A 144,179-nucleotide genomic window follows, 5' to 3' on the forward strand; every position below is an offset into this window, starting at 1 on the left:
TTCAATCTGTAAACATACAGTACGCTGCAGCTCTCCATTCACTAACTCTAGTTCACATCATTTAAACTCACGGTTGCCAGATATCACTAGAAAAGTAAACTCCAGTTTCCATGTTTTGATTTAATTCCCCAAAACACAATATAATCAGCAGACATGGCAACACTGTACTGGCGGAACCCATCTAAAACTGATAAACAAACAAAAATAAAACTGCTAAAATGTAAAGACCGAAAATGTGCTTAGTTATAAATAAATCATTTAATATAAAAAAATATAATAACTCCATAAAATATAATGAAAAATGAAATAATGTTTAATTACTATGGGTTGCATTTAATATCAACTTGACATTAAGCTTGGTTTGCAATTTCCTTAGAAAGCTAATAGCCTTTTTAATATGGCTAATATGGATCTAATATGAATCATTTTGTGTTAGTCTACTTTTAATTAGGACTCTTTATTGTTTTTAAGATATTTAAAAATAAATATTTTATGCTTGTTTGTCAATTAACCAACAGTATCTCATTGCTATTATTTTAACTCAATTAACAGTGACCATGAGCAGAGAGCTTACATTTAACTGTTTATGATAGACTTCCTGATTAAAGCTTAAACAAAAAAAGATTGGTATCTGGATCGGTATTGGCTGTAAAAATTGTGATCGGTGCATCCCTAATAAACACCATTACACTAAAGCACTTTGCATCTGACGGATAAATGAACTCACCCAGTCACATCCTATATGAGATTATTCAGATATATACACAATATATGCAGGGTGGTTCGAGAACTGACTCCAGCCCAGAACCATGACAGTGGAAAATGTCTAATAGTGTTTTTTTAAATGTATTTAAGAGGAGCAGACTTCAAACACTGAACATTGATGTTTATTGTATTTGTTTACAAGGTGGAACAGGTTAACAGTTGTTTTTTGCATACAGTCTGTAAAATGAACTGAAAATATTAAATTTAGTTTACCAGAAGGTAAATTAATTTGTCATGGCTCACCTATGTTCCTAAATTCTGTCATAATTGACCAGCTCAAGTTTTCTCATGCCTACGTGTGTTAAATTGTGGCATAAGAAAACTTAATAAATGTGAAAGTGCAATAAAAATGTTTTCACTAAAATCAATTAATAATCGTGATAAACAATCGAGATCTCAATATTGATCAAAATAATCGGGATTATCATTTTGGCCATAATCATGCAGCCCTAACTGTTAGTATAATTTTTTAGATTAGCGAGGTAATTTCTTAAAAGTCTAATCAGATTTATCAGGCCACCAAAATAAGAGCTGCAGTGAAATTTCTTAAAAAGTGCTGCTTCCTTGGCTCACCCTACATAAAATTTGCCAATTATAAATAATTTTGCCTTGCCCAATCCAATAATTTGCAAAATATGCAAAACCTACTTTTGTGAACTGGTCCTAGGATTTTTGCCAGATTGTCACAAGTTTGGAGTCTGTGTGAACCTTAATAATGATAAACATGTTGAAATTTGTAAACAATATGGATGCCACAGGCCAATCAACCAAAGTGTGGTGTAGCTGGTTTACTCAAACAGCCATACTTCATGAATCCCTGCACAGAATTTAACAAAACTTCAAATGCAGGTATGGCAAAAGATTCTGAAGTGATATGCAAAGTCTGGAGCATAACTATTGTAAAGGGGTGGAGTTAAGTTGAAATTTCTCAGAAAACGGAAAGCCGGATTTTGCTGAAATTTGGTGTGCTGCATCAACGTGCTAATCTGTAACTAGATTTTTAATAACCACTTAATTATTACAAAAATCCCCGCTTTCAGCCAATCGGCTTTCAGCAGGCATTTCACACAACAAAACAGCATTCAGCTATTGTCACAAACTTTATAAGTACATTTATATATGGTGTCTTGATTGATCCCTTTCAAAGGGAACTTCGATGTTGCGTTTAGCATAACACTATGGGAGCGCCTCTCGCACGCGACCAGCATCTGAAACTTATGTAAAATCATGCCTATTTATAGGCCTGCCATGATCAGGTGTCATGGCAATTAAACGCGTTGCGTGATATAAATATGGCACCTGTGAACCGTTCCATCAGCCTTATTATCTTCAGCGAAAGACTGCATGCCCGTTGTTTGTGTAAAGAAACAAAAAGATGCTTAATTTCCTCTCTATCTTTTCTCAAAATCTCTGGACTTTTCTATCCCTTTACAAAAAGAGAAGAATGAGTGAGAAAGAAAAATATGAGTGAGAGAATTCAGGAAGTGTCTTACGTCTTGCTCCCGTTTCATCACGGGGGAGGATTGCACACTTTCTGTCTGAATTGTCTAGGGGCATTGTAACACCTTACATTAGGCAGCTCTGTTTGCGATTCGCTCTCTTCTCGGAAGCCGAAGCGAGTTAGGTTTCAGAGCCTCGTGGATCTGGGCCGGCTGATGCCGAGGCAGCTAGCTGTCTCAGATCTGGGGATCTCTTATGGATCTGGAAGAAGAGCTGGAGACAAGCGCTGCTCTATCTCTTGCTCTGTCTTCTGGGTCCGGCTCTCCGCTGGATTTTGGAGCTCGCGTTGTGACTCCTTCTTCCGCTATGGAAAGCCAAAAGGGGGAAAAAAAGAGAGAGAAAAAACAAAAACACACACACACAAAAAATAATAGTAATAATTCCTCTCTGACTCCGAGGAGCCAGAAGGATGTGCTGAAAACTTCCCCACACCGGAACAAGAGATAATGCACCTGCTGTGTCCAGTAAGGGCTCTCTGTACTAGGGCTCTCTCCACCGCTCTAGTCAGTGGTGTAAGTTGGAGCAGCTGCTGGTCTGCTTTGGTGGCGACAGTAGAGGTGATGCTGTGTTAAAGCAGCGCATCTCTAATTGGACAGTGGAAGCAATCTCTATTGCTTATGAGGCGCACATTCTCGCTACGCCTCTGTGCATAAGGGCTCATTCCACTAGGGCGGTCACCTCCGCGAAGGCTTTGTCCAAAGGGGTATCCTTACAGGATGTGTGTGCTGCTGCAGGGTGGTCTACGCCACACACATTCATTCGTTAGTACAGCCTGGTTATTCATTCCACCCCGGGCTCGAGTGTCTTGCAGTGACCCTTGGGCTTGGGTCTTTTTTGAACAGGCCGTACCCTCGGTATGACGGAGTGGGTATTCTCGTTCCCATAGTGTTATGCTCAATGCAACGTCGAAGTTCCCTTTGAAAGGGAACAGGTTTGTCATACCAGGGCAGGCCTGTGAATTGTGTCTTCACTTCAGATAATAGAGGCTGATGGCACGGTTCATGTGCTTAATTGCCACGTCACCTGATCATGGCAGGCCTATAAATAGGCATGATTTTACACAAGCTTCAGATGCCGGTCGCACGCGAGAGGCACTCCCATAGTATTATGCTAAATGCAACGTGTTGTTCCCTTCTCAGAGAACAGGGTTACATGCGTAACCCAGACGTTCTCTCTACATTGGCAAAGACTGGCCACTGGGGGCAATATTTGGAACATGCAGGTCGCCGCTTGTGGCTATATTTATTATAATAATAATAATAATAATAATAATAATAATAATAATAATAATAATATGAAGTTTAAGAAGAACAGTATGTTAGCTTTTCCAGATCTTTTTCCAACATTTAATGCAATATACCTACCAACAAAATTCAGATGAAAAACAAAAATCTTGATTTGGCAGTTTTATTCCACTCTACCTTGCAAAAATGGTCCGGATCGATCAAATTGCACGGCCTAAATCCTTTGCACAGCACTCTTCAAGCCATTCCACAGGTTTTCTCTAGGATTTAGATCTGTGTTCTGACTGGACCATTCCAAAACTTTGATCTTCTTCTGAAGTCATTCCCTTGTTGACTTGGATTTGTGATTTGGGTGGTTATTTTGTTGGAATCCAAAACAGTGGATCTTTATTTGTCATAAATCTGAATCACATTTATTGACCACAGGTGTATGATAATTTCTTTTGAACATGAGTTTGAATGTGATTGGTTAATTCCTCAGACACACATCACATGCCCCATTATAAAAAACGGTGTGCACACTTATGCAACCAAGTTACTGTACGTTTGTTCTTTTCTCTTTTCCCCCACAACATTTCTATTTGTTTTTCAGTAGAATTTTGATGGTAGCTATACCACATTAAAGGTGGAAAAAAACCTAACGATTTACCTTGGTTTAATTTTTTACATCAAAAAACCTGCAATTTTAAGGGGTGTGTAGACTTTTTATATCCACTGTATTTGTTGCTATCAACAAGTGGGCCATTAGGTTGGAGGTCAGACAAAAACAAAAAAAAGTGCTGGCGGTATTCAAGATTTTGGGTTTCTAGAGTTTGATTGGTTGGTTGACATTTCTTTCTGGTTGAAGAAAGGACATAAAAATGTCAACAGCACACAAAACAAATCACACTAACAAAAACAATTAATAATAAATAATGCTTTCATTATTATTGAGATTAAAATTCACTGTCTTTCAATACACTCTATATCTAAATTCTATATCGACATTAGTACATAGGTAGAGTTTATTTTTGTTCTTAATAAACTATGCATAACAATATAACATTAAAAACAATTACCATTAGACAACCTCTTGGGAAATGACATCTGACATGATTTGAATGTAGCTAAAACAACATTGAAAAAAGACCAATATTGGCATAATATAACAACTATAAAACCAGATATAAATTTGAAGCAGCAAAGAAACTTTCTAAGCATGTATCTTGCCCATAACAATAATTGACCTGCTTGATATCTCTCGCTCTCTCATATATATTTAATATATATATATATATATTAAATATATATATATTAAATATATATATATATATATATATATATATATATATATTAAATATATATATATATATATTTAATGTATATATATTTAATATATATATATTAAATATATATTTAATATATATATTAAATATATATATATATATATATATATATATATATATTATATATATATATATATATATATATATATATATATATATATTTAATGTATATATATTTAATATATATATATTAAATATATATTTAATATATATTAAATATATATATATATTATATATATATATATATATATATATATATATATATATATATATATATATATATATATATATATATATATAACACACACACACACACACACACACACACTGGCAGGCATAACATTAAAACCACCTGCCTAATATTTTGTAGCTCTCTCTTGTGCCACCAAAACTCTGACCCATCAAAGCATGGACTCCACAAGACCTCTGAAGGTGTGCTGTGGTATCTGGCACCAAGATATTTGCAGCAGATTCTTTAAGTCCTGTAAGTTGCGAGGTGGGGCCTCGATGGATCGGACTTGTTTGTCCAGCACATCCCACAGATGTGTGATTGGATTGAGATCTGAGGAAATTGTAGGCCAAGTCAACACCTTGAACCCTTTGTCATGTTCCTCAAACCATTCCTGAACAATTTTTGCAGTGTGGCAGGGTGCATTATCCTACTGAAAGCGGCCACTGCCATTAGGGAATACTGTTGCCATGAAGGGGTGTACTTGGTCTGTTTAGGTTATAGCATCCACATGAATGCCCTGCTGTTCACATGATATAAATGAAAATGTGATTCATCAGACCAGGCCACGTTGTTCCATTGCTCCATGGTCCAGTTTTGATGTTCCCATGCCCATTGTAGGTGCTTTCAGCAGTGGACAGGGGTCAGCATGGGCACTCTGACCATTCTGTGGGTACGCAGCCCCATACACAGCAAACTGCAATGTACTGTGTGTGCTGACACCTTTCTATCTTAGCCAGTGTTAACTTTTTCAGCAATTTGTGCTACAGTAGCTCTTTTATGGAATTGAACCAGACAGGCTAGCCTTCACTCCCCATTCGCATCAATGAGCCTTGGGCACCCATGACCCTGTCACCGGTTCACTGATTTTCCTTCCTTGGACCCCTTTTGACCTACCGTTATGGAGATGCTCTGACCCAGTCATCTAGCCATCAAAATTTGGCCCTAGTAAAGGTCGCTCAGATTGCTTGCCCATTTTTCCTGCCCATGTTCATTTGTTGCCTAATATATCCCACCCCTTAACAGGTTCCATTGTAATAAAATAATCAATTTTATTCACTTCACCTGTCAATGGTTTTATTATGATGGCTGATCGGCCTATATATACACTGTCCCCTCTGAAAGTACTGGAACAGCAAGGCCAATTCTTTTTTATTTTTTTCACGCTACATTGAAGACCTTTGGTTTGAGATCAAAAGAGGAATTTGAAACGATAGATCAGAATTTCAGCTTTCATTTCCTCATTTTTACATCTGGATGTGTTAAACAATTTAGAACATGGCAACTTTTGTTTGAACCCACATTTTTATCAAGTGATTAAAAAATCAGTTTAACAGTGCATACCTGGGCAGCAAGAAATGCTTCAGTCACATGTTCCAATATACTTTTGAAGAAACAATGGCTCTACTCTTGGTTGGAGCCCTAGGAGTCACCTGTGAAGACTAGATTTGTTGTTAAAAAGGATACACCAATGTGAAGACCAGAGAGCAGCCTATGGGAGAAAAGCAAGCCATTCTGAAGCTGAGGACATGGGGAAATCAATCAGAGCCATTGCACAAGCATTGAAGACTTGCAGAAATATAGAAGGCATACCACAAGATGCTAACCACTCATGAGCAGTAATATTCAGAAGACGAGATTGGAATTCGCAAAGAAATACAAAGTCAAGCCACGAAAGTTCTGGAACTAAGATTAACCTCTACCAAAGTGATGGAAAGGCCAAAGCATGAAAAAAGAATGGATCTGCTCATGATCCATACATAGAAGCTCATCATTCAAGCATGGTGGAGGTAGTGTTATGGCTTGGGCTTGTATGGCTGCTTCTGGAATGGGCCTACTAATTTTACTGATGATGTAACTCATGATGGTAGCAGCAGAATGAATTCCGAAGTCTACAGAAACATTCTGTCTTCCACTTTACAGTGAAATGCATCCAATCTAATTGGGAGGAACTTCATTGTGCAGCAAGACAATGAGCCAAAAAGCACCGCCAACAAGTGGAAGGTTTTAAACTGGTCAAGTCAATCACCAGACCATAACCCAGTTGAGCATGCATTTCGCCTCCTGAATAGGAGACTGAAGGGAGAACTGCCCCCCCCCCCCCCAACTCTCCCCAAAACAAAAACAAATACATTTGAAAGAAGCTGTGGTACAAGCCTGAAAAAGCAACAAAAAAGAATGGTGAAACAGTTTGGTGAGGTCAGTGGGTGACCAGCTTCATACTGTTATTGTGAGAAGGGGATATGCAACCAAATATTAAATGTTATTTACTTTTGCTCACCTAAAAATTGGGTTGTCTGCCACCAAAGGTGATGTGTTTTAAGTTGTTATATATATATATATATATATATATATATATATATATATATATATATATATATATATATATATATATATATATATAATGTTAATATATATTATAATATAATATACACAGAGAGAGAGACACACAGTGGGAAAATAAGTATTGAACGTGTCAACAATTTTTTTCCAGTAAATATATTTCCAATAAGTTTATTCACATGAATTTTTCACCAGAAATCAGTATTAACTCAAGAAATCCGGAAATATAAAGAATTCACAACATTAAAGTCCATAAATAAAGTTATGTGTAATAAAGTGGAATGACACAGGAAAAAAGTATTGAACACACTAAGAAAAAGCAGTTCTTCAAGCCAAGGAACCAGCTGAAATCCGTAGGTATTTACAAATATACCTCCTATCTGTGCAAATTAATATAATCTGGGTTAGTAAATTGATGGTCTATAAAAAGGCTTTTCATTACCAAGGTGTCACATAAGCATCTCATGATGGATAAAAGCAAAGAGCTCTTCCAAGGCTTTCACAACCTTAACATATTGATGGAATCAGATACAGACATATTTCAAGACTTTTGAGTCTTCCAGTAAGCAACGTTGGGGCCTGTGCGTGGCCGTCATCAACCGGCCACGCACAGGAGCTCCTCGCAAGATTTCTGACCAGGTAGTGAGAAGAACAGTAGCCCAAGAGTCAAGGACAATTCAGAAAGAGCTCCAGAAACACTTGGAGGCAGTAGGTACCATCGTCACAGAAAAAACAATAGGTAATGCACTCCACCGCCATGGCCTCTATGCATGTTCACTCCATTATTTAAAAAAAGTCATTTGAACAAGCCTGTTAAATACTGGGAGAGTGTAGTCTGGTCAGACAAGAGCAAAATTTAACTTTCTGGTTGTCATATGACACTCCATGTTTGGAGAAGAAATGGCACTGCACAACACACTAAAAACACTGTACCAAAAGTGAAGTATGGATGTGGTTATGGTGTGGGGCTTTTTTTCATCGCATGGTACTGGCAGACTTCATATAACTAAAGGAACGATGAATGGAGCCCTTTACAGGGAAATTCTTGAGAAGAATCTGCTACCACCCATCAGGATGATGAAGCTGAGACATGGGTGGACCTTCCAGCAGGACAACGATCCAAGGCATATAGGAAAGGAAACTCTCAATTGGTAGAAAAATAATAAAGGTTTTAGAATGGCCCAGTCAGTCACCTGACTTGAATCCAATTGAACAAGATTTAAAGACAGTATTTTTAGACGAATGGGCCAAAATCACACCTGAATACTGTGGTTGATTAATTTCTTCATCCAGGAAGTGTCTTGAAGCTGTCATTACAAACAAAGCCTTTGCCACCAAGTATTAAATAAATTTCAGTTAGTGTGTTCAATACTTTTTTCCTGTCCTTCCACTTTATTACACATAACTTAATTTATGGACTTTAATGTTTGAATTTCTATATCTGTGTGGATTTCATTAGTTAATACCAAAGTCTGGTGAAAATTTCATATGAATAACCTCATCGGAAATATATGTATTGAAAAAAATATTTACACGTTCAATACTTATTTCCCCCACTGTGTGTGCATGTATGTGTGTGTGTGTGTGTGTGTGTTTAATTTTTTTTTTTATTGCTATTTCAGTTTTTTTCAGGTATCAAACCAAAATTGAGATCTTACCTAACTGCTCTGTTAAATATTTTTATGTGACTTCTTGTTCATACAAACCAAGAAATATAAAATTTATATACTTACTGAAACTTAAGATGACATGAATGGGTAACTGATCTAAAATCAAGGCCACTACCTTGACTAGTTTTTAGTTTGAAAATACAGCAGATGACTTCAACTACCTACTATAACATACAGTCAGGTCCACAAATATTTGACACTGACAAAGTTATTGGAATTTAACGGTCTAACATAGTACATTGGAGTTGAAATTAAATAATGAACATTTACTGAATGATAACCACAATGTGCAAACTTTCAGCTTTAATTTGAGGGTATTTGCATCCAAATCGTGTGAGCAGTGTAGGAATTACAGCACTTGTGGTCCTCACCTTTTTAAGGGACCAAAAATAACTGGAGATTAAGCAGATAAAAAGTCTAGGGTTGATGGGCATTTGAATTCGGAATCTGCTGTTGTTAACTCTCAATATTAGGTCCAAAAAGCTGTCACTGCCAGTGAAGCATGTCATTATTAGTCAAAAAAAAAAACAAACTAAACAAACCAATCAGAGAGACAGCAAAAACATTAGGCGTGGCCAAATCAACTATTTGGTACATTCTTAAAAAGAAAGAACACCCTGGTAGGTGTACCTGTGTCAAAGTCAGCAATCAAGAGAAGCTTTCACCACAGTGAATACAGATGGCTTATCACAAGATGTAAACCTTTGGTAAACCTCAAAAACATGAAGACTAGCATAAAGATTTCAAACTAAAACAAATCTAAACAAAAGCCTGTACAGCTCTGGAACAACATCCTATGGATAGATGAGACAAAGATCAATGTGTACCACAACAGTGGGAAGAAAAAAAAAATGGAAGAGAGGAAACTGCTCATGATCCAAAGCATACCACCTTCAATATCCTGTGGTCGACAAATAAAAATAACCATCTCCAAATATTTATGAACCTGACTGTAGATCAATGGAACTGAACAATAATCATTCTCTGATGCATCTTCTATAGTGGACCAAAAAAAAAGATTAGTATTAATTCAAAAAGTGCAACAGTCTCTTACAGTGACCAATGGCACCTTAAACACATCACCATAGAAGGAGGAAATCAAGTGCTTTTCTTTAAAAAACAAAAAAACCAAACAAACAACATTAATAAGTACCAACCACTATAAAACAGATTCCATGTTTTCACACCATTCATGATCTTCCAAGTTGTATATAAATTTTGTCCTGTTAATGTCTTTGCCCAAACTATCCAAATTAACGTCGGAAGAGAAAATTTCAGTGGATGTCACATACGCCTCATTATTCTTGATGTACTTCTTATAGTTGCAACGTAAACACTGCCATGTGGTGGTGTACAGCAGGAAGGCAATTATTTTCAGCACAATGGCCAAGCTCACATAGAGGTGGCGATAGGCCACATTGTCATATAGCACGCATGCACCCTTTGTGTCACACTCGCTGCTCCAGAACAGGCAGGTGGAGTCAATCCCCACACCGAAGATCAAAGGAGGTGGGATGAATCCTGTGGAACAGTAAGATTCAGTAATCATGGCTCTCTTTACAATTTTAATTAAATCATAGAGAGGAGATCATGTTAAATCTAAAGGACTGCTGCTTAAATCTGAAAGGTCTTCAGGGCCTTAAAATAACACAATCTGGACCTAAACTGCTCCTTAACTATCAGTGTATAGACGGATGCATCTTACCCAGCAGTCGCAATAAGAGAAACAGAACTCCAAGTGCATATGACTTCAACTCTGGGCTGACCGTCCTAAAAGTCATGGAAAGAGATGGAAAGAGAGATTGAGAAATAGATAAACAATGTGGTTGCAGAGTTCATGAGCCTAATGTCCTGTCTAGCAAAGACGAAAATGTTAGCAAGAAATGTTTAAGATGCATGAGGTTGTTCAAATCCTTTGCAGGCAAAATTGCATTAAATGAACTGATTTTACATTATAATGCCTAGGCAATTCTGTTAATTCTCTACAAGTCTCAAATGTGTAGGAAAAGGATGTGACACATTCTTAATTAGATCTTCTTTTTACTTGGACATAAGTTGAAATAGAGTCTCTACATGTCTCAAGCTGAGTTACCTGATGAGGATGATGACTGAGGGCGTCTGAGCCATGGCTCCAATCATGCTGCAGGCACAGATCACACACAGGAAAATTAGGAAAGCCTCCTGGCACCCAGGACTCGGGCATTTGCCTGGCACAACTGTGGAGGGAATGCCATCACCAGAAATGCATGCACATCCTGTCAGGTTCTGTAGGGGTTAAAGGGAAAACGGAAATATTAGTACAGAACCACAGGGAAAATTATTTATTGTTGCATTACAATAAAAACCTGTACTGACATTATTCATTATTTGCTAAACTTTAGCACTCTAACAAAATGAAAAATGAGAAAAACTAATAACAATAACACAATTTTTATATAAGTTAAGTTTATAAATCAGCATTTTACAACAATTCTATAAGCTCAGCAAAATTGGAAAAGAGGCATTTTTGGGACCTATATGAAATAAATGCTTGCAATTAAAATATTGATTAGTAGATGAATTGCAAAGCAGTTACATCAATGAGCCACCACCAGATTTTACAGTGGGCATCAGTGCTTTTCCTTGTTTGCCAAACAAACATAGCATGATCATGCAATCATTTCTTGGTAAAGTGTCAAATGGTCAAATTGTATTTCAGAACCCTGGTGTGTGAGGTTGTAGAAGAAGACTCGGGAGGCAAATGAATTTCTAGCCATTTATTCAGTCCCTGCTTTACAGCGCACTTTTAAAAAACTCAAACAGTAAAACAACAGAAAACAGGTCTGTCTTGGACTCGCAGCTTTCGCTCTGTCAGATTCAAGTTCACGCTCCGCAGTATGTTTATGGGTGTGTGTGTGGGTGCGTGCATGCATGCCATATGAGCTCCACCAGCTATATCGCTCTTTCACTTTCTCTCGGAGCCATCCGTCCTGCAGCTGCCTCCCCCTGGCGGGAGAGTTAATCCTCCATGACCATCTGTACCCCCAGCCTGTGGAACACCTCAAACTTAAATTGCAGAAGTGCCAGATACCAATGAGTGAGCCGGCAATGGCATCCTTCATGCAGTGGAGCCATTGGAGCGGGGCGTGATTGGAACAGAACGTAATAGGGCACCCCAAAAGGTAGTACTGGAGGGTGACCACCCACTTGATGGTCAAACACTCTTTATCAATCATGCTGTACTTGGTCTCCCTTACCGACAACTTTCAGTACAGCTCAGGGTGTCCCTCCCCATTCACCATCTGGGACAAAATGGCCCCCAGCCCGCTGTCCGACATGTCAGTTTGCAGAACAAAGAGAACAGAAAAGTCAGGAGAATGTAACAGCGGGCCCCCACACAAAACCTCTTTTACTGGGCAGAAAGCCTGCTCGTACAGCTCTGTCCACTGGACTGGATCTAGCACTCCCATTTTAGTGAGACCAGTCAGTGGTGATGTATGAACAATTAAGTGCAAACCTCCAATAATAGCTAACCAGCCCAAGGAACTGCCTCACACCAAGCTTAGATACCGTACTTCCACCCGTCCAATTGCACACTTATTCGGGTTTGAGTCCCACCCATCTCATGGATCTCAGGAAAGCCCTCAGATGTTGTAAATGCCATTGCCAATCATAACTATAAATGACTGTCATCAAAATAAGCAGGGGCATACTGTATGCTGGCAGAGGATTCTGTCCATGAGATATTGAAATGTCGCTGGGGCTCCAAACAACCCAAACCTGAGGCTGACAAATTGGTGTAACCCAAACAGAGTGGAAAAAGGCAGTTTTCTGTGAGATACTGGAGTCAAGGTAATCTGCCAATACTCCTTGGTTAAGTCCAGTGTCCACAAAAGCGAACCGTGCCTAACAGATCGAGCAGTTCATCAATGCAAGGCATTGGATATGCATCAAATTTACACACTGTGTTGACTTTTCTAAAGTCCACACAAAAACAAAGACCAGCAGGTTGCTCCAATGACTGTGGGACTAATCAATGACTCCCATGTCAAGCATAGCCTTGAGTTAATCCCAAGCCACATTTGTTGGTTTTTTTTGTGTTAAGGGAATCAGATGACCGGTATGGGGGCTGCGTACAACCACACCCGAAGGAGTCTCAATATGGTGCTCTATGAAGTCTGTTCGACCGGGAAGAGGCAGAAACACACTGGAAACATTCCTCCTTCAACCTGGCTTTTTGGGTGGCCGGTGGATTCACCAGCTGGCATTCATCACATTGTTGCAAATGCCCAGCCAATAAAAACCTGGCCATGATATGGTTTATGTGTTTTCTACTGCCCCAAATGCCCAGCCATGGGATTGTGATGAGCAGCAAGGAACAGGTGCTCATCAGTACTAACAACTGGGTCATCTCCTTAGTTTCCTTAGTTTGAGAGTCTTATATCACTCGATATAACCTATCTTTAATAATTGAAAAATATGGGTGGGATAGTGCAACATCACATAGGCTGAATTTGCTAACCATCAATTACTCTCACTTGGTCAAAGGCATGCCTCAGGGACTAGTTGCACAACTGCCCCAAGGGGTAATCCCCACTAGGATGGAGGGGCAACGCCATTCCCATCCTCCGTGTCCCCCTGATGTAGAGCTGACGTCAACGGTCCTGGTGGTCTCGTTACACCCTGAGTCCACCAAGGCCCGATGTGTACTCCCTTCTATACTCGCGTTCCTGCTTGATCGAGGGAGACCCGCATCATGTTAGGGATCTGGATTAGTGTTCCCACTTCCCTGACGAAATGCTGATCCTGGAAATGCCCATTGGGGGACATTTGGGTCAAGGAGAAGGGGGCAGGAAAAATGAAGAGGAAACCATATTTGGAGGGCCAATTTTGAGGCTCCCATGCACCTCGGTTCTAGGGAGCTTGGACCGGGAGAGGAGTAGGAGAGAGAAAAAAAAAAAAGGAAGACATTTGCACTAGTGATCACCACCAAGTGATCCTCCGCCAGCTGCACGGCTTCATCGAGGGACACGTGCCAGTGGCATTGGACCCACTCCACCATTCCTGTCGGGAGTGAAATGACGAATTTCTCCAACAGTCCTTCAGCTGTTGTGTTTAGGTGATGGGGCAGCTGACCTTAGGGAGCTGCAGCGAATGGAAGCATCGTTGGTGCTCCTTAGGTGCCCAGTTAACATGCTGCAAGACCGTCCTATTGACGCTGGAATACTCCAACTGTGGGCGGCAGTTGCTGGGCGGCAAGCTGGGCTTCCTTTGATAGGAAGGGGAGGAGTCACAGAGCCCATTCCTCCTCTGGCCATTCCCCCTCAGCTGCCACACACTCAAAGATCTCCAGGAAGGGAATTCGGAGTTCGATGGAGTAGGATGCAAACTTGTCTCCTGCTGATTTTGATTAAAATTGTAATTAATTAGTGCTTTTTGGTCATATAATATATTTTGACTTATTCTACTACTTTTCTTTGTTTGCACTTTTAACTTTGTGGCTCGTTAAAATGTCTGGAAAGAATACGAAAACCCGTGGTAGTATTTAGACACAACTCAGGGCTAGGGTGCGCGCCGCAAGCGAGTCCCCTTCTCCCTCTGAATCCGCATCCGCGTTGCCGAGCGGTGACCGTGACTTCGTCGCACTCAAGCTTGAGTTGCTGGCTTCACTGAGGAAGGAGATTGCTGATATTTTAAAAAAGGAGCTCCAGGAGACTCTCGGGGGTGCGCTGTCTACTATCCAGCTTGACCTGCAGGCCGTGAAAACACAGCAGGCTAGTGATAAAGTCGCTACCGAGGTTCCATATCAACACTGAAAGGTACTGCTGTGGAAATGCAGCACGCACTCTCCAATTGCACCGATGACATAGTTCATATGAAGACTACTATCGAGTCTCTCACTGCGACCGTGACTCAATTAGAGAATGAATGTGAGGATTTGGAGTCGAGGTCACGGCGCAATAATGTTAGGATAGTCGGAGTTCCAGAGGGCTCTGACACCTGTACAACTGCTGCTGTAGCGGCCTTGTTAAAAGAGGCGTTTGGTCTGGAGAAGGAGCCGGTTTTGGACCGGTCCCACCAGACCCTTCAGCCGAAGCCCAAGCCTGGTGAACGACCACGAGCTATTGTGTGCAGATTCCACTATCACAGTGACTGTGTTGACATTTTACGCCGCGTGAGAGAGATCCAGCGGATTAAAGTGAAGGATTTGACCATCTCCGTTTTCCCTGACTACACAACCAATATAGCCCGGGCCCGGGCTGCGTTTAACGAGGTTCGGCATCAACTTCGTGGTATTGAGGGCGCTTGCTATGGAATACTTCACCCAGCTCGGCTTCGCATTACATATAACAGTGCTTAGAAGGACTTTATTTCAGCGGAGGAAGCAGGAGACTACGTTAAACTCTTGATATCAGGGTGAATTGCATCACCTATATAGTGGAGTATTTCTTTACTTTTCTTTTATTCTTTTTTTGCACTCGGCCTTCCAGCTCTACAGAATTCGGATTCTTATTGAAGATATTGTCGATGCATTACTTCGTCTAGATTTTGTGGACTTACTCCTCTTAAATCTACTTCTGTATGTAATGTGCTTCTCTGTTTTGTTGCTCTGGCCGGGTTAGAGTTTCTGTTTATTTCATTTTATTAGTGCTATTTCCTCAACTTTACGTGCTACACTGTTATATTATTTGTTACAAGTCTTTAAAAGGTAAGGACATTATATTTGTTAATGTGCGCAGACTATTTATCAGATTTGAGGTCAGTAGGGGACTTTTCTCTTACTGGAATTTTTTTTGTTTAGGTAATTTTGTTTGTTAGTTCAGCTTACTCTTTGAGTTGTTTTCACATTATGGACAACTCTTGGTGGGAAACACTGCTGTCTCCCTTATTTTATGGAGACGTTGGGTGTGTGTTTGGGTTGGGTGGAGGTACCACTTCAGCTATAATTGGCTATTTATATTCCTATGGTTTACTTTATTTAAAGGGTTAGTAGTAATATGGATCCCAGCATAGCTGGGACAGGCACGCCTTTAAGATTTATTAGTTGGAACGTCAGAGGTATGGGTAATCCCGTCAAGAGATCTAAGGTTCTTACACATTTGAAACGTTTAAACTTCAATATAATATTTTTACAGGAGACGCACATACGTATTAAAGATCATCAAAGTTTACACTGCCCTTGGGTGAGTCAAGTCTTCCACTCGAACTTTAATTCAAAAGCAAGAGGGGTCGCTATTTTAATTGACAAAATGTTACAGTTTTCGTCCACTAACGTTATCGCTGATGCGAATGGTAGATATATTATAGTTGCTGGTACTCTGATGCAAAGACAGGTGGTGTTGGTAAATGTATACGCTCCAAACTTTGATGATGTGGAATTTGCTAATAGATTGTTGAGCAATCTCCCTTTCTTAAATACTCACCTGCTGATTTTCGGTGGAGATTTAAACGGTGTAATTGACCCAAACTTAGATCGGTCTAATCCCTGTACTCTGAATCAATCTGCAATGTCTAAAACATTTTCTGATTTTATGTCAGAATGGTCTCATTGATCCCTGGAGATCCCGTAACCCCTTTCTTAAAAAGTTTTCTTTCTTTTCCCAGGTGCATCATTCCTATTCGAGGATTGATTATTTTTTTATAGACAGCACTCTTGATTCTTGTGTAGTTTCTTCTGACTATTTGGGTATTGTCATTTCTGACCATGTGCCTCTACAATTAGATATTTATCTTTCTATTTATAAACGTAGCCCACCGCCTTGGAGATTTAATTCTCTTCTTTTAGCAGACAGTGAATTCTGTGAGTTCATTTCTACTTCTATTGATGACTTTCTTTTCTTCAATCAGAATGACTCCACCTCTTATTCATTGTTATGGGAGACACTTAAATCCTATATCAGAGGGCAGATTATTTCTTATTCTGCTCACTGTAATAAAAAACGCCCTGCTAGGCTTAATGAACTTACATTTGCGATCAGTAAGCTCGATCAAAGATGTGCATTGAACCCCTCTCCAGAACTTCTTAAACAACGTCTCCACTAACAGGCAGAATTTAATCTTATTTCGACTAAAGAGGTGGAACGCTTGTTGTTACGTACTCGTGGTTCATATTATGAACATGGCGACAAGCCAAGTCGTTTACTGGCACATCAGCTACGACGACAGGCTACTTCCCATCTCATACCTAGTATAAAAAACACTTATAATATTGTCACTACAGATCCCATGGAAATTAATGCTACTTTTAAATCGTTTTACTCTTCGCTTTATATGTCCGAATTTCCAACAGACAATACTAAAGTGAATGCATTTCTTCAAAACCTGTGTAACCGTTATTGATTTGAATACTGCTATGCAACTGGACTCCCCACTCTCTCTTGAAGAAATTTTAATTTCAGTTAAAACTATGCAATCTAACAAAGCTCCTGGCCCGGATGGGTTTCCAATTGAATTTTTTTTAAACGTTTATTGGAAAACTGGCTCCATTGCTTTTGGCTATGTTCAACGAATCTTTGGAATGTGGGTCTTTGCCTCCAACATTGACACAAGCCACGATAGCTCTGCTTCTTAAGGAGGGTAAGGATCCAACCTCCTGCGGTTCTTATAGACCACTGTCTCTGCTTAATGCAGATGTAAAGGTGTTGGCGAAAGTAATGGCATCTCGTTTAGAGAATATACTCCCTTATATTATGTCCGAAGAGCAGAACGGTTTTATGAAGGGACGTCAATTGTTTTTTAATACCCGTACACTCTTTAATATAATTTATTCAAAGCATTCATCTGTGCTCCCTGAGATTGTGATTTCATTAGATGCTGAAAAAGCATTTGATAGGGTTGAGTGGGAGTATTTGTTTGCAGTCTTGAGGAAGTTCGGATTTGGGGATGAGTTTATTTCTTGGATTAGCCTCCTTTATGCCAGGGTTCAGACAAACGATATTTATTCGGATTATTTTGTTCTCGGATGAGGGTGTCGTCAAGGTTGTCCTTTATCCCCTCTGCTTTTTGCTGTCGAGCTGCTGTCTATTGCACTAAAATCTTCTCCCTTGTTTAAAGGAATAGTTTGATACGGTGTAGAATACAAATTGTCGCTATATGCTGATGATTTTGTTATTGTATGTAACCGATCCTATTGTTGCTATGCCAGCTGTCTTGGGTGTTCTGGGGTCCTTTGGTGTTGGCTCTGGTTATAAATTAAATTTAGATAAAAGCGACTGTTTTCTTGTCAATACTGCAGCATTTTGTCTCCAACAGTCAGATTTACCATTTCGATTTAGTCAGTCAGGTTTAAATACCTAGGTATCAACGTGACACATTCTTTATCTAATCTTTCATCAGCTAACTTCACTCCCCTTATCTCAAAGGTTAAATCTAACATTCAGAGTTGGGGTAACTTACCCCTTTCTCTAATTGGCAGGATCAATGTAGTCAAAATGAATATATTACCGAAGTTTCTTTTCTTGTTCCAGTAAGTGCCTCTTTCTCTGCCAAAATCACTCTTCGATTCATTGGATAAGATAATTAGTACATTTATTTGGGGTGGGAAGCCACCAAGGGTTAGTAAATCTTTATTGCAGAAATGTAGACTTAGTGGAGGACTTGCATTACCCAATTTTCAATTCTATTACTGGGCTGCGCACATTCATAAACTTTGCTACTGGGTTAAATCTCTTGGATCTTCTTGGTGTAAATTGGAAATATCCTCTTTACCTGGAAGAATCCTCTTTACCTGCTTTGCTTTACTCCTCTTTACCTACAAAACTCTCCCTATATACTGATAATCTAGTTGTCCTCAACACACTTAAGACTTGGTATCAATTTAGACGGCACTTTAAATTTGTAGGTGCATCCTCTTTGGGTCCTTTAGTCAACAACCATCTATTTCCTCCATCGTGTTTGGACTCCACATTTTCAGTATGGCATGACAAGGGTATTAAACAAGTTAGAGATTTGTATGCCGATGGTGTGTTTGATAGCTTTGCCAATCTGGCATCGAGTTATGACCTCCCTGTGATGCATTTTTTTCAGTATTTTCAAGTTCGGAATTTCGTTTCTAGATGTTTTCCTGATTTCCCCTCTGCGCCTCCTGAACAGGCTTGGGAAAGCTTGTTTTCAAACAATCCACATCAGAGAGGAATGATTTCTAGGATTTATGATTTTATTCTGGCGCTAGGTAGTGAGTCGAGTAACAAAATTAGGAATGCGTGGGAAACGGAGTTAGGAGTACAGATAAGTGAGGAATGTTGGGAACGTGCTATAGGGAGGGTACAGTCTACCACTTCTTGTGCTCATCTTAGACTTATACAGTTCAATGTTTTAAACAGAGTCCATCTGTCCAAATCGAGACTTTCTGTGATGTATCCTGACATAGAGGACAAGTGTGATAAATGCCATGGCTCTCCCTGCCATCTTGGCCATATGTTTTTCTTCTGCCGTGATCTCCATGGTTTTTGGTCTGGTTTTTTACCATCATGTCCACTATTCTTAGGGTAGATTTAAAGCCTTGCCCATTGATTGCTGTATTTGGGATTCCTGATGACTCCCTGAGGGATTGTATTTGGGATTCCTGATGTTCCATTGAGCTTGATACAAAAGGATGTTATTGCTTTCACATCCCTTATAGCAAGACGTTCCCTACTGTTGCATTGGAAGTCTGCTAAATACCCATCTATCTCCCAGTGGCTAAAGGACGTGATGTTTTTTCTAAAACTCGAGAAAATAAGGTATACGTTGAAAGGTTGTACAGACAAGTTTTTTTTTTATGGCAACCCTTTATCGTATACTTTATGGAGTTAGACACTTCCCACTTAAATTTTTGTGCCTGTTGTTGGGTCTTACAATATCTATATAACCAGCGATAGTTATTGGGTAGCCATGATGAGCTGGGGGGGCGGGGGCGGGTTTACTTTTAATTTTGTGTTCCTTTGTTAGTATAAAAAGAAAAAAACCTGTGAATGTTTACTGCTGTGTGTTGCTCAATTTGTTTTTGTTTGTTTGTTTGTTTTGTCTTCTCAATGGAATATTTGGGAAAGGGAGGGGAGGAGAGAAGAAAAAAGGTGATGTTCAGCAGACATGTTTGGTAGACGTGTTCACCAGAAATGTTCAGCAGAAATGTTTAGTCCAGCAGAAATTTTTAATTCAGCAGAAATGTTCAATAGAAATGTTCAGCAGAAATGTCCAGCAGAAATGTTTAGTTCAGCAGAAATGTTCAATAAAAATGAAAAAAAAAAAAAAATTCTCTGTAAAATGACAATTTCTAGGGTTTTTTTTTGAAAGAGAGAGAGAGAGGCTGGTGAGGGAATGACTGTTTATTGCAGCTCTGACATAAGTGAGGACAGGAAGTAACTAGATTCTCAGATGTTCACAACATTAAATCTCACTATGAACTAGAGCTGCAACAACTAATCGAGAAAATCGATAATAATTGATTATGAAAATTGTTGTCAACGTATCTCATTATTGATTATTTGGTCTGCGCGCGGCACGGGGTGCATTTACTCACTACGTTACTTCTGTTCCGAAAACGCATCGGACAGTAAATACTAAAGTTGCATCCCAAATGACAGACTATACACTTACACTATGCACTATATACTCTAATGTGAATTTTAGAAAGGTAATATCATCTCAAATATATAACTAGCGATGTTTTTACTAACCGGAAGTGTAAGCCACTTCCTAGTCGACGGCACATGACGTCATACGCATGTAATGCGACGCCGCTAGCTTTAGCCTAATACCCAGAGTCAACGACAATGACTTTATTCAGTTTACTATTTGTCAATGTTACCTTTTATTCCCAACATGACCTCAGTCACCATCAGATGGAGGCGAAATCATCAAGTGACTGAGGAAGAAAGTCCTCTAAGGCAGGGGGGCATTTTATATTAAACACCGTGGAGATCAAACAGTGATGCATGAGCACAAACTTATGTTTATATCCAAAATGCTCCACTGTGTGCAAGGGGCAGGGGAAACTGGTGCAAATTGCTTAAAAGGTTTAGTTTAATTTAAGGTTATTGTCATTATATGTTGCATTTGCATGCTTGCAGTGTAAATTCTGTGTATATGTATGTGTGTGTGTATGTGTGTGTGTGTGTGTGTGTGTGTATATATATATATATATATATATATATATATATATATATATATATATATATATATATATATATATATATATATATATATATATATATATATATATATATATACACACACACACAGTATCTCACAAAAGTGAGTACACCCCTCACATTTTTGTAAATATTTGATTATATCTTTTCATGTGACAACACTGAAGAAATGACACTTTGCTACAATGTAAAGTAGTGAGTGTACAGCTTGTGTAACAGTGTAAATTTGCTGTCCCCTCAAAATAACTCAACACACAGCCATTAATGTCTAAACCGCTGGCAACAAAAGTGAGTACACCCTTAAGTGAAAATGTCCATATTGGGCCCAAAGTGTCAATATTTTGTGTGGCCACCATTATTTTCCAGCACTGCCTTAACCTTCTTGGGCATGGAGTTCACCAGAGCTTCACAGGTTGTCACTGGATTCCTCTTGTACTCCTCCATGATGACATCACAGAGCTGGACATTAGACACCTTGTGCTCCTCCACCTTCCATTTGAGGATGCCCCACAGATGCTCAACAGGGTTTAGGTCTGGAGACATGCTTGGCCAGTCCATCACCCTTAGCTTCTTTAGCATGGCCGTGGTCACCTTGGAGGTGTGTTTGGGGTCGTTATCATGCTGGAATACTGCATACTGATCATGCTCTGTTTCACACTCATGCACCCCCAGACCATGACACTCCCACCACCATGCTTGACTGTAGGCAAGATACACTTGTCTTTGTACTCCTCACCTAGTTGCCACCACACACGCTTGACACCATCTGAACCAAATGAGTTTATTTTGGTCTCATCAGACCACAGGACACGGTTCCAGTAATCCATGTTGTTAGTCTGCTTGTCTTCAGCAAACTGTTTGTGGGCTTTCTTGTGCATCATCTTTAGAAGAGGCTTCCTTCTGCGACGACAGCCATGCTGACCAATTTGATGCAGTGTGCAGCATATGGTCTGAGCACTGACAGGCTGACCCCCCAACCTCTACAGCAATGCTGGCAGCACTCATACATCTATTTCCCCAAAGACAACCTCTGGAATGACGGTGAGTACGTGCACTCAACTTCTTTGGTCGACCATGGCGAGACGTGTTCTGAGTGGATCCTGTCCTGTTAAACCGCTGTATAGTCTTGGCCACCATGCTGCAGCTGAGTGTCAGGGTCTTGGCAATCTTCTTAAAGCCTAGGCCATCTTTATGTAGAGCAACAATTCTTTTTTTCAGGTCCTCAGAGAGTTCTTTGCCATGAGATGCCATGTTGAACTTCCAGTGACCAGTATGAGGGAGTGTGTGAGAGCGATGACACCAAATTTAACACATCTGCTCCCCATTCACACCTGAGACCTTGTAACACTAACAAGTCACATGACACCGGGAAGGGAAAATGGCTAATTGGGCCCAATTTAGACATTTTCACTTAGGGGTGTACTCAGTTTTCTTGCCAGCGGTTTAGACATTAATGGCTGTGTGTTGAGTTATTTTGAGGGCACAGCAAATTTACACTGTTACACAAGCTGTACACTCACTACTTTACATTGTAGCAAAGTGTCATTTCTTCAGTGTTGTCACATGAAAAGATATAATCAAATATTTACAAAAATGTGAGGGGTGTACTCACTTTTGTGAGATACTCTGTGTGTGTGTGTGTGTGTGTGTATGTGTATATGTATGTATGTATGTGTGTGTGTGTGTGTGTGTGTATATATATATATATATATATATATATATATATATATATATATATATATATATATATATATATATATATATATATATATATATATATATAGTATGTATGTGTGTGTGTGTATATATATATATATATATATATATAATATGTATATATATATATATATATAATATGTGTATATATTATATATATTTATATATATATATATATATATATATATATATATATATATATATATATATAAATAAAATATAAAAAATCGCATAAAATACACACATTATACATATACACACACCCACACATTGTGGGGACAGGCCGGCGGCCGGCGCACAGGAAACAAAGACAGAGATCGCTCCTCCTGCGACTGCTGCTGTGGCGTGGAAGATACAGCTGCGCTTCAGCGCCACCAAATGTTTTGGACGGCCAGAGAGCACGTGGCAGCGCACGTGGCCGCTGACACACCTACGGATCGTGAATGGTGCACCGCGCGGAAGAATTTCACCATCCAGCAAGCGAGGAGAGAGTATAAAAGAGCGATATTCCCCTCACAGAAGGGAGAGAAGTATCTCCGAGCATGTACGCGAACCTCTGGCGTGTTTTATGCGATTTTACCGACAAGTGCATGTCTGCTAATCGACATTGTGTGTTTGTTTCTGGTTTCAGGCGTCTCCAACGCGAGTGATGGCTCCGCCCCCCGGGCTTTAACCGCCGACGGCCGAGACCCTTGCCGCCCGGTCGCACTTCAACCCACACACGCACCCGCACTCCCCTCACCGATAGATTTAAATAAAAATCACTCTACACAGAGCAATGAAACAGCCTCCTGGGTGTCTGTGCTCCGGCCACCGCTGGCTAAATTCCCTACACTGGTGGAGGATGCGGGCAGGAGCACAGACCTGCCCCATCAATAAAAAATAAATAAATATTTTTAAATTCCCCTTTTTTTTAATTAAAATTTTTCTTCCTCAATAGATGGATTCCCTGCTGCAGCAACTAATAGAGGCCAGCCTCCAGCAGCAGATCATAACACAGCAGCTCGCCGAGAGCCTACAGGTCGCAATCCGGGAGCTGCTGGCCCTGAAAGCCACGATCTCTGTTTCTACCCCTCGTCACCCTGATACCAGCCGTGAAACCCAGGACCTGGGTTTCCAGAGTCCCCAGAGGACGATATCGAGGCCTACCTGGAAGCCTTCGAACGGGTTGTGCACCAGGAGAGCTGGGGTATCGAAGAGTGGCCGTGCATCCTCGGCCCGCTGTTTTCTGGAGAAGCATGTGCAGCTTACCATGCCCTCGCTCCGGAGGATGTAGGGGACTATGAAGTGGTAAAAAGAGAGATCCTGGCATGGTGTGGGCGGAACCCCCTCCAGGCGGCGACTGAGTTCCACCGGTGGTGCTACAGGCCGGGAGCTAAGCTAAGTGGACAGATGGACACCCTCCTGCGCCTCACTTGCAAGTTCCTGGCCCGGTGGCAAGGCCTGTACACAGTCCTTGAGCGAAAAGGGCCCGTAAACTACTGCTTGCAGCAGCCAAGTAAGCGAGCAGAGGAAAAACTCAACCATGTGAATCTGCTGAAGAAGTGGGTAGAACCGGCGCTGGTAGAATCAGTGTACACGGCTCTGTACACAGAGCACGGCAAGGGTACCTTGGTAGAATTAAGGGAGGACCTTACCCCCACACAAAGACAGGAGCTAACAGAGTTGGTGGACCAATTCTCTGATGTGTTTTCTACCTCCCCAGGAATGCCACAGCTGGTCCACCACGAGATCAAAACCCGTCCAGGAGTAGTGGTAAGACAGCGGCCCTACCGTGTCCCAGAGGCCTGGCGCAAGGCTATCGAGGAAGAAGTTGGCCGAATGCTGCCGGACCACATCATAGAGGAGTCCAACAGCCCCTGGTCCAGCTCCACTGTCGTCGTGCCGAAGCCGGACAGAAGTATTCGGCTTTGTAATGACTTCCAGAAGCTGAACCAGGTCTCCGAGTTCGATAGCTATCCCTGCCCCCGAGTGGATGACCTCGTGGAGCGACTGGGGAGGGCCCGGTTCATGACTACCCTGGACCTAACGAAAAGCCTTGCAACTGGCAAGTCGCGCTGGCACCGGACGCGAGACCGAAGACAGCCTTCAGCATGGCCACCGATCACTGGCAGTACCGGGTTCTCCCCTTCGGGCTACACGGGGTGCCCGCAACGTTCCAGCGGCTGATGGACATTGTTCTGCGACCCCACCGTATGTTTGCAGCCGCCTACCTAGACGACGTAGTCATCCACTCCTCCACTTGGTCAGACCACCTGTTCCACCTGGGGGAGGTTCTGAAGGAACTCCGGAAGGCCGGGCTGACAGCCAACCCCAAGAAATGCCACCTAGGGCTGACCGAGGTACAGTACCTGGGCTATCGTATTGGCTGGGGTATGCTGAAGCCACAGGCGAAGAAACTCAAGGCAGTGAAGGACTACCCCCGGCCCACATCAAAGAAACAGGTACGTGCCTTCTTGGGGTTGGCGGGGTATTACCGCAGATTCGTACCTAACTTCTCCTCTGTAGCCTCCCCCCCTCCCAGACCTTATGAAGAAGGGCTGCGGAGGCAGAGCAGGTGTTCCAAGCTCTAAAGGAGGCCCTCACCAGTGCCCCAGTACTACGCAACACAGACTTCGGTCAACCATTCACCGTACACACAGATACCTCCGAGACCATGCTGGGCTCTGTTCTCTCGCAGACCTTCGACGGGGAGGAACACCTGGTCCTCTATATCAGTTGAAAGTTGTCCCTAGCTGAGAGGAAGTATGAGGCCGTGGAAAGAGAAGCCCTGGCGACAAAATGGGCCGTTGAAGAGCTGCGATACTACCTGGCTGGTCGGCACTTTGTCCTGTTGACAGACCACGCCCCACTGCAGTGGATGGCCAAGGCCAAAGACACTAATGCCAGGGTAACCCGATGGTTCCTCTCGTTGCAGGATTTCTCTTTTCAGGTAAAGCACCAGGCAGGGACCCACCATGGGAATGCAGATGGCCTCTCGCGGCAGGATGCACTGTGGGCCCGACACACGATGGCAGTGGGCTCGGAGCTGAGGGAGGGGTACTGTGGCGACAGGCCGGCGGCTGGCACACAGGGAACAAAGATCGCGACTGCCGCTGTGGCATGGATGAGACAGCTCCGCTTCAGCGCCACCAAATGTTTTGGACGGCTAGAGAGCACGTGGCGGCGGGGCGGGGCCGCCGACACACCCACGGCTCGTGAATGGTGCACCGTGCGGAAGAATTCCACCATCCAGCATGCGAGGGGAGAGTATAAAAGGGTGATATTCCCCTTGTAGAAGGAAGAGAAGTATCTCCGAGCATGTGCGTGAACCTCTGGCGTGTTTTATGCGATTTTACCGACGAGTGCATGTCTGCTAATTGTTGTTGTGTGTTTGTTTCTGGTTTCAGACGACTCCAACGCGAGTGATGGCTCTGCCCACCCCGGCTGTAACGGCTGACAGCCGAGACCCGTGCCGCCCAGTCGCAAATCAACCCACACACGCACCCCCCTCACCAGAGGACTTAAATAAAGATCACTCTACACAGAACACTGAAACGGCCTCCTGTGTGTCTGTGCTCCGCCCACCGCTGGCTAAATTCCCTACTATATATATATATATATATATATATTTTATATATATATATATAATATATAATATAATATTATTATATATATTATATATTAATATATAATATAATATAAATATATATATATGTGTATGTATATGTGTATTTATGCATAATTTTTTATGTATGCACAAAAAGCACTGAATTAAACTACAGTCCTATTCTGTTGTGTGTGTGTGTGTACCTATTAGGTTCTTTTCTGTTTTAGACAAACAGTTGTGTAACGTTTTAGTCTGAAGTTTATATTTGTAACACTTAGTTTGTGGATTTTATTTTAAATCAACAAAAAAATTGGTACTGTAAGTTTGCAACCCCCCCATCCGATTAATCGATCAATTAAAAATAATAATAATAATCGGCCAACTAATTGATTATGGAAATAATCGTTAGTTGCAGCCCTACTATGAACCATTAAAATGTGTAACATTTCATACATTAACTCAACCATTTTAATCCCTGGCAAACTGCTGTGGTAAAAGTGGAATAACACTCCATTCCATGCTGTTATACGAAAATAATGCACCCCCACCCCCCGCATGCATCACTTCTGTATAGCAGTATGGTCTGTTGTGTCTTATTCCTTAATTTTACATTCAGTTTAGCCCATTCTTTTCAAGCTTTCCAGTTGTTGTGTGGTTGACTGTAGAAAGATAGTTAGACAGAGGTTAACATAAAAAATTAGATAAAGAGTGGGACGTGGAAGAAGGAGTGTGGCATATGAAAGAGTAATAAATAACCTGAGCCGGTCGAGGAAGCACTCCAGTGCTAATGGACCTGGTGCAGCCAGCAAAGCAGGAGGACAGGTATGTGACCCCATTAGAGCCACAAACGGGGCTAACGGACGATGTGTAGCAGTTACACTCACTAATGCATGGAGCTTCTGGTGTTTGGCCTGGCTGCAAGGTTCTATACACACACACACATTCAAATATTAGGTTTTACACATACTAAATAAAACTCACAAGGTGGCAGTTATGAATTAAGTGCACTCTCGAATCATATTAAAATACAACACACCTGTTAAAGGTAGGGAAATTTTTTAAAAACCAAACTGCTCTTTAAGCCCATTTTAATAAGTGTGCATAGATGTGAACAAAACATAAAACAATCCTTCTGAAAAACAAATAAACAAAGCAATGCTCACTCATTGCCATAGGCGATGGTCACACCAGCAACAGGGCCTGTGTCACATCCAAGGAAGAGGAAAGACACATAGCAGGTGGTGGAAATCAGGTTGACCAACATGGCCATACGAACAGCACCCAGAGCACACAGATTCAGCTTCTTCACCAAAAGACCTCCCATAAAAATGCCCAGACATGCACATGGGATGGCTGTCATACCTGCAAGAAGCTAAATTAATTTCTTTAATAACAATAATATTAATATGGTTTCAACTAATTTTAATGAGGAAGATATGAATTTGGACTCTACTGCATGCAGTATGGCCTATATTAGGGAGGCATGTCTTACATACCCAGAAGCTGATTGGCCGAGGTGGTTGTAAGATTAAACTGTTGCTCCAAATACTTTCCCAAGAAGGCAGCAAAACCAGCAACTACTGCAATCTCCATACACGCAGCAAGGACAATACAGGTGAACACCGGGTTAGACAGCAGATGTTTAGTCACCTTGGGAATCACTGAGCAGAGAGAGAGGGTGGGTGGTTATTACAGTAGCCTTAATGATGCTCCAACAGACTCTGCATTTTATCCAATATTTATTTATGCCATAAATTCCCAACCATAAATAAAGCATAATTTGATTCGCAGAGTCTAATGTTTGCATCTTCTAATGACAGCCTTTCGTTATCTCAATGAACTTGAGTTCATGTGTTATGCGTTGCAAATCAAAACAAATGATCTGATTTGTCTGATTCTAGCTGATTCTAAGTTTCGTGTGAGATGATTGCAAAACTTTGGGGAATGAGGGATGTGAACATTGCCTGGTTTTTCTGCAATCTTCAATTGCAAAGTTTCAGTGAGCCTGTGCCCATTGTAGCCTCAGATTACTGTTACTGCCTCCCAGGAGTGGAACCGAATGTGGTCTCCTGTGTTGTAGATCAATTGCCTTAAGGTTAGACATATTGTGAATTCTGAGATGCTTTTCTGCTCACCATAGTTGTGAAGAGTGGTTATTTGGGTTACCGTACTTCAGCTCCAACCAGTCTGGCAATTCTCCTTTGACCTCTCTAATCAGCAATATGCCCACAGAACTGCCAGTGACCTGCTATTTTTTGTTTTTCACACCATTCTGGGTAAACACTGCTGTGCATGACTGCTGTGCATGAAAATCCCAGAGGTCAGCAGTTTCTGAAATACTCAAACCATCTGGAACCAACAGCTACACCATGGTCACACTGGACATTTTTCCCCAATTCTGAAGTTTCATGTGAACATTAACTGAAGCTTTTGACCTGATTTTATGCACTGTACATCTGCAACATAATTGGCTGACTGGGTACAGTAAACGCATGAATGAGCAGGGGCACAGGTTTTTCTATTAAAGTGTCTGATTGAGGCTACACACATAGACACACAAACACACACACACACACACACACACACACACATACACACACAGATTCATAGTTTAGCTGTCTACCACAGCATATTGGAGTTGATATTAAATAAGAATATAAATATGACCAAATTGGGTGAACAGTGTAGGAATTACAGCACTTTTTTATATGTTGTCCCCCCTTTTTAAGGGACCAAAAGTAATTTGAAAATTGGCTGTTCAGCTGTTCCATGACCAGGTAGGTCTTAAGGTGGAACGTTTATTTGCCACATATACATTACAGCACAGTGAAATGACTTTCTTTACATATCCAGGCTTATTAGGAAGCTGGGGTCAGAGTGCAGGGTCAGCCATGATACAATGCCCCTGGATCAGGGTTAAGGGCCTTGCTCAAGCCCCTGATGTTATGATCAGTAACCAATAGCCTTAATTATTGAGCCACCACTGCCCTCATTATTTATTCTCTTATTCCCTCATTATTTCACTTAAAAATAAGCAGCTATAAGGTCTAGAGTTGTTTTCAAGTGAGGCATTTGCATTTGTTGTTGTTAACTGTCAGAGTACACTTTCGGTCAAACGGTAGGGGTCACCCAGTAAAGTTCACATTTTCAATGAAAACCTGTACTTTTATTCATGGAATGAGCTGTAAAATGAACAGAAAATAAGAACTGTGTCCTTCAATTTTGGTTTTGTCAAAGAATTCTCCCTTTGCAGCAATTACAGCCTTGCAGACCTTTGGCATTCTAGCTGTAAATTAATCTGAGGAAATTTCACCCCATGCTTCTTGTAGCACCTTCCACTAGTTGGATTGGCTTAATTGGCACTTTTTAAGAACCTTTCGGTCAAGCAGCTCCCACAAGAGCTCAATAGGATCTGGTGACTGTGCAGGCCAGTCCATTACGGATATAATACCAATTCGCTTCTTCTCTAAATAGTTCTTGCATAGTTTAGAACTGTGCTTCGGGTCAGTGTCGTGATGTAGGAGCAAATTGGCTCTAATCAAGCACCGTCCACAGAGTATGGCATGGTGTTGCAAAATGGAGTGATAGCCTTCCTTGTTCAAGATCCATTTTATCATGTATAAATCTCCCACTTTAGCACTACAAAAGCACCTCTGACCATCACCTTTCTTTCATAATGCATGACAGATGCAGCATCTTTTCATTTTTTCTGTGTCTCACAAATGTTCTTTGTGTTCCAAACACCTCAAACTTGAATATGTCTGTCCATAACATTTGTTTCCAATCTTCCTCTGTCCAATGTCTGTGTTCTTTGGCCCATCTTAATCAAGTCTGTCTAGAAGGCCAGCATCCTGGGGTCACTTCCTGACTGTTGACATTGAGACTGGTGTTTTGTGGGTACCATTGAATGAAGCTGTCATTTGAGGACCTGTGAGATGTCTGTTTCTCAAACTAGAGTCTCTGATGTACTTGTCCTCTTGCTCAGTTGTGCATCAGGGCCTCCCATTTCTCTTTCTGTCCTGGTAAGAGCCATTAGAGCCTGGTTAGAGACAGTTTGTGCTGTTGTTTGAAGAGAGTAATACACACAGTTGGATGAAATCTTCAGTTTCTTGACAATTTATTGCATGGAATAGCCTTCCTTTCTTAGAACAAGAATAGACTGACAAGTTTAGTTTCAAAAGAGAATTGTTGTTTTCTGGCCATTTTGAGTATATAATCAAACCCACAAATGCTGATGCTCCAGATACTAGCCTCAAGAAGGCCACTTTTATTGCTTATTTAATCAGCACATTAGTTTTTATGATTGTCAAAGGTTTTTTTTTTATAAAGATCAATTAGCCTTCTAACATGATAAACCTGGAATTCTCAAAATGTCTAGACTGTATTTTTTTTAAAAATCAATTTAATGTTACTATAATTGTTTTCTTCCAAAACCAAGGGAATTTGAAAGTGAACCCAAACTTCTGACCACAATATGTAAACTATTGGGAAGCCTCACAAACAGGAAGACCAGATTAGGGATTCCCAAAAAAAACACCTAAAAAGGCTGTACAGTACTGGAACAACATCCTATGGACCACTGACACAAAGATTCACTTGTACCAGAATGATGGGAAGAGAGGAGTATGGAGAAGAAAAGGAACTGCTCATGATCCAAAGCATATCACTTCATCTGTGAAGCATGGTGGAGGTAGTGTTATAGTGTGGACATGTATGTCTGCCAATTAGAAACGGTTCCCTTGTATTTTGTAATGATGATTGCTGACAAATGCAGCAAGATGAATTCTGAAGTGTATAGAGCTATATTATCTGCTCAGATATAGCCAAATGCTTCAAAATTTATTTGACGCTGGTTCACACTTCAGATATGACCTGAAGTATACTTCCAAAGCAACCCAAGACTGTTTAAAGCAATTAAATGGAATGTTCTGCAATGGCCAAGTGAATCACCCAACCTAAATTTAACCTAAACATTTCACTTACTGAAGGAAAAATGCTTCAACCAGCATGCTGGAAACAACCAGGAACTGAAGACAACTGCAATTGCACAGAGGAAGAAATCCAGCATCTGTTGATGTCTATGGGTTCCAGTTAGTTTGTCCAATTACTTTTGGTCCCTTAAAAAGGATAGGCCCACCTATAAAAAGTGCTATAATTCCTACACCATTCACTTGATTGGATGTAAATGCCCTTATGTTTAGGCTAAAAGTCTACACTCAGAAATAATATTCATCATTTAATTTCAAATCCAATATACTGTGGTAGATTGAAAAAAAATAAATTGTTGTCCACATATTTACAGACCCAACTGTACACTTAACAATATAAAAACAATGCAACTTCATTAAAAAAAAAATTAACAATTGAAAAGGACAGAAAAAAAACCCCTTTCATTTGCTAGGGCAGGTGTGTGTTCAAATGAGACGGAGGTAATGTAATGGGTTCTAGCCAAATTTTGTTGTAAAAATATTTTTCTATTGTTCCACTTTCATTGAAATAATTTAAAAAGGTTTATTTTGATAATAACCAAAAAAAACAAACAAAAAAAAAAAAACAAAAAAAAAAAACACTGTTACTATATACGGTAAGCTACCTCGAAGCTGTTCACAGCAGGAGCTGTCAGGTTGATGGTTGTGGAGGACACCATTACTTGGCTTTGAATGCTCATAACTCTGAGATACTGGCAGCATGGGCTGATCACTCTGGGTCCTGCTGTTACCATATCGCTCTGACAGAGATGAGGGGAAACCAAACATGAAGATAGCGGAGAAAAAAAGTAAAGCCCCACAAAGGAGGAAGCCTCCCCACCAGGCTCCGATCCAGCGAGGGTCATCCGGGGTGATGTCCAGCTTGGCTGAGAGTAGAGGGTTGGTTCACACATGATAATGAACACAGAAGAATAAGCAAAACATTAGGTGCCTTTTGAGCTATTACAAACAAACACATAAAAAGTCTTCATATTCACCACTTTAACTATGACGTGAACGTGCTCTCACTAGTTTTTATTTTATTTTTTGTGTTTTTTTTGTGGGATGCATGGTGGCTTAGTGGTTAGCACGTTCGCCTCACACCTCCGGGGTTGGGCATTTGATTCCCACGACTGCCCTGTGTGCGCGGAGTTTGCATGTTCTCGCCGTGCTGTGTGGGTTTCCTCCACGTACTTTGGTTTCCTCCCCCAGTCCAAAGACATGCATGGTAGGCTGATTGGCATGTCCATAGTGTGTGAATGGTTGTGTGAACGTGTGTGTGATTGTATCCTGCGATGGACTGGCACCCTGTCCAGGGTGTACCCCACCTTGTACCTGATGCTCCCTAGGATAGGCTCCAGGTTCCCTGTGACCCTGTAGGATAAGCAGTATAGAAAATGGGTGGATTTTTTTTTTTCCCAGAAAGGTGCAGGGGTTGAGACTAGAGGTGTGGATTTGCATTGGGATCCCATGGCATTATTCAACAAAAAAAGCATGAGGTTTTTACTGTCATGTGGGCACGAGTGAGTTGTCAGATTGAGGCTCAAACAAGAACCATGTGTGGGAACCCAGACAAAAGGGTGGAGTTTTGGCCTTAAATGCAGCACAGTGGAAGCATCAATGTTTCCTGTTTGCTTGCTTGCTAGATTGTTATCATCTTTCACTGTTTGTGCTAGTGTTTGCCTTTGTTAAATGGAACCCGGACTATGAAGACTTGTATGGCTTATTAGATTAATGCTGACATCCGTTATATAAATCTGCTATACAAAAACACTCTAGATGTCAGGTTTTTTTTTTTTTTAATAATAAAAATCCTTGCACTCATAGGCTGACATTGCTGTTTACGTCATAATGCATTCTGGGTAGTGACGTCAAATGGCTGCAGTGGTCTTGATTCTCCAGCAACCCTTCAGCGATATAAACATGTTTTCAGCCTTTTCAATTTGAACCTGATCATAACATAAGAGAGGAGGCTAATATAGAAGACATTACTCAAAATGTACATCAAAATGAAGACAATCAGAGAGGCGAGGAGGCGAGAGTGGGGTCAAAAACGATCGTGTCTGTGTAGCAAGTGCACATCTATGCCAACCGAGAGTGTTTGTTGTTCAAGGTAAGCATATGGATTAAACTATCATTTTATGATGAAACGTATTCCAATATCAATAATTTTACAGATTATCAGCCATCTTGCCGTTGTATACTTTATCCTGTTAAAATTCCGCCAGCCCGCTAGCGTGCTGTCGCCATGTTATGAGCAAATCTTTGCTATCTACACAGCTTCTGTGTGTATGAAGGTACTCACATCTTTGGAAAGCTAAGATTCTTGCGATTCGATTGATATAAACTATTTTGAGATACAATCACAACAGCAGCCACAATCAACATCTCTGTCAGACCACCGATATACAAACACTTAAGAAATGGAGGCAACTCACCTCATATGAAGCCTTATAGTAATCCCCTGATCAATAACATCCTGACAAAAACAGTCTTGTTAGTGGTCAAAGGTCTCGCCAAAGGTCCAAACAATCCAATTAGGGATGAAATGGTTACCAGTGTCATGATAAATCATGATAAAATTCCCAGATTGTTAGTATTACCGTGTCACATCTAATTATCATTAAAACCATGCGCAATTATCGTGATTTGTAAAACTCTGTCCACAAACACCCAGAGGCTGACGCAGGTGCAGCATGCAACATTGTTTTTTGAGCATGAAAACAGACGCTACAACTCGTCCGCTCAATCAGATTTAATTTATCACGTGACGAAAGTGAGGCGAGATAGCAGAAGATTTGGTTTAATATAAGAGAGGATGTCATGGTACTGTTTTGTTGTTGTTCTGTTTTTCATTAAGAATAATAATGAACCCATCATTCAAGCAACTGACGCCTCCTAATTGCCACTAGTTTGAAAGCAAAAGTGAAATGTGTGTGGCTGCACGGGCATTCATTTCAGTGTGTACTTTTTGTACAGTTTCAGCACATTTTAACAATACCATGATAATACTGATCACCGTGATAGTTTTGGTCACGATGATCGTGATATGGAATTTTCATACCGTTACATCTCTAAATCCAATTATGTAAAAATATTTAGTCCACCTTTCAAAGGTGACCAAAACCATGCATGTACTCAAATGGTTCAAAAACAGCTTTAATTTTACTTTGGGCATGCCTTGGCTAGGCATTTTAGGCTAATTTTACAGGAGCTTTACATTATGAGAATATACAGAAAAAATGCACTAACAAGATGCTTACAGGTTTGATTATATTTACAGATATCCCCTGTATCACAGCATACAAGAACTAGAAAATTACAGCCAAAAGCAGCACAGTGTGGCATTCTTTTCCTGCTGCAGGGGCTAGTAGCTAATTCTTTTGAGTACTTAAGTGCAACCATTTTACGTCATCGACTCAGAATGCATTGCGCATGTCACATAATGGTGCCCTCAGTAGGTTAAAATGTGTATTAAATATTAAGGATTTTTTCTAATAACTTATTTTAGAAGGAGAGGGCAACTATTGCATGTTAAGGCCTATAAGTCTTCATAGTCGGGGTTCCTTTCAATCTGTTTTGATTTTGAACATAGTCCTCTACCTCAACTAGTTTATATTTTCGGATTTCAAAGATTAAAAAAAAAATAAAAATTTGTCAGGAGGCAAGAACTGTAAGTTTAGTGTTTTGGGGTTTGAACTAAATTTTTACAGCTTTTCTGTTTATGGTGTTTTGTATTTGGGTACAGACTAGAAACACTAAACAAATGATATATCACTAATGTAGCTCAGACACTAATGTCTGCATTTAATTGTGTGTGTATAATAATTTATCCTTGTCCAAGGCGACTTACATATTATTTACCCTATAAATAATATGTAATTCACCTTGGATAAGGGTAAATTATAATGCTTATAATTATAATGTAATGCTGGGTGCAAGCACCCAAGGTGCATAATCACCCTATTTTTATTCTACCTTTTCTTATAAGGGGGTCAAGCACCAAAGGTGCGTAGGCACACTATTCTTATTCTACCTGTTCTTATTAGGGGGCCAAGCACCGAAGGTGTACCTATTATTATTATTATTATTATTACTACTACTACTATTATTACTATTGTTATTATGTTTCTTCTGGCTAGGGTGTCTATGGCAGCCCAGAGAACCTTTTGGTTAAATGTTGTGAAATTTGGTACACTGATTGGGGAGGGTTCTAAGGAACATTCTGACCAAATTCGGTCCAGGTGCTGCCAAAGCTCTAGTGCCACCATTGCGTCAATTTGCGGCCTAATTTGGAAGAATGTTTATGGTCATAACTTTGAACCATGTGTCCAAAATTTCTGGATTCCCTGGGTCAAGACAAGTTTAACGCATCCTATTACATCAACTGAGCCTAATTAAATTTTCCTCCATCTTGAATTTTGTCAAAAACTGAAAAAAGTGTTTTTTCACTACTCCTCCTACAAAATTTGGCCAATCATCACCAAATTTGACAGACAAATCTTCAGAGTAAGCTTCATAAAAGTTATCAAACAAATTTTGAATAATCTAAATGATTTGCCCATAAAGGGCCAACTGTTCTGACAGCAATGCCCCCAAACAGGACGTGCAGCTGTGTCTCAGCAACGAATGGCAGCCTCAAACCATGACTTGAGGCTATACAACAAATTTAGTGCTAGCGCCACCTACTGCTGTAAAGTTACAATAGCATGCAACATACATCTAACTGCCATTTTTGCTACTCCTCCAAATTTTGTTCAATCGTCACTAAATTTGGTTCACCTCATCTTCACACCTGTCATAACAAAAGTTATCAAAGGAATTTTGATATTCAAAATTATTCTCCCATAACAGACTGGCAAATGTGTGAAATTATAAATCATTCTTGAAACCCTTTGCCTATAGTCTGGGTCTGAGTCTGGGTACTTGGCCCACGAAAATGCTGCTTGCAGCTGTAATTATTATTATTATTATTATTATTATTATTATTGTTGTTGTTGTTTGGGATGTAGTGTATTGCTCAACCCTAATAGTTTAATTGTCAAGCTATTGATAGCTATTTTATTTTAGTCATCCCATCTAATATCAACACCAGCTACCACTGGTAAAGATAATTTACAGACCATGCTGTCAGTGTTGCCATTTCTACCTCTGTTTTTTCTGCAGTGTTTCCAGGGAGGAATAGTGGTAGGTTTCATATTTATTTAAAAAAAAAAAAACTTTCAGTTTAACCTAATCTGAATACAGATAAATAAACAAATATTTGGAGCACTAAACAGATAGAGATATAGAAACATAAATATTCATTGTGTTACTACAGACAGAAACAGGAATGAATCGAAACTCACTGGTATCAACAAAGACCGCGTCCACATAGAATTTGGTGCAGACCGAACCAAGAATGAAGCCACAAGCAGGTCCAAAAACCAAGGTTGAAAATAATATGCCTGCAATAAGAACACAATTGTGATTAGCTGAAGACTGTGTGTAATACCATGGCCATTTATAAATGATCTAAATCCCACAATCAAACCATCAATTAGAGCAAAAAGACAGACTTCAATATGTGAAACTCTTTATTTGAATATCCATTTGTTCTTGTTAATTTTTGTATTGTATATAAAGAACATGAACTCTTTTTAAAACCTCATTAAAATGGTCTATAATATTCTCACTGGATGCCATTTTCTGAGAAAAAAATAAGTAATCAAATAAGATAGTAGATCATCACACTCATACCCAATCATACCCATCATTTAATTATTAATTTTACAACCCCAATTCCAAAAAAGTTGTGTAAAATCTAAATAAAAACAGAACACAATGATTTGCAAATCTCATGAACCCGTATTTTATTCACAATAGAAAACATATCAAATGTTTAAACTGAGGAAATGTACCATTTTAAGAAAAAAATAAGGTAATTTTGAATTTGCAAAAAACTGTACCTACAATTTGTGGAACAATTTCAGAATAATGTTCCTCAACATAAAATTGCGAAGACTATGAATATCTCATCATCTACAGTACATAATATCATCAAAAGATTCAGAGAATCTGGAGAAATCTCTGTGCACAAGGACAAAGGTGAAAATCAGTACTGCATGCCCATGATCTTCGGGACATCAGCAGGTACGGCATTAAAAACAGGCATGATTCTGTAATGGAAATCACTGCATGGGCCAGAAACACCTCTAGAACACATTGTCTGTGAACACAGTTCTCCTTGCCATCCACAAATGCTGGTTAAAGCTCCATCTCATGCAAAGAAGCAGCTGTATATGAACATGATCCAAAAATGCCGCCATCTTCTCTGGGTCTAAAGCTCTAAATGCACTGAGGCAAAGTGGAAAACCGTTCTGTGGTCAGATGAATCAAAATTGTAAATTCTTTTTGGAAACATTGGACACCACGTCCTCTAAACTAAAGAGGACTAAAGAGGAAAGGGACCATCTGGCTTTTAATCAGAGGTAAGTTCAAAAGCCTGCATCTCTGATGGTGTGGGGTGCATTAGTGCCTATGGAATGGGCAGCTTGCACATCTGGAATAAGGCACCATCAATGCTGTAAGGTATATACAGGTTTTAAGGCAACAAATGCTTCCATCCAGATTCCATCCCGTCTTTACTTCTGAGAGACTCTGCCTCTCTAAAATACTCTTTTTATACCCAATCATGTTACTGATCGGTTTCCAATTAACCTAATTAGCTGAAAAATGTTCCTCCAGTTGTTTCTTTTTAGTAACACTTACTTTTCCAGCCTTTTGTTGCCCTGACCCAACTTTTTTGAGACGTGTTATGGCCATCAAATTCAAAATTACCTTATTTTTTCCTTAAAGGGTACATTTACTCAGTCTAAACAGTTTATATTTTTTCCATCTTCTGTTGGAGGTTGCTGAATTCTCAGAAACAGCCAAAAATTTGATTGTTTTATCAGTATGAGTTTTTTGGCCAATAATATATTTGACATCTCTACATTAGGAAAATGTAAATATATTTTACCAAAACAATGTTTAAATGTTTATATTTAGAAGTAGGGGTATTCCATGAAGTGAGCTAACTCGATAAACTGGGCTTATTTCAACAAGCGCAGCTAATTTCCATCAATTTAATTCCACCAACGAAGCTGATCATATGCCCCGTTTGCTTTTGGACAAATCTGCTATGTGTCATGTTAGTTGTGAAGTTTAGATCAACTTGATGAATTCTATCGGCCAAGCATTGTGCTTTAGTAGTCCCGTTGGGAAGAAACGACATGTGAAAGAGAAATTATGTATAGTTTAAAAATATATATTTAGTTACTTATCAAGACATGATTTCATTGTTATAGTACACTTAATTTAAACAAATACTATATGTAATCTTCTAGTTTGAATTATTTAGCGTGAACAAGATTAATTGACATAGTATTAATGTGACATGGATCTTGTTGGCTGCAACTCAGTTCATTAAAGTGGAGCCAATGTACACATTTAAATCAAATAAATTCAATGAGCTTTTTCTTTTAATGCAGCAAAAGTACAGACAGTATAAAATCTGTCTATATAAAATTATATATGATTTATGAGTCAAAAAGCTATTTACAGTGCCCTCAACTAATATTGGCACCCTTGGGAAATATGAGCAAAGAAGGCAGTGAAAAACTGTTATTGTTTAACCTTTTGATATTCTGTTTAAAAAATTCACAAAAATACTCTGCTCTCATGAATATCAAACAACTGCAAACAAAAGACAGGTTTATCAAAAAATATCTTTGTTAAATATGTATGTGGCACAATTATTGGCACCCTTTGAGTCAATACTTTGTGCTACCTCCCTTTACCAAGATAACAGCTCTGAGTCTTCTCCTATAATGCCTGATGAGGTTGGAGAATACATGGCAAGGGATCTGAGACCATTCCACCATACAGAATCTCTCCAGATCCTTCACATTTCGAGGTTCACATGCTGGTGGACTCTCCTCTTCAGTTCATCCCACAGGTTTTCTATGGGTTTCAAGTCAGGGGACTGGGGTGGCCATGGCAGGACCTTGATTGTCTGGTCTGGAAACAATTTTGGTGTTGATTTTGATGTATGTTTTAGATCACTATCCTACTGGTACAGCAAACCATGGCCCATTTTAAGCTTTCTGGCAGAGGCAGTAAGGTTTTCATTTAATATGTTTTAAATCAATCATGCCATGTATCCTAAGAAAATATCCAGGTTCTCCAATTAAATAGTCCCAAACATTAAAAAGCCACCACCATATTTAACCATGGGGATACTTTTGCATATGGCTACCTCTCTGTGTGCTCAAAAATCACCTCTGGTGTTTGTTGCCAAAAAGCTGTATTTTTGTTTCATCTGACCATAGAACCCGTTCCCATTTCAAGGAATGCTAATCCATTCTAATCCACGAATCCATTCATAATGGAATGTTGTAGTCTGGCTGAATGAAACTGATCAACTCTCAAAAACCATGTTGCCTATTCATGTCATCGAAGGTGATAGGCAATATATCATTTGCAATCATTTTACACAATTTTTCAGTTATTCTTATTGCCTTTTGAGCTCCAGTTTTTCCCCCAGCTAAAACAGAGGTTATTGTTGGGTTAGTAAATTGATGGTCTATAAAAAGGATTTTCGTTACCAAGGTGTCACACAAGAAACATCTCATAATGGGTAAAACCAAAGAGCTCTCCCAAGACCATCGCAACCTTATTGTTTCAAAACATATTGATGGACTCGGATACAGACATATTTCAAAACTTCTGAATCCTCCAGTAAGCACCATTATCAGCAAGTGGAAGCAACATCACTCTGTCATCAACCGGCCACGCACAGAAGCTCCTTGCCAGATTTCTGACCAGGGAGTCATAAGAATAGTCAGACGAGTAGCTCAAGAGCCAAGGACCACTCAGAAAGAGCTCCAGAAACACTTGGAGGCAGCAGGTACCATCCTCACAGAGAAAACAACAAGCAAAACACTTCAGTGCTCACCCTCAACCGGCAATACTGCATTACCAAAGAAAAGGCATGTTGAAGCTTGTTTAAAGTTTGCTACAACTCATTTGGGCAAGCCTATGAAATACTGGGAGAGTGTACTCTGGTCAGACCAGAACAAAATTTAGCTTTTTGGCTGTCATACTACACACCATGTTTGAAGAAGAAATGACACTCCACATCACCTTTAAAACACTATACCAACAGTGAAGTTTAGAGGTGGAAGCATCATGGTGTGGGGTTGTTTTTCATCGTATGGTACTGGTAGATTTCATATAATTGAAGAAACGATGAATGAAGCCCTTTACCGGAAGATTCTTGAGAAGAATGTGCTGTGAGGGTGGACCTTCCAGCAGAACAACGATCTCAATTGGTTTCAGAGAAAAATATCAAGGTGTTAGAATGGCCCAGTCAATCACCTGACTTGAATCCAATTGAACAAGATTTAAAGACCATATGTTTAGAAGAATGGGTCAAAATCACACCTGAATACTGCAGCTGATTAATTTCTTCATACAGGAAGCGTCTTGAAGGTCATTACAAACAAAGGCTTCTCCACTAAGTATTAAATACATTTCAGTTAGTGTTCAATACTTTTTTCCTGTGTCATTCCACTTTCACACATAACTTTATTTATGAACTTTAATGTTATGAATTCTTTATATTTCCCGATTTCTCGAGTTAATGTCAAAGTCTGATGAAAATTTCATGTGAATAGCCTCATTGGAAATATATTTACTGAAATAAATGCTGACATGTCCAATACCCCACTGTTTGTGTATATCAATATATATCTTCCCCCCTTGCCCCCCCAATGTTGCCATATACACACACACACACACACACATATATATAAAATATAGAGCGAGAGAGAGAGAGAGAGAGGTCACAAACTATACAGAAATAACGGCCATCAAACTAGACATGCAATTTGTTAGTCATTTTTAGATGGCCTAGGACCTGTCCCCAGTCTTTGCCAAATGTTATAATCTTTGTTCAGATATCTCAATCTCTCCAGTGCTAATATATTTACAAGCTCTTTAGCCCACATTTCAAACTTGGACACCAGTCATCCACATTCTCAAGATCAACCTCTTGGCAATTATCATGCTTAATAACATAGCTTGTCTTTCATATGCATTATTCACCCAGATATTACTGGATATGCCAATAGCTGTGAGTGGATCCGGCTCCAGAGCTTTTTTAAACGCCTTAGAAAGACAATCAAATATGTTATTCCAATAATCTTGCAATTTAGTACACGACGAAAGTGAATGAATTAAAGTTCCATCTTCTATCTTACATCTATTACAGAGTGGGGAGACATCTGGAAATATTAGGTGTAACTTCACCTTAGATAAATATAGTCTATGTATCGTCTTGAATTCTATTAAATTATGCTTTACATTAACTGAACAGTCACATACTCTGTGTTCATAAGAAATTCTTCCCAAGTATCTGAGTCCATTTGTAAACCCAGTACTTTTCCCCAAGATTGTTTAATGATAGTCATGCCTATAACATTTTCCTTTAGCAATACATTTTTTATAGGATTAAACTTATTAATTACTTCAAGAACATCATGTTGATGTATCATATCAAAATCTACATACAGATCCTTCACATTTTGTATACCACTCTCCTTCCACTGAGTAAAGCCTAAATCAAGCAAGCCTGGAGTAAAAGCATGATTTTGACATATAAGGCTATCCAAGTACATGACAGGGGCATTTATATAGCTTTTAATCAGTTTTTTTTTTAAAAAGTGCATTAACCATAACAAAGTGATTGTCATATATAGATGCATTGATTTTGGGGGGTCTGTTAAGAAGGGCCGAGAGAGATGTCTTGCTGCAGAAGAGTTGTTCCATCCTAAGCCAAGAAGGATCGCTATACACATCAGACTCCTTTTTCCACCACGAAAAAACATTAAGATTTGCTGTCCAGTAATAATACTTAAAACCGTGGTAAGCTAAACTCTCCCTCTCTTTTAGTTTTACACAAATGCTTCTTAGAGATGCACACATTCTCATAATCCCACAAAAATGACACAATTACGGCATCTAATTGTTTAAATAGGCTTTGTGGTAAAAAAAACAAAAAAAACATCTGGGTTACCCTGTTCCCTGAGAAGGAAACGAGATGTTGCGTTTGCTTTACACTTTGGAAAGCGCCCTTGCATGTGACCGGCATCTGAAGCTTGTGTAACATCATGTCTATTTATAGGACTGCCGTGATCAGGTGACGTGGCAATTAAGATCTATTGTCACAACCCAGTCTTCAAACTGAATCTGTGGAACGATAAGTTTGAGTGTCAGCATCTTGAACCTGTATGTCCGAAGAGTATAGTTCAGTTGACAGAGATCTAAAATTGAAATGTTCTATGGTCCCTTTGCCCAAGAGGGATCCTACTTCCTGCTCTAATGTCTGACTCTGCTCTGTGCAACCAGGGGGGTTGAGCTCTGAACTGGACCTGGTAACCCTATGGTAGACAGAACCCATGGAGACACATTTGGCAGTAGTTCCCATGCTGCCAGATAGCCTTTTAGGTGATATTAACTTTTCCACATTCTATTGGAGGGAAAGCATCAGCTTTTCGTTGGCCTGTGACTGATCGCTGACCAGAGAACTGTCAACTTTTCAGCGGGGCCGAATGCTGCCGTATGTTGAGCTCACTCAGCAGGTCTGCTTGGTAGGTCTGCAACACTTCCATTGTATACAGTGACCCACAAGCAAGACCCACTGCCGCATAGGCCTTTCCCACCAGCGCCGTGGTGACTTGCCTTACATGACTTGGATGGCAAAGCCGACCCCCATGAATTACTTGCCGTCGATGGAGAGAGGTAGCTTGCAAGCACCTCCTCGACCTTAGCTAGCATAGCTAAATAGCCCACTCATTCCCCACAATGACCGAATATTAAAACATTGCAGGTTTATAAATACCTAAAAATTACAAATGTATGGTTTTCCCCAGAAGCATGATATTGTCATGCATTTCTGAAAAAAAGGGGAGTTTTCTGCGGTGTGAGGGAAATTGTTTTCACTGAAGTAAATCGCTTCAAGCAGCTCTTTATGTGCTTGAGAGCTGTTCCCGGTTATTGGCACAGCCTTCTGGCTCTTCGGAGTCAGAGAGGAATTTTTATTTTGTTTTAGTTATTTATTTGCCTTTCCATAGCAGAAGGAATCGCCCGACGCGAGCTCCAAAATCTGGCCAAGAGCCGAACCCGGAAGACAAAGCAAGAGATAGAGCAGCACTTGTCTCCGGCTCCTCTTCCAGATCCATACGAGATCCCCAGGACCTGAGCCAGCTGGCTGCCTCAGCAGCGGCCAGTCCAGATCTGCAAGGCTCTGAAACCCAATTCCCTTCGGCCGAGAAGAGAGCAAGCCACAAGCGGAGCTGCCTAATTGTAAGGTGATCACAATGTTCAGTCAGACCTCTCGAGGGCTGCCCTGGCGTGGTCCACCCCTAAACACTTCACACAGAAAATGTGTCTGTCCTCCCCTGTGATGAAACGGGAGTAAGGCGTGACACACTTCCTGAATTCTTTTTTCACGCTCTTTTTTTTTTAAAGGGAGAGAAAAGTAAAGAGATTTTTCTTTCTTTTTTTTAAAAAAGATAGAGAGGAAATGAAGAGTCTTTTTATGAGCGTTACACCAACAACCAATATGCAGTCTTGCTGAAGATAATAAGGCTGAGAGTGCGATATCACGCGACATGCTTAATTGCCACGTCACATGATTACGGCACGCCTATAAAAAGGCACGATGTTACACAAGCTTCAGATACCGGTCATGTACGAGAGCGCTTCCCACAGCGTAAAGCTCATGCAACGCTGAGTTCCCTTTGAAAGGGAACAGGGAATTGCCTGAAAGAGATATTAAAATCATGGAAGAACTACCATTCTGATTGCATTAATCTTCCCCACCATCAATATAGGCAGTGTCTTCCAGAATTCAACATTTTGTTTTAATTGATCTATTTGTTTTTGCTCGTTTACTTTAAGCAAATCTTTGGAAACTTTGGTAACTGTAACTTCAAGGTCTGTAAAAGAATTGTATTCTTTTTAAAAAGAGATAGAGTTTAAAAACTGTTTGTAACTGGCATTAATTCGCTTTTCACCCAGTTAATTGTAAATCCAGAAAAAGGTCCAACTTCTTTGATCAAAGACAGAAAATTAGGGATGGACTTTTGAGGGTTGGAAATATACAATAATATGTCATCAGCATACAATGAAAAATTATAGGGAAGACATTTAATATACACTGGACTAATCTGCGAATGTTGTCTTATGCTTACCGCTAGAGTGAGGATGGAAAACAGAAAAGGCCAAAAGGGGCAGACCTGTCGCGTCCCTCTGAAAATATCAAATCGAAAAGATTTATTCTGATTTGTGATTACAGACGTGACAGGGCGTGCATAAAATGGTATCTATCCATCTCTTAAAGACAAGTCCAAAACCAAATGCATCAATGGCAGACCTCATACATGGCCGCTCTACTGGATCAAAAGAAATTATGACTGTACAGTTTTGCCATATAAAACATCAAAGAGACAACGCAAATTAAAAAACATGTTCCTACCAGGCATAAGACCAGTTTGATTGGGATGTATAATGGAGCAAATGTGGTTCATCAAATGATCTGTCAATATTTTACCAATAAGTTTTGTCTCTGTTGGAATCAATGATATTGGACAGTATGATGAGGCCAACAATATGTCTTGCCCAGGTTTAGGTATCAGGACTATTAGCTTTGTAGTGGGTAGTGTCACCACAGTGCTTATATGAACACAAGAGAAGGGGAGAGAGTACATAAGTAAAGTTCTTGTAAAAATCAATATTGAACCCATCCGGGCTAGGGGATTTATTATTTGGAAGAGATAGCTTTGGTAATCTCATTAAGGTTTATGTCTGCATCTAAGAGATTCACTACCTCTTCATTTAATTTTGGAAGGTTCAATTTGGGTAGAAAGTTGATTGCAGCATTAGGAGTAGTATTCTCCAAGGAAAGGTAAACTTCTGTATAAAATTTGGCAACACATCTATTTATTTCAATCAAATCAGTTAAAGGTTTATCATCACTTGATTTGATTGAATAGATAGCTCGAGTATGCCTCAGCTGATGAGCTAACAGTCTTTGCAGTCTCTCTCCTAATTCAAAATATTTCTGTTTGACTTGGTTAAGCATTTTTAATACATTACACATGGATACACTATAGTCGTATTTAATTTCACAATTTTATTTAACGTGTTGGCACTCTGAGTGGCTCTATACTGCTCTTCAAGATGTATTAGTGAGTCTTCAATCTCTCTCATTTTTTTTGTTTTCCCCATTTTCTTTCTGCTGCTTCATATGCCATTATATTTCATCTCAAGGCAGCTTTCACTGTTTCGCTCAAAGTAGAATCAAAAACGTCATCTCTGCCATTTGTGGACATAAATTTTATTTTCTCCCTGAGAAAATTACAGAACTGCGTGTCTCTAAATAGATTATTTTTCGTTCACCATACATGTGGCCTTAAAAATGTGCATTTTTTAATGCAGGATCAGGAAGCCTATCACGCAAAATGCCGCAGGGCTAGCCAGACCAGTTTCTTAGAATTAAATACATGTTACATTTCCCAGAATATCCACCAAGTGGCGCATGGACTCAAGTGCTCCCGCATTTGGACCTCAGTGTCAAACTGAAACTCACTCACTGTAAGGAGTGCTCCAACTCATACATGGCTGGTGGTAGAGGATATGATTACAATGCCAGAGGTTGTGGGTATGAATTCTCCTCCTCATGTCTATATTTTCATTACAATAAAACCAAATCTACATCAGTGACATTTGTTACCATTTGTTTAAGTGGTGATCAGGCATTGGAATGTGTTTTTAAAAAAAATAATACCGACTGCACTTTGCCGATGTTATCACACATGTATAAAATAACACAGATGGATTAAGTCTGTGTACTTAATCGTTAATGTAGGCATGAACTACAATCCCAAATTATTCTTAAGTCACATTTGTTTTCTGTTTTTCAGCAAATCTAACAGGATACAGAATGTACAAGTTAAAGTTAGTGAAAGTTTGGAAATTATGCCAGTGTGTCCACCCTGACGCTCAATCACGGCTGGATAAATTTATCTATGGCAGCAACCAAGTCAGACTTTGTTGTTGATTTAGCCTTCTCCCGAATGTAGTTCTAGCATTATAGAGTGCCACACCATCTCAATTGGATTCATGTCCATGGATTCGGGGGGAGTTTAAACCCAGTTTATTCTCTCTTCAGCAATGACTCTTAGGGTCTTTTCTTAGGGTCATTTTCCTGAAAAAAAACGGTGGTATTCCCTAATACCCTAATATATGGGGTTTCTTTTATAATAGCATCCTCAAAGAAAGAATGAAAGACTCAACATTGCTCCCCACATATGAACTTTCGGTGGGTGCTTTGTTTTGGAGACATGTCTCCCCATCTTACGGAACAACATTGCGGCAAAGCACTCCAAAGCCACTGTTGTTTCATCGGTGAAGATGACGTCGTGAAATGTATCCTTCTCGTTGATCCATTTTTGCACCTGCTGGAGACGTATCTCTTTGTTTTTGACTCTGATCATGGGACATTGTTGGGTTTTCATGTACTTCCAACCCATTCTTTGCCTGATCCTCTGAATAGATAGCTCACTGATGTCTACTCCATTTTCATGCCACAGTTGTTTTTTTTATAGAACCTGAAGCCAGTTCATCATTCTGGTTGGTGATGTTGTCAACGGATTTAATAATGCCACTAAAAACCAACTTCTAACTTTTATTTAACTGTAGATCAAAAGATAAAAGAATGCTTTGTAACATTATTTTATAATGACAAATCACTGGCTATTGCAAATGCAGTTTGACTTTTTTCATCTTCAGAACATCAAACGAATTTTGTTACCTCTTATGATAAATTGCTTGTGATGTTCCTTATTTGTATGTCCTTTTTTAACCTCATGCTAGGGGGAAAAATGTTACTATATTGTTTGCAATTTTATAATGGGTCTTATTGAGCAACTGATAATTTCTTACTGACCTATTTTCACTGTCCCACCAGCTACAATTGTGACCAAGAAAAAGGTTTTAAAAAAAGTTAGTGAAAGTAGAACTAACTTTGTAATAACTTTTGTTAGAAAAGGAATGCAGTTTGTTGAATTGAGCAATCCAGGTGTAACGGAACGGGACTGGAAGATGATGCAGGTGCAGATCAAAGTCTTTATTAACAGCAAACAAACAAACAAACAAACAAACAAACAAACAAACACAAGAAACGCGGTCTACGTAGAACAGGACTAGCCGGACCAAACATGGGACAATAGTCTAGGCATTACTTGAAAACAAAACAAGGAACTAAGACCGCTAGCATGCCATACGCATTCGAACACGTCTCTAGAGCCACACTCGTTAAACTCTACCACCGTTACAAACTATAATACTGCGCGACATGCGCAGTTACGCGAGGGGTTTAAATAGCCAACATAATTACTCTAAACATAAACACCTGGTTCAGTTTAGGCTACACCCTCGCACATCAAGCCAATGTCCAAACAGGAAGAGAATGAAACAAAACAGGAGTCACGTGTATAGAAGTCACGAAGCTGCGCCGCAGTGCCATCTGCCGGCCGTGGCGTAACACCAGGGAGTAAAATGCATATGCTCACTTACTGTAGCTTAAATAGCTTATCAGTAGCTTTGGACTCATGTGCAAATGTAATGGGTTATTAATAAGCAATTATCATCTTCGTAATTATAATCTTAAACTACTGGCTCATAACATTGAATGGGAGGAGCAGAAGCATCAAACTTGGAGAGTCATATAACTTCTGTCGAGGTCAAGTTATTTGTATGTATTTGCAGCCTATGACATCATAATGGAGGCAAAAGCATTTTACTCAGAGAGAAGCGCTGCTGTTTCAGTGGGCAACAAATGAAAGGTAAGAGAGATTACAGCATTCACTTTCAATTTTATTGTCAGAGTGCTTTTAATATTAATTCAGATTCTGCAATACTTTAATGTTGACTGATTTGCATTTTGTCTGTATAGACTGCTTTCCTTGTATAGACAAGGAAAACCATCAGCATCAGCAGACTGCTAAAACACCACCTACCATTCGCTTTGTTAAAAAGAAATCGGTAAGTTATTGCTCCTTTAACGAACATATGACAAGTGATAGTACCACATACAATTCTGTGTGTTTGTTTATCTATCTATCTATCTATCTATCTGTCTATCTATCTATCTATCTATTTATTTATTTATTCATTCATTCATTTTTGCTGCTACAGGCTGTACTGATTGACCATCGATGCTCAGCAACAGTCAGGATCTCCAATGATCAGACTTTGGCTTTCACAAGAAGGATGATTAAATTGGAATGAATTTTTAGTTTGTTGGAGCAACGTTGGATGAGAAGAATATAAATCCACCCCATCCGCCAACAGTTGATCAGTCCTCATGCACAGCTGAGAATCCTGCAGTTGTTCCACCACTGGCCACAACAATTTCGACTACCCACAGTGACTGTGAGAAATCATTTGAGAGATCGTCATCTCCTTGTCAGCATGCCCAAGAAGGACATTCTCCACCAGGCCACGGAAACACTAGTGATTGTGATTTGGGCATTCTGGCTGCGAGATATACACCTTTGACTGCCCACACTCTTGACCTACAAACCATCGAGAGATCTGATACTGAGCACATTTTTCGGCAGGCTCTGCATCTCTGGCAGACCGAATGGTGCATTCACTTGCCAAAATTTTGTCAGTTGGGATAAAGTGAAATTTATATCACTATACATAATATAATATAATAATATATATGTCATTTTATATTCTTCAATTAACCTCTTTTACTGGTAGCCAAAAAATGGCATTTTTCTCTGATTTGGGGGTACCTGTGTTCAGCATTGATTTGTTTTGTGATATCACAAACCACAGTAGTGGTTAATGGCTCATATGAAAGTAGACAATTAAGACTTTAAGAATTAGCAGCTATTTCAAGTATTTCTTCTTTGACCTAGCCTACCTGGGGCAATATATTCAGAATTTTTTTTTAATTATAAAAAAAATTATTTACTTTGAACACAAATATATCTTCACAGCGAATGTTGATATCAGCCCCATTCCTGGTCTCAAAGATGCCCCAAGTACTTGTCCATGAACACCCAAAATATGAGGAAGTTATCTCTAACCACTAAAATTGTGTGTAAGGTTATCCAAACACAGGTTAAAACCTCTCTAAAATGGCACAAAACCTCTCCAAATGGCACCAAACATCTCCAAATGACATAAAACCTCTAAATGGCACAAAGCTTATAAAATTGCAGACTTCTAGAAATAGCAAAGTTTTTTTTTTTTTTTAAAAAGGCAAAAAATAACCTCTCCAAATGGCACCAAACGTCTCCAAAAGGCAGCAAACCTCTTCAAATAGCACCAAACCTCTCCAAATGGCACAAAATGAAAAAAATTGCCGTAGCATGAACTCTGTTACACAATGTGTAATTTCACACACAAAAAATAGTCTGAAACATACTTATATAATGTATATTAAAAATAGTGCCAGAGCCCCAGGTGAATGAGCACTTGCTCTCCGAATGGCTCAAATGATAGACACGTGAGTGACCCCTTTCCTCTGACTTCTTTGGAGGTAGATAGAGCCCCTCAACTCAATCCACATAGTCTTCCTCCAAAAAAAAAAGTCACTCGAGTCACTCGGAAATAACTGCTCCAGAAGCTGTGACACATTCAGGCTTTTTCGGGAGCACGCCGCCGCTATAAGACGCCAATAAATCGCACGCTGAGCGAAAACCAGTAGAAGACTAACGATCAGAAAAAACTGCCAAACATGCAAAAACCTGCTGTATAAAGTTTTGCAGGAAGACCGCTAGAGCGGAGCTGCCATTTCCTGATAGTTTCTCTGCACGGCCCTGTATCGCTTTGCTGATTGGTCTGTACTGTTGACACACATCTCAAGACCAATGGATGCACGCATAAAAGGTTTGGTTGTGCTGATTACGCTTTTGATTTTCTCAGCCTCAGAGTGGTCAATCATGTCGAGTTTGGGCTTGTTTGAAAGCTAGAAGTATCTACAATTGGTCCAAGTGAGTGTCAATCAAGTTAGACTACCTGAGTAAAACTTAGGAGGCGGGTTATTCAGCATAGCCAAAGCAGATTAGCATTTTTAGATGGTGTCTCAGTTCAGTTTGTGGCTAATTACTAAATTCCAGAGAGGTGGGATAACAAAACACTTAATGCATTTTGAAGAGGACATTTGTGACTAAATATGTAAATTTGCATTTGTTTTCTTCAATAAAGCTGATGGACTTTATACCGATGGAAATTTGCATGATTTACAAAACCGCAAGCGAACTGGATTTTCGTCTATGTAGGTAATGTAAGGTAGTAAACGTTTATACAAGTCCGATCTTTGGTTTAAATGTTATAATATTATTGTGGCAGTTGTATACGATGTTTTACTATCAAAAAAGCTTTAGTCGTGCTCTCCGATTTATCTCTGTCTCAATGTTTTCGTGGAGAGGTGTGAATTGTTTGCCCAGCAGGGAGCTCAAACTCTGGCCCTTTCCCATCCCCCTGTTCATCAGGAGTTAGGCACACAGTCATGAAACTGCACGCAAAGAAAGCCACCAGTGTCCTGACTAATCTTATACCAGAATCGCGGCGATAAAATAATTCATTTGTTTATACTAATTGAAAATGTCATAAGTCGTTTTCCATGCCGCCAGCGGAATGAACGCAAGTGTCGGGGCGAAAGGGGTTAAATTAAAACATAAATATAAAAAAATAAATGAGGCTCAGACATCCGTTTCATAACAAAACATGCACATTCATTGTAGCACTTCCGTCAGTAAAACATGTCCGTCAGTTGTGTTGTGTTGTTGTGATTGACCCACAAGAGGAGAGGAGAAGAAGTGGAACACAGTCACATGCTTCTCTGATGAAGTGTAGTATACCACAATCCTATAACATTTTGAAATTAATACTAGTAGGATGGTAACCTAAATAATATGTTAGAAATCTATAAATATTAAATAAAATAGAAAAAGCGAGGCTAGGTGACATGCCTGGAGATGGCTCCTGAAATTTGTAAGCTAGTGTTTGCCCTTTCAGCACTTTTTTTCTACAAAGCTAACATGTGGCTTCATCCAAATTTATTGGTTTACCTCTCTCGTTAGGCACGAATCCAAAATGTTCCCAGATCGCCGATGTAGCATTTGGTTTCTCAACAAAATCCATCGCAGTGGCAGAACCTGAAGAGAAATTTTGCCGCACTCAGGCAAACCCGCGCCAAACTAACAGACACCTCCATATAAGGCGTTTGATTATGATTGCGTAATTTGTGTATTAACATAAAATCTCCCACTATATGGTAGGCTATAAATACAAATTTATATTCCAACTGTTATTATTATTACATTTGTATACAAAACGTTGTACTTTATACTTGTCATTGTGCCCAATCAGGCAGAAACATTAACGTGGCGTGTGATGTGACACTACCGCAGGTGGCACTCCGCCACCGTAATGGCAAACTACCACCATGGTGGTGTGGTTGTCATGGCCACCATCACAGCTGTACCAAACACTACTTCAAATTCACAATATCACGTTCACCAGTCTCTTCTCCTGGGAGTGACTGTACTCGATGTGTGTTTAAATCAAGTGTCCCTGGAGAAAGGGAAAAAAACTATACCTAGATTCAGCGGGACCAGATGGGAGACCAAGGCCAGCAGGCTTGTACTTTTATTTAAAAGAGTCTAATCCACCATAATATTTACCAGAACTGGGTAGGTTCCATCATCTTTGATGACTCCGGGGGGAAAAATGCCACACCTAACAATGACCTTACACCCTGTGACTGGAAGACGATAAGGGATCGCCTTAACGAACTTCTCTATAAGTTCACATCTAAGGAGTGTGGAGAGTGGCCTGCTAATATATTATGATATCTTGAGGCCTTTGCTTCTGATATTAGTTTTAATTAAATTAAAAAATAATAAATTTTTGTATAAGACTTATGTACAGAGGGAAAAATTAGTAATCCCTGTAAGAAGGATGAAGCACTCTCCAAATAGCTACTACATTCAGATTTTTAATATAATTATTAAGCACTGTACAAGACATTTATCTGGCTTGGCTGTCTATCTAAAATGGATATAGGATATAAAATTTGTTTTGTGGAGTTTGGGAATTGCTTTTATCACTTTAGTAAAAAAAAAAAGAAAAAAAAGGAAGCGTCATAAAAATTAGGCCCGTATATATTAACAAGTTCCCTGAACTAAGACGTATGTACCGTTTTGCCTGTTTATGTCATGATTCCCCCTTGAAGCAGTGTGCTCTAAGAGCGAATGCGTGAGCACCTGCTTTTCCATTGTTGACAGTAGTGACGTCTGGACACGTGTGTTTTGTTTATGTTCATGTCTCCTCCCTGTTCTGTCATTGGCTGGGATTTCATGTGTGTCTGTATTGCCCTCAGCTGCTAGCAGTTTAGATGCTGATCATGTCTACATATATACCGCGCACCTCCCAGCACACAAGGCTGAAGATTATCATAGAGTTAGATTAGTTCGTTTAGTAGTCATAGTCAGGTTCCATGTTTAGAGTTAGTTCACGCTGGATTATCCGCTCCCAGTTCCTCGTCATAGTTCATGTTTCTCGTTTTGTTTATCGACCCTGTTTTCCGTGACCATGACCTTGATTCATGTTTAACCCTGTGTATGCCTGTTTACGTTTATGGATCACGTTTTGGATTTGTCTGCCTGTCTCTCTTTTAAAATAAATAACTGTTCATACATGCTCTTGCATCTGTCCTATCTCCGCTCCGTCACGATACGTGACAGTTTATGAATGAACAAAAAAATTTTCCTGACCAGGATGGCCACTCCTCTGGCTTTTATTGTAAAATTGGACTGATACGCTTGAGAAACCCACGCAGGCTTAAGATATCCTTGTTAATATGTTTTAATATTTGTCTCCTGAAGAAAGTATATGTCTGCTTTGAATGTCTTTAAATGTGCATATACTTTCCCCTGTTTCAACTGGCTGTTCAAACTCAGAACATTCCAGCCCACAAATTTAGTTGAACCCTTGCTTAGTTTACAATTAGCCGTGACCATTGTATCGTTTTAAGTGTCGTGCCTTTACAAAAATCATTACATAATGTAGCTTGAAAGGAACAATACTTACACACACAAAATAAATTGTCCCTCATAGAACACCAAGAACAAAAAGAACAAATACCTCTGCTCCCAGCAAACCTGCCTTTCCCAACCCCTTTAGTTAAACCTAACACCATACTGATTAATATAGGTTACCATAGGCTATGGCCTCAGAACTAAACAGGCTCTGTCCAGCTTCCCATTTAGAACATTAGGAAGTATACTGGTAATGAGTCCTCGCCAAGTCCTCTGGAACAAGTCCGTCAGACAATAATAGGGGCGGCTGTGGATCAGGTGGTAGAGCGGGTTGTCCACTAATTGTAGGGTTGGCGGTTCGATTCCTGGCCAGCATGATTCCACATGCCGAAGTGTCCTTGGGCAAGACACTGAACCCCAAGTTGCTCCCGATGGCAAGTTAACGCCTTGCATGGCAGCTCTGCCACCATTGGTGTGTGAATGGGTGAATGAGACACAGTGTAAAGCACTTTGGATAAAAGCGCTATATAAGTGCACCATTTACCATTTACAATAAGCAAAAGTTCAGTCTCTAATTCGCCAGAATTATAAAACCTCCAGACTTTCGGTGCCGTAATCCATATAATCAAGATATGCGACTGCCAGTTAACCAGTCCACCACTCTTTAACTCAGGAATGTGTTCGCCTCCCCTGGTGTTCCTAATGTTGTGGTGATGCCGTCCACTACTATGAATCTCGCTGGAAAGCCAAAACTGCAACGTATCATGCTGGACCTGCACATCTCTCTGATGCCGCTAAACACCTGTCGCTTTTTCAAGGTATCAGTAGTCAAGTTGGGATAAATCGACACACAGGTCTCCATGTAGTAGAGCATCTGGCTCTCTCTGGCCAGGCATAAGACTAGCTCCTTGGTCTGATAGTGATAGAGCCTGCCAGTTATTGTTCTCGGCTTGTCCTTAGTAGTGGGTCTTAGACTTCAATCAACCTGTATTGGCTTGGGAAAGTTTCGGAGTTTTGGAAGCAATACCACAACGAAGTTTCTAGGTTATCCTTGCTCCTCGTTTTCTTTTACGCCAATAATCTAAATATTTTGGTTGCGAGATTTACTTTGCATTTGGGGTGATTCAGCAGTTCAGCCTCTATTTGTTGCTCATGTGGACTTGATGTTCAGCTTCCTTAACTTGCTAAACAACCTCATCTAGGGTTTTTTTTTCAACATGGAAAGTGAGGTTTAAAGATTTAACAATCATTTGTCCATATTGCCACTTAGTGAGCTGATAGCAGCCATGAGGTCATTGTTACTAACTGATGCTTACTTCTGGTCCATTATCATTATCGTTACCTTTCGTAATTTTTGCTCCTTCGTCAATGCCTTTATCGTCTTTTTTAGCTTTGTTCAGCTTTGTCATTACTTCAGGAACTGTGCTGAAACTAAGGTGTTATAAATTCTTCATAAATTAATTAGATTAGGTGAGAAATTTAGGGCAAATTGGACAGAGCGACTGCATCTATGCCATCACACATCACCGGAAGTCCACTCCCTCATTTTGTTATTTTTGAGGGAAAGAAATGACAGGGATTTACTTTTTGATTTATTTTTATAACCATAAACTATAGGTTTATTGACAGTCTCATAAGAACTTACACAGAATGTTCACTTATGGTTATTTGTAGGTTTAAATTTTATAAATACAAAAGTTCCGTAATTTCCTAAGAATGGAGAACAGTGCTTGTACACAGGGGACCCAAGCTCGATTCCAGTATAATCTTACTATCCACTACTAAAAAAAGACTAAATATATATGTGTGTATGTATGTATGTACATATATGTATATATATACACACACGTACATAGGGGGCAGTAGGACAAAATATGAGCAGTTACTTAATAGTTTACCGTAGTTAGTATGACTATTAGGGAAAACTACATGATTGGACAAAATGGCTAAGCGTCCCAATACACTAGATAATTACTTCTCCAAGAAAACAAGAACAGAAATTGCTGATGGAGGACAGGTAACTGAGCAGACAAGTGTCACTCATTCAGAAGAGGAGAATTACCGATGTAAGCCATTAGCTCCGCAGCAATTTGGAACGGTTAGTCATGCCTCCACAGATCGAGATCCAGTTCGCGGACCCAAAACGCCTGCAAACTGTTTTGAGATTTGGCTGTATCAACCAGTAATTTCATTTCCAGTGACTGACAGTAGAAAGTTCAGGAAAGAATTATATGGGATTTATGAATGGCTTGAATATACTCCCACCACTGATTGAGCTTTTTTTTTCATGTGTTGTGCATTTGGTGGCAACAAGTCTAAGACTGTCACATTTCAAGTGACTGGATTTGCCAACTTAAAAATGAAAGGTCATCAACAGACACGTAAAACGGGAAGCGTAGCCACGCAAATCAGCAGTGAACACGCAAAGAGAATGGATGAGAACAGAGAATATCTAAAAAAAAAAAAAATGTGAGACTTTGCTCTTCTGTTTCCGCTCCGGTATTGCTCTTCGTGGTCACGATGAAACAGATGAATCAGAAAAACAGGGAAATTTCTTACAATTGATGGATTTAAAGGCCACTGATAACCAACTAATTAACCAGCTATTCAAAAATAGAGAGAAATCATTTAATTATGTTCATTGCAAGCACCAGAATGAGTTATATATGAGTCAATATAATGGCCAGTCAGGTTAAAAGTGACATCATACAATGAAGCCGGAATTTTTGCCCTTATTGCGGATGAAATGCAAGACATAAGTAGGCATGAGCAAGTTGCAGTGGTTTTAAGATCTGTCGACAGAGACCTCGATGTCCATGAATCATTTATTGGATTTTATAGGACTGACAGAACAGATGGTGAATCTTTGGCCCTTCTTTTAAAGAATGTACTGATAAGCTTTAATCTTGATATCTGCTGCTTGAGAGCGCAATGTTTTGTTTTTTTTTTGGGGGGGGGGGGGTGGTTTGTAGCTCATCTCTTAAATTTTATTCATTGATTTTCATATGATTCATTTTCATGTGATTCATTTTCATGTGATTCATTTACCTTTTCTCTTCTCTCCTCCCTTCCCTTTCCCAAATATTTCATTGAGAAGAAAAAAAAAAAAAAAAACCCAGCTCATCATGGCTGCTCAATAACTGTCGCTGGTTATATAAATATTCTAAAACCCAAGAACAGGCACAAAAATTTAAGTGGGAAGTGTCTGTAACTCCATAAAGTATACAATAAAGGGATGCCATTTATATAAAAATAAACAAATAAATAAATAAATAAATAAATAATGAATGAATAAATTAATTAATTAAAAATTCATCTAAGTTAGGAGCGTATACAATACCTGTCTTTGCATTAGAGTACCAGCAACTATAATATATCTACCGTTCGCATCAGCAATAACGTTGGTGGACGAAAACTGTAACTTTTTGTCAATTAAAATAGCGACCCCTCCTACTTTCAAATTAAAGTTCGAGTGGAAGACGTTTCAAATATGTAAAAACCTTAGATCTCTTGACAGGATTACCTCTGACGTTCCAACAAATAAATCTTAAAGGCGTGCCTGTCCCAGCCAGAGTGGGACCCCCCCCAACACACCCAAAGTCTCCATAAAACAAAGGGAGACAGAAGTGTTTCCCACCAAGAGTTGTCCACAATGTGAAAACACTGTGGACATTGTGAAAACATTGTCCACAATGTGAAAACAAAGAGTAATCCGAACTAACCAACTAAATTACCTAAACAAAAAAAAAATCCGGTAAGAGAAAAGTCCCCTACTGACTTCAAATCTGATAAATAGTCTGCGCACTTTAACAAATATAATGTCCTTACCTTTTAAAGATTTGTAACAAATAATATAACACAGTGTAGCACGTAAAGATGAGGAAACAACATTAATAAAATGAAATAAACTCTAACCCAGTCAGAGCATCAAAACAGAGAAGCACATTAATACAGAAGTAAATTTAAGAGGAGTGAGTCCACAAAATCTAGACGAAGTAATGCACCGACAATATCTTCAATAAGAATCCGAATTCTGTAGGGCTGGAAGGCTGAGTGCAAAAAAAGAATAAAAGTGGAAAAAACTCCACTATATAGGTGATGCAGTTCACCCCGATATCAAGAGTTTAACGTAGTCTCCTGCTTCCTCCGCTGAAATAAAGTCCTTCTGAACACCGTTATATGTAATGCGAAGCCGAGCTGGGTGAAGTATTCCATAGCGAGCTCCCTCAATACCACGTATATAGATATATAGATACATACATTTACATGCATGTATTTTTGTGAATTTTTTTAAACAAAGGCTCAAAGGGTTAAACAATAAAGACATTTATTCTTTAAATAAAAATTAAAAGCAAAAATATGAAAAAAATGTATTAATTGACACCATGTCTTTTGCAATGAAATAGGTGATCGCTACATATCTCCACTTGCCTTCGGAAACCTGCCAGTTATGGGGAAGCACTAAACAATAATTCCATGATGAGTGTCTGTGTAGCAGTTCTCACATGACTTGGTGCTTTTTCCTTCAGGCTAAGACACTCCTTGTATTGCACTGTGGTTGAAGTTTAGATTGTTAAATAAATTTGTGGTGTTGCTGGTTGGTGCAGAAAGAGTTGTTCGACATAAATTGCACAGTAAAGTGCTGTTTGACATCATCTCTAGTGAATCCAAAATAATTCCACACCGCAGATGATGCTTTTCGTTTTGGAAATAATGCTTGATTCTGAGCAACACTTTGCAAATTATGTAATGAGATGAAACGTAAGACATGCAGCAGTGGATCATCAGGTTGTTGACATGCCTACAGAAAAAAGTTGTGATTTGCCTCTCACAACGTAACATGCTCTAAACATATCCTTACAGATGCAGAATAACACAAGTGGACATCTGTAATTGTGACTTTTAATGATTATGTAAGCGTGGCACCCGTAATTGTAATCATAATTAGAATTTCGATTAATTCAGCAGCCATACTGAGAAGAATAAGACATGGCATGGGAGAACAGTGTTGTACTGAGCAATGGCACAAAGCCAACTAATCAGCATAATACCCAAGCTGCAGGCTAGTCATGTGTTTTCAACAGCATGAATGGGTCAGATTGTTCACACATCACTATGGGTCCTTTTCTTGCACTGATAAAGTGGCCTTTTGGATGATTAAAAGAAGACAAATTTGCATCTTTCAAAGTGTGTTCTTAAGCAGCAAGCATCATTCTTATTATTAAAGCTACAGGATGTATGATTTTGGACTTTCACACTTTGGTAGAAAAATTTAATTGCTACTGACTTGCGGAAGAATTCTGCTGCACCCTCTTTCCACTGTGTGGATTAATCTCATAGCTGTGTATTCAGAGAGAGAGAGTACACATTCAGAGAGAATTGAAGGGTGAGTCTCAAACCGAGGCTCACCCTTCAATTCTCTCTGAATGTGTACTGACTTGGAATTCACAGCTATGAGATTAATCCACACAGTGGAAAAAGGGTGCAGGGACTTTGTGATTATGGATCTCGACATAAACATATAATAATTATTAGTTTTCACTGCATTTGTGAACGTTTTAGTAGTAGCACACACCCTCAGTCCATGGTTTACTGTATGTGTGTCTGGTTTACATGAAAGAGAGCACTGCAGGCACGGAGTCATAATTACACAGTGAGGTTGGAATGCTAACCAGCCAGGCGTAATGTGGGCAGACTGGCAGCACGCATACCCCACACTCCTGAAAAACCCACAACTAGCAAGGTGAACATTGGGCATTTTTGTCGGTTTTGCTTCATTAATGTAAATCTCACAGCTGCCTAGCTAGAATGGTATGTAGGTATAGCTTTTTTTTGTTAATATGACTGAAATATTAAAATCATTTAGCCTAGTGCTAGAAGCTGTCAAGAATGGCTTGTTAAACCAAATATGAAATATAAACACAGTGCAATTATTTTAAACTTCATTTAAATAAACAGGATTTTATTGACATTATCTTGTTGATTAAATCATATCAATAGTTTCAGTCATAACTCCAGTACCAGCCAAGAAATAAAACATCTCTTTTGAAAAAAATATTTATTTGTCAAACCAGTATGTTCTTCCTGAAAAATGAAGATTTTGCATACAGATGTACCTGTAGCAGCGGCAGATGAAGAGCAGATAAGTGGTGAAATGCTGTGATATGTGCAGGGCTAGCTCTAAAGAGGGCCATCTCTAAACCATCTATAAAACTAAATCACCAAAGTTGCTGAAAATTGTACTACCAGAAAATCAGTATTAGCAGCAAGATTTCAGGAATCCATATTGAAATGCAGTGAACAAATACCGGTTTAAATGGATGCACTTACTATATACACTGCATGGCCAAAAGTATGTGAACACCTGACCATTAAACCATATGTGCCCATTCCAAAACCATGAGCATTAACACAGAGTTTAACCCCCTTTTAGCTGTTATAACAGTCTCCTTTAAATAAAAAAAAAAAAATTTATGTGGCTATGGGGATTTGTGCTCATTCACCCACAAGACCATGTATTTATGGATCAGCAGGTTAATTCCATCCAGGTATATATACTGGCTACAAGAGAGTAATTGTCTGCTTAATCTTTAGTATTATGCATTGCACAATACAGACCCTTGACTTGTAATTTACAATTAAATCATCACAATCACTTTTTCTCTACAGTTTAAACCTTTTTCCCTAAACTTTAAAGACTTAATGGATTTTTTTTTAAACTTCAGCAAATTATAACCCATTTGTGAACTGAACCAGCACCCATTCATCAGTCGCCAATGTGTTCACCAGACTATTAGAATTGAAACTTGAAACCATTTTTTTTAAATGGAAGTATGTGTAAAAAAAATCTCCATTTTGAAAATAAACAACATAAATAAGTATCCCATTTGAACAAAAGAAATTAGAAGGAAAAAACGAGCAGGACCTGCTGTGGCAAAATTTGGAACTATTTTTGTTGGTGAAATAGAACAAAAACAGACAACATTGAGTCTAAAGTGTAAGTCACTTAATATTAACTTATTTTTTGTTAGCATAGCATGTTAAATTATCTACTAAATGAAAAATAACATCAGTTGTGTGAGCTTTTAAAATAATGCCCTATGATTATTAACATATACTTTAGGTGTGCAACAGCACAGCCAGACTGCTCCTATCTGTATCTTTAACTCACACACACAAAGAGAGAGAGAGAGAGAGAGCGAGAGAGAGATCAGGGTCAATAACCATACTTCCATCCTTGTGTATTTTTATGAGAATTTTGGGATATCACATGTTAAAAAAACGCTTGATGGAAACACAAGATGTGAATAAAATCTCGACAATGTGCATAAAAATCTTGTGTGCTCAACTGAGTCCTGCAATGGACTGGCACCCTGTCCAGGGAGTACCCTGCCTCGTGCCCGATGCTCCCTGGGATAGGCTCCAGGTTCCCCCGCGACCCTGAAGAAGGAGTAAGCGGTAGAAGATGGATGGATGGATGGATGGATAATTACCTCCCAGATCTGTCTCATGATTCTGTTCCCAAATATCAGGCATCCTCCTCCTATAGCAAGATAACATGAGGTTTGTGTTGGTGCTTTGTCTGCATGCTCTGAAGCACAAGTAATTTATTATATTGGAAAAAAGAGTCACAGTGGCTTCCCCGGTTGCAACAACTTCCATTTGTATTGATACTCTGCACCAGTTTCCCCGGAAGTGACGATTTTGTTCTCTTGAACACATGGTCCACATATATTTTCATTAGGGATTAAAGTTATAAACGGGGCATATCCCTTGATCTGCATGGAGGGATTTTTAGATAAATTTTTAAATTTTTAGATTTTTAGATATCCATTCTAGAGGTCAACCCCCTTTCATTTTTTTGATAACCAAAATAATCCCACACTGCTGATTTAAATGTTTGGCAGGAGATGGAGATTGGTGATGTTATGTCCTCCCCAGCAACTAAGTCTAGGGAGGGGGTTGGACAGGGGTAAAATAATAATAGTGTTGTGAGTGATGGTCTGTCCCCTCAACACCACAATGACTTTACAGTTAATTGATATATTAGATGAAAGGCCAAAACAACAAACATAAGCCCACTACCTAGTCCATGAGTAAAATTATAACTAAACTATGGAAAGAAAAACAAATTAACAGAGATGTAGACTAACTCCCTGACTGGCCAAAAACAGGAGAAAACAGTGAAATAGTAAAACAAAATGGCACCCACCTCCCTACAGCTTCTGTAGCAAAGTTGAACATAAAATACTAATCGAAGTTCAAGGCTGACTAGCAGAAAGAACTTATAATCACAACCAACAATGCACAAAAAAGGGCTTCAACACAGCTGAAGTAATTAAAACACCACATTGTTAGTAAGCACAACCCATGGGCTGGATCAGGAGAAAGAACACCACCCTGGAGTAAATGCCTTTCCCCTCTGCATGCTCTTCACTGCTTTTAAGCAGAAAAGGGGGGGGGGGGGGGCATGCAACAAGACACATCACAGTGACACAAATCCACATATCTAAGTGCAATACAACCTATAGTGACAACATAAAAGTAATAAATAATACATCCTGTGGATGTAACAGTAATATCAGCCTCGCTTCTCAATATTTTCTCTGCTCTGTGTTCGTGTGGAGCAAGTTGACGTGTCTGATAGGCAGTCTGGGAGAAAAGGAGATGTGCATGCACAGGTGAGATTCTTGTCTGGTTGTTGTTGTTTTTTTTCACTGTAGATAAGGTAATGTACATGGTATGATAACCGTCAATTTTCATATTCAATTTTCAATTTTCACCGTGAAACCGCGATATACCGCTGCAACCCAGTTAATAGTTGCATAACTAATAGTATTGTTCTTAAGGTATGAATTTTGTTTATGGCATTATACTGGTATGGAATGCATGACAAAAGACTTGGACACCTTCCAAGTCCTTCCAAGACCTGCAGTAAAAGGTCTATGAGTGAAAGATTTATAAGTTAGCCATGAACTTTCTGAAGTAGCAGGGTGCCTTCATCTCTCTCCCATGACTGCTTTGTTTTTGCTAGTGATCACTTCAGCCAAAAGAATTAGTTGCCTTGGTGATGAGCTCATCTTGCGTGTGTTGGTGCACCCAGAAGTCATTACCTAGTTTGGCAGCACACAAGAAGGCCTATATGAAAATATCAAATCGACTCCCTGTCAAATGTGGTTCTCCCTGATGGAACTGGACAGCCCATTGGGTCAGGAAGCACTGGCCCGCAACTGGCCTCACCTGTCTGATATATTAATTTCTACCTCTACTGCAGATTCTGCTCACATTGTGCAGAATTCAGCAATCAGGTCACAAAGTCCTGTGGCCCTGAAGTGGCCAATGAGTATGTGGTTTTCATTGCTGCTAGTGCACTAGTGCCTGTGGGTTTGGACCGTTGGAGTGAAGTGCAGTTTGAATACTGTTATCCTGCAGTCCAGGAGACACACCTGACCACAAAAGTACAGAGGCCTTTTATAATGTCAGGAAACTGTGCCAATGACTCCATGCAAAAACATCAAAAGTTAGTTCTCAAACATACACCCAAATAGCAGCCTTTTTCTCCTTAATAAAATGAGAAATGAGTCAACCCACATGTGATTTGTGTAGGTGTTTTGAACTCTCAAATATTACCAGACACTTCCTTAAAGTCGTGCCCCTTAACCCATCTCATACACTAGTTTTTTGTCATGGTGTAAATGGAGAATATTTTCATTAATATGAAATAAAACTTATGTTTCAGTATATGTTCAACTTAGGTAGCATTAAAAGCATATATTTAACAGTGGTTTCCTGTCTTAAAATCTTTTTTATCTTAAAGTTTTTATTTCTTAAAACAGTGTTGCCATGTCAATTAACATGTTACACAGCACTAAGAGGCAGCATGGCATAATTCCACAATGTATAATGTGTATAATGTATAATGTGGCCCAAAGTTCAGATTTATCTACAATGATGCGGCATAGTCATATACACATGCCAATAGTGAGGCCCCTGTACTCAGTGTGATGATTTGTTGATGACCTCATTACTTGGAAGACATGGCCACCTTCAGCCAATCAGATTTCAGCAGGCATTTGACAAGGTACACCTTGGGCTACCATCATGAAACATCCATCTATCAATCCATCTGTCTAATCTATCTATCTATCTATCTATCTATCTATCTATCCATCATCACTCAATCTATCTATCTATCTATCTATCTATCTATCATCCACAAGTATTTATCACCAAATGATTGTATTTATTTAAAACAAATTACACAGGGCATAATAACAGTCCAATTGAACACACACTATAACTGATTAAAACTTATACATTCTGGCTTGTCCATGTGATCGTTAGCAAATGCAGACAGGCAGCAATGTTCTTTTTTGAGAGCAGTGACTTTCTTCTTGCAACCCTGCCCTACACACCATTGTTGTTCAGAGTTTTAATGATGGTGGACTCATGAACATTAACATTAGCCAATGTGAGAGAGGCCTTTAGTTCCTTAGAAGTTACCCTGGGTTACTTTGTGACCTCACTGACTATTACATGTCTCTGTTAGTCGACCACTCCTGGGGAGGGTAACAATGGCCTTGATTTTCCTCCATGTGTTAAAAACAATCAAGCATTTTAGGGTAAACAGGAAAAATAAAAAAAAGTTACAATAATCATGTTGCATAAGAGTGCGCATTCCTAAACTAATACTTTGTTGAAGCACCTTTTGATTTATGCCACCACTCTATCAGCATGGCACCATGTCAATATTTTCCCACTCTTTCTTGCAAAATCATTCTAGATCCATGAAATTGTGAGGGCATCTGTGCACAGCCTGCTTCAGGTCACCCCACACATTGATCTTCTTTTGGTTAAGCCATTCCTTTGATGATTTGGATGTATGCTTTGGGTCACTGTTGTGCTGAAAGGTGAAATTCTTTTTCATCTTCAGTTAACTAGTAGACACCTGAAGGTTTTGCACTAAAATGGACTGGTATTTATTGTTATTCATGATTCTCTCCACCTTGATAAAAGCCCCAGAAAAGCAGCCCTAAAGTATGATGCTGTCACCACCATGCTGCAGTGTAGTTATGGTGTTCTTTTGGTCATATGCTTTTTTGCACTAAATATATCTTTTGGAATTAAGGAACTATTATTTGCAATTGGTCTCATCAGATCATAACACATTTTCCACATGGTTTGGGGTGATTTAGTTGAGCTTGGATGTTTTTTTTGTGGGTTATATTTTGTGAGAAAGGGCTTCTCTCTAGACACCCTACCCCACAGCCTAGACATGTAAAGAATATGAGAGATTGTGTTCATATGCAAAGAGAGTAATAAGTACTTATCAGATATTCCTGCAGATCCTTTAGTGTTGCCATAGGTCTCTTGGCAGCCTCCCTGGTAAGTTATTGTCTTGTCCTTTTATAAAATTTGAGGGATTTCCCGTAAGTCTCTCAAAACACCGCAGGAAACTTTGAAAATCCAACATTTCATCCAGCATGGCCGACTACCAGTTGGGCGGAGTCAGATACAACCATGTGAACTTTGTCGCACTTGATGAGAGCAATGACTGTGGTAAAGCTCGTGCACATTGGACCAACTTCATCCCGACCATTGCCTGCATTCGGGGGCGCTATGGAGCTCCTCGACCACGCCCATGCCCAGGCCCTACAGAACTATTACATTTTCCCAGGTTCTGATGCGTCTGCCAAGTTTTGTGAGTTTTTGGGTATGTTTAGGCCCTTAAAATCACACGAATGCATGAAAAAAAAATAAATAAATAAACATGCCGAAAACAATAGGGCCCTGCACCTCCGGTGCATGCGCCCTCTGGTTTGCACCAGAGGCGTGGCACCTTCGGTGCTCAGGCCCTAATTAAAGCTGAACGCAGCGATGAAAGGGCCCTCGCACGGCTGCACGTTGGTGCTGCTCTGCCAGGTGCATGCAGTTCCATTTTTTTTAAACACTTTTTTGCATTTGACATGTTCTGACATGTCTGCAAAGTTTGTGACTTTTCAGCTATGTTTAGGCCCTCTAAAATGCGATTCATTTCGGAAAAAAAGAAGAAGAAGAAGAAGAAGAAGAAGAAGAAGAAGAAGAAGAAGAAGAAGAAACAGAGCAGATCCAATAGGGCTTCACACCAGAGTTGAATGAATGAATGAATGAATTAATGCCTTTTATTGTCACTATACATATGTACAATGAAATTAAGAGCCACTCCTTTTTGTTCCGTGCAAACATGTACATTCAATAAACAAGAAGAATAAACAGATAATACACAGATAAATAAACAAAATAAATAAACAAGATATACAAGATATGCAAGATAGATATGCAAGATAGATATGCAAGATAGATATTGGGGTGGATGGGGGAGGTACTATGAAATGCACAGTTTTGAGACACTATATACTATATACATATGCTGTGGACTCAGTACATGTGTTTGTTTATCATGGTAATAGCTTTCGGGAAGAAACTATTCTTAAATCTACTAGTCCTTGTTTTGAGGCACCTGTAACGTCTCCCTGAGGGCAACAGATTGAACAGATCAAAGCCAGGGTGAGAACTGTCCTTAATGATGGTTTTTCCTCTGCTTAGGCAACGGGAAGTGTAAATATCCATCAGGTAGGGGAGAGGGCAGCCAATGATCTTCTGTGCTGCTCTTACTACTCCCTGAAGCCTCTCCCTGTCTGCTGCGGTGCAGCTACCGTACCACACCGTGATACAGTATGTCAGCAGGCTCTCGACGGATGAGCGGTAGAAGATCAGCAGCAGATTGGAGTCCAGATTGTACTTCCTGAGAACCCTCAGGAAGTGTAGCCGCGTTTGAGCCTTCTTGATAACCGCTGTGATGTTGTCCGTCCAGGAGATGTTTGCAGAGATAAGGACGCCAAGAAACCGGACGGTGTGGACCTTCTCCACACACTCACCATTAATGAAGAGGGGGGCCAGCTCAGTGTTGTGTTTCCTGAAGTCTACAATAAGTTCCTTGGTTTTCTTGGTGTTTAGAGTCAGATTGTTCTTTGAACACCAGGCTGCCAATTTTAGGACTTCCTCTCTGTAGGCTGCCTCCTCTCCTTTTGAGATAAGTCCGACCACTGTGGTGTCGTCAGCAAACTTGATGATAAGATTATTGTTGTAGACTGGTCTACAGTCATATGTGTAGAGACAATACAGGAGGGGGCTCAACACACAGCCCTGTGGAGAACCTGTGCTCAACGTGCGAGTGGAGGAGAGGTGGGGTCCGAGTCTCACTGTCTGGGACCGGTTGGTGAGAAAGTCCTTTATCCAGGCACACGTGAGGTGGGGGAGGCCAAGGGTGACCAATTTGGTGAAGAGAATGTCCGGAATTATTGTATTAAAAGCCGAACTGTAATCCACAAAAAGCATCCGGACGTAGCTCTGTTGCTGCTCTAGATGTCTCAAAACGTAGTGGACAGCTACGGCGATAGCATCCTCTGTGGATCTGTTTGCACGATAAGCAAATTGAAAAGGATCGAAATCTGGGGGGTGGTAGTCCTTGATGTGCTGAAGAACCAATCTCTCAAAGCACTTCATGATAACTGGAGTGAGGGCTACAGGACGATAATCATTCAGGCTAGTGGTGGGCGACTTCTTTGGCAGTGGGATGATTATGGCTGATTTTAGGCAGGCCGGGATGACTGCTTGGGCCAGGGAGAGATTGAAAATTCTGGTAAAGATGTGGGCAAGCTGGTGGGCACATGATCTGAGCATGTTACCAGGTACACCGTCTGGGCCAGCAGCCTTCCTGGGGTTCACTGCCAGAAACATCCGTCTAACATCGTGTTCCCTCACAGTAAGTAGAGTGGTGCAGGAACCAGAAGGGGATGGAGGCAGGGCTGGACTGGTACGGGGGCCAGATGAGGGTGGAGGTGGGGCTGGAGCAGATGAGTGCTGTTGTTGTGATGTTTCAAAGCGAGCAAAGAAGCAATTTAGCTCTTCTGCCAGAATCGCACTCAGGTCTCCTGTTGTCGCCTCACGGCCTCTGTAGTTCGTGATGTTCTGTATGCCCTGCCACACCTCCCGTTTATTTTTGCTGGACAGGTGGGACTCTATGCTCCTCTTATAGGCCGCCTTAGCTTCCTTAATACCACCTTTCAGGTTGGCACGGGCAGCTCTGTACAGAGCTCTATTACCAGGCCTGAAGGCAGCGTCGCGGGCTTTGAGTAGTGTGCGGACCTGTTTGGTCATCCATGGTTTCTGGTTTTGGAAAACCCGGATGTTTTTTCCCACAGTCACATTTCCGATACAGAACTTGATGTAGTCCAGTACCGTTCCTGTTAATGTTTCTAGCTCTTGATGTTCAAACAAATCCCAGTCTGTCTGTTCGAAGCAGTCCTGTAGTTTGCAGAATGCATCATCAGGCCAGGTGGTAACAGTCTTTATAGTGGTCTTGACACTGCGCCTGAGGGGGGTGTAGGCAGGGGAGAGCAGGAGGGAGAGATGGTCTGATTGGCCGAGGTGGGGGATTGGTATGGCTCTATACGCGTGCTTAATGTTGGAGTAAACATGATCCAGAGTGTTCGCCCCTCTAGTAAAACACTTAACATGTTGATAGAATTTCGGGAGTACAGTCTTCAAGTTTGCCTTATTAAAGTCTCCTGCAATTATGTGAACACCGTCGGGGTAAGCCCGCTGCTGTACGTTTATGGTGTTCAACAGGAGAGAGAGCGCCGTGTTCACATTGGCGTCGGGTGGAATATACACAGCCGTGATAATCACTACTGTTAGCTCTCTCGGTAGAAAAAAGTTTTGTCTATCATTGTTCCGTTGTTACACCAATTCTCATGCACATACATACAGAACCCCTCCCCCCTCCCCCCCCCCGCTCTTACCGGAGTCCTCAGTCCTGTCCCAGCGAAGCATAGTACGACCTGCTAGCTGCATGCTAGCATCGGGTATCCTTGGATGAAGCCAGGTTTCAGTAATAATTAAAACACAGCAGTCACGAACGTAGCGATTTCCAGCTAGTTGTAATTCCAAGTTGTCGATTTTATTCACTAGGGATCTGGCATTGGAGAGAAACAGGCTCGGTAAAGGTGGCTTGTGTGGTTGTTTTCTTAGCCTTAGCATAATACCGGACCTGCATCCCCGCTTTTGCTTCCTCTCCCTCCTCCGTCTGCGCCGCCTTCTGGACCCGACAACAATCCACGGAGAGCCCGGCAATCTCGCTATGTCGTCTGGGATGTTGTGCGTGTGATGAAACATTCTCGTAATAGGTATGCGGTGTTGGTCCCCAATATCCATAAGGTTCTGACTTGTATAGCGGATGTTCGTGGAACCGATAAGTTGCTCGGGGAAGTAATAAACGGAGCAGATCCAATAGGGCTTCACACCAGCAGTGCTCGGGCCCTAATAATAATAAGAATACTAGCAATAACAATAGGTTTCCTCATGAATGAAGAATCCTAATTTCATGGGAATAATCGGCAGTTATGATTTTTTTGTCATAATTGTGCAGCCCTACTTCTCGGATGACAACATGCCATGAATCTCAGTCTGCAATATTAGAATTGACGGGTGGTCCAGGTCAACAAAGCAGCATCATGTTGCCTTAAAAGGGTTGTTTTTTTATTTGGTTGACTTCAAATCCCAAGACAGCCAAACATCCACTACTTTGGTCCTTAACCATTAACTGAGCTACATGTCTGCAATTGTATGATTACTAGAGAAACCTCGAACATGTGTTTTTCCATGCCAATACTCATTTTTCCTCTGTGCCCTTACTTTGGACTATGTGTTATTTTGTTAAACATATATCTATTTTTCCATCAAAGAGAAGGCATGCACAAGAAGTTTTTTTAAAAAATCATAGTTGGGAAAACTGTGAGCTTTGGTAAAGACTGAAGGTTAGATTATCTGAGATAAGACTGCAACTCACTGTGTGGGAATAGACACTAGTATGCTACCACTTATTCCATAAAACAGTCTTGCACTTGTGTCTTTGATGGCTTTTAAGTCTATAAGTGGCAACAGCAGAGTAAAGAGTGTTCTTAAGCCATGCAACAAGATATAGAGCATACATACGCTCACCGTCCACTTTAATGGTAACAACCGTAGACCTGATTGTTTATGTAGTTATCTAATCAGTAAATCATGTGTCAGCAGCACAATGCATACAATCATGCAGATATAGGCCAAGAGCTTCAGGTAATGTTCATTTCAAACATCAGAATAGTGAAAATTTGCATGGTTGTTTTGCCAGATGGGCTGGTTTGAGTATTTCAGAACTTGCTTATCTCCTGGGAATTTCACACACAATACTCTCTAGAGTTTACACAAAATGGTGTGAAAAACCAAAAAACATCATATGTGCAGAGGGTCTGCAGGCTGAAACAATAGGGCAATAGGGCGGGGGTCCATGCTAGGCTAAAAACAAACACTATCTGGCTAGCTCTACCATCCCTCCTGCTCTCCAATGTCTGCTCCCTGGACAATAAATTGGACTACATCTGACTCCAGCAGACAATGCAGCGTGAGTTTAGCAGTGGCTCAGTGACAGATTTCTGGATGGCGGCATTCATCTAGATGGGCTTGCCTCATTTCGTGCCAACAGAAATGCAGATGTGTGCGGTAAGGTTCACAGAGGTGGCTTGTGTGTTTACAAGAACTCTGTGCTAGTTTCTAGTTACTGCTCATCGCTGGTGGAGTTTGTGACTGTTAGATGCAGATCATTTTATTTACCACGGGAATTCACCACTGTCCTATTGCAGTATAAATTCCCCCCAGTGTTAATGCTAAGCATGCACTCGGTGAACTGTATGGGGCAATTAGCTAACTGCAGAACACGCACTATGATTGACTGTTTATCATCACTGGAGATTTGAACCATGCGAATCTGAAATCAGTGCTCTCTAAATTCCATCAACATGTGAACTTTGCAATGAGAGCAGCAAACATGTTTACACAAACATCCCTGGCAGAGACCCGCCCCGACCTCAGCTACTCAGACTATATCTCGGTTTTGCTAATCCCAGCATACAGACCGCTCGTCAGATGCTCCAAACCAGTTTTGAAGCAAGTGAAAACCTGGCCAGCAGGAGTCATTTCTGCTCTTCAAGACTGTTTTGAGCACACTGACTGGCACATGTTCAGGGAGGCTGAAACCGACAGCAACTGCACCAACTTGGAATACACAACATCAGTGACCAGCTACATCAGTATGTGCATGGATGACCTCACTGTCTCCAAGACCATCACCACATGCTCCAACCAGAAGCCATGGATGACTACAGAGGTGCATGCACTGCTGAGAACTCAAGACTCTGCCTTCAGGGCAGGTGACAAGGCAGACCTTAGAATAGCAAGAGCCAAACTGTCCTGGTCCATCAGAGAGGCAAAAAGCGCACACGCCCAGAAAATCCACAGACACTTCATGGATAGCTGCGACACGTGGTGCATGTGGCAGGGCACTTAGACAACATCACATGCCTATGACAGTGATGCCTCCCTTCCAGATGTGATGAACAACTTTTACACTCAATTTGAGGTGCAGAATGATGTGATGGCGAAGAAGATCACCCCTCTTACCAATGACCAGGTGTTGTGTCTATTCACAGCTGATGTGAGGAAAACGCTACACAGAGTCAACCCACGGAAAGCTGCTGGAGAGTTGAAGACTGAAAAAAGGCCAGTTGATTTTTTTTTTCTAATTTTCAACTGTCCAGTTTGGGTGAGTCTGTGCCCATGATAGCCTCAGATTTCTGTTCTTAGCTGTCAGGAGTTGAACCCACTGTGGTCTTCTGCTGTTGTAGCCCATCTACCTCAAGATTTGATGTTTTGTGCATGCTAAGATGCTTTTCTGCTCACCACAGTTGTAAAGAGTGATTATTTGATTTACAATATCCTTCCTGGCAGCTTAAACCAAGCTGGCCATTTTCCTCTGTACTGTCTTATCAACAAGGCATGGCCACCAACAGAACTGCCGCTCATTCATGTTTTTAACTGTAGAGACTGCTGTGTGTGAAATTCTGAGGAGATCAGCAGTTTCTAGAATACTCAAACCAGTACATCTGGCACAAACAACCACACCACAGTTAAAGTAAGAGATATCACACTTTCTGATGTTGGATGTGAACATTATCTGAAGCTCTTGACCTATATCTGCATCTTTTTATGCATTGTACTGCTGCCACTATAGAATATATTGATAAAGCATAACCAATATGTATAACTAACATTTGGATATATTAATAAAGCATAATCTATATCTATAATCAATATTTAGAAACATAATCTAAAACCATAGAACACTTTCTAATCAAGTTATATTCTATCTGTGTACTGAGTTAGAGGAATTCCGTGTCTTACTGCACAGTAGTTGTTTTTCTGTATCATCCTGTACTTTTCTGCACAGCAATAAATTAGCATTTAGACATTTGCTGAAACTGCTTTCCAATTAAGACCACTTTGAAGCTTGCAAACCAGTATCGGGCTGAGGTAAGGCCTCAAGTATCAGGCTGGGAAAAAAGCCAGGAAATCATTAAGGTAGTGGAAGTGAATCGGGTGAGAGCCAGAAATTCAAGGTGTAGAGGTGAATTTGAGACAGAGTAGAAGAAACCTTGCCCTTATAAAACCTTTCTAAAAATCAATTAACTACACATGCGCCACAAATGTAAGATATCATACAGGCATGAATAATTAATTGTGGCAAAGAAGATTGGTCTTTTTTTAATGAGAAAATGTAAAACCCCACCTAAAATGAGCTCGTTGTTGTAGAAAGGTATAAAAGGGCATGTGTGTTTGCATAATTTAGACTTTCTGCAGACTGCCTCACTTTATTGTTTCAATAAAGTTTGATTACTTTTTGATGTCTACAAACCCTTTGTCTCTGAAGTTTTGACTGACGTTTTTAGGCTGGAAAGATTGTTTCCACAACGCCACATGATTGGCTGATTGGATAACTGCATAAATGATGAGATGAACATACATAGAACATATGCAATGCATTTCACTAGAACTGCAACAACTAATCGATAAAATTGATAATAATCGATTATGAAAATCATTGTCAACAAATCTCGTTATCGATTAGATGGTCTGCGCGCAGGATGGGGCATTTACTCATTACGTTACTTCTCTTCTGAAAACACACTTGGGAGAGTAAGCTGTGGAGCTCTCACCTGAGGTCAACATGGCGACCTCAGAGGGACAGGCTGAGGAGGCTGTCCCGCTGCCCTGCACAGCCGCGGAGGCTGTCCCGCTGCCCGGCACAGCCGAGGAGGCTGTCCCGCTGCCCTGCACGGCCGAGGAGGCTGTCCCGCTGCCCTGCACGGCCGAGGAGGCAGCCCCGCTGTCCAGCCCGGCCGAGGAGGCCGTCCCGCCGCCCTGCACAGCCGAGGTGGCCGTCCCGCCGCCCTGCACAGCCGAGGAGGCCGCCCTGCTGCCCAGCCTAGCTGAGGAGGCTGTCCTGCTACCCTGCACGGCCGAGGAAGCTGTCCTGCTGTCCAGCCCAGTGGAGGAGGCCGTCCCGCTGCCCTGCACGGCCGAGGAAGCTGTCCTGCTGTCCAGCCCAGCTGAGGAGGCCGTCCCGCTACCCTGCACGGCCGAGAAAGCCGCCTTGCTGCCCAGTCCAGCCGAGGAAGCCGTCCCGCTGTCCAGCCCAGCCGAGGAGGCCGTCCCGCTGCCCTGCACGGCCGAGGAGGCCGTCCCGCTGCCCTGCACGGCGGAGGAGGCCGTCCGGCTGCCCTGCACGGCCGAGGAGGCCGTCCGGCTGCCCTGCACGGCCGAGGAGGCCGTCCCGCTGCCCCACCCGGCCGAGGAGGCCGCCCAGCCCTCCAGTGCCGCCGAGGGTGGCACCCAGAGTTCCAGAGCTGCCGGGGGTGGTGCCCAGCATCCCAGGGGCGGTGTCCTGCGTCCCAGCGGCGCCAGGGGCGGTGCTCTGACTTTCAACCCCGGTGGGGATGCTGCTCTGCTCCTCTGCTGCCCGACAGAGGCTGCTTCGCTTTCTGTCGCAGCGAAAGACAGTTCGCACAGGGGCCCGGGACCCCCGTTGGAGGGGGGTTCTTGGTGCTCCGGGAGGAGCACCCTTTGGAGGGGGGTTCTGTTACGCCACGGCCAGCAGAGGGCACTGCGGTACGGCTGCTGACTGGTCACGTGACTCTTTTGTTTTCGTTCACTTCCCACTTGGACACTGAGTTAAGTTTGAGCATGTCTCTGATTTGCCCCAGGTGTTAATGTTTTAGTTTAATTAGGTTTGTTATTTAAACCCCCCGTGTGACTGCGCACAGCGCGCAGTATTATAGTTGGTTTGGTTCGTCAAGGAAGTGTAACGGTATATGCTAAGGTGTAGCATGCTAGCGGTCGTAGCTAGGAGACCAGAGTGTGTATAGTCAGTAGAGACCGCGCTCCCTGTGTTTGTTTATCTGTTAATTTGTTTCTTGTTTAAATAATAAAGAGTGTGACCTGCACCTGCATCCGCCTCCAGTCCCGTTCTGTGACAGAAACTGAGTTTTTATTATTAATTTAAGACTGTAGTTTAATTCACTGCTTTTTGTGCATCCATAAAAGTAATGCATAAATACTATTATACAATACAAACTGATATATAAAATTTTACATACACATATATAAGTATTTATGCATTACTTTTTATGGATGCACAAAAAGCACTGAAATAAACTACAGTCCTAAATTAATAATATATATTCTGGTGTGTGTCTGTGTGTATTGGGTTCTTTTCTTTAGTTTATATTTGTAACACTCAGTTTGTGGATTTTATTTTAAATAAATTAAAAAATGGTACTGAAAGTTTGCCCCCCCCCCCCCCCCCACACACACACACACACACATCTGATTAATCGAAAATAAATAATCTGCTAACTAATCAATAGAAAAAGAATGAGAGAGGCCTGGACTTTGCTTAAAGGCAAATCATTACTGATAGAACCATACTGAAATACAAACCACTGGAATTGTTACTGCCATGCTGTTAGCGGGTTATTACTCAGGTTTGATTTAAAGCCCTTTTAATGTGAGTGTGATTCAGTCTGGACCAATATAAACAATGGTGACTTCATAATGGAATGAAGCTTCTGTTCCATGTGCTCATGGTGCCAATAACAAATGAGGACTTCAAAGATAAAAAGCCTGAAGTTAAAATGCACTGTTGTTAACAATTTGTGTACAAACATTCACAACAGTTATCTGAGGTTTGCTATTATAACTGTTTTTAATGTAGTGGAACACCAGTAACAGTCAACAGATAGTGGAATAGTTAGTGGGGAAAATAGCCTCATGGGGGAAAAAAGGAAGAAAACCCCACTCAATATTTTTATATTTCAATGCATGGAAAAGAATAATGTAGAATCCTATACGTTTATGTTTCTACTCTTTGAATTTGCTTTTGAACTTGCAAAATAGCAGATTGGTATTCCCTGGCTGCTTGAATTTTTGTTGCTTGATTTTGTTGGTAATACTTGCATAACAAATCCTGCTGTTACAATTTGACCTACGGGAAAAAACCTTCGGAGTAGGATCAGCTTTGCCATTAACATTCCACTGTATGCGCCATAATTGAGATACAATGTGAGAATTGCTACTGAATATTGAACAGTCTTAAATATAGTTTTTACTGTTCACTTTCTGTATTATGTGTAAACAATGACATGCCTTTTTATACCTGCCTAAAGAAAATCTTAATTGGAACATTAGCACAATGCAAATATTTGCTCAACATGGCATTTCAAGGTGACCTTTCAAGCACAAAACACAAAATGAAGCAGGAAATAGACTAACCAATATAGAGAGACGAGTCTTTTTTCTGCACATGGTCGTCTATATAGGACACTCCCAGAGGCTGTACAGGCGTCGCGCCAATACCTAGTAGAACTTGGGCAACAATCAGCAGCAGGTACATCATGTTGGTGTTGGCTTTGTTGCTGCATAGGCCACCATCATCCACATCTCTCCTTGACATGTTGGAGCACATGTCCCGTCCTGGCTCTTTCCTCCAGACTTTAGTGCTTTTGTACTCATACTGGTTGGTGAGGAACTCAGGCAGTGCAGATAGCAGTGCACCCAGTGCCATGACAATTCCACCACAGCCAATCAGACGTGGTCGGTGAGCTCTGGCGCCAAAATAGCTGACAAACAGGATGAGCGCCAGGTTGCCAATCTCGAAGCTGCTGGCTATCACACCCACATCAGCACTCTGCAAGTTAAAGCGGCGTTCCAGCGTTGTCAGGACACTCACCTGTAATAAGCAAATAAAAATTTTACTTTATTTAACTTTTATAACTGAAATAAGATGGAAATCTTCACATATTCAAATGTGTAAGAAATATCAAGGCTTTTTTCTTTGCTTCTGTCACCTGCCAGAGTCCATAACTAATTCTTTGTAAAGAATATTTACAGTTAACAATGTATGATAGTCAGCAATCCATCCATTTTTCCATACCGCTTATCTTACACTCTGATTGACATTCTGGATTGTATTTATTGACATTTTATTGACATTTTACATTGGATTAAAAATTATTGAGCTTTTTGAGTGGTGTCAAAATAATTCACAAGATACTGTGCCAGAAATGTTTTATTTCAAGAATACCATGACATTTTGAGCCGAAAACATGTTTCTTTTTGTAGGTATTCTAGTTTCCATGTATTATTTGTACATGGTTCAAATGTTTAAACACAACACACTTTGCTGATGGTAATTACGGACAGAAAAAGTGCAGTGTGAAAGTATAGCAGCATTGATTTATTTTATTTTTTTTTGACAGCCTTTCCATTAATGAATCTGGGAAAAGTGCATATATAAATTCAATAAGCATGTTTTTTTTTGTTTTGTTTTGTTTTTTTTAACCATTTCATTAGGATACATTTACCAATTCATTAAAGTGCAATTCATCAAATGAAAAAGAAATACAAATATAGTATGCTCAATCAAAAAATATATACATTTATATTTACAGTTAAGAATTATTTGGGGGGACCCAGCTCCACAAGCAGTAACTCCAACATATAGTAAAGTGCATTCACATACTTGTACAATAATGCATATACCCTCACTGGCAGAAATGTGGTTACCTCAGCAAAAAATAGGTCCCAACACTTAGGAAAGGATTTGGGATTATGGAATTTCACTTCTCCCTAAAATACAGCTTTGCCTATGGATTCCACATGTTCTTTTGCAATCCACTACTGATTATGGATTTTCAAGATGAGGGTAAAAATTTTCTGATTGCTTTTGGCTTTGTGTTATCAATGTATGTGGGGCAATTTGCCATTCAACACCAAGGAATTAATCCTTGAGAAATGCACCGGTGAATTATTGCTTTTTAACTACAGTGAGGGGAAATATGTATTCAGACACTTTTTCTGTTATTTAATATACTTTCAGTACATATATCCAGTTCAAATGTACACACCCTTTATACTTAGAAATATGAACAAAAATGTATGTATTCATAAGCATAAACAAAGTTTAAAAATAAACTGACAGGGGAAAAAGTCTTCTGACAGTATTCTGTATAAAATATATATATATATATATATATTATATATATATATATATATATATATATATATATATATATATATATATATATATATATATATAAAGGCTACATTAAATTAAATATAAATGCTAAATATAAATGCTGTTGCTACTGCTGCTGCAAAAAAAGTTCTCATGCAAATTGTACTGGGTCTATCATAAACAGTTAAATGTAAGCTCTCTGCTCGTGGTCACTGTTAATGGAGTTAAAATAATAGCAATGAGAAATACTGTTGGTTAATTGATAAATAAACAAACATAAAATATTTATTTTTAAATATCTTAAAAACAATAGAGAGTCCTAATTAAAAGTAGGCTAACACAAAAATTATCCATATTAGGAAAAAGGCTAATAGCTTTCTAAGGAAATAGCGAACTAAGCTTAATGTCAGATTGATATTAAATGCAACCCATAGTAATTCAACATTATTTAATTTCTCATTTTATTTATATTTTATGAAGTTATTATAATATCTATTTTTTATATTAAATGATTTATATATTTATAACTAAGCACATTTTCTGTCTTTACATTTTAGTAGTTTTATTTTTGTTTATCAGTTGTAGATGGGTTCCCCAGTACAGTGTCCATGTCTGCTGATAATAGTGTGTTTTGGGGGGGATAAATCTAAACATGGAAACTGATGTTGACTTTTCTAGTGATATCTGGCAACTGTGAGATTAAATGAAGTGAATTAGAGTTAGTGAAGGAGAGCGGCAGTGTACTATATGTGTACAGACTGAACAGTTCCTACTCTTGATTATTTAATAAAGAAGTTTGAATTAAACCCACCTTGTAGCGTTTGCATTATTATTAATTTACTCCGTGTGAAGCCGCTGTGTCTACACGAGCAGGTGAAAGTTAGTTCACCTGTAGTTTTTATTCCGAGTATATTCTACAACTCCGAACAGGTCACTCACACCTTTGCGAATAAATATTTATTCACAGTCACACAAAGTACTTTTCAGTCGCAAATGCGAGTGAAATGGTCGCACTGTAGAGCCCTGAGTTTATCTGCAAAGTTTTTTCCAGTTCTGCCTGATGACGTTTAATGTCCTCGACAACCTCTGTAGTGCCATTTAGCATCATGCTAGTGTCATGATTTCCCCTCGCACAAGCACTGGAGCTAAAATCCTAACTCCGTTTCTGGCTTTTGGTATTACAAAATGACGTCATCCCTGCGCCGCACTATGTGATTGGCTGTAGTTAGGAAGCGCTTGATCTGAGTGGAGAAAACAGCGGAGTTTTCTATGAGCGGAGGACAAACTTTAAACATTAATATCAAAGTCGATCATGTTCATTTAATCGCGGGCAGTCAAAATCGTAATCGCGATCGATATTCGATTAATTGTGCAGCCCTAACATATATATATAAAATGTGTGTGTGTGTGTGTGTGTGTGTGTGTGTGTGTGTGTTTGTGTACGTGTATATATTAGGGATGTCACAAGAGCCGATACTTCGGTACCAAGTCGGTACCAACATTCTTAAAACGTGATGGTACTTGTTTTTATGCATTTCCGTTGGTACCGATTGTAACGAAAGTACAGAGGTTGCAATTCTTCCGTACCTGATGGGGGCAGCAAATACGCACAAGTGTTTTAGTTGGTCCACAAGTGGTGAAGAAGAAGAAGAACGCCTACGAGCACCCGGGAAAAACTACAAAAGATTAGCTTAGCTTTAAGTTTAGCTCTGTCCCGACTCGTTAAGAGGAAAAGAGAGGAAAGCTAGTATTGGTTTCCGGTGTGCAACCTCTGCTATCGTTCATTTCAACGTGTTGTCACATGAAAAGATATAATCAAATATTTACAAAAATGTGAGAGGTGTACTCAATTTTGTGAGATACTGTGTGTGTGTGTGTGTGTGTGTGTGTATGTATATATATATATATATATATATATATATATATATATATATATATATATATATATGTGTGTAAGTTTACGTTATATATTAGTATTCATGCATTATTTTTTCTGTATGCAAAAAACAACTGATAATTAAACTACTGTCCTAAATTAATAATGATATCTCGGTCACTGCACCTTACGGTTTCTGTTACTCACTGCCTTTAGGCATATTGTTTTACTTATGTTTAATTTGATCCTACCAATTTAATTAGACATTACAGATATTACTTGTGCTGCCACTGTTTATCACCGAATCTACATTGCGAGTGAGGATCAATGCAGCCTCATTACAAATGTCACGAACCTTGAGACGGTACGGAAGCAGGCGCGGGAGGCGAGTGAACAGAGTAGAGTCGGGAAGTTCCGGAAGCGTAGTCGTAGAGTCAGCAAGGGTCAAGCGATCGGGCGAACAATACAAATGGGGATATCCAGATAGCGTAGTCGAGACGAGAAGTGAGGGTCGAGGATTATAAGAAACAACGAACTAGAAGAGCTTGGTACCGCAGCAAACTAATTTACTGAGCGTATACTTCGCGTAGATTCTGGGTGGATGTCTTCCCTAAGTACTAGTGTGTGTGTGTGTGTGTGTGATTGGTGCCAGGTGTGTCTGATCAGAACTCCGGGGATGGTGAGCGCATGCGTGCCTGAGAAGTGAGTATTGCATCTTGGGAATTTGAGTTCTGATCGGACCGAGCTGTGACAGAACCCCCCCCCAAAGGGCTCACTCCGGGAGCTGAGTTCTTTCTTGGCCTCCCCCGGGGTCGTGGGCCTGGGAGATGAGGATGAGTGACATGAAAGTCCTTGGTGAGCTGTGGATCCAGTATATCCTGCTTGGGAACCCAGCACTGTTCCTCAGGTCCGTAACCTTCCCACTCGACCAAATACTCCAGCTTGCCCCTCCTGCGTCTAGATTTGAGGATGTTCTTGACGCGGTAAGCCGGTTGTCCATCAATCTCCAGAGGGTTCGGAGGAGTTTCAGCTGGTACTTCGGTGGCTAGAGGACCGTTAACAACAGGTTTGAGACGTGATACGTGGAATGAAGGGGAGATGCGGCTGTGTCGTGGCAGTTCCAGACGGTAGGTGACTTCATTGACCCGCTTGAGGATCTTGAAGGGTCCAGTATATCGTGGCGCTAGTTTTTTTACAGCCGTGAGCTTGTCTCAAGTCCTTTGTGGACAACCATACCCGATCACCTGGTTGGTAGTTAGGGTGTTCTTTGCGGCGGCGATCTGCTTTGTGTTTGTACGTGTCTGTCGTCTCCTTCAGGCGTCAATGGGTGTCAGCCCAGACACGCTCACTACGTTTGAACCAGTGGTCAACGGCCGGAGCTGCGGTGGGGGTTGCGTTCCACGGGAACAGAGGGGGTTGGTAACCGAGCACGCACTGGAAGGGGGTGAGATTGGTAGCGGAATGGCGTAGTGAGTTCTGGGCGTACTCGGCCCATGGCAAGAACTTGTCCAATCCTCTGGGTTGTTGGCACAAAAGGTGCGGAGGAATCGTCCCAGTTCCTGATTGACTCGTTCAGCTTGCCCATTGGCTTGGGGGTGATAACCGGAGGTGAGATTCACCGTCACTCCCATCTTCGTCATGAAGCTGGACCACACTCTGGAGGTAAACTGCGGGCCCCTGTCACTGACAATCTCCTCCGGAATGCCGTAATACCTGAACACATGCTGGAATAGAAGTTCAGCTGTCCTGAATGCAGTGGGGAGAGCGGGTAAGGGAATGAAGCGTACGGACTTGGAGAACCGGTCCACTGCGACTAGAATTGTGGTATCTCCTTGGGATCTAGGCAGGTCTGTTACGAAATCTACAGATACGTGTGACCATGGGCGTTCGGGGATAGGTAAGGGCTTGAGCCTCCCGGCGGGGAGGGTCCGAGGTACTTTACTCTGTGCGCACGATGAACAGGATTTCACCACCTTGTGTATGTCTCCTATCATATTGGGCCACCAGTACTTCTCTTCCAGGAGATGGTGTGTGCGTTGTGTTCCAGGATGTCCCGTACCGAGTACCGTGTGTGCCCAGATGATGAGTTCTTGGCGGTACTCTTGAGGTACGAAGAGTTTGTCAGGAGGACACTTTACAGGTACTTGGGACTGGGGCATCTGCTCTAGTTCCGCGTCCAGCTCCCACTCTAGTGCACTGATAACACATGAAGGACGAATGATGTACTCCTCCTGCTCGTTGACAGTTTCTGTCTGATCAAGACGAGACAGAGCATCCGCCTTTGTGTTCTTGGACCTGGGTCTGTAGGATAACGTGAATTGAAATCTAGTGAAGAATAGGGCCCATCGGGCCTGGCGGGGTGTGAGTCGCTTTGCAGTGCGAAGGTACTCCAGGTTCTTATGGTCCGTGAAGATGACAAATGGATGTGTAGCCCCCTCTAACCAGTGTCTCCACTCTTCCAGCGCTAACTTAACTGCCAAGAGTTCCCGATTCCCCACATCGTAGTTTCTCTCGGCTGGGGAAAGCTTTCGCGAGAAGAAGGCCACCGGGTGAAGTTTTGGCTTTTCTCCAAATCGTTGGGACAGAATGGCTCCTACCCCGGTTTCTGATGCGTCCACCTCCACTATAAACGGTCTGGATGGGTCTGGATGTTTGATGAGGGGTGCAGTGGTGAAGGCCTTCTTGAGCTTGTCGAAGGCGGATTGGGCAGTGGAATTCCATGCCAGACGTTTGGGTCTCCCCTTTAGTAGGGATGTGAGGGGGTTGGCGACGGCACTGAAATTCCTGATAAATCTCCTGTAGAAGTTTGCAAACCCCAGAAACCTCTGTAGTTCCTTGATGGTCGTGGGTGTGGGCCAGCTTACTACCGCCTGGACCTTTTCTTGGTCCATGGAGATTCCCTCGGGGCTGATGACGTAGCCCAGAAACGTGATGGTGGTTTTATGGAATTCACACTTCTCTGCTTTCACATATAGCTGGTGACGGAGCAGTCGCTGTAGCACTTGGTGAACGTGGTGAACATGTTCTTCCCGGGAGTCAGAGTATATCAGTATGTCGTCGATGTAGGCGATCACATGGCGTCCCAGCATGTCACGTAACACATCGTTAATTAAACATTGGAAGACCGAGGGGGCGTTAGAAAGCCCATACGGCATGACCTGATACTCGTAGTGGCCTGAAGTTGTGCTGAACCCAGTCTTCCATTCATCTCCCTCTCGGATCCGGACCAGGTTGTATGCACTGCGCAAGTCCAGTTTCGTGAAAATGGTGGCCGTGCGTAATTGTTCCAGAGCGGCTGGTACTAGAGGGAGTGGGTAGCGGTACTTGACGCAACATTGGTTTAGTCCTCGGTAGTCGATGCACGGTCGTAAACCTCCTCCCTTCTTCTCCACGAAGAAAAATCCCGCGGATGCTAGAGAAGTGGATGGTCGTATATACCCTTGGTGCAACGCCTCCTGAATGTACTCTTCCATGGCCTTTTGCTCAGTGATCGTTAACGGGTAGACCCTCCCTCGTGGTGGTGTAGTGCCTGGGAGCAAATCAATAGCGCAGTCGTAATCACGGTGGGGAGGTAGTCCGCTCGCCTTCTTCCTACTGAATACCTCTATGAGGTCATGGTAAACACTGGGGATCTGAACGTTATCTGCCTTATCTGGGCTTTCAATGGAGGTGGATGCTACGGAGATCACCGGGACTTGAAGACAGTGAGAAATGCAGTGAGCTGACCAGCGCGTGATTTCCCTTTGGTTCCATGAAATTTGGGGATTGTGATGTTCGAGCCAAGGGAGACCGAGAACCACTGGGTGTCGAGCCGTCACTATGACATGGAACGTGATCTTCTCCAGATGAAGGGCGCTGGTTCGGAGGTTAACAGGTTCGGTGCAGTGGGTGATTATGCCCTCTCCTATGGGGGCCCCATCAATGGCTTGGACACAGCGGGGGGTGCAGAGAGGACGAACGGGGATATTATATTGGTGTACGGTCTCTTGGCTAATGAAATTCCCCGCCGCTCCCGAGTCGATCAGTGCTTCTAAAACACAAGAACCCCTTGAGTAACCCACTATAACGGGCAATACGAAGGCAGACTGAACAGAGTGCTGGGTAATGGGTTTGGAACTCACCCCTGCCTGAAGTGGTCTGGCAGTTTTGGCTTCCCCTCGGGTAGAGCCCTGTTTGAGAGGGCATTGTGGCACGAAGTGGCCCCTCTCACCACAGTAGAAACAACGGTGTTCACGGCGCCGTCGTTCTCGTTCCTGCGTGCTCACCCGAGTCTGTCCCAGCTGCATGGGTTCACTAGAGTGCTCAGGTGTCAGTGCTTCCGCCTCACCGCGTCCGGGGCGGCGGCTACGTAGTAGACGATCCAGGCGGATAGCTACGCTGATGAGTGAGTCGAGGGTCAAAAGGTCATCGCGGCACGCCAGCTCCGTTAAGATGTCAGCATTTAATCCCCGGCGAAACATGGCCTTTAGAGCGTGTTGATTCCATCCGCTCCGGGCGGCGACAGTGCGAAATTCAAGGGCGTAATCCGCCACACTCCGTGATCCTTGCGCCATGGACAATAAGTCCTCCCCAGTCTCCCGGCCGTCTGGAGAGTGATCGAATACCGTGCGGAAGCGTGATGTCAGCTGCTCAAACGTGCTGATACGGTTCCCTTCTTGTTCCCATTCCGCGGTAGCCCAGAGGAGAGCTTTCCCGGTTAAAAGTTCCATGAAGTGGATGATCTTCTGACTCTCCGTCATGTCTGGGTACGTGGAAAAAAACAGGGAGCACTGGAGTAAAAAACCCCGGCAGCCTGCAGGATCTCCATCATACTTCTCCGGCGCTGGAGTGGGAGGGAAGCGTGGGGTCGGCACCGTAGCAGGCTGCGCAGCTTGATTTAGCCGAGCTACCTGCTCAGTTAGGTAGGCGAGACGTTGATCATGTTCGCTAAGCATCCGGCCATGTCCCTCGATGGCGTTCGGCCAGCGATTTCCCGCTGCCTCCATTAATAGGCGAAGTATTCTGTCACGAACCTTGAGACGGTACGGAAGCAGGCGCGGGAGGCGAGTGAACAGAGTAGAGTCGGGAAGTTCCGGAAGCGTAGTCGTAGAGTCAGCAAGGGTCAAGCGATCAGGCGAACAATACAAATGGGGATATCCAGATAGCGTAGTCGAGACGAGAAGCGAGGGTCGAGGATTATAAGAAACAACGAACTAGAAGAGCTTGGTACCGCAGCAAACTAATTTACTGAGCGTATACTTCGCGTAGATTCTGGGTGGATGTCTTCCCTAAGTACTAGTGTGTGTGTGTGTGTGTGATTGGTGCCAGGTGTGTCTGATCAGAACTCCGGGGATGGTGAGCACATGCGTGCCTGAGAAGTGAGTATTGCATCTTGGGAATTTGAGTTCTGATCGGACCGAGCTGTGACAACAAATAGATCACTCACGTTATAATAAACAACAGATCTGACACTGCAAGCATGCAAATAGAGCATATAATGACAATAAACGTGAATTAAACTAAAGCTTTTAAGCAACTCGTACCAATTTCCCCAACCCCTTGCACATCGTGGATCATTTTGGACATAAATATTAGTTTGTGCACGTGCATCACTGTCATGCATCCGTGCCACACTAGTTTGCAGGTTACAGTCTTCTTTGTGGGATTTCCTATAAAATGTTCCCTTGCCTTAGAGGACTTGGTGGTCACTCATTTTTTCCGCCGTCACTTGAAGGTTATGCCTCCATCTTATGGTGACTGAGGTGATGTTTGGTATAAAAGGTAACGTTGACATAAACAGTAAACTGAAGAAATTCATTTTGATTGACTCTGGGTATTCTGCTAAAGCTAGTGGCGTCGCATTACCTGCGGTCAACATCATGTTTTATTGACTGGGAAACAGCTTATTGTTCCAGTTAGTAATAAAACACTAGTGTTCCATTTGAGACAATACTACCCTTCTAAAATTCATATACTAGACGGCATAGTATATAGTGCATAATGTAAGTGTATAGTACGTCATTTGGGACACAACTTTGGTCTGAACTCTCTGATGCGTTTTTAGAACAGAAATAACGCACTGTGTAAAATACCTCGTGCCGCACGCAGACCAACTAATCGGTAATGAGATTTGTTGACAAAGATTTTCATAATCGATTATTATCGAGTTGATCGATTACTTGTTGCAGCTCCAGTTGATAGGTTGTTAGGTTCCCACTAACAAACTTCATGCTCTGTATGCTTTGTGCCTCTGCTGCTCTCACCTATTGTATATGAAGAGGAGAGTTTATAATTAATATTAAATGGAAATTAAATGGAAATATTGCAAGCCAAAAATTGTCTTGCCATTATTTTGCATTGTGATATTCGAGACATTTGAAATTCTCTCTCATGCCTAATGGCCATGTAATGGGCTACTTGCATTCAGTCCTATGATGCATTTCCATTTTGAAATACTGGAACACTCATATTGTTGGCATCATTGTTCAGTACATTTCTGGCAGCATTCATCAGTACAGTGAGATAGCCACTTGTCCACTTGTTAGTTTTCTATAACTATTATTTCTATATGAATATAAGGTGTTTACATAAAGCTAATATAATATAGGTATTTTCCTAGCTTTGTACTTTACTTGTGTATGTATTTGAAGCATACAGTTTGAAGTCTTTCTTCAGCTTGCTAAAGGGGGCTTTGCAAGTGTCATGATTTCCCCTTGAAGCAGCGTGCTCCAACCGCGAATGCGCGAGCACCTGCTTTTCCATTGTTGACAGTAGTGACATCTGGACACGTGTGTTTTGTTTATGTTTCTGTCATGTCTCCTCCCTGTTCTGTCATTGGCTGGGATTTCACGTGTGTCTGTATTGCCCTCAGCTGCTAGCAGTTTAGACGCTGATCATGTCCACATATATACCGCGCGCCTCCCAGCACACAACGCGGAAGATTATCGTACAATTAGATTAGTTCGTTTAGTAGTCATAGTCGCGTTCCATGTTTAGAGTTAGTTCACGCTGGATTATCCGCTCCCAGTTCCTCGTCATAGTTCATGTTTCTCGTTTTGTTTACCGACCCTGTTTTCCGTGACCACGACCTTGATTCATGTTTAACCCTGTGTATGCCTGTTTGCCGATCGCCTGACCTTCGCCTGTTTTGGATTACGTTTTTGAATCACGTTTTGGATTTGTCTGCCTGTCTCTCTTTTAAAATAAACAACTGTTCATACTGCAATTGCATCCGTCCTATCTCCGCTCCGTCACGATACGTGACAGCAAGTATTCTTACATATCTGTTGACCGTCGCTGATGTTCACCTTCAGGAACATTTGCAGTCTCCTCTTCAGGAGGTGAAACACATGCTCAGTTGGGTTAAGTTCTGGTGATTGACTTGGCCAGATTAAAACTTCCACTTTTCCCCTGATAATGTCCTTTGTTGTGTAGGCAGTGTGTTTTGGGTCATTGTCTTCCTCCCAATTAGTTTGGATGCATTTCTCTGTAAAGTGGCAGACAGAATGTTTCTGTAGACTTCTGAATTCATTCTGCTACTACCATCATGAGTTACATCATCAATAAAGATTAGTGAGCCCATTCCAGAAGCAGTCATGCAAACCCAAGCCAGGACACTACCTCCACTGCGCTTGACTAATGAGCTTGTATGTTTTGAATCATGAGAAGATTCATTCTTTCTCCACATTTTGGCATTTCCAACACGTTGAGAGAGGTTCATCTTCCATTCTTTTGTGACTCATCCCTGTATTCCTTTGTGAATTCCAATCTGGCCTACAGATTCTTGCTGCTGCCAAGTGCATTGCATCTTATGGTATGGCCTCTGTATTTCTGCTATAAATGTCTTCTTTGAATGGTGAATTGTGATACCTTCACCCCTGCCCTGTGGAGATTGTTGCTGATGCCATTGACTGTTGTTGTGAGGTTTTTCTTCACAGCTCTCACAATGTTCTGTCATCACCTGCTATTGTTTACCTTGGCTGACCTATTTGATGTCTGGTTTTTAGTACAACAGTGGTTTCTTTCTTTTTTAGGACATTCCAAATTGTTGTATTGTTATATCCAATGCTTGTACAATGGCTCTGGTTTATTTCCCCTCTTTTTCTCAGCTTCAAAATGGCTTGCTTTTCTCCCAAATCTCTCTGGTCTTCATGTTTGTTTATCCCTTTTAACAACAAATGCATTCTTTACAAACAAAATCCAGGGCTCAATCCAAGAGCTCAATTCAGAGCTATCAATTGTTTAATCAGTTAATCAGGGCACACCTGAGCAACAAGAAACACCTGTCAGTCACATGTTTCAATATTTTTGGTCACTTGAAAAATGGGTGGGTTCAAACAAAATGTTCCATGTTCTAAGTTGTTTAACACATCTAGATGTAAATATCAGGAAATGAATGCTGAAATACTTAGCTCTCAACTCATGTTCATCTTTTTATCTCAACACCAAATGTCTTCAATTTATATCAAAAACAAAAGAATTGGTCTTGCCATTCTGATACTTTCAGAGAGGACTTATGTTAAAAATATAACAGCTCACTATTATTACGTTGCTGGTGGACCTGGAACCTGTTTCGAGAACACCTGTTGCAGGGCACCACTCACACACTTTTTTGCACCTAGAGGCAATTTATCTTGGCCAGTTTTCCTACTGGCAAGATTTGGGAGGTGGGCCGAAACCACGGAATCCAGAGGGAACCCACACAAATATGGGGAGAACATGTGAAACTCCACACAGACCATCACCTGACACCATGATTAGTCATGGACTCCACATTAATGGTCAAGCATTAAAGGTAACTGTTGTTGTCATTCAGTCATGATAGTCACTTATCTGAACCTTTATAAGCAAGGAATTTCATGAAAGGGACCTTTACAAAACTTCCCTATTGAAGTGAAATGAAGTTAAATGAAAGAACACAACAACATGTGAAATTTGAAAGGTTTGGTCTAGGTTTAAGCTAATGTTATTTGAGTAATAAAAACTTGAGTTACACGAGTATTGAAGTACTTCAATAAGATTGATTTCTTTAAGCAATATTCAGTTATTGAGTTCTCATCACTTAACCTAGATAAGTAAATATGACATTAGTGATTTAATATGATGAGTTGTGAGTACTAATTTTATCTGGTCATTTACACTGTTTGTGCATGGTGGCTTAGTGGTTATCACTTTTTTTCTCGCATCTCTGGGATTGGGGATTTCAAATGCTGCATCTTTCAGAGTGTGTGGAGCTTACATGTTCTCCCAATGCCTTAGGGGTATGCTCCCCCAGTACAAAGACATGCACTGTAGGCTGACTGGCATTTTCCAAGTAGTCTGTAGTGTGTGAATGTGTGTGTGCTTGTGTCCAGAGTGTCCACTATCTTGTGCCCTGAGTTGCCTGGGATAGGCTCCAGGCTCCCACGCAAGCTTAAACAAAAAAAGATTGGTATCTGGATCGGTTTTGGTCGTAAAAATCCTGATCGATGCATCTCTATTGAACACCATTAAACTACAGCACTTTGCATCTGATGGGTAAATGAACTCATCCAATCACACCCTATATGAGATTATTCAGATATATACACAATATACACAGAGCAGTTCGAGAACTGACCCCAACCCAGAACCATGACAGCGGAAAATGTCTAATAGTGTAGCTTTAAATAAATTTAAGAGGAGCAGACTTCAAAGGCTGAACATTGAAGTTTATTGTATTTGTTTACAAGGTGAAACAGATTAACGGTTGTTTTTTGCATATAGCCTGTAAAATAACTGAAAATATTACATTTAGTTTATCAGAAGGTAAATTAATTTGTCATAGCTCACATTATGTTCCTAAATTCTGTCATAATTGACCAGCTCAAGTTTTCTCATGCCTACTTGTGTGGTATATTGTGGCACATTAAAGTTACCATCTATAATAAATAAATAAATAAACAAATAAATAAATAAATAAATAAACTTCAACTTCAACTGTGCTCCTAAATTTTTGTAATTAGAAACTGTCTAGGAATTGAAAAAGAAACTGTCTTGCATCTCTCCTCCTGTAAACACTGTTATTGCCTTTTCTGCGTACGCCTGAATTGTTTTCATTTGATTGCATATTGTTATATTTGATGCATATTTTCATTTGGTTGATGGCATTTTTATTTTTACTTATCCTGTATATTGGGTACAATTTTATTTATATTTTGCTTCTACAAGATGATGCACTTTAAGGATCAGTCTAATTGGATGCAAAGATTTCTACATTAGCAGGAATGTAGCAAAACATGGAGGTGAAAGCAGCGCTCTGTTTATTTAAATGTGAAAGTGCAATAAAAATATGTGGTCACTAAAATCAATGAATAATCGTGATAAATAATCGAGATCTCAATATTGAACAAAATAATCTAGATTATCACTTTGGCCATAATCGTGCAGCCCTAACACACACACACACACACACACACACACACACACACACGTGTTATATACATATGTACACACACACACACACACACACATACAGTATCTCACAAACGTGAGTACAACCCTCACACTGAAGAAATGACACTTTGCTACAATGTAAAGTAGTGAGTGTACAGCTTGTGTAACAGTGTAAATTTGCTGTCCCCTCAAAATAACTCAACACACAGCCATTAATATCTAAACCGCTGTCAACAAAAGTGAGTACACCCCTCAGTGAAAATGTCCAAATTGGGCCCAATTAGCCATTTTCCCTCTCCAGTGTCATGTGACTTGTTAGTGTTACAAGGTGTCAGGTGTGAATGGGGAGCAGGTGTGTAAAATTTGGTGTCATCGCTCTCACACTCCCTCATACTGATCACTGGAAGTTCAACATGGCACCTCATGGCAAAGAACTCTCTGAGGATCTGAAAAAAGAATTGTTGCTCTACATAAAGATGGCCTAGGCTATAAGAAGATTGCCAAGACCCTGACACTGAGCTGCAGCACGGTGGCCAAGACCATACCACGGTTTAATAGAACAGGTTCCACTCAGAACAGGCCTTGCCATGGTCGACCAAAGAAGTTGAGTGCACGTGCTCAGCATCATATCCAGAGGTTGTCTTTGGGAAATAGATGTATGAGTGCTGCCAGCATTGCTGCAGAGGTTGAAGGGGTGAGGGGTCAAGGACATGACTAAGGACATGGATTACTGGAACCATGTCCTGTGGTCTGATGAGACCAAGATAAACTTATTTGGTTCAGATGGTGTCCAGCGTGTGGCGGAGTACAAAGACAAGCGTGTATTGCCTACAGTCAAGCATGGTGGTGGGAGTGTCATGGTCTGGGGCTGCATGAGTGCTGCCGGCACTGCGGAGCTACAGTTCACTGAGGGAACCATGCATGCCAACATATACTGTGACATATTGAAGCAGAGCATGATCCCCTCCCTTCGGAGACTGGGCCGCAGGGCAATATTCCAGCATGATAACGACCCCAAACACACCTCCAAGACGACCACTGCCTTGCTAAAGAAGCTGAGGGTGAAGGTGATGGACTGGCCAAGCATGTCTTCAGACCTAAACCCTATTGAGCATCTGTGGGGCATCCTCAAATGGAAGGTAGAGGAGCACAAGGTCTCTAACATCCACCAGCTCCGTGATGGGAGGAGTGGAAGAGGACTCCAGTGGCAACCTGTGAAGCTTTGGTGAACTCCATGCCCAAGAGGGTTAAGGCAGTGCTGGAAAATAATGGTGGCCACACAAAATATTGACAGTTTGGGCCCAATTTGGCCATTTTCACTGAGGGGTGTACTCACTTCTGTTGCCAACGGTTTAGACATTAATGGCTGTGTGTTGAGTTATTTTGAGGGGACAGCAAATTTACACTGTTACACAAGCTGTACACTCACTACTTTACATTGTCGCAAAATGTCATTTCTTCAGTGTTGTTACATGAAAAGATATAATCAAATATTTAGAAAAATGTGAGGGGTGTACCCACTTTTGTGAGATACTGTGTGTGTGTGTGTATGTATATATATATATATATATATATATATATATATATATATATATATATATACACATACACACACATACATACATATATACATAACCATCTATACATATATACACATCCATCTAAGATATATATATATTCCATGGGCATCCTTCCGTCTTCGGGAGACGATGGTGTAGCATCCGTTTCGGGTGAATTTATTTTATTCGCACCTTCTCGAGTGGCTGTACAAGCCAACCCGAGAGTGGCAGTCCCGGTTGCCGTTGCCGCAAACAAATTGAGTCGCATGCTGTGGCTGAAATTGCCGCGCCTTCCTCCTGTCTCTCTTGTCAGCAAGGCGCTTAAACCTGTCCTTCGCTTTCTGAGTGCCCCGTTTAACGACAAATATATATATATATATATATATATATATATATATATATATATATATACACACACACACACACACACACATAAAATGCCCACCCTTGGTAAGTATGAGCAAAGAAAGCTGTGAAAAATTTTCTTTATTGTTTAAACTTTTGATCTTTTGTTCGGACTATTCACAAAAATACTCTGCTCTCATGGATATCAAACAATTGCAAACAAAACACAGGTTTATCAGAAAAAACAAAAAGCTTTGTTAAATGTAGGTGAGCAACAATTATTGGCACCCCTATGTATTCATTTGAGAACAATATATTTGACGTATATTCCCATTGATATTTAAAAAAAAATTTTGTACACCTGGGTGACTAGGAACAGGAAATTGTTCAACCATTACTTCCTGTTTCACAGGGGTATGAGATATGAGGTAACACATAGGTCAAATTCTATTAGTCATTCATAGCAATGGGTAAGACCAAGTTATATAGCTGTGATGTGTGGCAAAAAGTTGTTGAGCTTCACAAAAGGGGAAGTGGTTATAAGAAAATAGCACAAGCATGGAAAATGCCCATTTACAACATCAGGGCAATAATTAAGAAGCTCCAGTCAACTGGAAATGTTAAGAATCAACCTGTAACTGGATCTGTGTCTATATTGTCTCAGCACACTGTGAAGAGGATGGTTCAAGTGGCCAAAAAATGTCCAAGGATCACAGCTGGAGAATGGCAGAAGTTAGTTGCGTCTTGGCATTCAGAAAGTCTCCAAAACTTCAATCCAAAGTCACCTACATCACCACAAGATGTTTCGACGGGTTTCAAGAAAAAAGTCTCTACTCTCATCCAAAAACAAACTCAATCATCTTCAGTTTGCCAGACACTACTGGAACTTCAAATGGGATCAGGTTCTATGGTCAGATTAAACCAAAATATCTTTTTTTTGCAATAAACACCAGAGGTGGTTTTGGCACACACAGAGAGGTAGTCATATAAAAGTACCTCATGCCCACGGTTCGGTTAAAATATGGTAGTGGTTCTTTAATGTTTTGGGGCTGTTTTTCTGCCAGAGGACCTGGACATTTTGTTAGGATACATGGCATCATGGACTATCAAATATCAACGGATATTAAATGAAAACCTCATTGCCTCTGCCAGAAAAATGGGCCATGGTTGGATCTTTCAGCAGGTCAATGATCCAAAACATATATCAAAATCAACACAAAAATTGTTTACTGACCACAAAATCAAGGTCCTGCCATGGCCATCCCAGTCCCCTGACTTGAAACCCAGAGAAAAGATCTGAGGTGAACTGAAGAGGAGAGTCCACCAGTGTGGACCTCGAAATGTGAAGGAGCTGGAGAGATTCTGTATGAAGGAATGGTCTCAAATGCCTTGCCATGTATTCTCCACCTAATCAGGCATTATAGGAGAAGCTGTTATCCTGGCAAAGGGAGGTAGCACAAAGTATTGACTAAAAGGGTGCAATAATTGTTGCACACCTATATTTAACAAAGATTTTTTTTTGATAAACCTGTGTTTTGTTTGCAATTGTTTGACATCCATGAAAGCAAATTATTTTTGTGAAATTTTTTAACAAACGATCAAAAGGTTAAACAATAAAGATAATCCAATTTTTCACAGCCTTCTTTGCTCATATTTACCAAGGGTGCCAATAGTACAGGAGGGCACTGTAGACGCACGTCCAATTCCAGATTGATTCATAACATTTCCAGTTGACTGGAACTGATTAATTATTGCACTGATGGTGGAAATGGGCATTTACAATGCTTGTGCTATTTTCTGATAGCCACTTCCAATTTTGCAGACATGTTCATAAGTCACTGAGGTCCAGGTCAAGTCTCAAGTCTCTGAGGTGGAGTCCAAGTCAAGTCTCAAGTCTTTGTTCTATTTTCAGCAATAATTCTTTCAGTTTACCTTCCACTGTGAGAGCTTTGGGGAGCTAAAAGGTGTGGGGCTCAAGCATAATGGTAACTCGGAACTAAATTTTTAAGTTATTTTTTACTGGAAATTCAGTTTGAAGCAATCTTACAGCATGACTAGCTTGCTTACTCCCCCTTCAAACTGCCCTTTGGAGTAGGGTGACAAGATGCAAATGGACCAAATGTGGGACATATTTCCAACATCCAAAGGCCTACCATTTTGATGTCTATCTAAATGAATAAGAAACATGTTCTCTCAGCCCATTTATATTTATTTATATTCATGTTTTTTGTATCAAACAATGCAACATTACAAAAGAAAAATTACTGCATAAAAAACTAAGTGGGACAAAAAGGACTTCTATGGCTTGACCTCATGTGTACCCAGTTTGAGGGAAAGCTGACAACCCTTTGATGAAAGGCTTTAATACTTTCTTCACAGTCATTGGATGAATGTCAGATTTGGCCACTGCCCCCTGGAGACAATTGCTTCATCAGCGATAAAGGTAGGGAATGAGAAAGCTGGACGCATGCTTAGAACAACTCAAAAGGTGCTTTATTCTTTTTCTTTCACTTTCGCTTTTCAGCGGTTTTATTCTTTATTCGAGGCGCCCATTTTATTGTCGCCGCCACTCAATGCGACTTAAGTGTGATTCGAGTCCCCATCTCTGCCATTTTGTGAAGCTCAACAACCTTTTGCTGCACATCACAGCTATATTCCTTGGTCTTACACATTGTTATGAATAACTAAGGGAATATGGGAATATGGCCTATGTGTTACCTCATATTATACCCCTATGAAACAGTGAAACAGGAATTGCTTGTTCCTAGTCACCCAGGTGTACTAAAAATTTTTAAATGTCAATGGGAATATACTATATATAATTACAATATTATACACATATAATAATAATAATATACACTATATACACACACACAAATACACATACAATACAATACATACACACATATATAAATTGTGTCACACATATATTTAACAAAGATTTACTTTTCATAAACCTGTGTTTTGTTTGTAATTGTTTGATATCCATGGGAGCTGAGTATTTTTGTAAAAAAAAATTTTAACAAAAGATCAAAAAATAAAGACCATTTTTTCACAGCCTTCTTTGCTCATATTTACCAAGGGTGCCAATATTAGTGGAGGGCACTGTATGTCTGCTTATATTCTGGTTAGCAACTCTGTCTCTGTCTGTAGCATTAAAATATCACTAATGTCTGTACGATATCTCGGAACAAGGCTAACTTAATAGCTCAGTAATGATCTCCAGGGGCCTTTTATCTGTTTATTGTACACTTGTAGCCTACATTATTTTGCAGTGCGGTAACTATGCAAAAAAAATCCCATGTTCATTTTGTGATGTGACGGTAAGAGCCACTTGTTTATGCAGCAAAATTATAGTTTACCTTTCACGTATAACCTCTCTCTCTCTCTCACTCTCACACACACACACACACACACACACACACACACACACACACCACGGCCTTCTAGACATAATTGCAAATTATATACGTACACGAGTAAAACATTTACTCGTGTACGTAAGTTTCCGGGCCTTTGCGACCGGAAACATGAGGAAAGGCGAAATGGCTCACCAAGTACGCGCCGACTGTCCCCTGCGCCAGCATTAGTGCACATTCCGACACTAGGAATATTTTGATGTTAAAAAAACATGTCTTTTTATTCATGTCCTCTTGCTGTGTGTTGGGGGAGCTCATTTCCGAGCTCCTCTGCTTTTTAACTTGCTCTAACAAATCGCTGAGCGTAGAGGCTTGGCTTAGAAACCAAACGGATCAACATAAAAAAAATGTTTCCCCAACGTTTCAGGGATCCGAAGATCCAACGCCGTGTTCCTTTAGATGCATTTTTGTTTGTCGCGTAACTGCTTCGCTTCGTGTAGAAATGGCCAGGGCTTCCAATTGCAGTCCCCTATGCGTGTTTAAATCCAATGCGGCTCTACTGCTACTGGCTTCCTGTCATGTATACTACGCCACTAGGGGCTGGGTCTCTCTCTCTCTCTCTCTCTCTCTCTCTCGCATTCTGTGTTTCTATTTCTTTCCCACTCTATATTACTCACTGTCCTATCTGTATTATATATATATATATATATATATATATATATATATATATATATATATATATATATAGAGAGAGAGAGAGAGAGAGAGAGAGAGAGAGAGAGAGAGAGAGAGAGAGAGAGAGAGAGTGTAAATCTCTACATGTATTGAGGTCTGTTGAATTCCAACACAGGCACACCTCATTCTACCGAATGAGGTACTGATTAGGTGATTAACTGAACCAAACCTTATTTAATGATATAAAAACCACTGCTTATCACTATCACAAAAGGTCATCACTATCCTCTTGCAATAGAACCAGCTGGATGGTAAAGACAGTGCTTGTAGTACCTCAAATGTAAAAGGAATCAAAAACTAACTATTGACCATGCCAAAAGAGTTGAAAAGGAAAGTTTTGAGTGAGGAAAAGAAGGGTTCAGTTCTGGCTTTACTGGCAGAGGGATACAGTGAGCATTGGGTTGCTTCCATCCTTAAATTTCAAAGATGGCAGTCCATAAGAACAAGGTCAAGCAGCAGACATTGGGGACGACAAAGCTACAGACCAGCAGAGGGCAAAAACGACTCTCCACTGACCAGGATGACCGTGAACTCATTCAAATGTCCCTCAACAACCGTAGGATGACATTAAGTGACCTACAAAAAGAATGGCAAATGGTAGATGGAATGAAGTGCATGACAAGGATGTTTGGAAACAGGCTCCTAAGTCCAGGGCTAAAGTCGTGCAAAGCTAGAAAAAAGCCCTTCATCAATGAGAAACAAAGAAGAGCCAGGCTGAGGTTTGCAAAAGACCATAAGGATTGGACCGTAGAGGACTGGAGTAAGGTCATCTTCTCTGATGAGTAAAATTTTCAGCTTTGCCCAACACCTGGTTGTCTAATGGTTAGATGGAGACCTGGCGAGGCCTACAAGCCACAGAGTCTCTCATCCACTGTGACATTTGGCGGAGGATCACTGATGATCTGGGGGTGCTTCAGCAAGGATGGAATCAGGCAGATTTGTCTTTGTGATGGACACATGAATCAAGCCATATACAAAGTTTCCTGGAAGAACATTGGAAGCCATTGGTAACCTTGTCTAATAGCTACTGAAATTTGATTGGCAGATGGCAGCCAGGTTTTTCAACATACGTGAATGTGCTCATAGACGTTGATGGCAACTGAGACAAGGACACTGTATGCAAATTTTGAAGTCAATCGGATCAACGTGAGTCTGTGACCAGTGGTTCAAAATTTATGGCCATTTTTCTAAAAATGCTAAAATGCTATAGCGCTACCATCTGGCCGATCAGGCCAAAGTGTTGTGACACTATAACATTCTGGGGTACTATCTTCCCTCTAAGTTTCAGCTTACTAGGCCTTACAGTTTGGTCTGGACAATCAGTTTTAGGGCAGAATAATAATAATTTTAAAAATATATAGCTGCAAACAGCATTTATCGGGGTTCAAGCCGTTTAGGGCCAGTAAAAACATTAAAAGATATTACTTAATATTGTGCAAATCCTATAAGCACTTAAATCAAAGAAAAACCAAGATAATTTTAAGAAATTTCAGCCTTCATTAAGCTTGTCTAATAGCTGCTGAACATTGCTCGACCAATGGCGGCCATGTTTTTCAAGTTTCACAATTGTCCTTGTATATGCTGACTGGTCCTTGGACATATATTAGACACCCCACACCAGAGTCTGCTGACACGGCCAACCAAGTTCTGCTCACTCCCGAGCCTGTTGACACAGACAACCAATTTCTGCTCACGCCCGAGTCTGCTGACATGGACAACCAAGAAATAAGCATGCATTAGACTGTGGCAGTCTTTTTGTCATCTTGATTGTTTAAGGATAAATCACTTAAAGCACTAGAAACTTAAAAAAAAAAAAAAATAAGGCCTATATTCTATACATACATTTTACCAAGCCAGAATATCATGGGAGGTAGCGGACTCTGATGAACTGCCCCCTGGAACTGCCACCTTGATTAAGGGACAGTGCCAGCTCCTCACCCAGAGTGAGTGAAGGTGCTGGTAGTCCCCAACCCATTTTACGGGTCTCTGCCTTCTTCCTGTGGCTATGTAGAACAGAGAGAAAAGTTATTATAGGAAGTTGGGGCAATTAGTTAGGTTACAATTTAGGAGGTTTATGAATCATTATCTTTTTTGTGTTTCATTTTGATTTCATTTTGATTTCAGTTCTTCTGGGTCCAGAAGGATAACACCTGATAAAATATAAAGATTATTATATTATTAGTACTATGTACAATGTTAACTAATTGATAGAGAGCTAAAAGTAAAGGCATATCTATTAAATGTTATGGCACGGGTTTAATAGGATCAAAGTTTAATTTAGCACCATAATGAAAGGAAACGATCCATTACTTTTTTCCAAGCCAACTCTATGTCCGATGCAGCAGTTACTTTTTTTTGTATAAATGACTTATATTCCTTATAACTATTTACTGTAATTACCAAATAATGTTGGAGATCCTATCCTATTTGTTCTTTACAAATGCATATTACTCAAAGATATGAGACAGTAGGCTAGGGTCACTGAATCTGACAAGTCAAAATTTATAGCTACCAAAATATGTTACCGACTATATGTAACTGGCTATATTGTTTAATAAAGTGGCTCATGTGATGTGTCAGCTCCTCTTCTTTCTATGTTATGAAGCATATTGATCAGATATTGATATATTTATAGATACATTAGGGTCACTGAATCTGACAAGTCAAAATTTATAGCTACAAAAATATGTTACCCCTATTTATTTAAAAATAACTGATTATAATGTTTAATAAAGCGGCTCATGTGATGTGTCAACTCCGCTTCTTTCTATTTTATGAAGCACATTGATCAGATACTGATATATTTATAGATACGGTACGGTTATTATAGCATTATAGTCACTGAAATGTGTTAACCCTCTTTACTCTAATTAAGTCTATAAGTCTAAGTTCATAAAATTCATTCAGGTGCTGTAAAATTTTCTCCTTTTTCATATAAGTTTTTGTTTTTGAGAAACAGTAGGGTCACCAATCATTAGACGTTACCAAAATATTACAAAATAAAAAGAATACTCACTAAGCTAATTTGTGTGATGCCTTTATTGTTCAGAAGGTTTGTTCCTTATGGCACTTCTAATACTGCTGAAATTTCTCTTAGTTTTTTTTTTATTATTATTTTACATTTATGTAAAATAAATGTAAAATAAAAGAGTGAGCTCCTCCCCCCGAGGAGCTCACTTTGGGACCAATATTCCTTCTGGGTCTGCCTCTGGGATGTGGACCTGGGCGATCAGGGTGACTGGCATGAAACTCCCTTGTGAGGTTGGGGTCCAGAATATCTTGAGCTGGGCCCCAGCACTATTCCTCTGGGCCGTACCCCTCCCAATCTATAAGGTATTCCAGCCGGCCTCTTCTTTATCGAGAATTTAAGATGTTCTTTACCAGGCCTTCGATGTCAAGGGGAGGTGGCAGAGTAGCAGAAGGGAGGTTGATCGCCAGTGGGCCTGGAACTACTACCTTGAGACGTGACACAGGGAAGGATGGGGAAGTTGGAATTGGTACGTAACTTCATTGATGCGTTTGATGATCTTGTATGGTCTGATGTATCTAGCTGTTAGTTTCTTGCAGGTTTGGTGATGTCAAAGGTCTTTGGTGGCCAGCCACACCCAATTGCCTGGCTGATACTCAGGAGTAGGCCCTCTGCTGTGATCTGCATAATTTTTTAGGTTTGGGCCACTCTTTCTAGGTGTTGCTGAGTACTTTCCCACATTTGTTCGTTGCACTTGAACCATTCATCGATGGCTGGTGAATCTGTGGTATTGGTATTCCAATGGAAATAGGAGGGCTGGTATCCGAGAACACATTGAAATGGTTGGCAGAGTGGTGTAGTGAGTTCTGAGTATATTCTACCCATGGTATGAACTGGGCCCAATCCTCAGGGATGGCTGAGCAGAATGTATGGAGGAATCTACCCACCTCCTGGTCGGCTCATTCAACTTGCCTATTGGATGGGGGATGGTAACCTTAGGTGAGACTTACAGTGACACCTAGTTTCTGCCAAGGTGAATCAACAAGCGAGCGGAGCTTTGAGGGTTCGGAGGCACATCACAGGTTTGAGATCCTTTCTTTAATACTTTTGTGGAGAACCAGTATGCTTGGGTCGTTGGATGTTACTGTCTGTAAAGAACTCAGAGTGTTAAGCGGAATCTGACTGCCAGTTTCCCATGCTTTCAAGTTCACGAACTCCTGTATGCTTAAATCACCGCCACTGATGTGCTGCTTTTAAAGTGAACAACTTTTTTGTTTTGGTTAAGAATTAATTTGGGGTTAACTGTTTTTTTTCTGCCTTTTGTGTGTGCAATTTTTTTTTTATGATTAGAGGCTTGTTTCCTTATGGGTTCGTCTATAAATCCCACGTATGGGAACTTTTTGGTTTTCATTATTTCAGTTTCTATGACTGAAACGAAATTTTCTTACGTTCATTGCATAAATAATAATAATCTTATTTTGTAAGAATTGAGTAGCCTATTTATGTTTTTTGCTCTGAGTGATGTCCAAATTATAAATTATAAGTGACAGTTAATTTGAACTGTCTGGCGCCCAAACCCCATAAGTAAGGTACCACGCTACAATATCGTCTGGAATCCTGAAATATCTGAATACATGATTGAAGAGAAGTTCTGTTGTGGCAAAGGCTGAGGGCAGACCTGGGAGAGTTATGAGGCTCAGAGACTTGGATAATCTGTATGTGACTACTAGAATGGTTGTTTGACCTTGGGAGTCAGGTGATCCGTGGGGAAGTCAATGGCGAGATGGGACCAGGGCCATTGAGGTGTGGGTAATGGTAAGAGCTTGTCAGCAGGAAGTGTTCTGGGTACCTTGGCTTGGGCACAAATACTGCATGAGGCCTGTTGTATGTCCTATATCATGTTCAGCCACCAGTACTTTTCCTGACAGTAGGTGATTGGTTCTGTGGATTCCTGGGTGGCTGTTGGCTACTGAAGTATGCGCTCATGTTATGAGTCTATTCCTCAATTGGTGTGGTACAAAGAGTTTGTTCAATGGGCATGACTGGGGTATTTGTTGTCAGGGGTGTTGTTGATGGCTTCATCCAGTTCCCATTCTATACTTCCCACTACCCATTCGGGAGGGAGGATGGTTTCCTCCAAATCCTGGTGGGAGTCCGATGTGTGCATGCGTGATAGTGCATCAGCTTTGACATTCTTGGAACCAGGGTGATAAGATGGGGTGAACTGGAACGGGTTAAAGAATAATGACCAGTGTGCTTGCCGGGAGCTGAGGCATTTGGCAGTGTGGAGATATTCCAGCTTCTTGTGCTCCATCAAGATGGTGAATGGATACTGGTAACCCTCTAGCCAATGGCGCCACTCCTCGAGTGCAAGTTTTACGGTGAGTAGTTCATGGTCTCCTACACTGTAGTTTCGTTTTGCTGGGGATAGTTTCTTGGAGTTCCATGCCAGTCTCTTGGAGCCTCCCTTAAGCAATGAAATCAGGGGTGTGTTATGGAACTGAAGCCCTGGATGAAGCAGTGGTAGAAGTTAGCAACACCAAGATGGAGGTCCTTGACCGTACGAGGTGTAGGCCAACTGATTACCTTGCTCTGATCCATGCCCATTCCACCCAGGCTGATGATGTAGCCAAGAAAGGGTATGGTTATTTGAGAAATTCATACGTCTCCCCTTTAACATAGAGTTGATGTTGCAGTAGGTGCTGGAGGACTTGGCGAACATGGTTGGCATGACTTTCCAGGGATGGTGAAAAAATGGGATGTCATCATATATGCAGTGATGAATTTATCCAGCATTTACCCAACATGGTAAACTATTAAATTTACCAATAGTTCATGATCTCCTACACTGTAGTTCCGTTCTGCTGGGGATAGTTTCTTGGAGAAATAGGCCACTGAAATAGGCCATCTTGAGATGCTCTCCAAATATCTTGGAGAGGATGGTGCCCACTGCTGTTTCAGAGGTGTTCACCTCTACTATGAATGGCTTGGTAGGATCTGGGTGCTTTAAGATGGTAGCTGAGGTAAAAGCATTCTTGAGCTGGGTGAGGGCCTGGTCTGCAGCTGAGTTGCATGCCAGTCTCTTGGAGCCTCCCTTAAGCAACAACGTCAGGGGGTGTCTTATGGAGCTGAAGCCCTGGATGAAGCGGTGGTAGAAGTTAGCAATGCTGTGAAAATGCTGAGGTCCTTGACCGTACGAGGTGTAGGCCAACTGACTACCTTGCTCTGATCCATAACCACTCCACCGAGGCCGATGATGTAGCCAAGAAAGGCTATGGTTATTTGATGAAATTCATATGTCTCCTCTTTAACGTAGAGTTGATTTTGCAGGAGGCGCTGGAGGACTTGGCGAACATGATTGACATGACTTCCCAGGGACGGTGAAAAAATGGAATGTCATCAGTATATGCAATGATGAATTTACCCAGCATATCTCTGAGGACATCATTAATGAGACATTGGAAGAGGGGACGATAAAGAGCCCATAAGGCATTACCAGGTACTTGTAGTGCTGAAGGCAATCTTCCACTCATCCCCCTCTCTGATCTCTGATCTCTCTGGCTGAGCGTAGTTGTTCTAGGGCAGCAGGGAATAAAGGTTATAGTAACTATACTTTACTGTGCACTGGTTCAAACCTCTTTTATCTATGCAAGGTCTGAGTCCGCCTCCTTTCTTCTCCATGAAGAAAAAGCCTGCAGAAACTGGAGAAGTAGCGGGTCAGATGTATCCTTGCTTTAGTGCTTCTATATGTATTCCTCCATAGCCTCCTGTTCTGTGAGTGAAAGGAGGTAAATGCGATTGCAAGGAGGCATGGATCATGTGAGCAGTTCAATTGCGTAGTCGTAGGGTCTGTAGGGAGGTAACCCGCTGTCTTTGGTCTTGCTGAAGACTGTACCTAGATCCTTATACTCAGGAGGAATGGTGAATGAGGCCTGATTGGCTGGGCTTTCAATGGAGGGTGTCGTGCACGTTCCCGTCTGAACATATGCTGAACAGCGACCCCTGGTCACAGTTTTCAATAGGTCACCGATTTCGGCACAACGCCGGAAAACCCTGAGTAAGCATTTAGGGAGATAATAATAATAATAATAATAATAATAATAATAATAAAAGAGGAAGAAGAGGAATAATACTAACAATAAAAATAGGTTTCCTCCTGACGAAGGAATCCTAATAATAACCCTGCACAGCATGGCGTTGCATCATACCATCACAGACACACGATATAACGCTCTCAATATGATATTTCTTGGTGATAAACAGGGGCATTACTAGACCCTAAAGTTTGCTGTGCCCCAGTAAAATGTTTCCTGGTAATTCACTGACTTCTTACTGTGTAACTGAATGTCAGTAAAAGAATACAGCAGTGTTGTAATTTTGTATCTTATTGAACAGAGTATTGTATTTTATCTTCAGTAAACGGAGTGTTGTCTTTTATTCTCAGCGAATGGTGGGAAGACCAAACAGACATAAAATATCTTGCACATCCTCTTCAGTGATATGCCTTGCACCTCTTGCTGTGCATGAGAGAAAATTTGTCAGTTTCAACCGCTTCACTGGTAATAAATCGGTGTATATCCATTTTCCCCTCACATTAATTTGACTGTGAGCTAGAGTTTGGCAGAATTGAGACTTGTCATCCAATAAGACATGAGTATTTCCATGTATTTTTCTGTAAACCATGTCAGATTGGTCTTGTCTCTGTTCACTGAAGACAGAAAATTACAATATTGCCATCTTCTATTACTGACGTTCAGCTACGTAATGGCAAAGCGCTCCAATTATTAAGGGCTAAAGAAAAATCTTTGAATCAGCAAATTCAATTCAGCAAAATGAACGAATCTTTCTTTCGAGTCATTACGTTCATTCCAGCAGAATATAATTAAAATGTTACATGTTAAATTCCCTGACACATCTAGTACTTACGCAAACGTTGATCACATCTGGAATAAAAAATAAACTATAGGCTAATGCAACCAAGGCCAAATTATGAGAAACAGAAGTGATTAATTAATTGCTTAGCTGGTCTTCAGGCTATACAGTCTGTTAGTTCAGGGCTCTACAGTGCGACCATTTCACTCGCATTTGCGACTGAAAAGTGCTTTGTGCGACTGTGAAAAAATATTTAGGAGCACCGGTGCGAGTGACCTGTTCGGAGTTGTATAATACAATCGAAATAAAAACTAAAACTCCAAAATGCATCTACATTGCTCAACAGTTACTTTCACACTGCATTTCATCACCTCAGTCAACTGAACAAGTGTGTAAATACTGCAAAGAAGCCTTTATGATGACAAGAGTAACTCTGTACTTCATCTGCTTCAACTTCCAGATCTCACAACCGCCATCTTTTATTGATCACTCAAAATGACCTGAAACTGCGACCTGCTCGTGTAGAGACAGCGGTAAATTAATAATAATGCTAACGCTACAAGGTGGGTTTTAATTCACACTTCTTTATTAAATAATTCCTAACCAATCATAATCAAGAGTAGCAACTGTTCAGTCTGTACACATACAATACGCTGCTGCTCTCCTTCACTCTCTTCAGCAACTCCAGTAGACAGTGCATTCACTTCATTTAAACTCACATTTGCCAGATATCACTACAAAAGTCAACTCCAGTTTCCATGTTTTGATTTAATCCCCCCAAATAACTCAATATTATTATTACTAATTATTATTAATACTGGGGAAACCGATCTAAAAGGAACAACTGATAAACAAACAAACAAACAAATAACAAAATGTAAAGACAGAAATTGTGCTTAGTTATAAATAAATCATATAATATTAAAAAAACTGATATTATAATAACTTCATGAAATATAAATAAAATGAGAAATTAAATGATGTTTAATTACTATGGGTTGCACTTAATATCAGTTTGACATTAAGCTTAGTACGCTATCTCCTTAGAAGGCTATAAACCTTTTTCCTAATATGGACCATTTTTGTGTTGGTCTACTTTTAATTAGGACTCTTTATTGTTCAAGACATTTAAAAATAAATATTTTCTGCTTGTTTATTTAATCAATTAACCAACAGTATTTACCATTGCTATTATTTTAATTCAATTAACAGTGACCATGAGCAGAGAGCTTACATTTAACTGTTTATGACAGACCTCCTGATTAAAGTTTAAACCAAAAAAAGATTGGTATCTGGATCGGTATCGGTCGTAAAAATCCTCATCCCCAATGAACACCATTAAACTAAAGCTCTTTGCATCTGGCAGATAAATGAACTCACCCAATCACATCCTATATCAGATTATTCAGATATATACACAATATACGCAGAGCAGTTCGAGAACTGACTCCAGCACAGAACCATGACAGTGGAAAATGTCTAACAGTGTAGCTTTAAATATATTTATTCAGACTTCAAATACTGAACATTGAGGTTTATTGTATTTGTTTAAAAGGTGGAACAGGTTAACAGTTGTAGTTGTGTGTTTTTTTTTGTATACAACCTGTAAAATTAACTGAAAATATAAAATTTTGTTTATCAGAAGGTAAATTAATGTGCCATGGCTCACACTATGTTGCTAAATTCTGTCATAATTGACAAGCTCAAGTTTTCTCATGCCTACTTGTGTGTTATATTGTGGCACATTAACGTTACTATCGCTAAAAAACTAAAAAACAAACTAAATTTCAACCATGCTCCTAAATTTTTGACTGTGCTCCTAAATTTTTGTAATTAGGAGCATAAGTGCTCCTAAAAGAAATTGTTACCATAGAGCCCTATAGTTCACCTCACTTACCGATATGAGTCGTTCTTTCTTTTGTCATATCACATTTGTCACGTCTGTTCCCCGGAAACAGAAATGATTAGTTCAGCTCTTGGGTCTTCGGGTTCAAGTTGTTCATTCATCACGTGACCGCCCCATAGGCTGAATGCAGTGGGGCTGTGACGTGATGAACGAACAACTCAAACCCGAAGACTCAAGAGATGAAATAATTATTTCTGTTTCCGGTACTGCATGGTGCATTGCCTATGGGGCGGTCACCAGAACAACGAACGACTTGAGCCCGAAGACTAATAATGGTGAACTAATAATTTCTGTTTCCCGTACAGAACCTATGGGGATGTTGCAGCGCATGTACGGTCAAAAATTATTTAATCATTCTTTGAGACAACCCGTCGTTCCTGAGTCACATTAAAGATTTGTTCAAAATGAATGAATTATTCATGAACGACACATCACTACCTGGCAGACAGCAAGGACAGACGTTGCATTTGAATGATCTACATTTCACTGCAGAATTTCATTTCGCTACCCCTCAAATAAATCTTTTATAACCTAGACCTTAATCTACAATCACAAGATCAAAAAATTACCCAGATATGGTAAATTGTCAAAGCATTAACCCTTTCATACTTTAGTTAAAAATATTTCAACTGGGCCCCGGTTTGTTTGTTTTTTAATGCGACCAGTATTTTCAAAGTATTCCATTCAGCAAAGCCCAGTAAATTAAAATGTAAAATTGAACTAATGAAATGATCTGAAGCACACACTTACATTAATGTTTGTTACATAGTATGATTAAAGAAAAATAAACAAACAAACAAACAAATAAATAAATGCTACTCCCAAAGTAACCAGAATTGAATGCTTTGGTGCCGTTTCTGCAAAAAAAAAAAAAAAAAAAAAAGGACTTCCAGGATGGGGGGATATATAAGGTTATATTCATGCCACAATTCTGCGTGTGCAAGATCACAGTTTGAGCACGTTTAAGGGCATTTTTCACACGCGTGTACTGAGTTTTGTGAAGAAAAAAGAATTTAGATCGCAAAAAAAATTTATTTTGCAATAATTGTTTGTCTGAATGTGTGCAGATGTCCTCTTTTGTCTGTGCAAAGTTTCACTTGCTTGCTCCCCCGCTACCCACCCTCTATGCTCTGTAAACTCCAACTGCTCGTTCACTCAAACCAATTACAATGTGTCATAATTGTAGCCAATCAGAGATGAGGGTGCTAAATTCTGATTGGTTGGTCTGACAGCCAATCATATGATTCCCTGCACTACCGCGATTATAAGAAGAAAAATACACAGTGGAAGAGACGTGGTTTAGGTGGGAGTTATTTTATGAATGCAACAGACAATTATATAATTTCACACTTCAGGGTTTTTGCTTTTTCTTCGCTTACACTTTCAAAGTGGTGTTTAATGTTTGTACAGCCAATAGTAATCACGAACATTGAGGGAGGAGCAAAGTCAAAGTTTACACCAGACGACACCTATATAATGTACAAAAACAAGTAGGCATGAGTACGAGGCAGGGCAGGATCCCAAAGGAAGAGATGATAAGAACGTGTCTTAGAATAGGTCATGCTGGCTTAAATCAAACATTACACAGAATAGGAAAACACCCCGGTGGACTCTGCACTGCACCCACTGCAATACACAAGAGACAGTAAAACACATTCTGTTAGACTGCAAAAGATATGAGGAAGAAAGAACTGAGCTAGATTGGAAAGTAAAACATGACACTAAAGAACTTGCTGGGAAAAACATATGGAAAAGTACACCGTGCCCTAATAAATTATCTGAAAAATACTGGGATAAGTGAGAGACTTTAGTAATTTAGTATGAATATAGTTAATTTATTTATTATTATTGTTATTATTATTATTACTTTTTTCCCCTGCCAAACTGCTGAATACCCTCCAGTCCAGTAGGTGGCGGTAATGCACCGTAAGTTGGTTTGCCAACTGCCATTAAAACCAAAAGAAGAAGAAGCGAAGAAGAAGGAGAACGATGCGTCAACGAAAGTACAAAACGCTCGATCGTCACGTGATTCACGTAAACTTCAGATAGTTCCAGGAAGTTATTGGCGGGCAATTTGAATCCAGAGTTAGAGAGACAAAAGTGTGATTTTTGGTAATTAGTAGCATTGCATGTAATGTAATATATTTATTCATTTAAAATATTTATATAACACACCGACATGTATGTAGTATGTATATATAGTTACATCAATGATGATTGTAAAAAAAAAATAAAAAAAATTTAAATCCACTAATATTTGAGGATTAGTGTGGTCAATTGCCATTACCTGCCTTGTTAACATATCATGGTTAAAGACCTTGTTGCTGTTGTTTTAAATTAATATTTTTTATGTTCTTAAATTTATAAGCTAGTTAAGGGCAATCAGTATCATCTTTATGACTTTCATATATATATTTTTTTATGCATTTTGACTTTTGCTATGCACTCATGCTGTAGCGAAGGATTAATAAGTTTCTAATAAAATTAAAAGCATGTCAAGCATTTTATCTGTGTCCTTTCCTCAATGTTGTCCTTGTATACTGTCCACCATAGTTCCCTGTACTGCATGGGAATGCTCCAATCGCTCAGAGAAAGGAGTACCAATGCATGGTTTTCCCACTGACACAGAGAGGAGAAAAAAAATGGTTGGTTCAAATCAGCAGGTGCAATCTAAATATAACAAAGCAGTACAACACCAAGAAAATAGTGAGGTAATCATACTTAAGTGTATTTGCACTTTTTCCACAAAGACCACACCATGGGGAAGTTTAATGTTAGGTTTATTTAAAAAAGGAACAGCGAAAGACTTACAAAACCCAGTGAGCTGAGACTCATGGTGAGGGTGCTGTCTCATTGCAGGGAGTCTTCAGGCAGTCTTCAGGGTACGCGAAGCTGGTGGGTTGAGCAGTCGCGTTTTCCGAAGCTCGTAATAGTTGTTCCCAAAAGTCTGTTTGAAGTGAGTATTTCCCACTGTTCCGTGTCAAGATGTATTTACAAAAACTGATTAAATCTGCCAAACTAAAAATAGATGCCAAAGGGAAAGTTCCCTCGCCTAATATTGAAAAGAAAGATAAGGCAAAAGAAAGTGAATACGACAATGTATTGGAGGTTTCTGTGCAAAATAAAAGAGAACGCGGTGATGGCACCCTTCCTTCAATGACAAGCAAAAAGCCTGTGGAAAAAAAGGATTAAGCCAACAGCTAACAGAGACAAGGCTGAAATCTCAAATGAAACCATTTTAGCTGCAATATTTATCTGTATAAATATCTGGAAAGGAGGGTGGATGTGAAGCTGGCATATTTAAGTGAACAATCCAAACAAAGCCATCATTATTGCTAGCTGAACGAAGGCGATTTAGCTCAACACGTAAGAAGTTAAGGAGTGTGAAAAAAGAGTCACTGACTTGGAGATACAAAACGATCATCTTCGCAAGGAGAACTGTGATCTTAAGGAGTGGGTGAGAGAACAATAAAGATATAGAATGAGGTGGCGTCTCCGTATCAAAGGCATGGAAGAGAAAAAAGACGAAGATATCAAATCATAGGTCATCCAAGCCCTCAGTAAGATTGCACCTATGGAATTAAAGGTGGAAGAAGATGTTGACATCGTCCACAGGCTGGGAAGAAGGATGGAAAATAAAAGCAGGAATGTCATTGTTCTGTTTGCTCAAAGATGGATTAAGGATGAAATCTGGAGACGACGCAAAAACTCCCCAGTTTGCAAGGCAGAAGGAATTTGATTCCCGGAGATGCTTCCTCGAGAGGATTTGAAAGACCGACGAAAGTTGTGGCCTCACATCGAACAAGCAAGGAGGGCAAGAAAGCCTGCTTTTTTTTTCGCGACCCATATGGCTTCATAGAAGGAAGACGGATCGGTGTTGACTGGTGAAGCGATGCGTTTCTAATTATCAGTTAGTGGGAAACTTTTTAATGGGACACTGGAGCTCTAGGCTATCTGAAAGTTACAGTTCATACAGAGACTGAATGTGAGTTTATATGTGGCTTGTTTATTGTTCAATTTGTGTTTTTATTTACTAGTTCTCTGTTTTTCCCTCTTTTTTGTTCTAGTATTAATGATTAAGGCCAAATTGTATTTGGTTCTTTTTATATGTTAGGGGCTTAAAGGACATTGTTAAAAGGAAAACAGTTTTTTTTGTAAAGACCAGAAAGCTCAGTGTATGTTTCTACAAGAGACTCATTCTTTGTACTTGGATGAGTCCTCTTTCTGGACTAATCAATGGGGTGATAAGATTGTTTTCAGCCATTTCTAACTGTTGTGGAGGAGTGGCAATATGCTTCAACAAATGTCCTGGGGAATTCATAACTTATAAAGCTTATGGAAGTGGTCATTGGTTGATGGTGGTACTAAAAACTGATGGCCTTTTTATTTTATTAATATTCATGGCTTTAATAATACAGCTCAAAACCAGAAATTAATAGGAGCTATTTCTAATATGATTGCAGAATCTAAAGTGCAGTACACATCTAATAATGCTTTGGTAGGAGGAGACTGGAATATGGTTCAGGATGAGTGGAAATATAGATCACCTATATATGGCCTAGATGGGAAAATTATTTGAGCGATGTTTGGAGATATTTAAATCCTGAGGTTAAATGTTTTACGTGGTTTAAACCTAATGGGGAGAGCAAATCTAGAATGGTTAGTTCTGGATGGTTAGTGATAACATTCTAAAATATGCTTCACAATCTACAATTTCTAAAGCTCCGTTAACAGATCATTGTTTTATATATCTTGTTTTAGAACCCATATTTAAGCAATTTAGAAACAAAGGGGATTGGAAGTTTAATGCCTGTCTCTTACAAAATGAAGAATTTGGCGTTAAAATCAAGAAATTAATAAGGAATATAGAGATAAATGATTCTTTTGATTGTAATATAAGTAAATGGGAAATTTTTACATTTATAATTAGGGAATTTTTCATATGTTTCTCTAAGAAACTAAACAAAGAAAAAAGGAAGTATGAAAGTAATTTAATTTGTGAAATAAGTCAGTGCTGTAACAAACCATTTAAAAATAATTATGAAAATAATAAGGTGATGGGGCTTCAAAGTAAATTAGATCATCTTTATCTTGAGAGTGCACATGGCACCTTTATAAGATCGCATGCCAAATGGATTGAGGTAGGTGAAAAGAACTCTTCATATTTCAGTAATTTAGGAAAAAAAAAGGCAGCAAAGAAACTCTATCAGTAGTTTAATGATTCAAGAAGAGGACTGCAAAGATTTTAGAAGAATTGAAAAATAAGTGTTTCTGTTCTATTCTAAATTATATTCTTCAGATTTTTCCTCAGAGGATAAAATCCAGAAAAATATTCCGCATACTGAGGACTCTTTTAAAATTTTATGTGATTCAGATCTTAGGATTGAAGAATTGGATTCAGTTGTTATGAAGATGCCTTTAAACAAATCCCCAGGGACAGATGGGCTTACTAATGCTTCTTTTAAAAAAATTGGGGGAATTTGACAAATCTATTACTCAGTGCCATAAAGGAATGTATTGAGAGGAAAGAGTTAAAAGTATGAAAGCAAGGCTTAATTACACTGATGCCCAAAACTTCCCAAAAATCTGAGACCTAAAGTATCTCACAAAAGTGAGTACACCCCTCACATTTTTGTAAATATTTGATTATATCTTTTAACGTGACAACACTGAAGTAATGACACTTTGCTACAATGTAAAGTAGTGAGTGTACAGCTTGTGTAACAGTGTAAATTTGCTGTCCCCTCAAAATAACTCAACACACAGCCATTAATGCCTAAACGGCTGGCAACAAGTGAGTACACCCCTTAGTGAAAATGTCCAAATTGGGCCCAATTAGCCATTTTCCCTCCCCGGTGTCATGTGACTTGTTAGTGTTACAAGGTCTCGGGTGTGAATGGGGAACAGTTGTGTTGAATTTGGTGTCATTGCTCTCACACTCCCTCATACTGGTCACTGGAAGTTCAACATGGCACCTCATAGCAAAGAACTCTTTGAGGATCTGAAAAAAAGAATTGTTCCTCTACATAAAGATGGCCTAGGCTATAAGAAGATGGCCAAGACCCTTACACTGAGCTGCAGCATGGTGGCCAAGACCATACAGGACAGGTTTCACTCAGAACAGGCCTCGCCATGGTCGGCCAAAGAAGTTGAGTGCACATGCTCAGCGTCATATGCAGTGGTTGTCTTTGGGAAATAGACGTACGAGTGCTGCCAGCATTGCTGCAGAGGTTGAAGGGGTGGGGAGTCAGCTTGTCAGTGCTCAGACCATACACCGCACACTGCATCAAATTGGTCTGCATGGCTGTAGTCCCAGAAGGAAGCCTCTTCTAAAGATGATGCACAAGAAAGGCCGCAAACAGTTTGCTGAAGACAAGCAGACTAAGGACATGGATTACTGGAACCATGTCCTGTGGTCTGATGAGACCAAGATAAACTTATTTGGTTCAGATGGTGTCAAGCGTGTGTGGCGGCAACCAGGTGAGGAGTACAAAGACAAGTGTGTCTTGCCTACAGTTAAGCATGGTGGTGGAAGTGTCATGGTCTGGGGCTGCATGAGTGCTGCCGGCACTGGGGAGCTACAGTTCATTGAGGGAACCATGAATGCCAACATGTACTGTGACATACTGAAGCAGAGCATGATCCCCCTCCCTTCGGAGACTGGACCACAGGGCAGTATTCCAGCATGACAATGACCCCAAACACACTAATGAAGCTGAGGGTGAAGGTGATGGACTGGCCAAGCATGTCTCCAGACCTAAATCCTATGCAGCATCTGTGGGGCATCCTCAAACGGAAGGTGGAGGAGCACAAGGTCTCTAACATGCACCAGCTCCGTGATGTCGTCATGGAGGAGTGGAAGACGACTCCAGTGGCAACCTTTGAAGCTCTGGTGAACTCCATGCCCAAGAGGGTTAAGGCAGTGCTGGAAAATAATGGTGGCCACACAAAATATTGACACTTTGGGCCCAATTTGGACATTTTCACTTAGGGGTGTACTCACTTTTGTTGCCAGTGATTTAGACATTAATGGCTATGTGTGCAAATTTACGCTGTTATACAAGCTGTACTCTCACTACTTTACATTGTAGCAAAGTGTCATTTCCTCAGTGTTGTCACATTAAAAGATATAATCAAATATTTACAAAAATGTGAGGGGTGTACTCACTTTTGTGAGATACTGTATCACTTTGCTTAACACCAGTTACAAAAAAACATTCTGGGCTATTGCTGCTAGGCTGAAAAAGGTATTTCTATTATAATTTAATGAGACACAATCAGGGTTTCTGGAAGGAAGGTCAATTCATAATAATATTAGACTGGTTTTTAGATTTACTTGATTATAATGATGTGGTTAAAGGGAGTGGGTTTCTACTTCTTCTTCTTTTTTTTATTATAGATTTTTATAAAACATTTGATGCCATTGAGCATCCATTTATTTTGAAAACCTTACAGCATTTACATTTTTTGATCAAGAATTGATATAAATTGAATTGAAATGTTATATAATGGAATCAACAGCTCTGTAGCTCAAGGCCATGGAACCTGCACAAGATTTCCGATTTAAAGGGGAATTCATCAGGGTTGTGGTAGCTCACCGTTATTGTTTATAATGGTTACAGAGCTATCTATATTGATAAAAAATAATGGCATTGAAGGTTTAATGGTGTTGGATAGGCAAATAATAAGTCAGTTTGCTGATGATACAACATTGTTTTTAAAAAAGGAACATCAAATTTCACTAGCCTTACATTCTGTTAAGCAGTTTCCTAAAGCTTCAGGGTTACATTTGAACCTAGAAAAATGTGAAATGTTAACGTTACACGAATTTCCTCTGCAGTCATTATTTAATATCCAAATTCAGAGGGAAGTTAAATATTTGGGGATTATTATTTCTAACCCGAATGATTAAATCAATAAATAAAGTGAATTTAAAATTAATTTGGAGAAATAAATGTCAGTACATAAGAAAGGAGTACAGGACTTTAAAAATATGAAGATGGGGTGTAAATGTGATTGATTTTGACATTATGAATGATGTACTGAAATTGAAATGGTTAAAATCCTATATTCAAAATAGCCACTCTTTTTGGTTTATTGTCCCCAGTGCAATCTTTAAAAACTGGTTGGAATAAACTTTTTTCTATGTTGTGACTTTAAATGAACCTCATTACCAGTGAAACTTTCTATCAGCCTTCCATCAGCAAGTGCTACTCTATTGGAAACTATTGTTTAAACATAACTGTACACCTTACAACACTCCAGTTTGGAATAATAGATATATAAAGTTAGGCAGAAAATCTGTATATTTCGAAGAATGGAAATCCAAAGGGATTTGGGCTATTGCTCATTTTTTGGATGATAATGGAAATTTGTTACTGTATATTCGGGTTTGTATCATGATGCAAAAATGTTACGATATGTATTGTAGAGTTACTATATATATATATTTATTATAAATAAAATTTCCGTCGCAGTGGGACAGGAGTTTGCTCAGCAGAAAACTCCAGATGGCCAATCCGCCCCGTTATGTAATATGTATAATCTGCATTTATGCATAATCTGCATTTTTAGGGGTCCTTGTCTTCTGGGGGCCCAAGGCAGCTGCCAAACTTTGCCTAGTGCTAAGTCAGCCCCTGTATGTTGGCTCTATCAAGCCAACATAAAAAGTTACCACAGTATGCAACCAAATATAGAAAGTTAAAGTGCACCTATTATGTTTTTTCAAATATTACCTTTCATGTAGTGTGTTATATAGCTATTTGTGAATGTAAAAACGTCTGCAAAGTTTCAAAAATCAAAGTGCATGACAAACAGGGTTATTGACTCCAAAAAGAAGGAACCAATTCTGAACACCTTAAATGAGTCATTAATAATTCCAGGCTTCTTCTTTTTTTCTTCTTTTTGTTTTAATGGCGGTTGGCAAACCAACTTAAGGTGCATTACCACCACCTACTGGATTGGACTGTGGGCAGTGGAGTGTTGGCAGAAAAAAAGTAATAATAATAATAATAATAATAATAATAATAATAATAATAATAATACCATTAACAACAATATATAAATAAACAAAAATAAAGAGATAAATAACTATATACTAGATAATCCTACTATATTACTAAAGTCTCTCACTTATCCCAGTATTTTTTAGATAGTTTATTAGGGGGCGGTGCATTTTCCCAGATGTTTTCCCGATAAGTTTTCTAGTGTCATGTTTTGCTTTCCAATTTGCATCTCTAGCTCAGTTCTTTCTTCCTCATATCTTTTGCAGTCTAACAGGACGTGTTTTACCGTCTCTTGTGTACTGCAGTGTGTGCAGAGTCCAGTGGGGTGTTTTCCTATTCTGTTTAATGCTAGATTTAAGCCAGCATGACCTATCCTAAGACGCGTAATTATCATCTCTTCCTTTGGGTTTCTGCCCTGCCTTACACTCATGCCTACTTGTTTTTGTATAGTATATAGGTGTCATCTGGTGTCAGCTGTGTCCCGGTATTCCTGCCATATTTTATGTGTGTCCCTTTATAATGGTTTTGATCTCTGCTCTACTTAATGGTACTTGCATATCAACTGTTTCATGGTTTATCAATCTTTTTGCCAGTACATCCACAGTTTCATTTCCTTCTACCCCTAAATGTGCAGGAACCCAGAAGAAGGAAACATTCAGCCCCTTAGCATGAAGTATGAGAAGCAGGTAAAGTATTTGGTAGACAAAGTCTTGTCTGCATGAGGTTTTCCCAGACTGTATATTTGATAGTGTTGACAGACTATTGCTATACAGTGAGGGAAAAAAGTATTTGATCCCCTGCTGATTTTGTACATTTGCCCACTGACAAAGAAATGATCATTCTATAATTTTAATGGTAGATTTATTTGAACAGTGAGAGACAGAATAACAACAAAAAAAAATCAGAAAAACGCATGTCAAAAATGTTATAAACTGATTTGCATTTTAATGAGGGAAATAAGTATTTGACCCCTCTGCAAAACATGACTTAGTACTTGGTGGCAAAACCCTTGTTGGCAATCACAGAGGTCAGACGTTTCTTGTAGTTGGCCACCAGGTTTGCACACATTTCAGGAGGGATTTTGTCCCACTCCTCTTTGCAGATCTTCTCCAAGTCATTAAGGTTTCGAGGCTGACGTTTGGCAACTCGAACCTTCAGCTCCCTCCACAGATTTTCTATGGGATTAAGGTCTGGAGACTGGCTAGGCCACTCCAGGACCTTAATGTGCTTCTTCTTGAGCCACTCCTTTGTTGCCTTGGCCGTGTATTTTGGGTCATTGTCATGCTGGAATACCCATCCATGACCCATTTTCAATGCCCTGGCTGAGGGAAGGAGGTTCTCACCCAAGATTTGACGGTACATGGCCCCGTCCATCGTCCCTTTGATGCGGTGAAGTTGTCCTGTCCCCTTAGCAGAAAAACACCCCCAAAGCATAATGTTTCCACCTCCATGTTTGACGGTGGGGATGGTGTTCTTGGGGGGATTGGCAGCATTCCTCCTCCTCCAAACACGGCGAGTTGAGTTGAAGCCAAAGAGCTCCATTTTGGTCTCATCTGACCACAACACTTTCACCCAGTTGTCCTCTGAATCATTCAGATGTTCATTGGCAAACTTCAGACGGGCATGTATATGTGCTTTCTTGAGCAGCGGACCTTGCGGGCGCTGCAGGATTTCAGTCCTTCACAGCGTAGTGTGTTACGAATTGTTTTCTTGGTGACTATGGTCCCAGCTGCCTTGAGATCATTGACAAGATCCTCCCGTGTAGTTCTGGGCTGATTCCTCACTGTTCTCATGATCATTGCAACTCCATGAGGTGAGATCTTGCATGGAGCCCCAGGCCGAGGGAGATTGACAGTTCTTTTGTGTTTCTTCCATTTGCGAATAATCGCACCAACTGTTGTCACCTTCTCACCAAGCTGCTTGTCAATGGTCTTGTAGCCCATTCCAGACTTGTGTAGGTCTACAATCTTGTCCCTGACATCCTTGGAGAGCTCTTTGGTCTTGGCCATGGTGGAGAGTTTGGAATCTGATTGATTGATTGCTTCTGTGGACAGGTGTCTTTTATACAGGTAACAAGTTGAGATTAGGAGCACTCCCTTTAAGAGTGTGCTCCTAATCTCAGCTCGTTACCTGTATAAAAGACACCAGGGAGCCAGAAATCTTTCTGATTGAGAGGGGGTCAAATACTTATTTCCCTCATTAAAATGCAAATCAATTTATAACATTTTTGACATACGTTTTTCTGGATTTTCTTGTTGTTATTCTGTCTCTCACTGTTCAAATAAATCTACCATTAAAATTATAGAATGATCATTTCTTTGTCAGTGGGCAAACGTACAAAATCAGCAGGGGATCAAATACTTTTTTCCCTCACTGTAGAAGCTATAGCGACATCTTGGTTCTCATGATTTTTTTCCAACCACTGCAGTGCCAATAGGACTCCTAATAATTCTACAGTGTACACTGATAAGTGATCGGTCACTCTTATTATTTGAAGGGGTGAGGGGTCACTTAGGGGTGTAGGTTGAAGGGGTGAGGGGTCAAGGACATGACTAAGGACATGGATTACTGGAACCATGTCCTGTGGTCTGATGAGACCAAGATAAACTTATTTGGTTCAGATGGTGTCAAGCGTGTGGTGGAGTACAAAGACAAGTGTGTCTTGCCTAGAGTCAAGCATGGTGGTGGGAGTGTCATGGTCTGGGGCTGCATGAGTGCTGCCGGCACTGGGGAGCTACAGTTCATTGAGGGAACCATGAATGCCAACATGTACTGTGACATACTGAAGCAGAGCATGATCCCCTCCCTTTGGAGACTGGGCCGCAGGGCAGTATTCCAGCATGATAATGACTTCCCTTGCTAAAGAAGCTGAGGGTGAAGGTGATGGACTGGCCAAGTATGTCTCCAGACCTAAACCCTATTGAACATCTGTGGGGCATCCTCAGATGGAAGGTGGAGGAGCACAAGGTCTCTAACATCCACCAGCTCCATGATATTGTCATGGAGGAGTGGAAGAGGACTCCAATGGCAACCTGTGAAGCTCTGGTGAACTCCATGCCCAAGAGGGTTAAGGCAGTGCTGGATTATAATGGTGGCCACATAAAATATTGACACTTTGGGGGCAATTTGGACATTTTCACTTAGGGGTGTACTCACTTTTGTTGCCTGCGGTTTAGACATTAATGGCTGTGTGTTGAGGTATTTTGAGGGGACAGCAAATTTACACTGTTATACAAGCTGTACACTCACTACTTTACATTGAAGCAAAGTGTCATTTCTTCAGTGTTGTCACATGAAAAGATATAATCAAATATTTACAAAAATGTGAGGGGTATACTCACTTTTGTGAGATACTGTATATGCTAAGCAGCCATAATCAAAGGCGGCTCTCATAAGAGCCTGATAGATATTTATGAGCAATGCCCCACTTGCTCCCCAGTCTCGCCCTGACAGACATCTCAGAACATTATTAATCTTTTTACATTTGTTCTTAATTTTATCAATGTGCAGACCCCAGGTCAGCTTCTCATCAAAAAGCACTCCTAAAAATCTCACAGCCTTGACCTGTTCAAGATCTATTCCATATAATTTAAATGGTACTGTTTTATGATGTTTAGAAAAACATGTACCTTGTGATTTTGAAATTGATAGTTTAAATCCCCATTCATTGCCCACTGTTCTACTTTCCCTATTGCATGTTGTATTTTCTTTCTTATATATTCTATATTCCGACCCCTAACCCAGAGTGCCCCATCATCTGCATAAAGCGACTTACCTATATTTTCTCCGACCTGATCAAATATGTCATTAATCATAATATTAAACAGTATTGGGCTACATACACTGACTTGTGGGGTACCATTTTCCACTGCATATCTATTTGAATACTCTGCACCCACTCTAACTTCTATTGTTCTTCTGTTCAGGAAGTCTAATACACAATTATATATCTTACCATTTATTCCTAATTTGTTGAGTTTAATTAGAAGTCCATCCTTCCAAAGCATATCATATATGCTTTTTCAACATCAAAAAATACACCAATTACACTTTCTTTGTTAGTTTGAGCTTTCCTAACTTCTGATGCTAGGCATAATATAGAATCCATTGTCCCCCTATCTTTACAAAATACTGACTCATAAACTGAAAGAAGACCTTTACTTTCTATATAGTGATCTAATCTATCTGTTATCATCCTCTGAATAGCTTTGCCTAACTGTGACGTTAATGCTATGGGTCTATAGCTTGCTGGATCTGACGGGTCTTTGCCAGGTTTGATTATTCGCACTATAACTGCCTGTTTCCATGTTAATGGGATTTTTCCTGTATTCCATATCATATTGAACAGTCTTAATACTACATCAAGTGTGATGTCTCTCATGTGACCTAACGTGCTATAGCGCATGCCGTCTTTCCCTGGTGCCGTTTGCCGTGCATTTGATATGGCTCTTTTTAATTCAAATAGAGTAAATGGCAAGTCCAACTCTCCCCCTGATGTAGTCCTTCTTTCTACTATCCCTGGATTTGGAGCAAGTGTCTGATCTCTACACTGCTTAGCTGTTGAGGATAGATTTTCAGTACTGTGGATCTTCACAAAAGTTTTTACCAAAAGTTCTACTTTTTCTGCATTGATAATCACATTTTTATTATTGCTACTTAACACTGGTATTTCTACACTGTTTCTTATTCCGCTCATTTTCCTAATTGTTCTCCATATATCTGATAGCTGGGTTTCTCTTCCAATTTTATTGCAGAATTGTCTCTAATATACACATTTGGCTGATCTAATTGTTTTCCTAACTACTGCTTGCACCCTTTTATAGTTAAAGTTTCCAGTGTATGGTGAGCTTTGAGTTGCCTAAAAGCTTTATTTCTCTTTTTAATTACTATACTACAGCTCTCATTCCACCATGGTACGCGCTTTCTTCGTTTACTTCTTGTCTTTTTAGGAATTGTTTCTTCAGCTGTTTGTATAATTGCTGTGGTCACTTTTCCATTCATTTCTTCTACATCTGTAATATCCTTATTCACTAATTCCACACATTTTATTTCACTCACCATTTGGAACATCTGCCAATCAGCTTTATCTAACTTCCACCTTGGTGTTCTCACTTCACTATCCTGGTGTATATCTACCCCAATCCTGGTTATTATTGGATAGAGATCAGTACCTACGGTCAACTGGTGTAAAACCTCCCATGTGCTGATTCCTGCTATTTCAGTAGACGTTACTGTCAGATCAATGGCACTTTCTGTGTTATGTGAACTACTATACCGTGTGCCCTTCCCGTCATTAACACATACCAAGTTTTTATCGTCTATAAATTCCTCTATTACTGATCCATTTATATCTGTATTCTTACTCCCCCATATTGTGCTGTGTGCATTAAAATCCCCACACCATACTATTTTACTATTACAGGGATTATAAAAGTTGACTGTCGTTATACTGTCTTTTCCTGTCCATATTCTGACTACCACAGATTCATGTTCTTTCCCTTTACTGATTAGATTATATTTCACATCTACCACATTATTATTTCACATCTACCACATCTGTTTGCCCTTACATATTGCTGTTACATGGCCATATTTTTGCCATTTAAAGCATCTCAGTGGTGGAGGAATATATGGTCTGGCCTCATAGCTCATATATCCTATGTACACCTTACTTGGCAGTCTAGATTTGTCAAACTTAATCATCACAGGCAAACTGTCGCATTTCTCCCCATTTCTAGTTGTTTTAAGACTTTTTGCTTCTAGTACTTTTGCCCCTGAGACATCGTCTTTTATTTGTTCCTCTGTATCCTTGTTCCTCTGTATCCCTGAGATGACTCCTTGAACCCATTTTTTAATATCCAATCAACGAACAATGAACGCTCTTACCATCTATTTTATTCAGTTGCATGGCTTTCCCTTGCTGGGCTTTATTTCTAGAACTAATCAGTAGTGATCCACTTCTCAATATTTTAGCACACTTTACCTCCCCCAGTAGTTTGTCTATCAATTTTGTTAGCTGAACTGGATTCCACTTACCAAACTTTGTCCCTTCTTGAGATAATTTTAGGATTACTGTGTATTCCTCTTCCTGTTTTGTTGCTAACACTTTACTCGCCATCTGTTTCCTCTGGGTTATACATTCTCTTTTCCTTTTTTCCCATTTTCTCAATCATATTATGTTCCATACACTCCTATCTCTCCCGCCATCTTCTTCAAACACCATCTCACTTCCTGACTCGTCACTTCTTTCTGCTATCTCCTGCCCAGTCACAGTACTCAATTCCAGACTTACTTCCTGTACAAACCTATGTAGGTTTGTAACAAAAAACCCACCTCTGGTCTTCATTGGCTGCTCGAGAACAGAAGGAGCTGAAACTTGTTATGGTAGTGGGTGTTTCCTCCCCTCACGCTGACAGGGGTAGACCAATCACAACAGAATGGGACATCTGACAAATCAGACCAGAGTATGCTCTCTGAAAGGAGGAGTTTAAATGGAATCCATTACAACGGGTCACTGAACGAGTCGTTTGTGACACTCCTGGGGGGAAAAGGGGTAATGTTGCAGTTTAAATTATGAGCACATTAAAGTGTTTTTTGACCTGGGATGCATGTACATTTATTGTATGAAACCTTTAAAACAAAATTAGTCAAGTTTCAAAAGCATAATATGTGTGCTTTTAAACTATATTTATCTTTCCCATCACAGACCCTTTTAAATCCTAATTTGGCATTTCACCATTTTCCCTTTGTTCTGAATTAACGTAATAATTAACTCAATAATTTAACCATTACTTGAAACATTTCCCCTGTGACGCACAATCTCTTGGAAAAGTGCAACGGCGGAAACAATTTCTGGTAAACTTAGCGCTGTAAGATCAACTATGCAGCTGCTTCTTCTACCCAGAATGCCCTAGTAAGCGGAAGTTGCGGTCTTGACGCTACAGTAGAGGCTCCGCCCACTCTAACAGGAGGACAGCACAGGCTGGGCGCGAGAAGAAGGACAACGGGGAAATAGAGCGACTGCGGATGAACGAAATGGCGAGAAGACGATGGTGCGTTAACAGGTCCGAGATAAGATGCAAGAAATGTGGAGAGAAAATACGACGTCTTTTTGTTCAGATGACAAAGCTGGACCTCGCGTTTGGATTTTGGTAAGGATTTGTTGCGAGCCAAGTGTACGATCGTCCTTAGACGAGTTTTGAGGTATTCCAATATGGTGGAAATGGAGAAGGTTCACTGTTGTAAAAAAAAAAATGGCCATGATGGGGCCAGCGCAAAGTCATGAATTTTTTTCCCCAGTCGATTAAACGTACAATATTTGGTGCAACTATGTGGTGAAGAACAAAACGAGTTTTGGTAATAAAATGGAGCGCATATAGCACACGTCAACGAAGAAAAAGCAGACTTTTTCTGACTACGCATTTAAACTGCTTTGTCCTTGAAAGGACGAACGACCTTGCCAGGATTGAATGAGGGGAAAAAAACGAATTAAATGCAAAACATTAGAAAAGGTTGTTACAGTTGATGTGTGCCATTTTCAGTATGAACATTTGGGATGACATTTTTTGGAAATTGTTTTGAATGTGCCTTTCAAGACTAAAGTATTCAAATATATATTTTAATTACTATGTTATTTAACGTTTTTTTAAAAAAAATTTTTTATTTAATTTTTCACTTTAGATGTACTTTATTCTGGTCTTGCAAATAATGTCAGTATAAACATTTACTGGAAAATTTGAGTGTCATTGTTTTATTTATTTGTTCAAGAAAGTCTGTACACTTATTTACTAAAACTGTTTCTCCATTTGATGACGTGTAGAGAATGTGATGTTACATATGTTCAGCTTTTATTGTTTATTCAGTATTTTCTTCGATGTTAAATACCAGGGTGTTGGCTTTTAACCCTTAGTGGTGCAGAAAACCACCATTTTCTTCAACAATTTCAGAGTATTTTTAGCTTCACTTTTGTCGTCTTTATGGTTGTGTAAATTATTTCATTTCCAGAGCCCAGATTAAGAAGCCCAAAATAAAGTGACAATAAATTCAAAGATGTATATATTTCACTAACCAAGTTCACACAATAATTTTCTTCTATTGTTCACGCTGTGAAATTGCATAGACATTTGAATTGTTTGCCACATGAATGTAAATATGTAGTTTTACTTTCCTTGTATTTAGCAGCGTATTCAGTGTCTTTGGTTTATGTTATTTATTATTCAAACATCAGTATATGAACACTTACAGATCCTTATGGGTGGTGGGGTTGGGGGTTAATAATTGTTATTGAAGCTGCCACACGTTACGGTATTCAAATGTAACCTTACGTTGGGTAATTGTACACATTGGCAATTTCATGCCCATTTTGTTCTGTCATGGGCCCTCATTGAGACAGCTGTAACATTTTATTTACGTTTAATAAACAGTGGTGTATTGTTTGTGAGTTAAACCTGTATGATACTCTGTAAACTGAGATAGTGTCATCTTTGTTACCTGATTTAAAAAAAAAAAAAAAAAAAAAAAAACTCCTCAAAATGCCTATTGACAGCTAATTGTTTGCAACTCTTCTATACAGGCAGACACCACTGGTCAAAAGATGATGGAAGAATACTTATTTCCATACTAAAATTATGTAAGTGCCCCCAACTTTTCCAAGTTGTGTAGATTGTGGCTATCTATTACTTTGTAACCATTAGGGCAAACTGTACATCAGATAACAATGTTTTATGTCTTTTATTTTATGTTTAAAGGAACCTGTTCCAGATATATGCAAAGTTGGAGGAAGAGAACTAATGGAAGAATCTGGTGTAAGTATTGAACTCGTGGTCAGGTTTTGACTGATTAATTTAATTTAACTAATTATAGAATGTAATGTCCTATGGATTCAGTTTTATGGACTTATTAAAGTTTAACCAACTGCTTGGAATTGCAATTGCATTGCTGTTTAGTACAACATTTGGCCTTAAATTAAAATAAGTGTAGATAGCAGAATTTGCTGCATTACTGATGTTATTTTGTTTGATGCAGTAATACTTGTTGGTTTTTTGTTATTTTGTACCGACTGTTCGGAACCAATGTATGTGTGCCCATTTATTTATTTATTTATTTATTTATTTATTTATTTATTTATTTATTTATAGAATCAATAGCAATCACAGTATAGGCTTTAATTGGAAAGATTATTTATTTTCTTTGGAGGATGAGTAAACAGCTAGTCAGCTATTCATAAGGAAAAAGGTCAGCTGTATAGGTTGTGGATTTCTGGCTTCTTTCAGTTATTATTTAAGCATTTTCTACTGCTGATATGCTTCCAACATTGATGAAAACAAAAATTCAAAACTATCATGGACACATTAGATATGATTATCATGGTTAAAAGGATTTTTGCTGGATAACCAAATCGGTCTCTCAGTATAAAACAGGTTTGATTGAAAATCAAGTAATTTGATTTTAAATGATTGTAAAACTGTTACTTACACCTGTATTAGAATTTGAATGTTGGCTGGTATTAAAAACTGATTGAATGAGGTGTATTAATTGAATCAGTTCAACTGTAATCACTATGTAAACATATGAAGTGTATATTTTAAAAGATTCTATTGAAAGCATTCATGATTATGAACTTTAGCTTTCTGGAGTTTTGACATGTCTAATGTGTTTAATTATAACTTAAACATATTTAAACATTTCTGTTTGGACACAATATAAGTAGTTATGAATAACAACCAAAAGTCAAAAACGTAGGAAAGATGCTTTGTAAAACACCAGGTTCACTCTTCAAAAATGTCTCCTCTATGTTAAAACTCTTGCATCAGGATGGCTAAAAGATGGCTTAGTTTTTTCTTCACACATGATTCAGGTATGATATCATGGATTTATTTTTAATAAAATTACAGTAATATTGTGGCATATGCAGATATGAATTGTGAGGCTTTATATCACTTGTAGCTTAGCTGTCATTATTATAACTTGTATAGCTCTCATATAATCAGACTGCAGGAGCGTGCAGTGTAGGTTAACTAAACCATAAAAACTAAATTCTAAAATAATTTTAAAGTATATCTTTCAAACAAGGCCCACAGGCCAAATCCAGATCATAGTCCACATGAACGGGGGGAGGGGGGATAATGCTGAAAGCCCATAGTACACTACTCAACATTTTACACTATCCAGAATTAACAGCAGATCAGTGGCGTAGTGACTTAGTAGTAAGTAACTATAGTTAGCATGGTGCATAAGATCTCATAGTGCTTAACTAAAACTGATGAGCGACTGCCTTTTTTCTTCATCCGAAGGGCAGGTACCATAAACCCCCACATATATGTGCACTCCGTTTTCTGCTGTGGCTGGCCTGACTGCGGCATGAAGCACAGGTTAAAATCAATGCATGTGTGTTGGGTTTGATGAAATCACACTCTTGTCGAAAAACATTTTGGAAGGAAGTGTTGTGCTGGCAGTGGTGTAACCAGAAATTAATTTTGGTGTGATGAAGAAATATATGCACATAATTTCATTATTGTTTTCCTGATCTGTACAATTAAATTGGTAAGTGTGACTCATGGATTTCTCATTCATTTACAGCACTAGGAGTGATGATTCAAATGTTTTATAAAGAACAATCTACCTTCAAAAAATATATATAGACCACAATTATGGCCCTCCATGGTTTCACAAAAATGCTACTGGGGGTTTGACACCTTTGTTTTAAAGCATCATTTATTCTGTGATTTGTTGGGAGTTTAAAAAGATAAGATTGTGTAGATTTAAACACTAGTTAATATAAAGCGCTTTAATACATGAACTGCTTGATACAGGCAGCTGAAAACAGTTCAAAAACATTTTTGGTGCAAATTGACTTGGTTTCTAATAAATCACTAGGTTTATTTGTATGTACATATTTAATTGCATCATATTTATTTGCTGTCATTGTTGTTTGAAGTATATATCCAAAACAGACTTATTGTGGTGCCAACATTATTTTAAGGTGAAGCATGGGACTCTTGCCATTGTTTCTCACACTGGTGAAGTTGCAACTTGTAATTTCCTGTATACAACCAGTAAAAACCATGGAAAGCACCCCTGAACTTGAAATTTAAACTCATTAACTTGGGGTAGGGTAGTGTCAGCTACCCATTCCTTCCCTGTTTGTGGTGTGACATCAACTCAACATCGCTGTTCTCACTGTGAACGATGTAAAGTACCCCTTCTCTATTTTTTAATTAGTCCATAATAGCTGTTTTGAGAAGGTATTCAACATTAATCACAAACGTTAGCTAGCTTTTTGCTAACACTACTTGCTATTGTCTGCTGGTTAGCTTGTTGCTAAGCTGTTCACTATTGTCCACTGTTGTTGCTGTGCTGCAATTACAGTACAAAATGTTGCATGAATGAAGTTTATAGCACCAGTAGCCACACAGGACTGTAACTGAAAATGTACAGTTATATTAGCTTTTTATAAGCTTTATGTGCTCTGACAGAGCAAACAAAAGACATGCTTTCATGGAAGCAACAATGCCCCTTCCTCCTTGTACGTCAAACATGCAGAGGTGGGAAATGACGATGTTACAACTTGCTAATTTGCAAGTTGTAATGTGCTCATATTACATGCAGGTATGGAGGTAGACCGCTTTTGTGAGCCCATGACACCCTGTAATGTTTGCAGATACATAACCTAGATGCAGAAGAATAAACCAAGCTTAAGTCTCTTTCCTTAGACAACAATTGCTTTATCATAGCTAGCTTGTTGCTAAGGTACGCACTATTGTCGCTGTACTGCAATTTCAGTAGAAAATGTAGCTTGTTTGAAGTACACAGTACTATTAGCCACTCAGCCCTGTAACTGTAAACATGCAGTTATAGTAGCTTTTTAGATGCTTTACATGCTCTGACAGAGCAAACAATAGACATGCAACATGCAATAGACATGCAACAATCCCCCCCCCCCCCCCCCCCCCCCCACACACACACTTTGCACATCGAACATGCCGAGGTGGCAAATGACATTACAGTGTGCACATTTCCACATACAAGGCACCACAAATGCAGCAGGAGACTTTTACTTTTTTACTGTATTTCCTGTAAATTTTGATTTGGTATATGTGGCACTGCCCACAAGTGTATATGCTCATATTACATGCAAGTATGGAGGTAGACACCTTTTGTGAGCCCACAGCACCCTGGCATGTTTGCAGATACACAACCTAGTCATGGAAGAATAAACCAAGCTTAACAGTATCTTTCCTTAGAGAATAATTGCTTTATCATAAATGTTAACTGGGTAGCTTGTTGCTAATGCTCCATGTTATTGTCATCTAGCTAGCTTGTTGCTAATTCACTATTGTCAGCTAGCTAGCTTGTTGCTAATTCACTATTGTCAGTTAGCTAGCTTGTTGCTAAGCTACTTACTAATGTCCACTGTTGTTGTTGTTGTTGTTGTTGTTGTTGTACTGCAATTTTAGAACAAATGTTGCATGAATGTTTGAAGTTCACAGTACCAGTAACAAATCAGCCCTATAGATGTAAACAGAATTCTAAAATCCGGAAATGGGTTAGCATGTTTGCACTTCCTGGTTCCATCTTCCTGAAGTCAGTGAATTTTTGGTTAAATGCCTGAAATAAGGTCTATGGTTAACACAAGCTCACGATATTTTCATGTTTTTTTTTTTGGCAACGTAAACTACATCAGTAATACCCCACTTGTGATTTTGTTAAGCTTTTATGTGTCTTGAAAAAGGCTGTCGCTAACAAGTGGATAAATGGGACTACAGAGGTTGTTGGGGACATTAAATGTCATCATACCTAACAGGAAAACTCCTCTACTACAGCCTTATGTTTATACTCACGTTCTTGATAACTTTTCCAACTCAAACTTGTATATTTTCAGTATTTTCCAATTGTATAGATTTTTAAAATGTTAGTGCTATAAATGAAAATTTGGTGGTGGTGACGTTGAAGTCATGTGGCCATGGTGTAGTTTGTTTATAGCCTTCTTTTAGCTTTTTAATTCTGGTGATTTATATTTAGGCTTTAAAATTCATAAGTTGTTTACAGTTGTGAAGATTGTTGGACAAGATGTGTAAGAATCATAAACTTTTGTTGGTCACACTTTTTTTCTGCACTAATCCAAAAGCCAATGGAAAAATCCTGTTGGCTTTTTGTTGAGGGAACTAGGGTGATGCTAACTTCTGAGTTGGCCTATCAAAATACGTCCTCCCTGCAGCACTCTATATGCTCATTTTAAATGCAAGTATGAAGATAGACACCCTTGTGAGCCCACAACACCCTGACATGTTTGCAGATAAACAGCCTAACAGAGAATAATAATGCTTTTTATTTCTCATAGCATCTGTCTGTTTGTGGACGTTGGTATGTGAGTGCTGGGAAAAGAATACGGCTTGGTAAGTCCATGTTCTTGTTCTTGTTCTTGCGGCTTGTTGCATCATATGTCTGTTGGAAAGGGCAGTGGTATCCGCTCACTCTACCTTAGGAAATGTAGACACCTATGCTTAAAAAACTAATGTGAGAAGTTCAAAGATGTACTCTTATGACAAACTTTTAAAGAAAAATTCTAACTATTAAAAGAATTCAAAACTACAAGGGCAGTCATCACTAATTAAAAGGATAAGGAGGTTTATGGTATAGTTATAGGTATTATGACAACATGACCAGAAATATTGCCACTTGGTCATAACATAGTTTTTCTCTGTACCTGAAATGGATCGTTATATAATTTTATATAACCATACAGAAAGCTAATGCCATCTTTTGTCATGTAGCCTGTCTTGATTTTGTGGAAGCATCGTCTTTCTTTTTTTTTTATTTTTATTTTTTTTTTAATTTAAAAAAAAAATTTTTTATCCTGACTTCTGGATAGGAATAAAAGAACCTGGGAACAGTTATGTACTTTTAACCAACATCTAATTATTCTAAAATTAAAGTCCTAAGAAATTGAGTTGGGGTTGTGCCTTAAATTTGAGTCCTCAAAATGGAAATGAATTTGACTGCACTTTTTCAGGAATATTGTGAATTTAGCACTTTGTCATTGCGTGTCCGAGCGTCAGACAGTGGTGTTGATTTAAAATGCTCCAATTAGTTCTAATATTGGAGTATAATATTTGGATCTTGAATCAAGTAATCCAAGCCCAATGTAACAAATATTCAGTCACCTAAATTTTTACATTTAACTACTAACCAAACTGTTTTATTGCATATTATGCAATATTAGTCCTGTCCCAATTATATATAAAGGTAGAAATATGGTAAAGTTGTCTGGTCACAGTAATTGAGCTAATAAGTGCTTGAACTATAGGGCTCTCTTATGATTTTCTTTTTTAGGAACCCAATTATTCTGTTATTTTGTTATTTTAGTACATCCACAATTAAGAGAGTCCTGTGTGGCCATCACAAACCCCTTACCTGAATCCCCTAAAAAATTGTGGACTGAAATGAAAGCATGTTTAAGGAAGGATGCCCACAAACTTGACTGAGTTACACCAGTTCTGTCTGGCAAATATTCTGGCAAAGCAAAGTTAGAAGCTTGTAGAAGGCTACCCCAAGCATATCAAAATAAAGTAAAAACCCTAACTGACTTTAACACATGAAACATGACATGAAATGTGTGGCGTTGGTATATGTACACTTTTGGCCTGAATTGTATTAGTTCATATCCATTTTTAATGTTCTGATTATCCAATAAAGTCCTACATTTAAATTCAATAAACAAATTTGGTCAATATTATTTACCAAATTTTATAATGCAGTTCCAGAACTGTATTCTGGAAATATACAGTTTCACAATTAAATATTTGACACAGATAGGTGTTCATTCCTTCTTTTAATAAAACGTCAATGTCTTATTCAGAAAGTGTAAGAATGTTATTACGTAAGTGATTACATTGTAATTATTAGCATTTATGAACTGAAACCATTGTACATGATGAGACAAATTTGACAATGACTAGAAATTTCACTTAACTATACTATAACTAAAAAAAAATAGGGCAGTGATAATTATCAAGAATATAAACTGCCCAAAAATTTTCAGAAATGGCATTCAGCAGTTTCCAATTGCAGACATGTGACATAGCAAACCAGATGTGTTTTATAATGTGGTAGGATTATTGTAATGCTTCCTTAAATTCTTTAGATGAAGCTAACTTTCAGCTGCAGTGATTGTTAGCTGTGAATAGCTAGGGAAGTGTAGTTTGCATTGAGGTTGAAATTGTTGTTGGTTGCTGCTGTTTTTGTCATTGCATCTTATCTGAATTTAGTAATTGGTGCTAGTAAAATTGGAATAAGACCACATTGTTCAAATGAGCTACTGTGCAAATTGCTAACATTATTTATAGAAGTTGCACTTATTGGTTGGATGTAATAAATTGCTGTCAAAACTTTTGCATCCAAGGCATTTGGTGCTTTGCCACTGTCGTACAAAGATTATTCAGTCTACCGTTATTCCAGTGGATTGACTGTAGATAACAGTAATTCAGTATATTTATATTAGTTTGTCAAGTCTAATATTGTTAACTTCAACTAGCTGAAGGATGGTTTCGTAATGTTTGTTTTTTAATATAAAGCTTTATGTGGATATATGCATTTGGGGTTTACATGTTTTCCCTTCTCCTTTTTGATTTCATTAAGAACCCCTACTGGACAAACAAGTGGAGACTACAGCTTTATCGGGAAGATGGCGACTCTGATTTTTGCTTTTGGATTTGCCAAATATTTTTTTTTTAAATGTAACTTTGATTGCAGTTGTATTCTGCTAGTAAATGTGCTAAATGCTTCATCCCCCCATGTTTGATAACGTTTTGTTAAAACGAAGTTGTTGTTTCAGTTTATGCTTGTATGATTATTCTAAGTTGAATATACATTTTTTTACTTAAATAAAAATTTAGTTTTTGAATATTGATTTTCTCTCATTTAATTGGGGTAATGTGTCTATAAGCTGAGTTAAGCCTTTCTTATTTAAAAAGGGCGTTATTACATAGTAAATGCATACTTGCTATGCAATTTATTACTTTTTCTGAATCTTACAATAAGTAATTTTTGTTTGATTATCATGGCTTCACAAATGAAACTTTAACTGTATTGGATACCCACAACCTTGTTACATATTTATAGTTTTCAGTCATACTAAACTTTACTTATATAATTTTTTAAAAAGAGCCTTCAATTTTGACTCTCCTGAGCAATCTATAGTAAAAAATAAATGGCAAATTCCAATAGATTTTCAGTAATTTCCATTTATGCTGCTGGATTTAAACAGTATTGACTTATGGTTCTGCAAATATAAAAGAATTAATGCTACAAAAGTATGCTCACAATGCTCACTTCTTTTAAAACAACCTTTTGTAAAGCGTGAAGATGTCCTAAAATGGTGTCCTTCACAGTCCAAAGCTCTAAAATGGCTCCCAATGTCTCATTTCCTGTCTGAGCAGGAAGTGATGGAGTCCTGAAATTTTTATATCCCTTGAAAACAAAGTAGTATGTGTTAAGATTGTATACTTATGCATTCTATATCATCGTTTTGTGTTCGTACAAACAGTTAAAGCTGAATACATAGAATACAGATTTTATATAAAATAAAAGGGGTGGGCCTTTTGGTACATCACCTGAGTCTGGGCTAAATCGAGAGAACGTCAATCAAAGGCTAAAGCCTGTGCGAGCTGGGAAGGAGCTTTAGATGGCGGATGAGCCTTGGGAAGGGGAACTCGTAGAGCTCGTCGACAGCACTTCTCACTCAACTTTGAACTTTAGCGCTCGTGTTCGTACTTATATTTTTAAAACATTAGATTAATTTGTGCTGTATCTGAATGTAGAAATGTCGCTGCATTGTTTTTGCGGTTTTATTTCGTCGAGAAAATATGTACCGCTTTAGCCTAGTCGTTGTTTTCTGTGCCTCGCGCTGGCAGCCATGGCTGTCCTCCATTTTTAGTGCGCTGCGCGCGGCTCTTTAGAAACTCGGCTCTCCATTCAAAAGGTCATTGTTGCCCTTCTTACATATATTTTTAGCTTATAAATAATATTTCGAATTGTATTGTCATCCGGATCTATCGAGATTTGTGTATATTTTTTCTTTTTGTTGTCAGTAATAAGTTCGATATTTTTATTCCGGCTGTGGATGTTACTGCTTCCTACATGTATTTCCCTACCTGTCTATGGAATAGGTATGTGTCCGTTGCAGGTTTTTGTCCGATCGGATGTATTTTGATTCTTTTAAAGATGTTTTCAGTCGTCCTTTGTCTTGATGACGCAGTAAGAATTTATGCATGTGGGATCTATTGCATTAAAAGTCTGAACTCGTTTGTTGCTTGTGACATTAAGCGGGTGTCATTTAATTCCCAATTTTAATCTCATAATATTTCTGATTAGATTTGTTATTTTTTCGGCAAACGTGTCAAGGCTGCTCATTTTCTCCTTACGAGGCAACGGGGGATTTTTTTTGCAATCCTGAAAGCAAAAGCAGGACTGATCGGACTTGCATGATGGTTTCACCCCCTCTCAACTTTTGACAGTTTAATACCTAGAGTAAAGATCATCGTTAACAGTTAAACAATATAACCATGTTGAAGAACAAGGACAAAAAGGAAGGAGACGACGCTTCGACTCAAAGCAATGTTTCGAGGTACGATTCTATATATTGTAATTAATTTTTCTTTACGTTTTGTCTTTGTTGTTTACTTTGATAGGCATGGTTGATCTCCTGTGCATCGGTTTTAGCCACAGTTTCTATGAAATAGTATGGTTTCACATCATTGACCTTGGTATAGTTGAATAGCCACACCCTGATTTTTAGTGGCATTTCTAATGGTGAATCCCATCTGTTCAGGCCTGTGTACACGGTTGATGTATCCAAACTCCAATATCTACATTTTTCATTCAGTGAAATCACAAGGTTTCTCATTTTCAATTACTTTTGTGCTATGACCTTGTCTGATTGCTTTGCACTGCATTGCACCATTTTTGTTATTTAAACAGTTTTTGTTCTCAAAACATTGATTTAGGTTGAGATTTGTTTGATAGCAGAATGATCTTAGAGACATTGTACACAGTTTTGCTATGTCTTAAGTCTGTAGCTGTTTTTGATTGAACATACCTTGGAACAAAACTGACCGAAACATGCATTTGTTAACAAGGTATAATGTACATATTTATGCAATATAATAATGCAGCTAATATTTTTATATCTTATGTGGAATGCAGTGATCTTAAGCATAATTTGAAACAATTAGTGTCTCTTTTAAAGTAAAAATTTGGTGGTTTGATAAAACGTTTTATACTTTTAAAAGTTTTCAGTGTATCTTCCCAACTTCCTACCTTCTGTCAGAGTCTCATGTATGCATTTAAACTTTTTGCACAGTATTGATGGGTATTTGGTAGTTATTCTCTCATCTTCAATAACTAATTTTTATTAGTAATAGTTCACAATTGCTTGCAGAATATGCAACAACTAGGGATCAAGCTGTGTATATGTGTATATTTAGTCAATAAAGGTTTTTTATTTTTATTTTAAATGTCTGGTACTAGTACATGAGTTTATCCTTATTCTATCTTCATGATGGTTTTTCATTTATTTATTTATTTATTTATTTATTTATTTATTTATTTATTTATTTTATAAACTTTTTCCCCATCTGTGCATATGCTGAGTAATGCGTTGTGGAGTAATCCAAAAACATTTTTTTTTTTTTTTTTTTTTTTAACATCCTGAAAGAAATGTTAATTATTAATGAACTCTGCCATAATTAATTCTGCAATATTTACAGTTACTACTGAATTACACTTAATGTGTAACAATGTGTGGGTGCACATACATTTACTGACTGTAGTCTGTCTCTTGCTATGTGCAGTTTGTGTCCAGATACAATATCCAGAAACAGTACCACTGTGGAGCTACACCTCAGCCGTTTTTAATTAATGCAGCTTTCAGATTCTGCAGTTGACACAGCTTCAAAACCCCCTCTGTCCTTAATATAAGTACCTCAATATAGGTAATAATGAAAACTAGAATGAATATTATGAATTCTGTTAATGACTTGCGTAAGTGCACAAAAATGCTAAACAGAGGGATGAAAACTGCTTAATGGATAAGTAAATGTAATCTTTTATACTGCACCTGTAATAAATGTTTAGGTAATGGAATTCAATAAAAAAAAAATACTTGTAGATTAAAACAGTGTTTTGTGAAGGTGTCAGGAGTGATCTTGGCTAAACATTGTTAAACATGGTTGATGCTTTTTTTCATAATTTCAGTCATCTGTGTTACAGTATAATATGCAGTCCCTGCTCAAGTTCATGTAGACTGGTCTTCATGTGTGTACCACTGGAGTATCTACTGAAAAGTTTAAATATTCTAAACTAGAATAACCAAAACACTTTATCCTGTTGAGTGGCGTTTATATAATCAAACGATACAGGTTTTCTTCTGAATCATGTCTGAGATACATACTTTGCTAACCAACATTTAATCTAGTTTTTTAATCTAGTCATTTAATCTAATTCTTAGTCTGGTGTCAGTTAAAATTTTATTTTATATCTCGTTGGAAAATGCTTGATGGTGTGGCTCATGCTGTGTGTGTGTGTGTGTGTGTATATGTATGTGTGTGTGTGTATATATATATATATATATATATATATATATATATATATATATATATATATATATATATATATATAAATAAATAAATTTATTTACGTGTATATATTTATTTACATGTATATATTTAAATATCTATACACAAACACACAGTGGTGCTTGAAAGTTTGTGAACTCTAGAATTTTATATATATATATATATATATATATATATATATATATATATATATATATATATATATATGAGAATGAATGAATGAATGAATAAATGACCTAAAACATCAGATTTTCACACAAATCCTAAAAATAGATAAAGATAACCAGATTAAACAAATGAGGCATAAATACTAGACTTGGTAATTTATTTATTGAGGAAAATGATCCAATATTGCATGTCTGTGGGTGGCAAAAGTCTGTGAATCTCTAAGATTAGCAGTTAATTTGAAGGTCAATTTAGAGTCAGGTGTTTTCAGTGGAATGACAGTCAGGTGTGAGTGAACATCCTGTTTTATTTAAAGAGTAGGGATGTACCAAAGTCTGATCTTCACAACACATGTTTGTGGAAGTATATCATGGCACTTACAAAGGAGTTGTTGATGCTAATCAGGCTGGAACAGTTTACAAAACCATCTTGAAAGAGTTTGGACTCCACCAAACCACAGTCAGGCAGATTTTTCAAGTCCATTGTTACCCTCTCCGGGAGTGGTCGACTAACAAAGATCACTGCAAGAGCAAAATATGTAATAGCCAGTGAGGTCACAAAGTAACCTAGGATTACTACTAAGGAACTAAAGGCCTCTCTCACATTGGCTAATGTTCATGAGTCCACCATCAGGTGAACACTGAACAACAATCGTGTGCATGGCAGAGTTGCAAGGAGAAAATCACTCCTCTCCAAAAAGAGCATTGCTGCCCTTCTGCAGTCTGCTAAAGATCAGGTGGACAAGCAGAAAGGCTATTAGAAAAATGTTTTATGGATAGATGAGACAAAAATACAATTTTTGGTTTAAATGAGTGTTCTGTTTGGAGAAAGGAAAACACTGCATTCCAGCATAAGAACCTTATCCCATCTGTGAAACATGGTGGTGGTAGTATCATGGTTTGGGCCTGTTTTGCTGCATCTGGGCCTGGACGATTTGCCATCATTTATGGAAAAATGAATTCTGAATTATAACAGCGAATTTGAAAGGAAAATGTCAGGACATCTGTCCATGAACTGAATCTCGAGAAAGCAGTTCCTGCAGCAAGACAATGGCCATAAGCACACAAGTCGTTCTACCAAAGAATGGTTAATGTTTTGGAATGGCCAACCCAAAATCCTGACCTTAATCCAATAGAAATGTTGTGGAAGAATCTGAAGCGAGCAGTTTATGTGAGGAAACCCACCAACATCCCAGATTTAAAGCTATACTGTACTGAAGAATGGGCTAAAATTCTTCCAAGCCAATGTGCAGGACTGATCAACAGTTACTGGAAACGTTTAGTTGTAGTTATTGCTGCACAAAGGGGTCACATCAGATGCTGAAAGCAAAGGTTCACATACTTTTGCCACTCACAGATGTGTAATATGGGATAATTTTCCTCAATAAATAAACTACCAAGTATAATAATTTTCTAATTTGTTTGAGTTCTTTTTATCTACTTTTAGGACTTGTGTGAAAATCTGAGGATGTTTTAGGTAATATGTAAGCAGGAATATAGAAAATTCTAAAGAGTTTGCAAGCTTTCAAGCACCACCGTGTGTGTTTGTGTATGTGTGTGTATATATATATACATGCACACGTGTGTGCTGTGCATGTTGTAGGTTGCATTGAAAGTTATATATATATAAAAAAAAAAGTATTGCATTGTAGCTACAAAACAGAACATGTCACTGTACAGTTGCTGATGTCTTGACTAAGAGGAGAGCAATTGGATATGTACTTGACCTTCAGCATGGTGAGCTGTTGTAAGCTCTTGGCAGCCATTTTCTTTGAAAATGTCTCTACATTTAAAGTTAAACTAAATCTAGTTCTGCCATTTTTAAATATAATAATTTAATTTGTCTTATGTTTAGTATGAGTGGTGTTCAAAGAAGAAAAGGCAATACCTTTCTTGCAATATATGGTATCATTAAATGGCTGAAAGCCCACTTGAGCACCACAAAATGGCTCTTGCTTTGTGCTGCATAGCTCATGTGAGTTGCACAGCATTACATAAAAAGGTGCATGGAACTACAGGAAGAGAATCTAGGAAGTGCTCTCTAGGGCTGAAGTTCATTTTGCTGAATTTTGATTGGTCTTTTCCCAGCTAGCAACAAGGCAGCCACTCATGATTGAGAGGGGTTAAGGCTCCCCCCTGTGACATCATACACCATATATGGACAGTCTGACTGTCTTGGCTGGTTTGTTAGCAGCTGCAGTGCTTGCTGTGGGCGCCCAAACTGTACCAAATATTTTTACCTATAAAACGAAAATAATTAACAATTCTCAAACTATTTAGCATTAGAATACAAATATTAATCATTATAACTGTTAGGTTTTGGACATTTAAAAAAGTATGTAATACTTTTACGTTCAGTGTGCCAGTAACAATAATAGTGATTGGGGCTTCAGAATGTTTTTTTTGTAAATGTCTCAATATTGATATTTGCTATTTTGGAATCACTGATTTTGGTGATGACTTTTCAAGGAATTGTTTTAATAATAATTAGTAAATATCTATATAGTTTAGTGCTACAATAAATTGACCTTCCCTACACTCTGCCCTGCTTGTGAGAGTGTGTGCAACATGCCATTGTCCTATTGTGCCCCCTAATTACTGCTGATTGACAATACTATCATCTGTGGCTTTGAGGGGGAAAAGAAGGGGGTGTGGGCAGACATACTTAAAACATGTCATGTACATTAACAAGGTCAGGAATGCTGTAAAACTCAGGTTGGGACTGTAAATAAACGTAATGCAAGTTCTTAGCTGTAACTAAACTCATTATGATATTTAAATAAAATTATGTAAATTAATCTTGCATGTGTTCTATGGTGAACAGCAGCAAAGATACTTCATATATAGTGATGAACAAGATGATGATAAACAGTAAAAATTTCATTTTAAAGTTAATCTATGCTGATGTTTTGAGAGAAACACATTCATAACAGTGGTGAGGCCAGAAATTGAACAGTGGATGGGCCAGGGTAAAACAGGGTGCGCATGGATTTCAAAAGAAAACTCAAATGCCAGCAGTACTTAAGGAACTTTTAATGACTGCAGAAAGCAGCCAATGCATTGAAAATCTGCTTTGTTATATCTGCAGTGTTATTACATAATTTCCCTCTGCTTATCTATTTACCCATTCATCCATCTGTCTTATCTATCTATCATCCATAAGCATTTATGATCAGATGATTGTTTCGTTAAAACAAATTACACAGGGCATAACAGTCCAATTGAATGCATATTGTAACGGATTAAAGCTTATACACATCGTTTATTGTGAGATTTTAACATGGCACTGTAGTGCACAGTTTGAACGCAACATCCATTATCAACAACCTTTGGAATTATTGTTGGAACTATTAAAAAAAATTTTTAGCCAACATAACAAAAGTCTAAGTTGTTATATTGACAGTTATGGCTAAATTTCAATGAATTAGCTAACTAGTTAGAATATACGTGGTGGTAGTTTTATTCACGGAAATTCTATTTAGTTTTCGTTCGTATTGCAGATGAACGTTATAGTTGCAGTTTTGTTTTCATTTATGTGGAAACACATTTTCATTTTTTTTTTCAGTTAATGAAAAATGTATTTTCACAAATGGTTTTAGTTTTTGTGATAGTTTTTGCTAACGACAGTAACCTTGCCAAAGGTACAATAGATTAAAAAGACATATTTTGGGAATGATATAGGCTTAACATGAACACAACGAGGGGGCTGTCACAGAATTCACTGATTCGTGCCTAACAGAACATATCCACAAATCCAGCAGCTGAACACATCACACAAAATCACAAAATGTAGCTAGAAAATAGACATAAATTATAGATGTTTATGCTGTTGTGTTTTACAAGTGTGAAATATGTTAAATTAAATCATACCTTTTGAGCTGTCAAATCAATACAGATGGAACATGCACAAAAAGCATTGCCCTAACTTTCAACAACATTTTAACATTAGCCTACATATAAGAAATAAGGAAAAGTGCATAATTACATGAGCAGACAGGGAATGCAAGGTTTGTTGTGCTTAAGTATTAACTTTTGCAGGCCTGTCAATTTAAGCATAGCATTTAGGCTATGAAGTAAACTTGTTAGAACACATGAAGTTAGGATAAAATATTGTTTAAGAAAAAACTGTCAAATCACAAATTGCTTTACCTGATGTTTATTTTTACTCTATTAGGAGAATTATTATAATGATCTAGCAGATTTATCTTTGGTTGCCATGACATAATTTTATTCAAGGTGAAGGTGTTAACAGAATAAATAAACAGAATGGCCCACTGTCTTAACAGATTTGTATTAAATCAATTCATTCACACTCAAAACTACAGCAAAACCTACTATTTTTGACTGATCAAAAAGAAACTAGGCCTCCTCTAATTGCTGCGATTAAAGATAATGTCTAGACACATCCATAATATTATAAAACCCATATTATGCGATACAACTCACTTTATTTTTTGTCTGATTTAACGCTGCAGACACCATGTGTTTCCACAGATGTTTAAATCCTCAGACTTGATGGCCATCACGATAGTTAGAATCTTTTGCAGATTCCCGATACTATCATTGATCATCCCAAGCTAACAAACAGCTGTGAATACTTGTATAATGAATATTATTGGTTTGTTAGGGCTGTATAATATATACTTTGTAGTTTTGTTAGTGGCCTTTGCAGTACTGAGAAGTCTGAAATATGCATATGAGCACTAGAGCTCGACCGAGTGATTTGGTTTTGCCAATTAATTGGCTCTGATTGCTGGAACTAGCAGTTATCAGCAAAAATCCACACCATTAATTGTTACCAGGGCACTACCATTTTTAAAATGATCTTCTTTCTTGAAGAATTCTTAACTGAACTCAGATGTGTCAAATAGGTTCCCTGTGGGTGTTTTGATGAATCATGTCATTCAAAAGCAGTAGTTAATTTAATTAATGTATGCCAATCTTTATCCCTTAACTACAGGAATATACCCCAATTCCACACCATTTTTCACTAATTCATAAACATTTTTTTTGCTAACGCTTGAAACCCCGGCAAATATTTTTATTGCCCCGAAAGTTAATGATGACCTGCTAAGACAGACACGGGGAGAGGAAGGGGGAGGGAAAGCACGGGTTCACGGAGCTGGTCTAGGGGTTACAGGTGCCTGTCTCCGTGGATCAGTTACGGGGAGAGGACGGGGGATTGGTGTGAGAGTGAGAGAGGGGAAGAAGGGAGGAGCTTGCCTGCCCTGAGATACGCCACCAAGTTATCCTCTGCCAACTGGACCGCCTTGTCGAGCGACGCTGGATGGGACAGCAGAATGGGTCCAGTGCCACCATCTAGCGTTGCTCAACAAGCCGGTCCAGTTGGCAGAGGATCAATTGGTGGTGTCTCTGAGGACAGGCAAGGTGGGTGACAAACTGCTCAAGCACCCCGAGATCGATCACATCCTCGGTGCCGTGTCCCTCAGCCTGCAGCCACCTCCAGCATGTGTCCTGGAGCTTCTGGGCGAATGCGAACGGGCGGCCGAGTACGAAGGGTGCTGATGGTGCTGCTCTGGAGTGTGGCTTTGTAGAATTGCCCATTTCAGGTTCGGGTAGTCCAGTATATTGGCAACTGGTAACTGCTGGGCCGCGATTTGGGCTTCGCCAGACCGGAGCGGCAACAGGCGGGCAGCCCACTGACCCTCTGCAGCCCCATGCTGCAGCGGAGTGCTAATACAGCTCCAGGAAAGCTTCCGGGTCGTCCTGCGGTCCCATCTCGACGAGGGCAATGTGGGGCAGAGCTACGGTGGCTGCTGGGACCACAGCTGGAATAGCAGGTGGGGCATCAAGAAGGTCCTTTATCTTCTGTTCCTGGTCATGACGTAGCAGGAGGAGGGCCTGATGCTGGGTCTGGTGGAGGTTGGTGAGGGGTATGACGAGGTCATCCAGCGGTGAGGATTTCATGTCGGCGTCTTTCCCAACTTTATGCTGTCGGCAGAAATGAGGAGGCAGGCTTGGGACAACTCAAAAAGACGCTTTATCTCCTTTTTCACTTTATCTCTTTCACAGCTTATTTTATTACTATACCTTCACACGCATGCGCACACACACAGGTTCGTGCTGGTTGCTCCCTCTCTGTCTCTCTCTCTCAGCGCTCGGCTCTCCCCTTTCATCGTCTCGCTGCAACTCAGAACGTTCATTAATAATATTCCTCCCAGTTGTCCATTCCGCACCTCTTCTGGCTCCGCCCTCCATTCACTAACAAGTGCTTGAGCACGCCCCTGCTTCCACATATGCATCTAATGCAGTTGAACTTTTTGAACACCAAAGGTCCCAATCTGTGTAACTCATGGGAGTTAAAATATATAGAGAGCATGCTGGCAACATGATTGCGTTCTTTGATACACTGTAACAGAGAATCATCTAGACTTGTGTTTTTTAAAGGGATAGTTCACCCAAAACTGAAAATTTTAATCAATTGGTCATCCTCATGTCGTTCCAAACCCATAAGATGTTTGTTCATCTTCGGAACACAAATGAAGACATTTTTAATGAAACCTGTATCTCCACTGACAGTCCAGGTAACCTAAACTTTCAAGCCCCAAAAATTTCATAAAGGCATTGTAAAAGTAGTCCATGTGACTCCAGTAGTTTAATTCCAAATTTATGAAGCGATACAAATGCTATGTGTGCACAAAAAACTGCAACCCCAATTCCAAAAAAGTTGGGACACTGTGTAAATGTAAATAAAACCAGAATGCAATTTGCAAATCTCATAAAACCATATGTTATTCGCAATAGTACAGAAAACATATCAAATGTTTAAATTGAGGAAATGTACGTTTTTCAGAATAAAAAAGGTAATATTGAATATGATGGCAGCAATATGTCTTAAAACAGTTGGGACAGGGTCATGTTTACCACTGTATAGCATCCCCTCTTCTTTTAACAACAGTCTATACATCTGGGAACTGAGCATAACAATTGCTGGAGTTTTGGGAGAGGAATGTTGCCCTATTCGTGTCTGATACAGGATTCTAGCTGCTTAACAGTCCTGGGTCTTCTTTGTCTTATTTTTCGTTTCATGATGCATCAGATTCAATTTGTGGAAGGTCTGGACTGCAGGCAGGCCAGTTAAGCACCCGGACTCTTTAGCATTGTCTTGCTGAAATATGTAAGGCCTTCATCAAGACGTTGTCGTCGTCTGGATGAAGGCATATGTTGCTCTAAAACCTGTATATACCTTTCAGCATTGATGGTGTCTTTCCAGATGTGCAAGCTGTCCATTCCATAGGCACTAAAGCACCCCCATAACATCAGAGATGTAGGCTTTTCAACTGAGCGCTGATCCCTCTCCTCTTTAGTCTGGAGGACACGGCGTCCATGGGTTCCAAAAAGAGTTTTCCACGGTACATTTGCCACAGTCCATTTTAAATGAGCTTTGGCCCAGTGAAGACTGCGGCATTTCTGCAACATTTTCACATATGGCTTCTTTTTTACCTGCATTTGTGGATTGCATGGCGAACTGTGTTCACAGACAGTGAGTTCTGGAGGTGTTTCTGAGCCCATGCAGTGTCCCAAATATTTTGGAATTGGGGTTGTACAATTAAGTCTTTATTCACAAAATATCTTCACTTCTGCATAGATCTCTGATGCACGTTCACGAGAGAACCATAACATATGCGTATTGTTTTGATGCAAGAGTGGACATTCTCACGATACAACTGGACCAGGACTGTTTACAGCAGAGGAAGTAGGACACTGTATGCAAGCTTTGTTTGTTACATTTAATTTTTACAAGTTAATTTTGCTTTAGATCTTGGTTTATTTTTCAAAATGTAACAAACATTTTTGCATTATTTATGATTCATAAATTAAAAAGGTGTCTTCATTAAAATTTTGTTCAAAATATTCTGGGAATTGAAATGAATTGAGTTGTGAAGCTAGCATTGTGAACTGAATCATGACCAGAGTGTATCGTTGCACCCTAATTTAGTATACTTAAGAAATAGCATATATCAATAGTAGTATAGCAAAATGTAAGAAGTGCTTCTGAAGAACCATAATGCAGTATTTAGTTTTTCTTTGAAACATGCAGTAATGTTCATCTGGAATTTGAATTAGCACTGGGTTAAAAGAAGCGAAGTAAAATAAATCCTAGACATTTCAGAGAGGTACTGTTGAGTCTTTGAGCCAGGGACACGCAAACCTTTCTGGCAAGTGACTTGTGAAAAATTCACAGTGCATTAATGTAAATAGGTGGACAATGCACAAAATAAGGGATAACATTCTTTTTTTTTTTTTCAAACAAATTGCATATCACATTTAATTGTTTTTAATGATTTTTATAAAATAGTTTTTAATGGATTTTTGATTGATTGGCTTCTATACACTATGGCAGGGGTCTCCAGCATGATGCCCGCTGGCACCTGGTAGCCCACATGTAGTCTGTGAGCACGTTCTATAAATGGGCTCAATTTTAATTGTTAATTTTAGGGTTTTTTTTAATTTATACTTACAAAAAATGAAAAAGTGGTAACATTTCATGTAACATTAAAACATAAAATCATCATTTAAATGTTTTTATCTGTATAAGTTTATGAATCTTATTGTTAAGGTATGTAGTGTACGTGTTTCCATGTATCTCAGGAATCTCCAAATCTCAGATTATGTCTTTCAGACCTCTGTCAGCGCTTTCAGCCTGTTCTACCATTACTTCTATTAACTTTTAGTTCTGTGCTGCTATGAGCTAGAAAGTGTGGTTTACCGCAGAGTTCAGGCCTGGAGAGTCCGAATGAACACACACATTGACACGTATGAATGTTCACAGAGACTTCTGGTTTATTCATTCAAAACAGGAGTATATATACACATTGTACACATTGATGCAGGTACCAGCCATCTAGACAAAACAAAACACACCGCACACTATGAAAATAAGTCTTTTCAAGAGACAGAAAATACATGTGCCCGCTATAAGAAAGATGGCAGTTGTTCAGTTTATTTAAAGAGGTAATTAAATGAATACATTCATCATAGGTATTTGATAGCAGTTCGTAATATGAGACTACATGATATAAGAGAATTTCCTTCCAGTATGTTTCTCGTAGGCTATTCTGAGAGTTGAGGCGGTAGCGAGCTGTCAACATAAACAAGGTGAAATCAACTATAACAAAAAAACAACAAAGGATTAATTATGGATGATGGTGCACCAGGTCCTGCAAAAAAGAAAAAGACATTACTTTAACGAGGAGTGGGAGACTTTCTCTTCACAAATGTCAAAGGCAAAAGTGTATGCCTCATCTGTGGGGTTTGCATTGCGGTATCCAGGAGGCACAACGCGGAGACATTTCACCACAATCCATAAGACCTTCAATAGCAGATATCCACAAGGTACATCAATTAGAAAAGCAAATGTTAACGAGTTGGAAAGCAATATTAAGCAAGCATCAATAATTTTTTACCAGGCGTGCTAAGAAGTCACAGGCTGCTACCGAAGATTCATTTAGGGTGCTCATTTTTTTGACAAAACACAAAAAATTTAAATTGTCAACGGAGCAATGACTGTGATCGTGAACACTGTTTAAAGATCACAAGAATGGAGATGGAATCATGTCTGCACTCTCCGATGTTCAACTCGTGGCAAAGGCAAGACGAGTCACGGCTATAACAGCGAACGTAACGAAGCAACTGGAGAAAGACTTATGGTTTGTGCAAATGGTTTTCCATCGAGTGTGATGAGCCAGTAGATTTTAGCATTTCATTAGAATGGTTTTCAGTGAAAGAGGAATTCCTGACATTACGGCCTCTTAAGACAACAATGAGGGGTGTTGATGTTTATTATGCCGTTAATAAGTACTTCATTGACAAAAACGTGACATTAGAAAAGCTGGCATCAGTGACAACTGATGGAGCCCCTGCGATGACTGGCAGGCACACTGGATTCGTTGCGCTATGCAGACTGAGCCCGGACTTCCCAAAGTTTCTACGTTATCACTGCATTATACACCAGCAGGCAATGTGTGCTAAAGTGATGGGATTTGATCACGTAATGACCTCTGTAGTTAAAAAAAAATTTATCAGCGTCCAGTCAAATGGGAAACAGTACAGGTCATTCAAGGTACTTGTTGAGGAGTTCTCAGCTGAATATGGTGATCTGTTGCTTCACACTGAAAGAGGAAGGATTTTGCAGCGTTTTTCTGCACTTTTGAGTGAAATCCAAGGTGTTCATGGAATCCAGAGGGAAGGACACCTCCATGCTTGAGGACACTGAGTGGCTACTGGATCTTGCTTTCCTAACTGACATCAC

The 144,179-nt window shown here is 39.7% G+C and overlaps 2 protein-coding genes and 1 long non-coding RNA gene across 9 annotated transcripts in view; 1 reads left to right on the top strand and 2 right to left on the bottom strand.

Annotated features, from left to right (window-relative positions):
• Window positions 1-9,364: 9,364 nt before the first annotated feature.
• On the bottom strand, window positions 9,365-95,204 carry slco3a1a (solute carrier organic anion transporter family member 3A1a). 2 transcript variants are annotated; one of them, XM_047153478.2, is made up of 10 exons: window positions 94,821-95,204; window positions 75,351-75,807; window positions 36,807-36,905; window positions 32,085-32,219; window positions 27,988-28,152; window positions 27,655-27,853; window positions 27,248-27,416; window positions 11,169-11,341; window positions 10,782-10,846; window positions 9,365-10,597 (listed from the first exon to the last, which is right to left on the bottom strand). In XM_047153478.2, the coding sequence occupies exons 1-10, from the start codon at window positions 94,941-94,943 to the stop codon at window positions 10,236-10,238; spliced, it is 1,947 nt and encodes a 648-aa protein (XP_047009434.1). In that variant the 5' UTR covers window positions 94,944-95,204; the 3' UTR covers window positions 9,365-10,235. The 2 variants fall into 2 exon arrangements, with proteins under 2 accessions (XP_047009434.1, XP_047009433.1); XM_047153477.2 differs by having other exon boundaries at window positions 32,085-32,345.
• Window positions 95,205-97,197: 1,993 nt separating this feature from the next.
• LOC128629539 (uncharacterized) lies at window positions 97,198-120,976 on the bottom strand. The gene is made up of 3 exons (XR_008393886.1): window positions 120,904-120,976; window positions 120,445-120,649; window positions 97,198-97,363 (listed from the first exon to the last, which is right to left on the bottom strand). It is a non-coding gene; the product is annotated as an uncharacterized LOC128629539 (long non-coding RNA).
• A 95-nt stretch (window positions 120,977-121,071) lies between these two features.
• Window positions 121,072-144,179, top strand: part of chd2 (chromodomain helicase DNA binding protein 2) — a 117,532-nt gene continuing 94,424 nt past the window's right edge. For 2 of the 6 annotated variants that reach the window (XM_047153461.2, XM_047153464.2), the window contains exons 1-4: window positions 121,077-121,262; window positions 122,684-122,740; window positions 122,859-122,915; window positions 127,451-127,505. In XM_047153461.2, coding sequence (XP_047009417.1) covers window positions 122,876-122,915; window positions 127,451-127,505 — 95 coding nt within the window. In that variant the 5' untranslated portion in view covers window positions 121,077-121,262; window positions 122,684-122,740; window positions 122,859-122,875. Of the gene's footprint in view, window positions 121,263-122,683; window positions 122,741-122,858; window positions 122,916-127,450; window positions 127,506-129,747; window positions 131,277-131,481; window positions 131,735-144,179 lie in introns of all 6 variants that reach the window. The other 4 variants (XM_053678015.1, XM_053678017.1, XM_047153463.2 and 1 more) reach the window with 4 other exon arrangements.

This window comes from Ictalurus punctatus, chromosome 4, assembly GCF_001660625.3.
Source record: "Ictalurus punctatus breed USDA103 chromosome 4, Coco_2.0, whole genome shotgun sequence".
Lineage (NCBI taxonomy): Eukaryota > Metazoa > Chordata > Actinopteri > Siluriformes > Ictaluridae > Ictalurus > Ictalurus punctatus.

Excerpts from the sequence above, each read along its gene's own strand:
- slco3a1a (XM_047153477.2), bottom strand. The coding sequence starts at position 94,943 with ATGAGCTCCCCCAACACACAGCAAGAGGACATGAATAAAAAGACATGT. Across the intron at positions 27,854-27,987 it reads CTCGGCCAATCAGCTTCTGG|GTATGACAGCCATCCCATGT; the intron begins GTATGTAAGACA and ends AGCTTCTTGCAG. Across the intron at positions 11,342-27,247 it reads TGCTTCCTCGACCGGCTCAG|AACCTGACAGGATGTGCATG; the intron begins GTTATTTATTAC and ends TAACCCCTACAG.